The 144,179-nt window shown below is 31.6% G+C and overlaps 9 protein-coding genes and 1 non-coding gene across 12 annotated transcripts; 4 read left to right on the forward strand and 6 right to left on the reverse strand.

The window, feature by feature from the left end:
* Positions 1–18,254: 18,254 nt before the first annotated feature.
* On the reverse strand, positions 18,255–22,224 carry LOC101250914 (pectate lyase). Its single transcript, XM_004228340.5, has 4 exons — positions 21,983–22,224; positions 20,217–20,865; positions 19,899–20,141; positions 18,255–18,863 (listed from the first exon to the last, which is right to left on the reverse strand). Exons 1-4 carry the CDS (start codon positions 22,180–22,182, stop codon positions 18,636–18,638), a joined length of 1,320 nt encoding a protein of 439 aa, XP_004228388.1. The 5' UTR covers positions 22,183–22,224; the 3' UTR covers positions 18,255–18,635.
* A 1,288-nt stretch (positions 22,225–23,512) lies between these two features.
* On the reverse strand, positions 23,513–28,587 carry LOC101055530 (Hop-interacting protein THI113). Its single transcript, NM_001279058.2, has 4 exons — positions 27,934–28,587; positions 27,734–27,856; positions 24,681–24,915; positions 23,513–23,793 (listed from the first exon to the last, which is right to left on the reverse strand). Coding segments are annotated over exons 1-4 (975 nt in total). The 5' UTR covers positions 28,549–28,587; the 3' UTR covers positions 23,513–23,791.
* Positions 28,588–47,771: 19,184 nt separating this feature from the next.
* On the forward strand, positions 47,772–50,156 carry LOC112942198 (serine/threonine-protein phosphatase 7 long form homolog). Of its 3 annotated transcripts, XM_069296859.1 has the most exons (5): positions 47,772–47,855; positions 47,985–48,778; positions 48,876–49,055; positions 49,246–49,671; positions 49,751–50,156. In XM_069296859.1, the coding sequence occupies exons 2-5, from the start codon at positions 47,987–47,989 to the stop codon at positions 50,090–50,092; spliced, it is 1,740 nt and encodes a 579-aa protein (XP_069152960.1). In that variant the 5' UTR covers positions 47,772–47,855; positions 47,985–47,986; the 3' UTR covers positions 50,093–50,156. The 3 variants fall into 3 exon arrangements, with proteins under 3 accessions (XP_069152960.1, XP_069152956.1, XP_069152962.1); XM_069296855.1 differs by lacking the exon at positions 47,772–47,855 and having other exon boundaries at positions 47,895–48,778; XM_069296861.1 differs by lacking the exon at positions 47,772–47,855 and having other exon boundaries at positions 47,997–48,080.
* Positions 50,157–52,515: 2,359 nt separating this feature from the next.
* LOC112939959 (U6 spliceosomal RNA) lies at positions 52,516–52,618 on the reverse strand. The gene has a single exon (XR_003245050.1). It is a non-coding gene; the product is annotated as a U6 spliceosomal RNA (small nuclear RNA).
* An 8,901-nt stretch (positions 52,619–61,519) lies between these two features.
* On the forward strand, positions 61,520–65,746 carry LOC101250327 (mitochondrial outer membrane protein porin of 36 kDa). The gene is made up of 6 exons (XM_004228338.5): positions 61,520–61,874; positions 62,653–62,720; positions 63,403–63,513; positions 64,458–64,544; positions 64,623–64,831; positions 65,197–65,746. The coding sequence occupies exons 1-6, from the start codon at positions 61,826–61,828 to the stop codon at positions 65,501–65,503; spliced, it is 831 nt and encodes a 276-aa protein (XP_004228386.1). The 5' UTR covers positions 61,520–61,825; the 3' UTR covers positions 65,504–65,746.
* A 20-nt stretch (positions 65,747–65,766) lies between these two features.
* LOC101250039 (hypersensitive-induced response protein 1) lies at positions 65,767–68,921 on the reverse strand. The gene is made up of 5 exons (XM_004228337.5): positions 68,660–68,921; positions 67,870–67,990; positions 66,919–67,010; positions 66,732–66,828; positions 65,767–66,216 (listed from the first exon to the last, which is right to left on the reverse strand). The coding sequence occupies exons 1-5, from the start codon at positions 68,846–68,848 to the stop codon at positions 65,897–65,899; spliced, it is 819 nt and encodes a 272-aa protein (XP_004228385.1). The 5' UTR covers positions 68,849–68,921; the 3' UTR covers positions 65,767–65,896.
* A 2,998-nt stretch (positions 68,922–71,919) lies between these two features.
* LOC101249749 (serine/threonine-protein kinase PBL34) lies at positions 71,920–78,157 on the reverse strand. Its single transcript, XM_004228336.5, has 6 exons — positions 77,300–78,157; positions 74,854–75,188; positions 74,615–74,750; positions 73,107–73,243; positions 72,911–73,034; positions 71,920–72,655 (listed from the first exon to the last, which is right to left on the reverse strand). Exons 1-6 carry the CDS (start codon positions 77,481–77,483, stop codon positions 72,126–72,128), a joined length of 1,446 nt encoding a protein of 481 aa, XP_004228384.1. The 5' UTR covers positions 77,484–78,157; the 3' UTR covers positions 71,920–72,125.
* Positions 78,158–83,607: 5,450 nt separating this feature from the next.
* On the reverse strand, positions 83,608–91,072 carry LOC101258891 (F-box protein DOR-like). The gene has a single exon (XM_026028987.2). The coding sequence runs from the start codon at positions 88,003–88,005 to the stop codon at positions 86,941–86,943; it is 1,065 nt and encodes a 354-aa protein (XP_025884772.1). The 5' UTR covers positions 88,006–91,072; the 3' UTR covers positions 83,608–86,940.
* On the forward strand, positions 88,367–89,011 carry LOC138340884 (F-box protein At1g31080-like). Its single transcript, XM_069293055.1, has 2 exons — positions 88,367–88,565; positions 88,719–89,011. Exons 1-2 carry the CDS (start codon positions 88,367–88,369, stop codon positions 89,009–89,011), a joined length of 492 nt encoding a protein of 163 aa, XP_069149156.1.
* Positions 91,073–115,734: 24,662 nt separating the features above from the next.
* Positions 115,735–120,326, forward strand: LOC101258587 (uncharacterized). Its single transcript, XM_069296880.1, has 3 exons — positions 115,735–116,319; positions 119,306–119,370; positions 120,051–120,326. Exons 1-3 carry the CDS (start codon positions 115,934–115,936, stop codon positions 120,086–120,088), a joined length of 489 nt encoding a protein of 162 aa, XP_069152981.1. The 5' UTR covers positions 115,735–115,933; the 3' UTR covers positions 120,089–120,326.
* The last annotated feature ends 23,853 nt before the right edge of the window (positions 120,327–144,179 follow it).

Consider the following 144,179-nt stretch of genomic DNA (forward strand, 5'->3'; position numbering starts at 1 on the left):
TATCCAATGAAGCGTTGGTCATAAAAGCGAGATGCTCTGACCAAGGATAGAGCTAATAAGCTTCATCGAAAAACTATATTATCGTTAAAATTATTCAGTATATATATATAATCGATATTAAATTTGTGTTTACTATGAAGAAATTTTTTTTTATTTGATTAACTTAAAAGTTTTAAAAAATGTTTCTAAATTAATTTATTTTACTAAAAATTTAAGGAAATTTCCTTCAAAAATTAAGGACCAACCCCAAATTACGATTTTTTTTCCTTACACCACCTCTTCCCATTCAAAAAATAAATAAATTAATAATTTAAAATTTTGTTTTTGAAAAAGTAATTCAAATTCTAAAATTTTCGATCCTTTTACGCCGCCCAACCCTTGACTTCCACTAACCCAAAAAAATAATAATTAAAAGTTTGTTCTTGAAAATATTTGAAAAATTCATTTTCTTTAACTCATAGCTACCCCACCCCCTCCCTAAACAAAAAATTCAAAGTTTGATTTTGAAAAAAAGATCAATTTTAATTTTTTATTTTTTTGCCCCACCCCACCCATACCCTGAACGCCCAACCTTCGAAAAAAAATTTAAAAATTAAATTATAAAATTTTATTTTTTTACCTATATACCCTGAACCCGCACCCCTCCCAATATGTTTTTATTTAACTGAAACATATTTTCATCAATATAATATCTTAATGTTTAAACGTGTAATTCAATTCAAACATTTTAATCTTAATAAAAATAAGTTTCACAAGCGAAAAAGAGATTCATCATATCGATATAATAGAATTACACAGCTACATCGCTGCAATGGCGCTGCTCTTTCGTGCAGGGGTAAAGCTACAGTAGCCGAAGGAGATTTGGCCGAACCCACCAGCTTTTCCGTAGACTCTATATCTGTATTAAATTATAAAGTAGAACGTATGTACATATTTCCTGTCAATCCATAATAACACTGAAATATTTGATCCAATGATCACCGCGCACCCAGCGAGTTATGTGTTCAAATCACGGTAGGCACAATTCTTTTCGACATGAAATCAGTGTAACATAAAATCTTGGCTCCGCCTCTATTTTCGTGGATCCTCTCATTCGTAAAGTTCAAATGCATACTATTTTTACTTCTATCATACCTAGAATCACATAACTGTTGATTTTAACTAAAAGATCTCCTACAAAATTTATAATAATAACTATTCCAATTGGATTTTGGATAAATCAAGTAATAAACGTCGAAAGACGATAATTTTGAATAATTATGAAGTTAGGATTAAAGAAAAAAAGAGTCTATGCGATCAATTAATTAAATTGATGGTACAATGACGTGCATTTTTCCTCTTTTAGTGGTTTTTCATAGTTAGATTTAAATAAATGTATCTTTGAACTATATGATGGCCAATTTGCAGTCCTACGTGTGTTTGTCAGGTAGAATGTGTGACTCTACTTGTTCAACTTTATACAAATTTAAGTGCCAACTTTGATTAAGGATTTAGTTGTCTTTTTAATGTTTATTTTGTTGGGGCCCTCGAACTTTACATCTAACATACCTAATTTTGGTGTATTTTACGCATTTTGCTAAGTAGAATTCAAGTATTCTCTTTGTTTGTTCTATGTTTTGGATAGTTAAGGTGTCTACTCATGTACTCACAAAGTTAAAAAGTCGAAGTTATAATTGAAGCTAGGTTAAAAGAGTTCAATTTATGTATTATACCGAAATAAAACGAGTTAATACTTTAGATATTCGCAACTTTGAAAAATTCACTTAGAAAGTCACCCAATTTTGAATTGTTCACTTATAATAGTTGTGTGACTTTCTAAGAGAAATATATAGTTAAATGACTTTTGAGTTATAAAATAAAGTTAATTGACTTTTGAGTTATAAAACAAAGTTGATTAACTTTCTAGTGATATAATTGATAATTCGAGATCTTAACTCAAATGTTATTTTTTGACATTTCTCTTGAGCTAAACTTTAAGTCTCCCTTTATATAATTGGATACTAACATAATATATATATATATATATATATATATATATGCTAAGGTTAACCATTATATCTTTTTTCTTTTGATCTTGTAACACACACCATGTACAAGAATTAAAATTCAGATGTTTTGAAAAAAGAAACAACTATAAATATAAATTCTTGTTCATTCAATTGATAATATTGTAACCAAAAGAGATGTAATTAGGGCCCTTTTGGATGGACTTAATAAAAGTAGCTCTAAAAAAGTACTTTTGAAACTTATTTTTAAAATAAGCAGTTATGCGTTTGGATAAAAGTGCTGAAGTTAAAAAAAAATTGTTGATGTGTTTGGCAAATAAGTGCTGATAAATAACTTTTTAAATCAAAATGTCTGAAATACCCTTAAAAGCTGTTAACATGATAAAAGTTAATTAATTTATATTTTACAACCATAAATAATTATATTTTGCTATCATTCACATATTTCTTTCTCATCACAAACTATTTATAAGAGGAATATAAACTTATTATAGATTTTAAAGATATATAATTTGAATAGATTAAAGAACGATTTAAGATTTTATTTTAGTTTCATCCATAGGTAATAATAATTGTCTATCATTCACATATTTTCTTATTATCACGAATTATTTATAAGAGGAATATAAATTTTTATTTAAGTTATATGTGCAACTTATTTTACATTTTAATAATATATAGTTTGAATAGATCACTTGAAAGATTTAAGATTTATTTTATTTTCATTCATTAGTAATAGTAATTGTCTATCATCCACATGTTAAAAGGGAAAAATAGAAGAAAGAGATGTTGGGGTTATATGGGTAATTTGGAGATTGTATAAAAATATTAAGAATAAAAAGTTAAAAATGTGGTCAACTTAAAACAGCTTATAAGTTGAAAAAAAAAGCATCCCTACCCCTGCTTTTAACTTTTGGTTTAAAATAAGTTTTTTTAAACTTAAAATAAATTGTTTTGAGTATTGCCAAACAGCTAAATAAGTCAAAAACCAGCTTTTAAGTCAGTTTGACCAGCTTTTAAGCTGAGCCAAACAAACTCTTAGTCAAATGAACCCATTATTAGAGTAGAATTCAACAGGTGTTGCTAATTAATTTAAAAAGATGTTGATTTTGTGAAGTACTTAGTATAGGCGTGTATTATATAAGGACTTGGATAACTAAGAGACTATTGAGGTTGCCCACTTTTGGATTAATTGGTGTTATTGAATTAAGTGACAAAATTAATGAGATGTGGATGTTCAATTAATTGGTGTTATTGAATTAAGTGACAAAATTAATGAGATGTGGATGTTCAATTTAACTTGGGTTCACTAAGCGTTCAACGATTAGTATCAATGCACCAAAAAATTTAAAAGTCTATAGTATTCTTTTTAATTTAAAAGAAATTAATTTTTTTCTTGTAATATTTTAATTAAAAGAAAGTAAAGTTAAAGGTAAATATAATGTACCCTTTAATTTTTGAATTACATTTATGCACACAAGTAGACACTTAAACTTGTATAAAGTTGAACAAATAGATACACATATCATACATGTCATCCTACATGTCATTTTTTATCCTACGTGGTGTCCTACGTATATTGTGACATATAGGACTCATGTTTTATTTATTTAACAGTTGGATAGTTAAAATGTCTTGTTTTTGCATTATGAAAGTTGGAGGTTAAAAAGGTTAAAATTTGAAGTCAAGTTTATAATCTAATATATATATTATGCCAAAGTTAAATTTTCAAAAAAGTAAAGTAAAATAAAATAATATAAAATATGTTATTGTAATTTTCTGACTAAATACTGATCAAATTTTCTAGAAAAAAAGATTTTTCCCTTATAGATACTCAAACTGAAGTCAAATCGAATCGATAAATTAAATAAAAGAAGATGTGGATGGGGTAAATTTCAGTACGAATAAAACTGAACCTCGAATAGCAAAATATGTGGGAATGCAGTAAAATTAATTGCACATTTGGTAAAATATCAATGATAGCTAAGCATGCAGGGATTAATGTTTTTTTTGGTTTATTTTTTTTCGATGGTGAGGGAGAGTGACTTCCTTATATACGAAAAATTGCCAATTTGGAATATCAATAGTCTATATACGTGGAAGATCAATTACTCATCAATGCATCCATATCTATGATCATTGAAGTTGTACACTAAAAAAAATCTCGATTATCAAAAAAAAAAAATTGTTGGTAAATTGATTAAATAGGTTAGTAAATTGAGTAATTAATTAAATATCAATTTTTATTAATTTGTTGTTTAAAAATTCGTTGGCAAATATTACCAATCGATTTTAATTTATTGGTAAATTTACCAACCATAAATCAGTTGTTAAAACACCCAAAGATGTTGTCAAAAATTTTTAAATATGACCCTGAAATTTTCGTTGATAAATTTACCAATTAATTTTTGGTTAGTATATCGTTAGTATCTTTACTAACGAATTGAAAAGGAGTTGGTAAATTTTTTTATTCTTTTTCCGGTGCATACATAAGTAATTGTTTGGTAATTTTAGTAACAAAAAATTTGTATAGGTAATTTACAAAATTTTAAATACTTTTTTTAAAAAAAATTTCATCCGGAGTTCGGTACCCACATTGGAGCCTCACTAAATCTTGATTCACGCCAGAAAGTCTCACATTGGGTGGTGTACTTACCACTACACAACCCTTGTTGGTAATAAATTTTAAATACGTTAGTATGATTATTGATTTTTCTAATATGATTGTTAGTTTATTGGTAATATATCATTCAAGTTCAATGTTAGGTTAGTTATTGATTGTCAATATGTTCAAAATATTATTAACTGAATGATTATTCAATAGTAAAATATTTATTAATTTTTTGCATTTAAAAATCTAAGAACACGAATATAAAATCAAAAATATTAATCAATTTCATAAATCATATTTGAATGAAACAATGCAAATCTATGATAACAAGTTCAACTAATATCAACATGACACATATCATTATATCATAAAATATAATTTGAGCACATTTACCAAAAATATTGACCGAATCTAAATTATGGCAAAAAGTTAAAAGTTAAAACGCCTAACAACACAAACTGAAAATGAAAGCCTCAAAACCTGAAACAACCATCTTAGTAGATATAAAAATGATCTTTCGAAGCTAATTGCGCTGACAAAATTTTTATTAGAGCATTATAAAAAAAAATACTAAGCAAAATCAATTTGTTGCAAAAAATTAAAAGTTAAATTGCCTAGCAGTACAAATTGAATGAAAACCTCTAAATCCGAACCAGTCATCTTATAAAGCGAAAAATGACCTTCCAAAGCTAACCGCGCTGACGAAATTCAAATTTGAGCATGTTTCCCAAAAAATTGACCTAATTCGAATTTTAGCCAAAAGTTACAAAGTTAAAACTCTTAACGACACAAATTGAAAATAAAGTCTCAAAACTTGAACCAATGAGATCAAAATTAAGCTTATATGGCTAATTCCGGTGACAAAATTTTCAATTTGAGCACGATTACCAAAAATATTGACTGAAGTGAAATTTTGGCCAAAACTTAAAAGCTAAAATGCCTAACGACATAAACTAAAAACGGAAGCCTCAATACCCAATCCCTCTATCTTATTACATCAAAAATGATTTTTCCCATTTAACTGCACTGACGAAATTCTTATTTGGGCACGTTATCAAATATATTGACAAAAAATAATTTTTTGTCAAAATTCATATGTTAACACATCTGAGGACAAAGTAAAAATGAAAGTCTCAAAACCCAAACCAACCATCCTACTAGATAAAAATGACCTTTGGAGTTAATTACGCTGACAAAATTCTCATTTGAGCACGTTCACAAAAATATTGACCAAAGTCAATAATTAGCCTAAATATAAAATTTAAAACACATAATGACACAAACGAAAAATGAAAGTCTCAAAACATTAACCAACCTTTCCATTAAATCAAAAACGACCTATCAAAGCTAATGACACTGGTGGAGTTCTAATCTGAGCACGTTTACCAAAAATATTGAACAAAGTCGAGTTTTGGTTAAAAGTTAAAAGTTAAAAGTTAAAACACTTAATCACACAAACTAAACATGAAAGCCTCAACAATAGACACTGTTTTACCAAAAAATTAACTTCAATTGGCAAATTTACTAACTATTAAAATATAAGTTAGTAATTAATAATTTACCAATAAATTTTATTAGAGTTGGTAATAGTTACTATTCAACTAAACATTCATAAGTAATATTACCAACTACTAATTAATATGTTAGTAAATTTTACCAATATCGGTTGTTATATTACCAACTATTTTAATGATGTAAGTAATTTACTAACTACAATCTTTAATAGTCGGCAAAATTTTCAACTAATTTGATATTGGTTGGCAAGTTTACCAATAAATTACATTTCTTTACTAATTTACCAACACCTTTATATTTGGGTGGTTAATTTAGCAACACAATCTTGTCGTTGGTAAAAGTATGGTTAGTAATTCATTGGTAATATGTTAATAAATAATATAAACAATTTTTTGTCATATTTATCAACCAATACATACTTCGTTGGTAATATTACCAACAAAACGTGTGTTAGTAATATTTTTGTTGGTAATTCATTAATAAAATGTTGATAAATTTGGCGCCATTTTTTCCCGATGTATTTACCAACTAAAATACTTAGTTAGTAAGATTTATGTTGATAATTTGTTAGAATTTCGTCGTTAAATTTTAAATATTATTTAGTTAGAAATATGTTGGTAATTTGTTAGTAGAATACTAACCAACTTAAGTTGTTAGTAAAATCTGTTGGCAATTTGAGATTTTTTATAGTGTTCGTATCTAGTTGTGTTGAGATTCGACACATCCATTTATATTTTTGAAGAATCCGAACAACATAGAAGAAGTGTTTGTAACTCCATTAAGCCATAGAGTAAGGGAAAAAGATGTTGCATTTTGTAAACAAATAATAAAAGAGAGCTCTAGCATGTTGAGAATTCATAACAATATAACAAGAGTGTTGTTTAATTTGAAGAATATATTTGGAGGTTATCCAGGAAGACAAGTTATGAGCTGACAAATTTGTAGAACAAGAAAGAAGAAAAGATACACAACAATATTGGAATCATTTTCAGATTAAAAAAAAGAGCGAATTTGAGTATGTCAAGTGTCAACAAGTTGAAGTACAATAATTGTACATTAACATTAAACTACTATAATTAATTGATTGGGAAGTAGGTCATGAGGATTACAATATTACACCAATTTTTAAAGGCATAATATATAAATGTGCTTTTTAACTTAGTCTCATTTTATGTTTATGTCCTACAACTTTGGATATGAACAAATATAGACACTTGAAATAATACATAACATCAGAGGTGGATCTACAATTTGGAGGTTTGGGGTGCCACAACGTTCAAGTAAGATGAAAGGATCGGTTGCTTTAATTTTGGGTTACAACTCATGTTATTAATTTTATTTATTTATTTTAAATAAATTGATCAAATATACATGTAGTAATATTTTCTTTTAGATATTATGTGATTAGATATGACTAAACAATTCAATTTTATTTTCTTTTTGGAATTTGATGTCTTATTCGCTGAAACTTTTAAGAAAAAAAAAATTTCACATAAAATTTGAGCTTGTATAAACCATCTTACATAGAAAAACATCGATGAAGATTGAATGAACCTTTAAATTTAAAAAATCATTTTTGAAACTTATGTTTTTTTAAAAAACTAATATTTTAAATATATTCTTCATAATACTTATTTGATGCTCATAATTCAGTACTCACTAATTGATACAAAAATAAATACATTATACTCATATCAAGAGATCAATAATTAGTGCAAGAAAGTAAAAAAAAAAGTTCAAAATTAATTATGAAAATGAGTCAATTTGAATTAATAAAAAATAAGAACAAATAAATAAGAACAAATATAGAAAAAGAAAAGAAAAGGAAAAAACAAGGGGTCAATTTGAATCAATAAAGAATAGTCATAAATAAATAATAATGAATAGAGAAAAAGAAAAGATGATGGCTAGGTTCGAACCTGCATATTCTAGGTGACAAATTCGCTCCTTTGTCAGATGAGCTATTCCACAGCACAATTATTGGGTGGCAAAACTATATATATATATATATATATATATATACACACACACACACACAACGTTTTTTCGAGATCACTGGATGTCGTGACATTCCCATGTGTTCACGTAGATCCCCCGCTACATGACATACGTAATTTAATTATTTAATAGCCAATGAAGCCTTGGTACTTAGGGAGGCGTAAGGGGCCTTCATCATAAAGGTGAGGTGTTCATACCAAGGACGGAGCTAAGAGGCTTCATCGGAAAATTACACTACAGTCAAAATTTTTTATTTTATATATATAGTGATGTTCACTTAGGATTAGTCCGTTCTAATTCTCGATGGGGCAGGGAAGGGATATAACTCAGCGGTAGAGTGTCATCTTGACGTGGTATGAGTTGTCAGTTCGAGCCTGATTATCCCTAAGCCTCTGATTTTTATACTATTATCTCAACCGAAAGATCAAATGTCCAATCCACTATTTTTTCTCGTATTCAAGCAGGTTGGAATATGTATTATCTTTCTTTGATCTTTTTTGAATGTTCATTTCCTTATATTTTGAAGAATGATATTTGGGATTGGATATAATAATCTCTTTATTTCTGATTTTGATCTATTCAGACCCATTTTGTTCTAATAACGGGTAAATAATAAGTAAAATAGCATTTGTGCAAGGGATTGGAGAGAAAAACTTGTTTCTTATTCAATAGGTAAACATGTATAAATACAATAATATGAGAAGCTAACTAAGGAAAGAAATAAAGAGGACATCCTAAAGATATGCTATCTATCTATATCTTTGTATAATATCAAGAAAGAGATCTATATACATTCTGTAACACTCCCCCTCAAGTTGGAGCATGTATATAGATCATGCCCAACTTGTTACAAAGGTAATTTACTCGAGCTCCATGCAATGCCTTCGTGAACAAATCAGCTACTTGTTCTCCTGTTTTCATGTAGCCCGTAGATATCAAGTTTTCCAGAATCTCACAAATAAAATGACAATCAACCTCAATATATTTCGTTCTTTCATGATATACCGGCTTTAAAGCAATACGCCACTTGATTATCACACCAAAATATTGATGAACTAGAATGCTCCAATCCAATTTCTATTAAAAGATGATGTATCCACATGATTTCACATGTAGAATGTGTCAATATCTATACTCGGATTCTGCTCTGGACCTAGATACAATGTTGTTTCTTACTTTTCCAAGACACCAAGTTTTCACCAACAAAAACACTATAACCTTTAGTATATCTTTGATCAATCTTGGATCCAGCCCAATCACATTTGTGAAACACTCAATGTGAGAGTGTCCATGATTGCTATACAATATACCAAGTCTAGAGGCTCCTTTTTAAAATAAGATAAGATTTGTTCTAAAGCTGCCCAGTGTCTAACTGTGAGTGTGGACATAAACTGACTAATCACACTTACTGCAAAGGTGATATCCGGATGAGTCATAATGAGATAATTTAATTTCCCAACCAACTTTCTGTACCATTTTGGATCTTCAAATGGAGAGTCATCGTCTTTCGTAAGATGAACATTTGGAACTATTGGATTACTGTAAGGTTTGGCAGCCAACTATCCAATTTCTGCTAGTAGGTCAAGTATATACTTTCTTTGACATAGAAAAATACCCTTCTTACTTCTAGATACTTCTATTCCCAAGAAGTATTTTAGATGTCCCAAGTCTTTTGTATGAAATCTAGTATGTAAGAAAGACTTAAGAGAAGCGATACCTGCAAAATCACTTCCAGTAATGATAATGTCATTGACATATACAACAAGGAGAATAGTTCCAGTACAGATTTCCTGTAAAGACTGAATGATCACATTTGCTTTTTTTAATCCGAATTCCTCAACTACCTCGCTAAATTTCCCAAACCAAGCTCGAGGACTGTGTTTAAAGCCATACAAGGACTTCTTCAAGTGATAAACCTTTCCATACTCCCCCTGAGCAACAAAATTATGTGATTGCTCCATATAAACCTCTTCATGGAGATCACCATGAAGGAACTCATTCTTCATATCCAACTAATGTAACGACCAATTCTCAGAAGCAGCTAGAGAAATAAAAAAACTGACAGAAGTGAGTTCTGAAATCGGAGAGAAGGCGTCCGAATAATCCACACCATAAATCTGAGCCTATCCTTCGACCACAAGTATGGCCTTAAGTCTCGCCACAGAGCCATCTGAATTAACTTTGACTGTGAATACCCACTTGCTTCCCACTGCTTTAAATAAGTCTACTAGATCCCATATGTGATTTTCCTCTAAGGCATGTATTTTCTCAAGCACTTTTTTAGACCATCCAGGGTGATTCAAAGCCTCTTTAACAGTTTTGGGTACAAATATAGAGTACAGAGATATAATCAAAGATCTAGATTCGGGAGATAACTGATCGTAGGAAACAAAATTATCAATGGAATATATGGATTTGTTAGGGTTTTGCTATGATTTTCTTATCATAATTTAAGATTTATTTTTCCTTAAAGAAAAGACAACATTACCATAAATGTTTTCACTTTTCTTGAAAGAAAAATATAATATTCTTTCATATTTAGTTTATTCTTTTCTTTTAGAAAAAGGTTTTGGAGTAGAATAAGGTTTTAGAGTAGCTAGTTCTTTTCTAGTAGGAAAGGTTTTAGGATCCTATAAATATAAGCTTGTTTCTTCTAACACAACATAACAATAGAATCCACAATGTAGTTGTGTAGAGACTTTTGTTCATTTGGAGATTTATTCTCTCTACAGTTTCAATGGTTTTCTTTATATTCGTTTTGATATAATAGTATTTTGATTTTTAATATTAGTTTTTATCGTCTAATTTATCAATAATATGATTTGCAATTTGTAAGTTTCTGTATGACATCATAATTACTCCTTCATAGCCCCAACAAGTGGTATTAGAGCACATGGTTCAAAAATCCGATGGTTCAATGATCTAATGTTTGAAGGAGATTGAAGACATAATCAAGTGGTTTCAAATTAATTTGTAATCAATTTGATGATAAAGAAGATTTTTGATCAAGCTAGACGTGGAAAGGAAGTTTCAACCATATTTTCAACATTCATGTTGCTGCAATTTTAAAGAATAAAAACAAAATATTTTAAACTTATTTTTAACCCATATATTTTAAATTTTATTTTAAACTATGGCAAGCAGCAGTGATGAAGACTATGTGAAAACAAAGATTATCATGCAGTTAAAAAAGAAGAATCAAGTTTGTCAAAAAAATATAGTCAAAAGGAGAGATCTATTAGGATTTTGCCCTGATTTTCTTACCATAATTTAAAATTTATTTTTCCTTAAAGAAAAGACAAACATTACCATAAATGTTTTTACTTTTTTTTTTAAAGGAAAATATAATATTTGTTCATATTTGGTTTATTCTTTTTTTTTTAGAAAAAGATTTTGGATTAGGAAAAGGTTTTAGAGTATCTAGTTCATTTCTAGCTGGAAAGGTTTTAGGACTCTATAAATATCGACTTGTTTCTTCTAACACAATATAACAATAGAATCTACAAAGTAATCGTTTATAGACTTTTGTTTATGTAGAAATTTATTCTCTCTACAATTTCAATGTTTTTCTTTATATTAATTTTGATATAATAGTATTTTGATTTTTAGTATTAGTTTTTATTGTCTAATTTATCAATAATATGATTTGCAATTTGTAAGTTTCTGCTTGACGTCATAATCACTCCTTCGTATCCCCAACAGGATTTGCAAGTGTGTGTATCTTTGAGAAGAGCAATAGGAAGGTCAATATTTTTGGTAAGATCACTTAGAGGAGGATCTGATGACAAAGGAGTTGGTGCAACATAGGTATCATTAGTCTCCCGCCTCCTAGAGTAAACTTGAACAACGGGTGGTCTTGCTGGAGTTGATGGGACTAGCGATGAAGATACAGTAGTAGATTGGTTCTCAATTGAAGAATCAGGCGATGTATGAGAAATATCATTTGATCGTTCTGGTTTGGCCTTGGTAACTTGGTACACTAACCACTCATCTTCATCCCCCTAGCTCGTAGAAATGGGAGATGCATAGAAGAATGGTGTAGCCTCCGAAAAGGCTACGTTAGTTGATACCAAATATTTTTCAAGTTTAGTAGAGTAACGACGATATCCTTTCTGAAGGTGAGAATATCCCAAGAAAACACATTTCAAGGCCTTAGGATCCGACTTAGTAATTGATGGTCGAACATCTCTAACATAACTAGTGCTTCCACATACCTTAGGTTTCACCGGAAATAGGGCCTTATTTGGAAAAAGAATGGTATAGGGTACATTATTTACAAGCATAATAGATGGCATGCGATTAATCAAGAAACAAGTTGTAGAGATTGCATCGGCCCAAAACTGATTAGAAACCTTTGTTTGAAATAAAAGTGCCCGAGTTGTCTCATGTAGGTGCCTGTTTTTTCTTTCAACAACTCCATTCAGGGAAGGCGTATCAACACAAGATGACTGGTGGAGAATCCCATGTTGCGTCATATACGACTGAAATGATTCTGACATGTATTATTTAGCATTATCACTACTTAGTATACGCACTGTGTTATGCCGTAATTTATCTATCTTTATAAAAATCACTTTTCTGAAATGTTCCAAGTATAAAACAAGTTGAGAAAATACTTAGAAAATAGTCGCCACTTAATTTTTTAAAGAAATTAAGAAAACTTAATTTAAAAAGACTCTAATAGATTAAATCTTTATAAATTTAGAGAAAATGGGTAAGAGACTCTTATTTACGCTTCAAGAAGGTTTTTTAGGCATTTGAAGCGTCCACTAATATGCGGTTATCCTACGACTTAGGTTAATTATTTTTGGCTATTTTCTTTTACTTTTAAAAGAAAATAATCAAATTTATAATATTAAATTGAAACAATAGTTTAAAAAAGAATTTTTTTTTTTAATTTTCAAGAAATGCGATCTTAACTTGAAATATTTGAATTTTAACAAAGCTAGAATATGGGATTCTTAATTGAGACATTTAAATTTCTATTTTTATTAAATTGTTTTAATAATAATTAACTATTATTTTGATTAAAAGATAAATAAATAAAAAAAACTTTGACTAACACTTTTTTTTTTGAGAAAATGAACAAGGGAAAAAATCGTCTTTTAAAGCTTGTTGGAGAAATCTTTAACTAAAAGTGTGTTACGTGAAAATCATTAAATAACACGTCTTTTTTAAGAACAAAGAGATTTGATTAAGAAAAAGTATTAAAAGTAAATCAACATAACAAAAATAACTCATTTTTTAGGAATTCAATTAAGTTAATTAACAATTCTAAAATTAGAGTTGATAATAAAGATAACAAGCGGTAACTAAAGACAATTAAATAATAAATAGAGGAAGAGAAGAGTGTGGGCCTTTTGGGCCTATTACTACCCAGAAACATTGGGCCTAAGCTGCTGATTTTTGGACTTTACATTAAAGGGAAAATTTCATATATGGCAAACTTATTAGATTAAATAACATTATATGGGTATAGTTTACCTAATTACTTTATATGGGTACAGTTTAGTTATTTTAGGTATCTTTAATTTTGTATATAATGTTTTTTTTATTTATACAATTATATTTTAAAAAGTGGTTTGTAACTGAAGCGTTAAATATGTCAACAATAAATTTAGATAATGCCACAATTTTAGGGAAACGTCCCTTTTTTTAAGCTAAATTCAAATTCAAAAAAAAAATCTGTATATATATATGAACTTATCTTTTTTGTATATTTATATATGTACATGAATATATTAGTTAAACGTGACATTATATACAAGTTTCTAAATGACTTTTTATATACTCCAATAATATATAAAGTTAATATATACTAACTTCAATAATTTGTATATAACTACTATAATATACAAATTATAATCGCATATGATATTTTCCCATCTGTATAACTAAATCCAATTACTTTGTGTACATATGTATATAAAAAAAATAATGAGTCTTTCATATACAATTCCCTACTACCAGCTATTAAAACAGACACGTACATATCAATTTTTGTATATGTATATAAACTTAATATATACTAACTTCAATAATTTGTATATAACTAATAGAATATACAAATTCTAATCATATAAAAAAAAATTCATCTGTATAACTAAGTCCAATTACTTTTTTGTATATATATACAAAAAACAAAAATAACATAAATAGGCAATATACTATATACAATTACTAAACATGCAATTATACTATATACAATACTTAAGTAATATTTTTTGTATATTGACATCTAATTAACCAAAAAATTGTATCTAACTTTGTGTTTTAATACAGTACCTCATGAATATTATGTTCTTCAGATCCGTCAACTTCAGAAGCATTTTCCTCTGATCCAATGTTTACAGCTTTCCTCTTTCTTCTTCCTTGTACTATTTTAACGCCTCTAGCTTTGGCATTGTTAATAGCTTGTTGAACTGCCGTAGGGTCGTTTTTTTTCCTTTGATATAAGCTCTTCCATTGTTTGTTCTTGTATAACTTGATTTGATTTTCCCAATGACCCTACATCAAACCCAAAATCTTGAGTTAACCCTATTGAAAACGATGGTAAAATGTCAACACCATTGATATGCAAAGGAATACCTCTGGTAATCCTCAGAGATGAAGATGATTCGTTCATTGTGTGACCAATTTTAGATCTATCAAGAATAAAAAATCGATTATTTCATCAAAATATATGGAAAAAAAATTAAACAGAACACATATACAAATTTTGAATAAGTTAAAAAAAGAAGAAGAGGTAAACAACTAAAATTAAGGAGTACTTACGAAATTGACTTCAACTTCGGGAGGGAACTTCAACTTCGGGAGGGAGTAATCTAATTTTGAACAACAATTTGAATTTCAAACTGGATAGCTGGAGTATTAAATGTAGGAGAAAAATTTGGAATGTGACAAGGAGAGAGAAAATTGTTTTGTGTATAATTATATACAAAATTAGAAAATAATGTTTTTATACCATTGGTTATATAATAGGTTGTGGACCCCATTAAATATAGCAAACAAAAATAAATTATAATTATATAAGGTAAATAAATTAAACTATACCCTTATAATATAATTAGCTATGAATGTTTGCCATCCCATGTAATTTTCCCTTACATCAATTCCCGTTTTTGTATACATAAGTTGTATATCGGTGTATAAAAGTCATATATGAACCTAGTTTTCTGTATCTTTGTCTGTATACCGAATTTATACAGTCCACTTAATCTTCCAAACACCTGTATTTTGATTTTAGACCTGTATATCAATATTATTAATGTATACCAGTGTATACTGCTGCATATGGCAGGTATACAACACATTTCGGACTTTTTAGGAGCCTGTTTCAGCTTCTCTTTCACCACAAATATGAGGATGACTCGAAACGACACTAAGTATATGGAAGAGTGGAGTCCAAAGTGAACTCGGATTGGTGTTACAATGCGAACATAATAAAGAAATAAATTAGTAGGAGCGAGATAAATATGACATTCAGATTATTAACAACAATTTATTGTTCCAGTAAATGAAAGATACAAGCCACAATTTACGTTCTACAGTAGCGACACATAATGAAATTAATTGGATTATTTAAAATAGCTAAGGCAAGACATAAAAAATAAATACTCAATAAGCAAGCTAAGAGTAAGACAAATATTTATCTTCCACATCAAAAAGTAAACTTGCCTAAACATGAACATTAGTCACAGTTAATTTGATAAACATTAGATGTATTTGCTTATGGGCACAAGAATTTATCACCGGAAGGAATTGGGCTGGACAAAAGTAATACATTTTTTTAAAATTTTACAAAACTAATTCATTATATAAAATAATTTATCAAAGTAATAGATTTTTTCTAAAATCTTATAAAAGTAGTATAAACGTATTTCACAGTAACGTTTTAGGGTATATTTTGTTTTTTTAAAAACTAACAGTATTAGGTTGATATACTACAGTAACGTTTTACTCCTAAAACGTTATTTTCAGTAACATTTTAGGAGTAAAACGTTAATGTGAGTAACATATATCAATCTGACGCCATCAGCTTTTAAAAAATAAAATATACCCTAAAACGTTAATGTGCAATAAGTTTATACTAGTTTTGTTAAATTTTAGAAAAACATATTATTTTGATGAATTGTTTTACATAATGTCTTAGTTTGATTAAAATCTCGACATAAAAAAAATAGGAAAAAACTCAAGCTCTTAATCACAAATACTTTAACTAAATCTACATTTAGGCTACTTCTTCACTAGACGAAGGGAGTAATTAATTACACTAAGAAAACTAGCTACAGTAAGAATGTGATTTCCTAATGAACAAAGAAAATGAAGAGAGAATAAAACACTTAATTTGAACATAGAATATAACACTAACAAGGAAACTCCAATAGGCTAAATGATAATAGAAAATACAGATACACAAATTTATTAAAGAACAACCTTCAAACCACATGGTTATGACAATCATGCTCTCACCGAATCTAAGCTAAACGCATAGAGACACCACACACGTAATAGCCAATTGAACGAAAATAACTAACCAAACTAATAAGACGACAAGATATATCCATGTAAGTGACTTACTCGAAAGAAATCGAACTATTGTGTCAATGAGACTCAAAACGAACTCAAAGACAAGGTGCACCAGCGACATTAGAGAAATCGTGTGGGGTCCATCCCCATGTACCAAACTTTGAATAACTTTGTGTCAATTTCACAGTTTGGTACAGTTGGTAAGCTATGAAAAAGAAAAAATTGTTTTCTGCCAATTTCAAAGTTTGGCAGAGTAGGTAAGCTAAGAAGAAGAAAAAAATTGTTTTTCTTCTGTAGCACATTTGGAGGGTAGTGTATTTGTTCTCTATAAAAGGGAGGACAATTCTTCATTCTAAGTACACCAAAAAGAATTACAAAGGAGAGAAAGAAGAGTGAGGCATCACAGAGGAAAATAATCTGTGAGAAAAAATAGAGAGTGTGAGAAATATTGTAGTGAGGTGGAAAAATCAAAAGAATGGTATTTCTTTTGAATGTGTAGTGGTCTTGGGGTTTTACTCAGACATACAAGTGTAAAATCCTTACTATAGTGATATTCGTTGCTCCTCTCGAGTCGTGGTTTTTCCCTTATTCAGGAGGGTTTTCACGTAAAATCTTGATGTCATTATTTCTCTTTTATTCTCGTTGATTAACAGTATTGTTGTGTTCCGCATTTATTATCTTTATTACCGTAAATATTATTTCTGTTACGGATTTATTCCCAACAAATCGAACAATAAGATCACTAAAATGTCATGAAAGAGATAACGACATTAGAGAAGAATCAAGCTAAGGATTTTAACTAAAATGAGACTACCATAGAAGGAACCTAAGGAATACTAAATATAAAATGCAACATCATAATTCGTTTGGCACCCTCCGAACATATAACAGAACAACAAAACATTATTTCAACAAAGAAAATAGGGCACTAACATGGTGATTAATGAATAAATGGACTAAAACTTGAGGCAAACATCATAACTAAGGATGTGTTTGGTATGGAGGAAAATGATTTCATCGAAAACAAGTAGATTTTAGACTTATTTTCTCATGTTTGGTTGGTGAGTAGAAAATATTTTTCGAAAATGATTTTTAGTATTTGATTTGTGAATGAAAAATGTTTTTGAGAAACATCTTTTATTTTTCTAGAGTAAAAAATAATTTATGAAATTGAAAATATTTTTTAAAATTAATTTTTTTTTGGGTGGTGGTGGCCTGATGGGAGCGGGGTAGGAGTACAAAAATAAAAATTTGAAGTTGATAGAATTTTTAAAAAACAAAATTAAATTTTTGGGGGTTAGGGGTAGGTGGGGGCTGGCCGGGGAGGGAAGGTTAGAATTTCAAAGTTAAAAAATATATTTAAAAAAGCAAAACTAATCAGTAAGACAGACCACCAATGGTGAAGTCACATAAATCGTAAATATGGCAGCGGCTAATTTCGACAACCACCAGTGGTGAAGCTAGCTCAGCCACCACTTCAAGTCTCACAATTCCAGTTATGCTCTGACACCATGTGCAAGGAATTGGAGAGAATAATATTCAACAGATAAACATGTATAAATACAATAATGTGAGAAGCTAAATAAGGAAAAATATAAAGAGGAATTCCTAAAGATATGTTATCTGCCTATATCTTTATACAATATAAAGAAAGAGTTGTATATACATTCTGTAACAACAATAAAAAAATATCACTCTTGTGAACATACAGACTACACTGAATACCAACAGAGAACTCAAATTCCTAGAAATCAATGTAATTACATCTTCTTTTTCTTTTCACGAGAATTGATTCATACTTCCACAATACCTACACTTACTCTGTCACAAGGAAAGAAAACTGAAACAAAACATAACTTATGGGAACCATTTCTTTCTTATCCTATTTTCCATTATTCTACAGTCAAAGTATCATCAATCTACTTATCTCCTTCTTACTGATGCATCAAATTATATGCACATAAGAGGATCGTTAGCTAACAAGGTATGCCAGGTTTGCACTTGAGCACACCAGCAAAGCGAGTGAGTCGTCCTGCATGTGAACCAGGTTTGAACTTGATCTTATGATTTTTTGTCAATGCAGTTTTTTTCTTGTCTTGTGGCCCTGACTCTACAAAATAAGCTCCATTTAAGAACGAATCGCCCTCTGATACCCATTGCCACTTCTTCCACTCGGATTCTGTTGCGTAATCCCTCTTAGTCACCTGCATTTAGCTCCATCATGTTATATTATCAATCCACATAGTACAAACCAATAGTGCATATAGTAAGTATTTATAACACTAAAAAGTGCAAAATATGTTATTTTGTTGGCTAAGACCGGTTATCTAATAGAGAGGACGGTGTCTTGAGTAGATCATGTTAGGACCGTAAATAAGCAGGTATAACGCGGAAGCTAGCAATGCAAACCTCGAAAGACAACGAGTAAGATGATAACGAGAAATATATCAAAAGACACAAAGATTTAACGTGGTTCGGTCAATCGACTGACATCCACAAAGGAGATGACCAATCCACTATAAATATGAGAGTACAAATACAGAGGGAAACAACCTCAACCAAATTCACTCAAAATACATGGGAGGTTCACACAAGTGATAACGTATCAAGCTTGTGACCCACAATTTCTCTCCCTAACCAAAAACTCTCAAAGCCTTTAAGACTACATTGTGAATGCTGATTAAGTTAGAAGGAACATGTCTCTATTTATAGAGTCCTAAACCTTTTCCTACAAGAAAAGGATTAGTCAATCCAAAACATTTTTCTACAAGGAAAACCTATTTATGGTAAAAAATTTAGAGCAAATAAAACCCAACAGATCAGTGTCAGAGCCAGGAATATATGAAAGGAGATTCAAAAAGTACTGGACTTGTCACAGTAAAGCAACTTTTGAACCCTTTTTGCTACTACAAGGGTGTTTGACTAAGCATATAAGCTGATCAAACTGATTTATAAACACCTTTTAGCAAGGGGATTCAACAGCTAATATATAAATGATAAACTCGATTTTGTCCTTTCGATGAAAGGAGTGAGGAATCCAATTGAACCCTCTTGGCTCTACATAGCTCCGCCCCTGGCTGTTAGATTTAATTCCATCCAAAAGACTTAAACGAGAAGAGTGTGGTAGGATAAACACTATTTCATTACCAAAACTGATTATCTAATGTCACTAGGGTACTTGTGAACCTACCTGATATAATCATTTATGAATTTTCCAAAAAAAAAATGGTGAATCTTACCTGCTTCGTATTAGGATTATCGGAAGCCTTGAAACGATTACCCTGACTGATAATGGTTGGATGAGCACTGCCACCAATCGCGTACATTTGCCAATGAGTGTAGTCGTTGTTGACAACATGGAAGAATCCCCATCTGCACCTTGGCATCCTCTGAATCAATCCCTCCCCGAACCGATTGAATGCAACTGTGACTTGCATTATTGCATCTTGAGGAAAGGCATCAGTTGCCCCCAAAAGCATCACCTGAATCATCATTTGTTATATAGGTTAGTATATGTTTTTTTTAAAAGGGTAATAACTAGTAAAGTGTAACTTTACGTCGTTATGATAGTTGAATTTGCAATTAGAAATGGTGATAGCAGTGGAAGCCATGATGGCATCAATGAGGCCATCTGTACATTCAGACAAAGTGCAATGATCAATCCAGATATGATTGGAACCAAAAATGGAAATGCCATCGCCATCGCTCACTGTCCTTAGACCAATATGGTTAATAGAATCTCTTATCATGCCACCATTAGTAGATATGATATTCTGAATCCTGATGTTGTGGATTATGACATTATGCACGAATTGGATCATTAATCCAGCACCATAAGCTATGTGAACAGCGACTCCCCTGCCATCGATTGTCTTGTCACTCGTGATCATAAGTTCTTGTCGCAACTTGATCACCATTGATTTCTCAAAGATGATCCACAATGGCTCCTCTTGAATCACAGCATGACGAAGGGTCCCTGGTTTTGGTTCCTGCACGTTATCATCTGATTCATCGGTGACAACATAGTACTTGCCATTTTTACCACCGGTCGTCTTGTGGCCAAATCCCCTAGCACACTCTTCCAAATCCATCCTGTTTTCAGCCCAATTTTTGTCACACCTCCAGCATCTATCAATTGGATTGGTTGCCATGCATTTATCTTTTTCTTTAAGATGCCTCCTTAAGCTTTTATACTTCAGCAATGCACTGCATAATACATTAAGTAAAATTCATGTCATTTTTCCTAAACCTATGCAAGTAAAATCAAAGAAACAGCTACAACTACGCCTCAAACCCAAACGAGTGAACAAATAAGTTAGCCTCAATCCCAAACGAGTGAACAAATAAGTTAGGTCGGCTATAAATATAATGAAATGTCATTGCCCATGTCGCTCTATTTAAGCTTGCTGCTATCCAATATTACGAAACAAAAAAATATTTCTTCTGGCATATATATCTCGAACGAGTCTAAAAAATTCTTGTAGCAAATATTGGACCTAAATAAACATGCTAACGTAACAAAAACTTAATCTCAACTAATGATATTCCCTATGTTTCACTCTGACACATTTTTCTTTTAAGTCTGTTTCGAAAATCACAACTCTTATAAATTTGAAAAAAATTGAACTTAAGACTTTCCAATTGACCCTTAATGAGAAGTTTTTATAACCATAGGTAAATGTTATGACATGCTTAATGTCATAAGTTTTATCACCAAACATATATAACATGAAATCTTCATTTTTTTTCCCTTAAATTTCATGCAGATTCAAACATTTAACATATTTTAGAACGGATGGAGTTCGGCTATATATATCTTTCATCCATTAAACCCTATTTTTCGCTAGGGCATTATACATAAATATGCCCTTTAATTTGGCTTCATTTTACGTTTATGTTCTCCAACTTTGAATATGTACAAGTAGACACTTAAACTTGTATGAAGTTGAACAAATAGACAGATGAGTCCTACGTGGCATAATACACATAGGACACCACGTAGGACAAAAAATGACATGTAGGATGTCATATAGGATATGTGTGTCTATTTTGTTCAATTTTATACAAGTTTAATTATCTAATTGTGCAGACCCAAAGTTGAAGGGCATAATGTGATTTGAAGCCAAGTTAAATGATATATTTATGTATTATGCCTCTTTGCTAGGTCTGCATTCTTTGTCGCGGACCGTCCATAAAATATTATCAAATCCTTAAAAATGCAATAAATTTTGGAGGATATATAGATCCAACACACATATCCCAATGGTATGTTTGAAGAGTCTGAGCAACATAAAAAGTAAAAAATAATCAAGAAACCACTTACTTTCCAACTTCTTTGTTGAATGCATTAGTTATTTCCTCAGGATTATTAGTATATGCTTCAAGTGAAGAGTTGAGGGCTTCCAAAGCTTGTTTTTCCAAATATGGATCAAACTCAGCAATTCTGGCATGTAAATGTGGGACTAATGAAGCTAACCATATGAACAATACTAACAAAATTGAATTCCCACTGATAAAGGCCATAGCTTTTTATTTCCTTTAATTTTCTTTTGAAGTAATTTTTTTTTTTGTTGTTGTTGTTTAATTTTTTGGTATTTCTTGCGAATCACCGGAGAAGTTTGTGATTCATGGCGGAGCTAGAATATAGCTTATGGATTCTCTTCAATCCAGTAGCTTCGGTTCAAACATTGTGTTTGTCCTTTTTTAAAAGTTAATTGAATATGTACAAATCATTAGTTTAGAACCCAGATTATGCACCCTTAAACTTTCAAATTCTGGCTTCGCTTCGTCTAAGTGACTTGCATTTTGCTTGTAGTTTCTAGAGGGAAGCCATGTATAAAGAGAAAATTGTTTTATCTATCTATAAATCCTATAAGTGAGATTCTAAAAAATAGAAAATATTAAAAGTACATAGAGATATTATACAACACACAATAGAACTTGAGAAGAAACAAATACGGGTGTCCAAAGACTTATTTTGAGGTAGCTACTTATGTTTTACTAACTAACTTTTCGATGTTTGTGTGAATTAAGTCAAGAATAACTCTTAAACAAATATCAACTACTTGTGTACGCCTTCTTTATCGTAAGTTTTATGTTCTATATCTATGTTTCTTAATAAATTTAATTATACACGATAAAGAATAGTGGTATTAAAAAGAGCACTGTTAATATATATAGCTTAAATCCTTTTGCAAATTGGATATTTAGGTTGGTGAGTACAACCAATCCCGTACTACTTTTTCGTGTTATTAAGCGTATATCACACCCTACTTCAATTTATATGATACTTTTTTATTTATTGATAAGACAATTTGACTTATCTTTCGAGTTAAATTGTATTAAAATTTGAATACTCAAAATTTGTTGGTCAAATTTGAGGGAAGAGCTAAATTGTATTAAAATTTGGATACTCAAAATTTGTTGGTCAAATTTGAGGGATTGACTAATCTTTCGAGCTAAATTGATTTTGATTGACCATTTGAAATTAAAACTCAAAAACGATGAACAATGATTTCACATTTTATGTGAAGTATTTTGACTCGGCACGGAGCCAAGAAAGGAAGACTATTAAAATTTGTGATCCAAAATGAATAATAGAAATTTGTGTGACTGTACATCATTTCATTAGGGATAAAATAGATATTTTATAGTTAAATTGTTACTTAATATAGAAATATGTCATTCTTTTTAAGACTGACTAAAAAAAAAAAAAATCGCATAAATTTAGACAGAGGGAGTACTATGTATTTATGTTTTGAATGTATACTAGTATTTCAATTGCATCACTGAACATATAGTGACATACAAAATACATTCAAACAACATAATTTGTATGCAAATTATATGTAAGTTGTATGTTTTAACTAGAGTATGAAAGTAATATATTTTGACATTCAAAATACATTCAACAACACAACTCATCAAACAAGCTTTTATAAATATAAGTTGAACAGACATGCTGTAGCCAACATCTCCACAATATACATAGCATTTCCCCTCTTATTTTAATGTTACTTCTTACTGTTTTGGAGGGACATACAATACAGTACAACATAGGTAACAAGCCACATGATGAAAGAAAAATACCACGCATCAACCCAATTCCAGCCATGATTCACAAGCCAACATATCCTGCAAAGAAATTAGTTTAGATGAAAAACTAATTATTACAGATGCTTGGAAATACATCAACAACCCTTGAAGTTGTCAGCAAATTACATTTAGATACTCAAACTAAAACTTGTTCCAATTGAAAACCTGTAATAAAGTGTTCCTATTAGCACTTTAGGATCAATTTTGTAGGAAAATAAAATTGTGCTTGTTTTGAAGCGTTTGTCAACTCTAGAGATACAGTAATATGGAGGAGAAGACAAATTGTTTCAAGCATTGATAGAAGATAGATTTAAGGATACACAACAGCCTCAATTGCCGTAGGGGTGAAGTTTGAGGGCTTATTGAGACAAATGCATATTATCAAAGAAGGTGACATTTTAAGTGTTTAACTTATCTACTTGATACATAAGGAATGTTTGGGAAAGTTTTTGCCATAATTTGAACTGAAAGTGTCTAATAGAAACGCTTTATCACGTGTTTGAGTACTCAATCGGAACAAGCCTTAATTTGAGTGTCTAAATGAAATTTGTTGGCAAGTTAAGAGGTGGCCATGTATTAAGCCTAAAATATACTTTGGTAACACATAGATCATCAACCAAAAATTGGATCGGCACTTAACCACTAGGTAACTGAGTAACAAATTCTATGAGGGACATCTATCTTGATGGAAAAAGTGTCAAAAACAATAGGAGTGCAGAAATTTTATGCTAAATGTCTAAACGCTTAACGGGGCGTGTTCTCAGCTATTTTAAGCAACCTAACACTACTAAATACAGGTAATTTTCGTGAAAAAATGATTTCATATCCAACAACATGGAGGGGTGGGGGGGGGGGGGGGGGGAGTGTAGGTTTTAGGGGTACCAAGCAAAACAATTATTTTTGCACTGCAAAGTCGCAAAACTTACAGAAGCGAACGATCTTCCAGTGTTGGTTCCTGTTGTCTCCTTTCCACCATTCCCAAAGACAAACAGTGGTCCCATCGCGGACACCTCCATGCTCTTTATCAGCATTCCATGCATCTAGATTGAGGTTAATGTTATTGACCATCCTAACTGCTCGATAACCATCACCCACATCCCTGCTCTCTGTCCATAAGATTGATGCATCAAGAACGTCGGGATTGTATGGGGTGAGCTGCACCTGTAAAAGAAGTTCAATGGAAATGTAACTTTCTATGCTTCCTTCCCCATGAGAAGCCATGTAATATTAGTAAGACAGGACCCCTGAACAACAGAGTTCATTACCCTTGGGGCATAGTAAAATCTATTTTCATGCATTTGCAGCAAACAAAGGTGCATGGAGGCAAGGAAGGCAAATATTTAGTTCAAGACTTGAAGTTGCATATAGCATGTGCATGTGTATGCCATTTGTAGGCAATAGCAATTCCTATCACAAAGAACAAGGTTTAAGATGCCAATACTCCTTGCAAAAAACTCGAGCCACCAATGCCCATGTTTCACCAATTTCCATCAACTATGAAGGTTTTCTGCAATTGCAAAAAACTCAAGCTTAACATGGTTACAATTTTCCCTTTTCTCGTTCCTACAGAACTTAACCCATTAGCCCAGGCAAGTTGCATTTTGTGCTTATTTTAGGAGTCTCACATCTTCTTTTTTTATATAGAAAAAAAAAGACATAAATACTCCTGTAAAACCAATTTGCATAAGAAAGTGTATGCAAGTTGGGTTAAGAAAGTATATGGACACTATCTTGTTTTATTTATACCATTTCAAATCTTGATTTTAAAAGACAGGTTATTCATACATACACTCTTCGTGTTTCAAGGTACAAGTTCAGGGACAAATTTTCTTCAGGGGATGATACATTCTGAGATGGCCACTTAACACATGGAAGCGTATGAACCTTAGAAGATCTTGGCAAGAGGATATGAAGGCTCACAATAGGCTAAAGTGGAGAGTCAAGTAGAGGACTTGAAAGAGATCCTACATTGCATCGTAGACATAGTCTCATTGTGCAGTGGTTAGTTCTGTAATACTATAAACAATAGAGATTACAGCATCTTCCGGGTCGGTTCGTATCTACAAATGGATAAAATCTCAGTCTAGTATAAAGGAGGCTTTAAAAAAAAAAGAGAAATAATCATTTTCCTGTTCTATCAAGAAGGTGCTATTGCTCCTTCTTTTGGGGTTTGAATGTTTGATTCCTTTGCATCTTCCAGGTCAATTCGTATCAGGCACAAGAAATTATATTATGCATTAATCTTCCTAATCCTAACATAAAGGATGATACTCATCGCTTCTGCAAGAAAAAAAAAGAATGAACAAAATAATGGTGCCTCCTTAAAGCCAAATTCAAGTGACCAGGGTGTACAAACAAGTGCTAAAAATCTTCTTAACCAATAAGCTACCATTGGTTGTGCAGAGAATCACGGCTTTGTTTGGCAATTTGCAAGTTGTCTTGATCATCAGTCTAGAACTAGATGGCACAAAGATACATTTAAGTTCAGTATGATATCCAGGACCAACTAAGGCCCTGTTTTATTCGACTTAATGGAGGTCTAAATCATTTAAATATCAACTAATTAAAAATGCATTTGTTTTTTTCTTCTACACCGCTCTTAAAACCATGTTCCAGCTACTACCAATTATACAACAACCACATCTGATAAATATCTCAACTTTAACCCCAAGTTGCTAAAATTAAGCCCAGAATCAGCTGCACATCTACCATCACCCATCTTTTTTTATAAGGCTGGCCTTCCCTATCTAAAGGGGGGCAGTAATCTGGGTCCAATGAGTTATTCACACCCCAACAAAATGAAGCATAAGTTAGATCTCTTGCTAAAAGAGGGAATTGGATTCTTACAAGAACAGTCTCCTTTGTGTTGGAGCACATATTATAAAGATATCAAAAACTATATAGGCAATAAAGCCATTTCCTTTTCTCCACCTCTTCCTTCAGATAAAAGTAATGCACACATAATCAACAGTATCTTCTTATCTTTCCTCTTTAAAGAGTAAATATTAATTAATAACATAGGCATACCGATAGTTGTTTAATTTATAGCTTATGATCTTTATCTGTCAACTACAAGTGCAAGTTCTAGATCTCAGCATAATTAAGTAAATGACAGTGTGCTCTCTCTAATAGCTCAAACAAATGATTACACAATTCAACAGGGTATCAGTCTATCGGAGAAAGCAAGATCCTGAATTCGAGTCTCACCACCAAACACGAACCCTTCCGTTTATATATTCAATTACACTTCCCCTCAAAATGTCTAAGGTTTCTCTCCCTCCATAATGTCCAAACAATCCATACTTGAATGTTTTTTCTTCTAAAAAGCTCACACTGAGCTCTCAAATGATTAAAAAGACCCTTCATACTCAACATTAAATTGCAAAAGATTTATTTTCCTTTTTTTTTAGCCAAATGTGAAAAATTCCCAGCATGCATCATTTGCAAGTCAGAGTATTTGCATTAGGTAGAAATCTCCGGCAGTAAAAGCTGTCGAACAATCACAAAAGAAAAATAGAGAATATTGAAGCATACACAGATACAGTGGAAATCTCATACAAAAGTGGATACCACTAAACACTCGAGGGATAGACCTAGGAGCTAAAAATGGAAGTATTAGGCACAGTTTGATATGTTACACAATACAGGACACAAATAATTGACTGGACACTGACTATTTTTCCGTCTCACAAACTTACGGTACCACATTTCCACTACAACTCCACCATTAAGCCCTCCATCTCTACCATGGTACTACTTGAAACACCCCAAAACATTATAAGTCATAGCATTTGCATTAGGCAGAAATCTCTAATATCCTGTTTATGACAAAGCAATGGGTTGGCTATCAAAGTTCATTGCTTTGTGAAGTTTAACATTATATAGGCATCATTGAGGGATATCATCAAACTATGCAGCACAAATAATCAAACCAAATAATATTTTTCAGAGCTTATGGTTAACCAAGAATTGAACATACAGGGTGAGAGGCGCCAATAGAGTGCTTCACTGCCAGTCCTGAAGCTTTATTAACCAAAGCAAAGCTTGGAAATCCCTCTTCATCCTTCACTTTAGTACTGAACTTCTCATCTTTATACCAGTGCTGTAGAAAATTCCATCCATTACAACAAATTCACAGTTAACAACAAAATTTAAAAAAAAAAAGAAAAAAAAACCTACTTGAAATGGATCTGATGGATCATTAGAAGCAAGAACAACTTTTCCGTCACGGATGGTGAGAGAGTAATTAGTATCAGCCTTAGTATAAACCCTAAAAGAAGGTTTATCCATAAGCTCTGGATCTGAAGTTTGATGATGGAAGGCTGTAGGCACATGAGGTTGAAAACGATGACGATCATGATGCCGATCACCACTCTCACTCTCATGAGACACGTGTTCAACGGAGGGATACCCGGAAGTAGGTGGTGGTGGTGGGGCGTCATAGTAATCGGATCTCGGCGGTGGACGATTGTAAGATCCACCATAGTTCTCCTCCATTGGCGGTGGCGGATAGTTAGTCCGACCATAAATATCATCCATCGGTGGCGTATACTCAGTCCGACCATAATTATCATCCATCGGCGGCGGAGGATAGTGAGGCCGGTCATAATTAGGTTCCATTGGTGGTGGTCCACCTACATGAGAAGTATGAAAGACCTGGCCAACTTGAGGAGGAGGTGGTTCATCGTAGGGTGGTCGGTGGCCGGGAGGTGGAAATTCTTCTCGACGGTCGTCGTCGTCGTCGCGACGGTGGTGGTGGTGGTGGTGACCGTGGTGGCCAAAAGGATACTCCATTGATAGATAAAGTATTATTAAATTTTAGCACAATCTTTTTTCTCTGATTCTACCTTATATATTGCTGGTGTGTGTGACATCTGTCTATGGTATTTTAGTTGTTAAGCTACTTAATTGGACTTTAATAAGTATCACGTTCACCGTTGATTTGATATAAAAATTAAGAAGCAACAAATAATATAAATAATTTAATCAAATTATCTTTACTAAATATAAGTAAATTAGATATTTAAAAAAAATATTTAATGATTAAAATAAAATAGACATGATATAATGTGGGTTTATTCACATAAAATGCTTATTATATAGTGTTCACTCAAAAGACAAAGATAACAGAAATTATAGCAATTGCGGGTAATCATGTGGTTGTAAAAAAATAGACATAATAGGTAAGTTATTTAGTAATTTTATAAAATGTTCATTATATAGTGTTCACTCAAAAGACAGAAATGACAGAGATTATAGCAATTGCAAATAATCATATAGTTTTACAAAAACAGACTTAATAGATAAATTAATTAGTAATTTTATAAAGTGAACAAATATTATTTAACATTTTAAATTGACAAGTAAAGATAAACCGAGAATATATAAGTTTTTTATACTACATTTTTTTTTTATCATAGAAATGTCATATTTTTAGTTGGTGTGATTGTGATTGAGTTGTTAAGCAATCTTGATTGACCTTTTAATTAGATAAAATGAAAGAAATCAGAGTGAACCCACAACACAACTAGAATTAGATTTGTACAAAATAAAAATGTGGATTTCGACAGCTTTTTAAAATTGGCATTAAAATTTTATTTAAAAATTTCAAGTAAGTTTTGTCTTATTTTATTTTATTTTTAAAAACTAAAGGTTGGTTGGCCATTTTATTCAACTAGATAAAGGAAAAATTAATAATTAAATACATATTTTGTTTTGCTATAATCTCTAAAAATTTCTATTATTTTTAAGAAAATCCTCTCGAATACATGACCTTCTCTCGCTGATACATCTACATTCTCCTCTTAGATACATTTCTCGCCTCTTTGATACACTTCTCCCCTCTCGAATATATTTCTCCCATCTTTGATATATCTCTCATCTATGTATTTGGATGTCATATTCCCTTCTAATACATCATTTCACTCTCGGATACATGTCTTCTCTGTGTATCTAAATGTATGTTCAAGTGATGTATTCGAAATTCATAAATTGTAAAAAAAATTATTATTCAAAAAAAGAATTATGTAATTGACGCTTAATACTATGAATGTGGATAAATTTAAGGAAAAATTGTATATAATAACAAACTATTAATTCAAATTAAATGTTATAAATATAATATGATTTAATTGTACCCCATAGAAAATTGTTGTTATTTACGCCTCTCTCCGTGGTGGAATCTCACTCGACACTTGGGCAGTCTTGCCCACCTCTCACTTTTATACAAACACAAATGTATAAAAATGTGTTTGTGTTTGTATAAAGCGAGAGAAATTATATATTATATATATTTTCGTTCCCCTCTCGCCCTCCTCCCAGATCTCGCTCACCACTCTCAGTTGTCTCTCTCACTTTATACAAACACAAATATATACTTGTTTTTGCGTTTGTATAAAGCGAGATAAAATTGTATATACAAATACAAATACATTTATTTTTATCGTGTACACTTATGATTATACAAGTACGATCTTTCTCTATTCGGTTTTCTTTTGTCTTTCTCTCTTTCTCACTTTATACAAACATTAATTATAAAATTGTTTCTTTTGTATATGTATACCAAAACAAGTTATAAAATTTGCGATAAAATACAATTAAACAAACTATAACTATAACATATAAATATGACTTTTGTGTTTGCTATAAAAAAAAAAAAAAATGAGGCCCAAAGTTGGGCCAAGATAAAAGCATGCTAAATTGAAGTCTAAAAGAAACAACAAGAAGAAATAAAAAAATGAACAAAACAAAAGGAAGGTAAAAAAACAAAACAAAAGGGGAAAGTGCAAAGAAGTTTCAGTGGCCTCAAGCTCTCACACAGGCGCTATGTGATCTGAATTCTAGCTCTAAATATTCTTCATCAACTAATTAACTATAACGTTCATAGTAAGTAGAAATGGATTCACACAATTTTTTATTTAAGTAACTAATTATTAAAATCAATTTACTAAAATAACAAAAAAAATGTATAAGTATTCCTAGATTATGATTAATCTCTGATACATATTTTAATTAAATAAAGTCCTGTTGCCCCTTAATTTATTCTTTTTTTTATAATTTTGTGTATTTTTTAGCTTACGTGATATTTAAAGATCTCTCACGCAAAGATAAAAGATGTATAAAATTATATTAAAAGAATAAGTTCGTATTTAGCTATAGTCATTGCTGCTTGGCTGCTCGACTCGGTTGCAGATTCTAAGTGATTACTTGTCACTGTTGCCACATGTGATAGACCACTAGTTCCTGTAAACCATAGTTTGACTTGTAAGAGTTAGTGTTTCAATTAATTTTGAAATAATTCATCCGTTGAAAAAGTTTTGAAATAACAAAATATATGAATGTCAGTTGTAATATTCATTTGTTTTAATTATACGTAATAAACTTTTTGCAAGATTTTTTTTAAAAATTCTACATTGTGAATTTTTTGAAAAATAAGTTTTTCTTTTAATTCATGAACCTATAATAAATACAATTTAATCAAAGTCTTTTTCTTACAAAACTTTTATCCTATAAACTGTGTTTCTTTTGGTTAAAAAAGACATGCATTCAAACAAAACTACTTACCCTTGAAAAAACACGTGTGAGACATTAATCAAAAGGGTGAAATCACCAATTCAAGAATAGAATAGCAACATTCTTGAACGCTACTTGTTTTGTGTCTTAGCTGAATCCCGAAGATAGAGTTGTTATTTATTCTTCCGATTGCTCGTGGGAGAGACTCCAACTATCTTCAAAAACGTATTAACGTGCCTCTAAGCCAAGCAAGTTTTATTTTTGAATTTCTTGTATTTTTTTCATTCTTGTTCATTTGTTCTAACAATTTGAATATAGTTGTCTCTATGGCATACACATCAATTACAAACAATGTTCCAAATTTGCCTAATTCTAATTTTGAAATATTTAATTGCAAAGACTTTTCTAGATGGAGTAGAAAGATAGAATTCTTTTTAAGACGATTAAAGTTGGCATATGTTCTTGAAAAGCCTTGTCCTGAGGCTTTTAGTTCTGATGTAGCAACGGACGAGGCTATTTTAATTAAACAACAAATTGTCAAATGGCAAGATGATGATTAGCTATGCAAGAATTATAATCTTGGAGGAATATCCAATAAATATTATGATTAATATTATATCAAGTGCAAATTTGCTAAGGAGATTTGGGATACTCTTAAAGCTATCCATTTAGCAGAAGAAGTGAGTTAAATGAAATTTCTTATTTCAAATTATACGGAGTTCAAAATGGTTGATGACAAGTCAATCACTGAACAAGTACATGAATTTCAACTTATAGTTAATAAAATTGTTATATCTGGATTTGTTCTTGATGAAAACTTTCATGCTGGTGCTATTGTCTCAAAACTTCCTCCATCTTTGAAGGAGTACAGAAGCAAACTCTTGCACAAGAAGGAAGATTTGACTCTCGAACAATTATTGTACCATTTGCAAATTGAACAAGAGACACGATACCGTGACAATAACCTCTTGAAGGAGCCCATCATGAAAGTTCATGTTGTTGAAGAAAAAATAAAGAAGAAACCTGCCAATAATAAATTTTAAAGTCAAAGAAGAGTAAAAATTTTAAGCGTACTAATTCTAATTCTAAGTCAAAAGAATGTTATCATTGTTATAAAATTGGTCACTATGCACGTGATTGTAAAATTCTTAAAGCTGAAAAGAAGAAATAAGAGGCAAATAACAATACAAAACATGAACTAGTGGCAATGGTCACAGAAGCATTTGTAGCGGGAGATCAAGTAGAATGGTGGATAGACACTGGTGCAACTCGTCATATATCAGGTAATCGAAATTTTTTCACGACCTATGAATTAATGGAGGGGGAGGGGGGGGGGGCGATAAAGCTTTGCATGTGGAAAAACTCATCCTCGACTAAGGTTGTGGAAAAAGGAACTATTGAACTGAAATTCAATTCCGAAAAAATGATCACATAGATAGAAATATTGCATGTTCCTGATATTCGAAAGAACTTGGTCTCAGGTACGCTTCTTTCAAAGCATGACTTCAAAATTATTTTTGAGGCAGATAAATTTATTTATCTAAACAAGGCATATTTGTTGGAAAAGGTTATGCTACAAATCGCATGTTTAAACTCAATATTGAAAATGAAAATATTTCTGCTTATGTTGTGGAGTCTTTAGATTTATGACATGAACGTCTTGGTCATGTGAATTTTAAATTCATTCAACTTATGATGAAAAATAGATTAATTAAAGACTGTGGAAAAGATCATGTTGCTAAGTGTATTACTTGTAGTAAATGTAAAATAACAAAGAAATCTTTTAAGTTTGTTGAATGGATATCCACACTTTTGAAGTTAATCCACACTGATGTTTGTGAGATAGATTGTTTCTCACGTCATAGAAAGATATATTTTATCACTTTCATTGACGATTACTCAAGGTATACATATGTCTTTCCATTAAAAACAAAAGATGAGGCATTTGAGACTTTTAAAACATATAAAGCAAAAGTTGAAAATAAATTGAGTTTGAAGAATAAATCAAGATCTGATAGAGGCGGAGAATATTTAAAATCAGATTTTATTGATTTTTGTAAGAAAAAAGACATTGAGAAACAATTGACTATGTCTTATATACCACAATAAAATGGTGTAGCAGAAAGAAAAAATAGAACTCTCATTGAAATGATTAAATCTATGCTTTATAAATCTGGTATCACTAGAAATTTGTGGACAGAAGCCTTATTTTCTGCATGTCATATTTTTAAATTAAATTCCTTTCAAGAAACATGATTCATCTCCATATGATATTTGGAAAAATCAACATCCAAATATAAATTATTTTAAAGTATGGGGTTGTATGGCTCATGTTAGATTACCACATCAACAATTGACTAAGATCGGATATAGAGGAGTAAATTGTGTATTTATTGGTTATTTATAAACCAATAAGGGTTATAGATTTTTGAATCTTGAGACTCCAAGCCCTCGCACAATTATTGAATCATTGCATGCTAACTTTTTTGAGCATATAGTTCTTCTATATCTTCTCTTAAAAGAAAATAGTTGAACCTTTGGAAGAAAATCAATCAAGACGTAGTGCAAGATCAGCCAAACCAAGAGATTTTAGACCAAAATTTCAAGTTTATTTAGTTGAAAGGGATCCTGAAAGTTTTGTTGAAGCAACGGCTTCACATGATGATCCTTTCTGGCGTGAAGGTATTAATGATGAAATGCACTCTATTATGTCAAACAATACATGAATTTTATCAGACCTCCCTTCTGGATGTAAATCTATTGATTGTAGATGGACTTTTAGAAAGAATTTAAAATCTGATGGTACCTTAGATAAGTACAAAGCTCGCTTGGTAGCAAAAGGTTATACTCAATTGAAAGATATTGATTATTTTGATACCTTTGCACCTATAGCTCGAATGACTTATATTCAACTCTTGATTGCTTTAGCCGCAATTCATAGTATGGTAACACATCAAATGGATGTGAAGACTGCATTTCTAAATGGTGATCTAGATGAAGAAGTGTACATGAAACAATCAGAAGTATTTGTCATACCTGGTCAAGAACACAAAGTCTGTAAGCTTTTTAAATCTCTTTTTGGATTAAAGCAAGCTCCAAAATAATGAAATGAAAAATTTAGATGAGTAATGATTTCTAATGACTACTCAATCAATGGTGATGATATTTGCATATTTAGTAAATTTCAAAACACATCTGGTGTTATAATATGTCTTTATGTATTATAACATTATAAATTTATTTTGGGCATCAAAATTATAAGATCAACGAATGGCCTAACTCTTATTCAATCAAGTTATATTGAGAAAGTTTTAAAGAGGTTTGGTCACTTTGACGACAAACTTGCTCCTACACCATTTGATCCTAGCATCGAACTAATGCGAAACTCTAGTGATGTTCTCGATCAACTGACATATTCTCAGATTGTTGGGAGTTTTATGTATGTCATGCATTGTACCAGGCCGGATATTGGTTAAGCACTAGGAACTTTGAGCAAGTTTACTAGTAATCCCAGAGTTGAACATTGGAATGTCATAATTCGTGATTTAAGATGCCTGAAGGGTATGATACATGTTGGCCTACATTATTCTACATTTCAAATGTTTTCGTAGGTTATAGCGATGCTACTTGGAATTCTGATCCGAATGAGTCTAAATACTGCTTGAATTTTCACTTTGGCTGGAGCATCGATCTCTTGTAAATCAAAGAAGCAGACATGTATTACTCATTCAACCATGGAATCAGAATTTATAGCTATGTCTTCTTTCGGAGGAAGATGATTGGTTGCAATCTATGTTGATAGATAGTCCTTTGTGGAGTAAGTCAGTACCACCTTTAACTATCTATTGTGATAACCAAGCTGCTACATTTTGGGCTTCAAGTGATTGCTACAATGGCAAATCACGACAAGTTCATCCCAAACATAATATTGTGAGGAGATTATTAGAGAAACGTGTGATATCACTTCAATATGTGAAGTCCAGATTTAATTTAGCGGATCTTTGTCTAAATGGCAAAGAGTTAGTGGTGGAAACTTGCAACGGGATGGGAATAAATCCTATTGTAAATTAATTGTACTTTATGATAATCCTACCTAATGATGTAATCTTGGGTTGAAAGGGAAAAAACAAGTAAAGTTACAATTGTGAAGCAAATCAATAAAATTCCCATATATAAAATAAAATAAGTAGATGTGCATGATTAAGATTCTATTCTTTTAATATATTTATAAGACCGATCTTGATTGGATTTAGTAAGAAAATTCTAGATAAATTTTTTTGATATTCCTGCTGAAGAGAAGGGTGAGATTATATTCTCTTAATAAGTTTATAAATCGATTTCGATTGGAGTATGTTGAAGTACTCTTGATAGATTTACCAATACTTTGTTTAATTTCTCTTAATGAAGTTCATAGACTATTTGGTCGGAGTATGCAAAGTTACTTTTGATGAATTCACCACACTAAGTGCAAAGTGGAGGCCGCTTCAATAAGATTTTAACAGGAAAATCTGAAAGCATTTGGCTAAAAGGATTCAGTACACATGGTCATAAGGTGTCAAAGGATTCCGATTTTCGCTGGAACATAATGAAATACGTGGAGTATTTTTCTAACTTCATTAAATGAACCACTTAGTTCAAGATTTGTTCACTAAGTAGTCAATGATTTACAAAACCTTCACTAGCTAATGGTTCAAGTCCAAAAGACACCATTATTGATGCATGTTGCTAGATTAACGTCTTAAAATATTTTTTGGATTTCTGAAAGATAAATTTCTTGAAACAAGTGGGAAATTGTAAGAGTTAGTGTTTCAATTGATTTTGAAACAATTCATCAGTTGAAAAAGTTTTGAAATAACAAATTACATGAATGTGAGTTGTAACATTCATTTGTTTTAATTCTACGTTATAAGCTTTTTGCAAGAAACTTTTTAAAAAAAATTCTACGTTATGGATTTTTTGATAAATAAGTTTTTCTTTTAATTCATGAACCTATAATAAATACAATTTAATTTAAGTTTTTTCTTACAAAACTTTTATCCTATAAATTGAGTTTCGTTTGGTTGAAAAAGACAGGCATTCAAATAAAACTACTTTCCCTTGAAAAAACGCTTGTGAGACATTAATCAAAAGGTGAAATCACCAATTCAAGAAAAAAAAGAGCAACATTCTTGAATACTACTTGTTTTGTGGCTTAGTTGAATTTCGAAGATAAAGTTGTTATTTATTCTTCCGATTTCTCGTGGGAGAGACTCCGACTATCTTTTAGAAATGTATTAACGTGCCTCTAAGCCAAACAAATTTTATTTTTGGATTCCTTGTATTTTATCATTCTTGTTCATTTGTTCTAACAAACTGTTTGGGGAGGTTTGATATATATTACAACAACAATATATAGAGTTTGTTCATAACTAGGGTCTGAGAAGGTCGTGATGGATACACATCTCAACTTGTGAGGTAAAGATTTTTAGCCTCAACCGATAAATAAGCACTCCAACTCACCCTAATGTGTTTCATCGACAACCAAAGCTATAGTGACACATAAATTTTAAAAATGTTTAGATGATCATTTTGTAAGTTGGAATGTTCAACGAACATAGTGGTGATGAGTGATCAACAATGTCCTACTACTGATTAGTCTATAGTTTTTTACTCCTTGATTATGTGGGGAAAAACGGTTATACAAAAAAGAAGTTTTTGAATATCACATTGATTTTTATTTGTTAATTTTGTGTATTGGTGATGAATGTTCTATACATAGACTCATCCTTCGTGTATTATTGATCATATTATTGAACAAAAAAATGGTAATTTTCATTTTTCTTAGGTCCAGAATTTCTATTTTTTTCAAAGTACCTTGATTGTCCAGAGAAACTAAAAAAGCAATTTAATACGAATACTTGATTTGAATGTTCATTTTTGCAAGAAGAAGCACCAACTCAACATAAAAGCTGAAAATTAAAAATATTAAAATATTTAAATTGATCAAATCGGATATTAATTTTAAAAAATGAAATAAATAATTGTAATTTCTTTAATTCAAATTGAAATTTTTGTGAATTCTAAATTATGACTTAATCACACCATTATTAAAACAACAAGTGACATAATACAAACACATAGGTCAGTCAATACAATGAGTAAAGTATGGTGCCACGTGGTGAAATAAAGTATCTAGAAGCCGGTATTGCCGCATTCTTTATGTCTCAAACACGGACAATAATTATTGGTTCAATTTGTTTTAATTCATGTGATACTTTATAGAAAAAATGATTCTAGAAATATCGTAGAAGTGAAGAGTATTCTCCTTTCATTTTTTCCCCTAACTATTCTCGTTTATGATGACAATAAAAACCTTAAATAACCAACAAATTATTTTTTATTTCCTACAAATAATATTCCTTTCCATATCTCTCTTCTTGAGAGAAGAAAGAGTTGCACATACACAAATTAGAGAAAAGGAAATTTTTTTTTGGTTAAATTGTTGATGGAGTTGTGGGAGAAGATGATGGATCCTATGCGCAAAGCATGGAGTAGAGCTTCTACACGTATTCACATTCGTAAAACTGGTTAGTTACGTTCTCATTAATTCATTTACTAATCACCCGATATCGACTTTAGTGAGGCTCTCTTCCAACATCATCTACTCAATATGATATTTTGCAATCATATTTTTCTTGCAAAACCCTCCGGCCCTCCTCCCTTTGAACGACTTCTCTAGTGAGTTGAGGGTCTATCGAAACAGACTCTCTACCCCTCAAAAGTAGAAGTAAAATTTTCATACATGTAATATTTCCTAAATCCACTCATAAAATTATTATAGATAAGTGCTTATAGTTTTCTTTTACGTGACTTGATTAATATAATATACATTTATTTAAGTAATATTGATACGTAGAAATTGAACTCGTGATGTAAACGTCTTGAATAATTGCTCTTGGAAATTTTATTTTACAGGACATGTAAAGCTATACCGTGATGTGAGGAAATGTGAATATAAAGATGCTCAAATTTTGTGGGATATGTTGCAAAAGAACAAAAAAAGATCATATGCTTCTAAATCTCCTTGTAGATGCAAAAAAGTTCGATTTTGGGATATTATTGATTGGGCTAAACGTGCTCCCTTCATTTGTCGTAGTGTGTGATCGATCAATATATTTTTAGTGTATTTTTCTAGTTTTGAGTATCTAAAAAATCTGCGTATTTTCTGAAAGATGAATAATCATAAACTAATTTTTCCTCCTCTTTAGTTTCACTTATTTGGAACGAGACTATTGACTATATGTAGATTCATGAGAGTTGGTTCTAGTGGAGTACGTATAATTTCTTGGAGATGGATGTGTTGCCTCTGCTTTTCATGTCAAGCGTACAAGTCTAGTTTAGTGGGATTTACTTCTAAAGACATGAATTCTTTTTCATCTCCCCTGGTTGAGTAGTGGGTTGATTTGATCAGAAAAGTAGTATACCTCCGACTGAATCAATATCGCGTTCTCCTTTGCTGCTATGAAGGAAAGTGTATGGATAGGAAAGCACAAGTTCCGAGTAAGCGGCTTATAAAGTCTTCTCTTGTACCTGGACCGTCGGCTTATGGGCTGCAGTTTTCTCTTTCTGTCGGAAAACGAGCTTCGCTTCTGGCAAAACATCGGGAGGGAGTGCTACTGCTTCCTTAATTCATCAATTCCCATCTATGAAAGGGATCCAATTCGGAATCTTGCGTACGAATTCATGTTGTCAACGAGGATCTTAGCCCCTTTCCTTGTTGTTTTCCCGTAAAATGAACAAAAAAAAGAATGCCTTTGAGTGAGAGAAAAATGTAGGAACGAAGCTAGTAGTGATACCTATATTTGTATATAATATATTTATAGATAAATTATTCTATTTTTGAGGAATTTTTTCTTACAAAAAAAATTAATGTTTTCGGAAGTGAATAACTTTGTTTTTATCTAAAAAAAATGTATGCAGTGATACATATATCTATGAATAAAGCAAATTAAAAACTAAAATGAGAAGAAAAGAAAGAAGGCAAGAGGAAATATATACCTGGGGTAGCTAAAGTTTCACTGGAAATACTTAGCTAGTGCCACGTAGGTCGAAAAGGGGAAGAAAATTACTTATAAATTAAGTTAAGGGGGATAATAGGACCTTAGTATATTATAAGTGTCTATGAAATTTCAGGCATAGGTTGAGGGGGTACTTATACATTTTCCCTTGGAGAATTGATTTCTAACTTCACAACAATAAAAGCAATTGAGAAAGCAACTTTATTACTATATACAATAACAATTATCGTGATGTGATATTCTAAATATTAAAAGTATTTATTAAAAAATAATTTTTGACTCAGCAACAATAAAAACAATTAAGAAAAAAACTTTTGTTATATTCTAAATTAGAGAAAATGGTCAAATAACCCCCTAATCTATTACCAAGTTCTCAACTACACACTTATACTTTACATGGATCCTATTAACCCCCTGAACATTTTAAAAATAGAATATATACGAGTCCGGAGACTAAAGGGTGAAAATTTTTAACAAAATTTTTAAAACGGTATATAAAATTATATTTTTACCATCGCTGAGGAAGCAGCGATTTTGTCCGCCGGAGTTTTGAAAAATAGCAGTGATTTGTACATTTGCATTTTTTTTTAAAAAAATAAAACAAATCGCTGCAATAATATTTTTTAAATTTCTTTTAAAAGGAAATCGATGTAAAGGCAGCGATTTACCTAAATTTGTTTTTATTTTTTATTTTAAGTAAATTGTTACAGGAGTAGCGATTTATGTAATTTATTTTTTTTAATTTTAAGTGCAAAACTTTTTTAAAAAAAATTGATTCAAAATCGCTGCATTGGCAGCGTTAAGGCAGCGATTTGATTAAAAATAAAAAATAAAAAAAATTTGATTTAAAATCGCTGCCTTGGCAGCGATTTGGTTTTAATTTTTAAAAAAAAAAACAAAAAGAATTGATTTAAAATCGCTGCCTTTGCAGCGATTTCCTTTAAATTTTAAAAAAATATATATATTATGTAAATCGTTGCAAGTGCAGCGATTTTTTAAAAAAAAATTAAAATGGATATGTGCAAATCGTTGCTATATATAGCAGCGATTTTCCGAAACTCCAGGGACAAAACCGTTGCTTCCTCAGCGATTTTACCATTTTGGTAAAAAAACATTTTCATATACCGTTTTAGAAATTTTGTTAACATTTTTCATCCTTTAAGCTACGAACTCGAATATATACCCCCTTAAAAGCTTACACCCACTTTTGTATCATGGAGTGGTTGGTACGCACCTGCCACATAATTACCCTTTTTATATGTCAAATTAAATTAATTATTTTTTTATTCCATCGTCATAGAAGAAGCCATCTGTCAGAGCTTTTTCGTCAGAGTTGCACCACTTTGCCTCAAATTCTTTCAATATAGGGTTTTTTCCCTGCTCAGTTATCTTCTATATTCCTCTTAATTCCTTCTTCAAAATCTCCAATCTTCTTTCAATAATCATCGAATTGTCCGTCAAATTCTCCATTTTTATCCGATCTGTTTTTCCTTATTGGGTTTTACCCTGATTTCTTACCATAAATAGGTTTTCCTTTTAGGAAAAGGTTTTGGATTAACTAATCATTTTTCTAGTAGGAAAGGTTTAGGGCTATATAAATAGACACATGTTCCTTCTAACTTAATCAACATTCACAATGTAGTCTTAAAGGCTTTGAGAGTTTTGGTTTAGAGGGAGAATTTGTGGGTCACGAGCTTGATACGTTATCACTTGTGTGAACCTCCCATGTATTCTGAGTGAATTTGGTTGAGGTTGTTTCCTTTGTATTTGTACTCTCATGTTTATAGTGGATTGCTCATCTCCTTTGTGGACGTAGGTCGATTGACCGAACCACATTAAATCTTTGTGTTTTTTGTATATTTCTCGTTGTCTTCTTACTCGTGGTCTTTCGAGGTTTGATTTGCTAGCTTCCGCGTTTACACCTGCTTATTTCCGGACCTAACATTCCTCTCATATTTATAAAATTTTCTTTCAAAATCAATCAATAATAATTGAATGCTCTCATATTGATGAAATTTTCGCTCAAAATCAATAATAATTGAATGCCCAAAAGTTCTTTTTTTAATTTAGTTTGTTTGGTTAGGAATCTTTATATATAAAGATTTTATTTATTTTTCTTTATACAATTGAAAGTTCATGTAGATCTTTTAATTGTAGATTTAGTAGTCAGAGTCTTTTCGAATTTGAAAAAAGATGAACATCTGAATTTTTAAATTTTCTGCTTGAGGTTAGATCTGCATCTCCAACTTTGAATATCTTGAAGCTATGGAGAAAAACAGAGAAAGTGGCGATGGTGGTTCTCAGCGGAACTGTCGATTGATGGATGTGTTTTTACATGGTAGATTAACAAAGGTTATTTCTTGTGGATTTTTGGTTGAACTCCTGTGAGGAGTGTGAATTTGAAGGTGAGAGGCTTAGTGATAGAAGGTCATTGAGGCGGGCTCCTGGAGTTGGAGGAGCAAAGCTCGTATGATTGATCGAAATGTCGTCATCACCGGTGTTGTTGCCTGCTGCGGGCAATGTTGTTTCTCTGCCAAAGAAAGAAGAGAAAGAGCGTAAAAAGTTCAAAATAAAATAAAGGGATAATGCAAAAGTACCCCCTCAACCTATGCTCGAAATCTCAGAGACACACTTATACTATACTAAGGTCCTATTACCCCCCTAAACTTATTTTTTTAAATAATTTTCTGCCCCTTTTTGGCTTACGTGACACTATCTTGTGAGTCCAATGATGGTTGACTTTTTTTTTCAAACTAGTGCCACGTAGGCTGAAAAGGGGTAGAAAACTACTTATAAAATAAGTTCAGGGGGTTAATAGGACCTTATTATAGTATAAGTGTGTCTCTGTGATTTTGGGCATATGTTGAGGGGGTACCTGAACATTATCCCTAAAATAAAAGGAAACATAATTTAATTATTATTTTTTTTTTAAAAAAAAAAAGCTACCCTAAAATAAAAAAAATTATTACTAATTTTTTTTGTAATTCACATTCACTAAGAGAGTGAACTACACACTCTTTGGTATCTCACCATTTAGGAGCAAATAATTTCATTTTAAAATAGTATAATGGGGTAATAGGACTTCTTTAAAATATGAGTGTGTAGTTGAAATTTCGATAATAGATTAGAGGTTTATTTGATCATGTTCTCTCTAAATTACAGTAATTAATTTTTTTGATACTACACTTAATATCATGCTGTGAAGAAAACTCTATAGCTTACCCCCAAAAATAACCAATTTTTTTTTCAGGTTATTTTTTAGTTTTTTTCTTCCTCTATATTTCTAAAGAAAGTTTTTTTTTAATCTTTTATTGTTCTTCTTTATTTTTAACAACTGATTTTTTGTAGTTTGAATTTTAATATTCATTAGGATTTGAATGTTAAACGTTCTACTGTGTTTGTATTTGACTTTGTCGATAAATTTTCTGATTCATTTTATTATTGTCTTCGATAAATAGAAATACTTAAAAAAATTGATTTCTAACTTCACAACAATAAAAACAATCGAGAAAGCAACTTTATTACTATATAAAATAACAATTATCGTAATGTGATATTCTAAATATTGGAAGTATTTGCTAAGAAAATATTTTTTGACTCCACATCAATAAAGGCAATCATGAAAGAAACTTTATTTCTATAAACAATAACAATTATCGTAATGTTATATTCTAAATTACATTAAATTAATTTTTATTCTGATACTACACTTGAGATCATGCCATTAAGAAAACTCTGAAGCTTACCCCCAAAAATAACCAATATACTTTTTTTCTGGTTGTTTTTTCCTAATTCATTTATTTTTTTAGTTTATTTCTTCCTCTATATTTCTAAACAAAGTTTTTTTCTATTTTATTTTGTTATTCTTCTGTTATTTATTTTTTTAACTACTGATTTTCTTTAGTTTGAATTTTAATATTTATTAGAATTTGAATGTTAAATGTTCTCATTGTAAAATTTTCTCTATTAAATAGTTTATCATATTTGATATTAAGAAAATATAAAAGTGAAACTTTATATTTTTTAATCTTTCGATGAATACATTATTAAATTATTGATTTCTTGATAGTCAAACATTTTTCATTATTTTAGTCACGAATTTGAATTTTCTTCAAATTAATTAAAAAATATTGATACATCATTTTAAAGACTATTTTAATAATTAAAATACGAATTTAGTGGTCATATTACGTAACATAATATTAAAAATATGTTTACGTAATATTTCTTTAAAGTATTTATAGGAACAAAATATTAACTATTTAATCACATTTTACTTTAATTAATTCAAATTTTCTTTCTAAAATATGTCAAAACAAGCTTAGCATTTATTATTATTTGTAAGAAGTTAAGTAATAGAAATTCTTCATTAAACAAAGTTACAATAATATCCTTATGGGTCCATAACAAAAGTTAAGACATGTATAGATTCTTCTAGATTTTCATTTTAATCATTAATTATACAATTATTATTTTATCTATAATTAAAAAAAATATATAGTACTTATTATTACTTGTTCTTTTAAGTTTTGACTGTAGGAGAAGTTTTCTTGAAATTCTCCATTGTTAAAACAAAGAGATGAAGCAACGGAGTCTTCTAGAAAGGTCAAGAAAAACTAATTTCAAAATTTATCTTTGAACAAAAATATCGAATTTGACCTTGGATTAGAAAAAGTACAAAATAGCCTTGATCGTCCTAATTCATCACTCTTCTATACAGTAATAATAGTAATTAACATAAAATAATTATTATATGCAAAAATATTAATAATAGGATAAAATTATCCACAGTAATAAAAATAAATTTTAAAAAGCCCCCCAAAGTGAGAAAAAAATCAGTGTATCACGAAAATTTCCACAATGTTATTGGAAGTTCAATAAATAAATATTCTTTAAGGTATTTTTTAATAAAACGATAAAAGAAATGTAAAAGACTAGCATGATGAAATATTTTTAAGTGCAATCAATATTTAAATTAGAGAAAATGTACAAGTACTCCCTCAATTTATGTCCAAAATCTCAAAGACACACTTATACTATGCTAAGGTCCTTTTACCCCCCTGAACTTATTTTATAACTAATTTTCTACTCCTTTTCGGCCTACGTGGCACTAGCTTTAAAAAAAATTAACCATCGTTGGGCCTACAAAATAGTGTCATGTAGGCTGAAAAGGGTAGAAAATTATTAACAAAATAAGTTTAGAGGGTAATAGGACCTTAGTATTGTATAAGTGTGTCTCTGAGATTTCGGACATAAGTTGAGGAGGTACTCGTATATTATCCCTTTAAATTATTCTAATTTTTTAAGAATGAATACTATATGATATATACTTAAATAATATTTAAAATTAGACAAAAGTATTTTTGTACTAATAAAATTTTAAAGACTTAAATTAAAATATATTTTTATTAATACCTCAAAATAACTAAATATATACTCAAAGGCCACTTGATTAAAAGACAAACTATACATAGAGATCTAATTTAAAAATTGGTGTAGTAATGCAACAATATTTTTGACATAACTTTCATAATTTACAAGAAAAATTACCCAAATGTTATATGAATGAACAGTGATTTTCACATATGTTGATTAAGTTTTAAGTGAAGAAAATAAAATGTATAATTTTTAATACTGTACTTCAAAAAAAAATTTTAGAAAAATACAGGATAATGTCCACTCATATAAGATTCTATATTTCTATTATATGGAAGAGTGAAGTGGAAGGACGATCAAGGGCAAAAATATAATTTCATGATAACAAAAATCTATTAAGAAAGATAATTAATAATTCTAGAAACATCTTTCTATATATATAAAATGAATAATGATTAGAGGCAAAAATGTAACTTCACGCTAACAAAAATCTATCAAAAATGATAACAAAAAAAATTAAATAGTTCTAGAAACATCTTAAGTTATTATTATTACCATTAATTTATTTTGTTATTACTTCACTTTTTTTTTGTGAGTTATTGTGACATGTATTTTATTATTACTCTATTTTACTATCACTTTAAATTATTCTTGATATTTTTTTCTATTCATTATGCTTGTAAAAAATGCCCACTTTTATATAAAAATTTATCATGAATTAATTATTTCGATCATTATTTTTACTCTAATATTATACTTGAAAATAAACAAGTGTGATAAAATTAATAATATATATTAGATTGAAATTAATGAAAAAGATGTTAAAAAAGTAACTTGACAAATAAAAATGAATATGATGATATTTTTAATTAAAGATGACTAAGAATAGAATGTAATTTCATTCTAACAAAAATTTATCAAGAATAAATAATTCTAGAAACATTTTTCTATATATGATGTGAATAATGATCGAAGGTAAAAATGTAATTTTATGCAAACAAAAATCTACCACGAATGATACCAAGAAAATTAAATAGTTGTAGAAACCTCTTTAGTGATTATTAATAGTATTACCTCATTTTCTTTATTTCTTCATTTTCTCAAGAGTTATGTGATATCCATTTATTATATGAAATTAAATAAATAATGATTACGCTTAGCTCTTAATAATTATATATCAAGTATAATATATGGTGGAATCAATCAAAATTAAAATGAAAATTTATATGTATATATAACTTTTGTATATTGAAATATTTTTTAATTTTGTGATCTTAAATATGCTTTATAGAAAAAATTAAAACTCAGATGTTATTTTCTTTTTGAAACAAAATAAAAAAAAAGTTTATATAAATCTAAAAGGAGGGATTCAAATATTAAAAATGAAATATATATTCCTTACTATTAAAATGAGCTCTCATAAATATTTTTTTTTTAAAAAATCGTTTGGCTTCCTTCTATTAATTTGTGTATATATGTGTAGTTTTAAAGATTTGAACATTCTAATATAGAAATATAATGATTTGAAAACTTTAATTCATTATTTTAGTTTCTAATTTGTTACATATTTAAAAAATTGCATTTAAAAAAGCTTTAAAACGCAATGTAACAATTTAAAATATTTTTAGAAAAATATAGTTAAAAACATAATGAAATTTGGTTGATTCCCTTAGTTTTATGTGGAAAAAAATTGCATATATTGTTTGAAAATAATGTAAGAACTAAAAAGTACTATGAATCATAGTAAAATGACAACTAAAAATATGTGAGAATCATATAAGAAATTTCGTTGACTTTCCTAAAATCACTTGTATCATATAAAATAAAACAAATATAGTAACATATATTATTTGAAAATGACACAAAAGGTACATAAATTAATAATTTAAAATATTTTTGAAAAAAACACACATAAAAAATTTAGTTCAGTTTGTCAAATTTCATTTGTGTCACATAAATTGGAAGAAAACAAACTAACATACGTTGAGCCTGCGTTAGCAAGAACACCTGATATCTAGTCTATAGATAAAAAGAAGAGCGAGATGATTTACTTCAATCACAAATATTTATAATTTATTTTAATAAAAAAATTAAAAATTATTTAATCAAAATTACTTTAGAATTATTAAAAGTAATAATATTTATCAAATGTTCATTTTACAGAACGTTTACTTCCCTATAAATACGAGTCCGAAATTCAAAGGGTATAAATTTTTTATAAAAATTTCAAAACGGTATATAAAATTTTATATTAACCAAAACGGTAAAATCGTTCCAGGTGCAGCGACTTACAAAGTAAAATCAGTGCTGAGGCAGCGATTTTGCAAATTTATTTGGGCAGCAATTTCAAAAATTTTCTTCTTACAAATCGCTGCCCTGATAGCGATTTCACATTATTTTTTATTTTTATTTTATTTTTTTAAAATAAGCTATATCGCTGCCAGTGCAGCGATTTATAAAGGAATTTTTTTTTAAAAAAAAATCGTTGCCAGTGCAGCGATATATAAACAAAAAACAAAAAAAATTGATATAAATCGCTGCACTAGCAGCGATTTATTTTTAAATTTTTTTTTATTAAATCGCTGCAATAGGCAATTTTTTAAATAAAAAAAGTTTTAAAAATGTTAAAACAGCGATTTTATATATAAAATAAAATTATAATATTTTTTAAAATTTATGTATATAACTTATAAGAAAATATACATTATTTTTAAAAAAATTAAAAATAAGTAAAGTAATAAATATATTTTCTTTCTAAAAAAAGATATTATATTGAATTTAAATTTAAATAATATTTGAATTCAAATAATTAATTTTTTTAAATAAAAAATTAAAGGAGAAAAATTATTGAATTTTTTTTTAAAAACAAAATGATATATATATATATATATATATATATATATATATATATATATATATATATATATATATATATATATAAAGTTAAAGAGAATCACATGACAATAGTAGACCCTTTGTTTTTATTGTAAATTTTGAAGAAAATACTCACATGTAAATAGTACATAATACTTTCAATTCTATAAATTGGTACTTTCAATCTTTCAATCTTCCAATCTACTTTCAATTTTTCACAATTTTAAAATTCTTGTTATTCTTCAAATTTTCTAAAGTTTTTAAAAGCATTTTCTTTATAAGGTGAGTTTAAATTTATTTTATTTTTAATTTATTTTAATTAATTTTATACTTTTATATGATATTGTTGATATATTCAATCGTTTGATACTTATATTAATGTTAATTTTTCTTTTTATTTTTTGTGTATAGATATGCATCCGTCAAATTTATACGTTCATCCTGGTCCAGTAGAGCATGATGTATTAAAAATTCAAGTTCATCATCGTTCCGAAGGAATTTGGAATGGTAGCATAAAAGAAGAGAGATGTTGCTGTTATACGCTTCGTGGTGATATTGAATTTTGGCAACATTTAAAATATCATCCATTACATTCTCGCATCCTTCAATATTTTAAAAATTGTAAATTTAAAGGAATTCTTGATGTTGAATGTGTGTCGTATGACTCCGGATTAATTTCTGCTTTAATTGAAAGGTGGCGTCCGGAAACTCATACTTTTCACATGCGAACTGGCGAGGCTACCATAACTTTACAAGATATTGAAATTTTATTCGGAATGGTAGTAGATGGTAGTCCTATAGTTTTAAATGGAGCTGATTCTTTAGGGATTATAGGTAGACAAGAAATGATTTTTCAATTAACAGGATGGTTACCCGATACTAGTTGTTTTTCTGGTGTTAGTAGATTGTTAACATATAAATTGATTGAGTATATCGAAGGTTTGGAAGTTATTAATGATAACTCAACTGAGCATGAAGTTCAACAAAGATTTAGATTATATTTATTATGGTTATGTGGTGGATCAATATTTCCGGATAAATCTAATAATAAGATTAATTTGGACATTTTGATTGACATGAGAAATTTAGATTTAATGTCAACTCAAGCATGGGGATCGGCCGCATTATCATATTTGTATAATTGTTTATGCCGTGCGTCAATGAAAAAATCAAATGAAGTTTGTGAATTTCTCTCTTTAGTGCAGGTATACATATTTTTTAATTAAATATTTTTTATATACTAGTAATATGCACTTTTAAATTTAAGTGCATTATAAGTAATGGTGAATTTATTTATTGTAGATTTGGGCATGGGAAAGAATTATTCCCCTGCAACCATTGCCAAAGCCTCTAAGAACCAATCAATTTGAGGCTTCAACTGCGCTTGCACGTAAATGGACGGGACGTAGAAATCATCAAAATGAGGCACGAACTGTAATCGGTGTGATTAGGGATGTACTTGATAATCTAACTGATGAACAGGTATTTAATATTATTAGTATCTTAAACTTTTCATATTTTATTTTATTTTAAATAAGTATATATTTGGTAGATCTTTAAATGACACAATGGTACAAAAAAATTATTTTGTAAGATTGTTCATTTTCACGTAAATATTTTTTTTCTGCCAATGTTGTTTTTATAATTATCTTACTTAATTATTTTTTTATAGTTTATTTGGCAGCCTTATTCGGAAGATGTTATTAATGGATTGCCTGAGTGGTGTCGGTCAGGACAACGTGTCTGGATGGCACAGGTGCCACTGATTTATGGAATTTATCGTGAGTGGCACATGGTTGATCGTGTTGTGAGACAGTTCGGTTATTTACAACATATTCTTGGACCGTGTATCCAATTTTCCGAATATCATTTTAAGCGTGATAAACGATCCAAAATAAAACAAGAAGATATAGATGCATTTAACTATACACAATATTTATGGGAACAACGTCAAAATCGTATATTTCGACCTCCATTTGTAAGTGATCAAACAGATTACTTTCGTTGGTACATGAGGCATACCCGCATGGTCATTGGAAATCCACAACATGTTGTACAAAAAGAGTATCAACACATGGCAGGAAGACATGAGGCATTAGTATGTATATTACATAAATTTTAAATTATTATGTTAATCTTTAATATTTTTTTTATTAATATTTGTTTATTCATTATAGGCTAGGGGTCATGAAATGCAGTATCGTCGAGCTCGGATGATTGAAAATGATGAAAATCAATCTAATGAAATGAGACAATATGCAGCGGAAGTCGCTCGTATTTCAATGGAGTCAATGAATGCGGCCTCTCAGGGAACGCGATTGAGCTTTGATCCTGATTACAATCCTCCCACTCAATACGATGAACCACCACCAGTACGAGTATCTCGCCGATCACGACAAACAACACCGAGAGAGGGTGCTCGTCGAGGTAGAAGGACCACTGGTGAAACAGCTGATTTTTCTACAGGGCCCTCTAACACTAGACTCTCCCATTATATTCAAATGACTTTATTTAACTAAGATTGTTGGTAGATTGGAAGATTGAAAGTAATATGAATATGAAGGATAAGTCCAATTTATTGAATTGAAAGTCTTATGTACTATTTACATGTGAACATTTTCTTCAACTATTTACGATAAAAAAACAAATTTTACAATTGTCATGTGATCCTCTTTAACTTTATATATATATATATATATATATATATATATATATATATATATATATATATATATATATATATATATAATTTTGTTTTTAAAAAAAATTCAATAATTTTTCTCCTTTAATTTTTTATTTAAAAAAAATTAATTATTTGAATTCAAATATTATTTAAATTTAAATTCAATATAATATCTTTTTTTAGAAAGAAAATATATTTATTACTTTACTTATTTTTAATTTTTTTAAAATAATGTATATTTTTTTATAAGTTATATACATAAATTTTAAAAAATATTATAATTTTTTTTATATATAAAATCGTTGTTTTAACATTTTTAATTTTTTTTTTCATTTAAAAAATTGCTTAGTGCAGCGATTTAATAAAAAAAAAAATTTTAAATAAATCGCTGCCCTAGTAGCGATTTATAAAAAAAAAATTCCTTTATAAATCGTTGCACTGACAGCGATATAGCTTATTTTAAAAATATATATATATAAATAAAAAATAATGTTAAATCGCTGCCAGGGCAGCGATTTGTAAGAAGAAAATTTTTGAAATCACTGCTTGGGCAGCGATTTCATTTTTTTATTAAAAAAAAAATTGCAAAATCGCTGCCTCCCTCAGCAGCGATTTTACTTTGTAAGTCGCTGCACCTGCAGCGATTTTACCGTTTTGATTAATATAAAATTTTATATACCATTTTGTAATTTTTGTAAAATTTTTATATCCTTTGAGTTTTGGACTCATATATACAACTTATTTAAAGTTAATTAATGTGGAATAAAATTAATTTATAAATAAACATTGGACCCGTGCAGGGCACAAGCTCTTCCTCACTAGTATATATATATACACGCGCGATGTGTTGTTAGTTTTAAGGTATGGAAAACATTTTTCTCTTAAAACTCACGTCACTCTAAAAAATATCCTTACCAATTTTTAGGGTAAATAATTCAAATATATATATATATATATATATATATTCACAAAATTCATAACTTTTTTTATGCCTTTTTTTTTTTATAAAATCCATAATTTTTTGCTTTCTTATGGACAAATATGACACTCACAAATCGAGAATTAGTCCAAAAAAAATATCTCACAAAATTCATAACTTTTTTTGGTTTCTGATGGGTATGTATATGAAAATTAAAATTAGAATTTGAAGTTTATATTTTCGAGATAGTTTTTTGAATTAATCAGGTTTCAATCAATAATTTATATATACCCATCAGATATAAACTTCAAATTCTAATTCTAATGTTCATATACATACCCATCAGAAACCAAAAAAAAGTTATGAATTTTATGAGATATTTTTTTTGGACCAATTCTAGATTTGTGCGTGTCATATTTGTCCATAAGAAGCAAAAAATTATGGATTTTGTGAAAGAAAGCAGGAAAAAGTTACGGATTTCATTTTTTTATTAAAAAAAAAATTGCAAAATCGCTGCCTCCCTCAGCAGCGATTTTACTTTGTAAGTCGCTGCACCTGCAGCGATTTTACCGTTTTGATTAATATAAAATTTTATATACCATTTTGTAATTTTTGTAAAATTTTTATATCCTTTGAGTTTTGGACTCATATATACAACTTATTTAAAGTTAATTAATGTGGAATAAAATTAATTTATAAATAAACATTGGACCCGTGCAGGGCACAAGCTCTTCCTCACTAGTATATATATATACACGCGCGATGTGTTGTTAGTTTTAAGGTATGGAAAACATTTTTCTCTTAAAACTCACGTCACTCTAAAAAATATCCTTACCAATTTTTAGGGTAAATAATTCAAATATATATATATATATATATATATATATATATATATATTCACAAAATTCATAACTTTTTTTATGCCTTTTTTTTTTTATAAAATCCATAATTTTTTGCTTTCTTATGGACAAATATGACACTCACAAATCGAGAATTAGTCCAAAAAAAATATCTCACAAAATTCATAACTTTTTTTGGTTTCTGATGGGTATGTATATGAAAATTAAAATTAGAATTTGAAGTTTATATTTTCGAGATAGTTTTTTGAATTAATCAGGTTTCAATCAATAATTTATATATACCCATCAGATATAAACTTCAAATTCTAATTCTAATGTTCATATACATACCCATCAGAAACCAAAAAAAAGTTATGAATTTTATGAGATATTTTTTTTGGACCAATTCTAGATTTGTGCGTGTCATATTTGTCCATAAGAAGCAAAAAATTATGGATTTTGTGAAAGAAAGCAGGTAAAAGTTACGGATTTTGTGGGAAAAAAAAATTGGACCATTTCTCGATTTGTGCGTGTCATCCTTGCGCAGGGGCCATGCTAATCTTCTCTGTATCGTTCCAATTTTATCGGATGTCCCCGAAGGGACATGCATAACACATCACTTTCCAGTATATAAACACAGCAAAACTTCTCTCTGCAGACGATGAGGGAAAAGTAGCACATTGAGTTTTTCCCATGGCATGGGCCTGGACTTAGGTACATGTTTTTGCTTTTGCTTTTATGTTTATAGAGCCCAACTAAGCCTAGAATCTAGAATTTGCCCCCCAAAAGGGCCACTAGTCAGGCCCATATTTAACTTGTACCATTTGGTATTGAAATTAGTGTCGGTGTTGATCAGTTTGATTTGGAAGTTTATCAATTTGATTTAACGGTTATAAATTTATCAATATGCTAAATTTTTTATAGAATCATCGAGATATTGATTTATCGGTTATTGATTGTTATCGGTTTAATCGTTGAAATTTTACACACTTTTTTTTTTTTTTAAAATCACTTAGAAACGAGCGAGGCGACAAACAAAATGGATCATGCATATGAGTTGACAGATTGCATTTTGCTCAAAAGCAAACGCTGACATATTGTAGAATAACCGAGAGTTTGAGACTATCAAAATCTATATATATATATAAATGAGGATCATAGAGGAGGTGATGTGGCACCTCTCTATGACCTCCATTCATTTTTTTTATTTGACATTTTTTCTTATTTTTTTAATTATTTTTTTAATAAGCTTATACCTTTTTAATTATATAAATTCTATTCTTAAATTAGTATTAATAATATTCATAATCCTCAAACCTTTCATATTCATAACCTCTTAAACCTTTTATATTCATAACTTCTAATTATTTAATGTGAAAGGTTACATTAACACTATAAAATCACACTAAAATTGTTTGTTATTTTATAGTCATCTTTGGTAGAGAATTAGTGGAAGAAATGTTACAATATTTGTAAGCTTTGAGGTGCATTATTTTTTCAAATATTATTTCATATATTACTTTTAATTAGCAAGTAAAGCTAATATGTCATCATATTTTTATTTCTTCTAGATAAATTATTTTGTTTTGTTATCTTTGAGATTTATTTTATGACTAATAATGTATTTGTTATCATTTTTCTTGACTCTTGTATATAGGATGAAATGATAACATCAAGCGATGAAGATTAGTGGATTTTGAGTTAAATATATTGATTATTTGTCCAAAATGATTATGTAGGAGAATTTATGATTAAATGTAATTTTTTCTTATTCTTTATGAGATATAATATTTTATTTTGTTAACTTTGAGATTCATTTTAGGACTAATAATTTATTTGTTATTATTTTTCTTGACTCTTGTATATAGGATAAAATGAGAACATTCAGAGATGGAGATTAATGGATTTTGAGCTATATAGTGATTATTCTTTATTTTTTTAGGTCCTTAAGAAGTGATGTTTCTATTATATTATTTCCTTTTGAATTATTTATATTTTGTCAAAAATGATTATATGTGTTTAAATGTAATTTTCTCCTTATTCTTTATCTTTTTCTTCTTTTGGTAGATAATTTTTTAACTTATTTCATCAGATTTGCCGATTATAGAAGATATATCTATAGTGAAAATGGTTAGACATTCTTGCATAATTTGAGTTTACAAGGAAAAATAATTTGATATGTCTAATATAATTACAACTCTTTCTTTGTTGAATCATACATTTAATATTATTTGTTTATGTTCATGAAGATAGAAATCTTGAATTTTTTTGATAAAAAAAGATCTAATTTATTCTCCTTAGACCTCTTTATGATTCTTAGATAATTTAACTATATATAATGATAACATTCTTCAAAAATAATTATTTGTTTAGATAAATTAATCTCTCACTTTTTTATTGATAATATTAGTTTATTGTGTTTGTGACTTATAATATTTTAAAACATAGAAGTAGAAATCGATATGATACTTAAAGAAATATGTGCATATACTTTCATAATCCGATGAAACAATTTTTATTAACAAAAATGATAGAACGTAAGAATGTAAAGTTAATTTATTATTTTTAAAATACATATGGTTTTATCAAAAATAAATTATTTATTAATATGTAAAATTACAATTCTTAAATTTTTCATTTTTGTTGTTTTTCTTAAAATATTTCAAGTTGTTTATTAATAAGTCTTTATGTTTTCATATTTGTTATTTTTCAGGAGTTCTAAAGTTATTTCAAAATTACGATTAATTTATAATTTTAAAAATTTAGTTGGTTTCCTACCTTTCTATTTACTTATAATAAAATATTTGTCTCAATAACTCTAATTTGTTTGTTTTCATTTTCTATAGTTAATGTTTTTATTAGTGTAATAATGTACAAATATTACACTTATTATGTTACAAAAGTTCAAAGTCACATTATTAATCCTCTTAGTTACTGTGACTTTTTATTCTTAGGGATTTATTATGTTAAATGTAATATTTATTTAAAATGTGAAATATATTTTTTAATATTTTGTGTTTAAGCCAAACAAATTTTTTTAAAAAAATAGGAATTGTGTATGTGTCATTTTCTTGAATCTTTTTTTCATAGTTAATTCTCTCTTTTGTTCTCTTTTATGTTATTTTTAAATTTTACATTTTTTCCCAATATAAGTTGTCCCAAAAATAATTGGATATCTAAACCTAAGTATAATGATGATGATAATAATAATAATAAGTATGAAATTTAACTAATTAAGATTTTTAAACTTTTCTTTATTTAAAATTTAATTATTAAAAAGTTATTAATATAAATATTAAATTAATCTAATATGATACAATAAAAATAATTAAAACATGTGATGATTGGGTCATGACGAGGACAAGTAATAGTAATTGTGGATAATGATTTATAATAGTGTTGGCTAACTATATAATCATGAATACTAACTATTAATAGCAATCCGAGTTATACATGTGCCGAAAAACTATACTAAGTATATAATTTATAAAATTACAAATAAGCATAAAAGAATGATTATATTTAAAGTTTACATAAATATATATAAATTATACTAAGAAAATCTCAAATAAAAAAAAAAAATGATCACAAGTTTACATTTAAGTAGTTCTAATATTACCCAATTCTTATTAGTTATTACCTTCCCTTTTTCTCTATAAAATTTATTTTTAATATTTAACTTTTCAAAGTTCACATACATTGATTTCTTAATAAATTTCATATTCAATCTAAATATTTTTCATAGTTTCTCTTCTATAAAAATTATGTGATTAACAAAATTTTTTTTTTATTAAAGTAATTATTTATATTTATGTGTAATTTTATTTTTATCTTTTTTATAACCGCGCGAAGCGCGGCTAAGTACACTAGTTAAAAGTATAAAATTAAAGCCTAAATCAAGGACTTTATATACTGAATGTTATAAATATAATTTATTATTTTACTATTGGTTATTGGTCAAACCATTAAGAAAAAAATCACAAAATGATAAGAAGTGATTATTAAAAAAAACCAAAATTATTTCGAAATAGCTAAATCAATACATTTTTTCAATTCAGATTATCGGTTTCAGTTTGAAATTTTTTCCTTTTTTATTTTTTTACGGGAAGATGGAGTAAAAAAAGGATCTAATTTGAGCCTGATTTGAGAAATAAAAGGAAAGAAATTAGCTATATCAGGATACAATATGTTTTCTAAGATATTGACATATTGATATTTCAATAAGTATATTTAAATGTAGATGTTTTTAATAATAATATTAGAAATTGTGATTAATTTATCTATTTTCCCTTTCAATAAAAGTAAAAGTTTCATTCACTTTTTTTTTTATTACATATATTGAAAATGGTTTATCTCTATAAAATGATCTTAATATAATAGTATGTTAATGGTTATTGTTTTTCGTAATTTGACTCTCAAAAATATTTTTTTTTAGATATTAGCCAAACACAATTTACTTATGAAAAAACACTTTTTAAAAGAATTAGCAATTTACAAATTATTTTTTCATAAGCACTTTTTAAAATCGTTTAAAAAAGTACTTCGAAAAATAAGTCATTTTTAGGACTCTCAAATGCATTGAATTGGGCTTGAATTGATTTAAATTCTAGGTTCTGCTATAGCTGATATTTCTTACATATGAGCCATTAATCAACTTTAATTTATTTGCTTCTTTATTAGATTTATTTATATCTAACTTTTTTAGAAGTAATGAAATTATACGCGCTATACGTGATATTTGTAAATTTATTTAATTGATAAATATTGCAATTATAAATATAAATTTAAGATATATATATGTAAAATATAAAAATCAATTAATAAACTTATAAGAACATATGCATATAAAAAAACAGGATTCTAATGAAAGTGTCACATAGTTTTCGAGGAAAAATTCTTTCACAGGAAAAAAAATGTGAGCCTGTCCTTTTTGTTATGTATATTTTGTTCATAAATAATTTAATTATTAAAAATTAATAACCGTTATTTGGTTAACATATTTAGAAGTAATTTTTATTTTTACATAATAAGAGACACATTTGGTCTCAAAAGAATTTAAAGAATTTTAGTGATTTTCAGTCCAAGAGAAGAAAATTTTAGAATCGAAAGTAGCAATTAGGGGAAGATTACAAATGGAAGAAAAGAATAACATGTCATGTTTAAATAAAATCATAAAAAACTAATATAATAAAAATATGTACTATAAAAAAAGAAAATAAAAGTCTGGAAATTGATATAACAACTTAATCAAAGTTGTGTTAACGAAAAAGATGTAGATTTAGTGATCATAAATTCATAATAATAACTTGGGTTTGTAGTCATTTTATATAAAGATATTTGATATTCAAAAGATATATATTCAAATGCTTTTTAAAGAAGGAGATTGGATCAATATATCATGCTTCCATCATAGTCCTTGAAGAAGTGTTTGATTTACGGACAAAGTTATTTTAAAATTACAATTCTACCTAAATTTATTTCTCAAATAAATTAACTATAAATCTAATTTCAACTTTGATCCTAAATATTCTACCTTATTCTTGTAACAAACGACTGGTTTATAACAATTATCAAATAAGAAAGGGTACTTTGCAATGATAAAAGAGTCTAATCAAGCATAAAACTTTACACATTTAAACTTACACATATAACGAAACATATTAAAATTGAAAAGGAAATAACAAATCATAGCTAATAATTTATTTTGGGCAATTTTCACATATAGCAAATAAAAAATTTATATTTGTATATTATAGCAAAGTTTGCATAATTACGCTTCATAGCAAACATAGAAATTGTATAATTCGCTATACATATACAGTTGTAGTGAATTGTATAAAACGAGAAAGAGAAAGACACTTGGGCAGAGAATTGTATAAACGAAGTGTATAAAACCAATTGTATGATTATAAGTGTATAGAACGATTATATACAATTTGAATTTGTATAAAATGAGAAAGAGAAAGATAAAAAGACTTGGACAGGAATATACAATTGAATCGAATTGTATAAAACGAGAAAGAGAGAAATTAGATACAATTTGAATTTGTATAAAACGAGAAAGAGAGAAAGACAAAAGAAACTGAGCAGGGGAGTATTTTTATTGTATGGTTATAAGTGTGTAGGACGAAAATATATGTACTTGCATGTGTATATATAATTTTCTCACGCTTTATACAAACAGATACGCAATTTACACATTTCGCTTCTGTTTGTATAAGTGAGAAAGACGAGGGTTGCGAGCGAGATCTGGAAGAGGGGAGAAAGGAAAACAAAAATATACGTATTTTATACAATTTTCTCTACTTTATACAAATAGAAACAGTTTTTATACACTTGTGTTTATATAAAAAGTGAGAAAGTGAGCGAGAGATTAGAGCGAGAATGGGAGAGTGGCGAGCGAGATTTTTGAGAGAGAGGTGACTGACAAATTTTGGCAAACGTTTGCTATGGAGTACAATTAAATCAAACCCTAGCTACTCCATTTATTTAAGTTATTAGTTTGCTATTATATATAATTATCCCATTTATTAATTGGTAAATTTTTTTTTAAAAAAATAGAAATGTGTATAGATTTCTTCGCCAAGCTAACTTTAGAAATTTATCTATCTAAACAAAAAACTTAACTAATATGCTACTAAGTATAAGAACTACATTTGTACAGATTTTTTTTTTTTTAAAAAAAGCACAAGAATTACATTTGTACCACGTTTTTTTTTATATAAAAATGGCATGAGAACTACGTACTATAAATTTATTGAAAAGGAGAAAAGAGCTATCATGAGAATAAAGACTAAACATTTACGCATGTAAATATCAATATTAAATTTCTGACTATACACTACTTTAAAAATTACCTTGAAATTATTTGTACTTGAATTGAAACAAAAGATAATCAGAATTATCTCACCCATATGAAATTCAATTTTTCATCTCTTGAGAAAAAATTCAAAGAATATGAAAATAATCCACAAGTCTTATTACACTAAAATAAGCGTGTGGAAGATTTGGTTGATTTTCTTTTTTATCTTTGAAGATCTTCTTGGCCCCTTCTCCTCTTTTAAACATAATTCTCGATCGATTATTTTATTAAATACTGATCAAAATCATTCTTCATCGAGCAAAAGCATTCTTTTTTGATCGGAGATTGGCTTGCACAACAAAAATATAAATTTTTAACAATATGAAAAATATTGTTATAAATTTGAGGTTTGAATACTGACTTTGTAAATTTCGGATTTCAATATATATATATATATATATATATATATATATATATATATATAATACTACTCACTCTAAATAGTAAAAAAAGATAATTAAATATTATGATGTAATACAATAAGTGACAATTCTAATCGCCGCTAAAAATTAATTTTGTTATCAAAACTTGTTATTTATGGCAACTTTTAGTTGCCGCTAGAGGATATATATATATATATTTGTTTCACATAACATTCTTCCGTAAAATATTTGACTTAGCCAACAGAGACATTTATACATTATATATTGAGGAGTCTTTTGATATACCAGATAAGCATAACAATATAATTTCAATACACAATTTTTTTTGTTTACTTTTATTTCATCTTTAATTTAATATATTAGCTAATTTTGACATGATCTTTATGTTAAGATGAACGAATTAACTATTCTATAAAAAATCAAACACCAAGAATAAGGATAAAGAACCAACCATGGTACCACGCTCCGCTCCTTATCGCATTAAAAATAAATACTCCATTGAAAAAAAAAGGAAAAAAGCTTAAATATGTCATTAAACTTTCAGAAAAAACTTATTTATGTTATCAGTTAAAAGTTTGGTTTATTTATACTATTATCGTTAAAATAAAGGCTCATTCATGCCATTACTTTTTAAATATGTTAAAAATAATGACATGAATGAGTCTTTACTTTAACGGTAATGACATCAATGAGCCAAACTTTTAACGGATGTCATAAATGAGTCTTTTCTAAAAGTTTGATGGCATATTCGAGCCTCTTCCCAAAAAAAAAGAAGAAGCAAAACGAAACACAATGAGAAGTGAGAAGCTTTTTTAGCGAACAAAATGAGTTGTTGTGCGTACAGTGATCAAATTACTCCATTCTTAATTAAAGATCACAAATTCAAACTTAAATATGGGGAAAAAAATCATGTTAAATTATCACGTCGAATAATTTTACAATGATTAATTAAAATTTAATCGAACACTTTAACCCGGACGTGCATTTCGAACCTCGAGCGAGGTAAAAAAAGCATCTTGGAGGAATTAGCGACAGCATATTCTTCTCCGTAAGCCAATAAGAGAATAAAAGCATATTCTCATGTTGATTTTAGAAAGAAAGAAATGTAAAGGAAATAAGAGTTATAGTTTATAATAATTTTAATTTACAATTACAGTTTGTATTATTTAAATATGAGGTATAATTTCCAAAAAAAAACAAAAACATTTGAACCTTTTTTTTCTAAAAAAAAGAAGCATAGAAGGAAAATACTGAAAACGTGCGTGCTTGTTTGTGTATGATTATTTGCCAACAAAGCAAACTAATAGAAAAAATTATATACATTTCTATGGTTTTTTTCAAAAATTATTTTTATACTGATATTTATATTAATGTTGGAGTAAATTTTCTATTTATGTATTGAGGATTCTTTTGGGAAGTGCTCGTGATATTATCTTTTTTTTTTCAAAAAAAAATTATTTCGTTACTTCATTTTTAGTTGTTATAGTTTTTTTAGTCAGATTATAAAAAATTTAATTAATATTTAGAATGTATTTTTTTATTATATTGATAATGTAAAAAATTGTAATTTATAATAGTTTTCATATTTTGAAAATCTAAATTTTTTACTTAAAATATTGAATTAATGTAATTTAACTTAAAAATTAGTCAAATTGATTTTTTTGAAAACCATAACATAACGAATAAAATCAAACGAAAATAGTAAATGATTCGAAAGCTCAAATTCAAGACTCTTTTAGTTCTAAAATATCGATATTCTAATTAGCCCACCATAATTTTATGTCCATCAATTTTCATAACTTGAATTCATGCCTTTTGTTAACAATTGAAAATGGACATAAATATCATAATCCGGATCATTAGAACTTGTTGAACATGTAATATGAAATTACATTAATATAAAGTAATGATTACAATAATTCATGTGTCAAGTCAATAACGAATAACTATTAATGAATGTAATTTGTGAAATTAGGTCTTAAACCTATCTCACACCCTCAAAAGTTAATTCAAAGGTAGGAGGATTCCCCAAGCCTTATAAGGAGTCCACCCATCTCATTAATCACCGATGTTGGACTTTTGTCATTCTTTAACATAATTCATATTATTTATAATGGATGAACGAGTTAAATGAGTCATAAATTAATCGATCTAAGTTTGAAGAAAATAAATTAAATTAAACTTTTTTTTTTAATTTCAAAATTGACAACGTATCTCTAGGCAGAGCCGAAGGGCTGTGAATGATCCAGGTTGGTCTAACAAAAAAATAAAATTAAATTCAGTAAAACAGAATATAATAAAAGTACTAAGTTACCCTCACGTTGGATATAATCAACGGTCCAGAATCTCTTCCTTCACATCCATCATTAGATTAAACGGTCTAAAATGAACTAAACGAAATAGTCTAGGGTTATTCCTATTACATTATAATATTTTTTTTGTAACAAACCAAGTCTTTCGATAACACACCGATTCTTTGTCTCTGTAAGTAGACTTTCTCTCTCTAGAAGCTTCTCTTTCTCTCTTTTGCAGTTCGAGTTTTTTTTTTCTCTCTTCTGTTGCAGCGATGGTGAAGGGACCTGGACTTTACTCCGATATCGGCAAAAAAGCTAGAGGTATTTTTCATTTTTTTCGTTTTATTCCGTTTTCATTTCATTGTTTTGGTACTTGTATTGTTCGGATTTTTTAAAAATGTTGTTGTATGAATTTTTTTAAAATTGTAGTACTATTTTTGAAATATTTGATACGCTCTAGTTGATATTTTTGAAGATTTATGTGTAACGTAATTTGGTGCCATGGAAACAGCTCTGATTCTCTTAAAATGTTGTTGCATCCTTGTTGAATTATAAAAAAAATTATACTATTTTGTTGGATACACGATATGCAACTGTTTGATATTTTTGAAGAGTCCGAGCAATATAGATTAGTGCCATGTAAATACGTTGCTACTTTTTTTTTGGAATTATTCAATAAGCACCTGTTAATATTTTTGAAGAGTTTGAGCAAGTGTATTTATTATATCTGGAGGAAATTATTTTTTTCATTGCTGTTTGGTAGTTACTCTATCTTAATCTATGTAGCACCTTTTTGGTTTTTGAGAGTTTGAACTTTTTAAAAACGATTTTAACTGTTAATTCGGACATGGAACTTTTTTTAAGTTTTTAGAAATACATTTACATTTTTGGTAACGATGGAGAAGTACTGAAATTGATAATTTGAAGTGCATAAGAAAATTTCACAGTAAGGTGCTACATTAATGAAATGGAGGAAGTTTATAAAACTTTATTTGTACAAAATTAAACATGGAGATTGGTTTTGATGAAAAAAATTATCAAATGAACTTCATGTGTGGTGGTAATTGATGGATATTGTATCTTTTTTTTTTGTTTTTAGATCTTCTGTACAGGGACTATGTCAGTGACCATAAGTTCACCATCACTACGTTCAGCACAACGGGAGTGGTTAGTTTCTTCCTGGATATGTATATGATTATCATTTAAACTTTTTGCTTATTGTTCATTCGCGATTGTGTTTTGGGGTGTGGGATGGGGGAGCTGTAGTTTCTGTGGTCAAGTGTGAAATTGTGACAAATTTTTCGAGTATACTGGAAATTAGAAGAAGTTAAGGTGTATATGTGGAGCGGGGGTGAATAAACTTGTGCTTATGCTGCTCCTGGGAAGATGGGGGGAGAAACTAATTACTTTAGGAATAAAGAATGAGATGTCATCTGATTTACATTTTGCTGGTACATGCGACTGATAATTATTTTCATCTTTTGGAATAGGAAATTTAGGATTTAAGATCTATGGATTCAGTATCTAATTTTAGCAATGAATCTGTTGTATTTTTAAAATTATGGTTCATATAAACTATTTGTTGGGATTTTAATGAAACTTTATACACAAATTTATGCTATGAAAATTACCGTTTTAGATGAATCCGGTACACATGGCTACATTAGCCTCTGGTCATTTTGTTACTTTACTAACTTCCAGCAGAGTGTTTGTATTTCACGGGAGGGACTTCACAATGCATGTAATGGATTCTTCACATTGTTTGAGAATGAAATCTTGTTATTGTAATTGTTTTGTGGTCAAGTAAGACTTCCAAGTATATGTTGCTAAAGTTTGTCTTACATTTCAGGCTATTACCTCATCTGGTCTGAAGAAAGGTGAACTATTCTTGGCGGATGTTAGCACCCAGCTGAAAAACAAAAACATTACAACTGATGTAAAAGTGGACACGAATTCCAATGTGAGTTCATTTTTCATTACTGGTATCTCATATTTATTAGTATGTACTATATTTAGCAACTTCTATTGGGAGATACAGTATTGCATTTATACATCTTTGGAGATACTAGGTGCTCAACAGTCAACAGGTTAAGTTTTGACTTGTGAGTTAGATTGACCTGGCCACACTTTGTTCAAACTTTCTCAATCCTTCAAGTATCCGTTTCCCTGAATTTATAACCCACAAAGATCAAGAAAATCGACAGTAAAAATGAAGGATTCCCACTGCAGTTACTTTGTTATCATTTTCTTCCTTATGAGCTGATTTAATGCTCTGCGAGCCCATGGAGTCGATAGCTTTCTCCTTGATGTTATTGAAAGATTGTTTGTTAGTTTAGCTTGGTGTCTATGATTTGTTTTCACACTTGCAGTTAACCATATTAATATGTAGTCCAACAACTATAAGGCTGTAATTAAAATGTTTGGATAGTCACTTCACCAATATCTACTATAGTTTTAACTTTTATGTTTCCCATTTGTGCCCTCTTCCCCATGTCGCTGTTGGATCTCTCGTGCAGACTTGCTTTAATCCACATAATGGCATCTTAGGTGTTAGCTTAACAATTGCCTTGGAGATGGTGTGCATGCTTCCTTAAATATAATTTCCCCCTATTGCATCCCCCCAACCCCGATGTATACCTCCAAACGTTAACTTATAGTAATCGAAGACTGAATTCGTCAAGCATGATAGTGAAGACGAGTTTTGTGGTATTTAAAAAAAGAGTTGCACAATCAAAGTCAGAGGATAGTCAATCTGTGAGGAGAATATCTCCTCTGCACTCTCAGAAGAAGTTGTCCGTCTTCCGTTTTGAATTTTCAACTTTTCAGAAGTTCAAGTTTGTTTCATCAAACTGAGCTGTGGGGCGATACAAGAATATGCTAAGTAACTTTGATTGAATGATGCAGCTTTACACCACCATCACTGTTGATGAACCTGCACCAGGACTCAAGACAATTTTCAGCTTTGTTGTACCAGACCAGAAGTCTGGAAAGGTATTAACTTTATTTCTCTGTAGCTGGCTGGTAGTTTAGTGAACTGCGTTATACTAAGCAAAAAGTATTATGTTACAGGTAGAGCTCCAGTACTTGCATGAGTATGCTGGGATCAACACTAGCATTGGACTTACAGCAAGTCCTCTTGTCAACTTCTCTGGCGTTGCTGGAAACAACATTGTTGCTTTGGGCACTGATGTATCATTTGACACTGCCACAGGCAATTTCACAAAATGCAATGCTGGTCTGAGTTTTTCTTCGTCTGATCTGATTGCTTCCTTAGCATTGTAAGTATTTACATGATGTCTTTTTTGGACATAATGTTTTTGTTAGTTTCTTCATGGAACAAAATCCGTCTTTTAGCCATTTGTTCTCTTTCTAACCGTCAAAGGATACCTTGCAACGTCTTGGTTTTCTATCTTTCTGCAAGAAACACTTTTGGCATTTGAATTTTTTCATGTTTTACTAAAGAATGATTTGTCTCCTCTACTGATGAGATGCTATATTGAAATGATATGATGGCTGTAAAATTGCATCAAAGTTCTAGTACTAATTTGCTGAGATTGCGACAATTGGACCAACATGTTCCATCATCATCTTTGTTGTTTTCTTATCTTTGAACTTTTGTGGACTGAGTACTAATTTTATGCAGGAATGACAAGGGTGATACTGTCAGTGCTTCCTACTACCACACCGTGAAGCCAGTGACAAACACAGCTGTTGGTGCAGAGTTGACTCACAGCTTCTCAAGCAATGAGAACACACTCACCATTGGGACACAGCATTTGTTGGACCCATTGACCACAGTGAAGGCTCGCGTTAACAGCTATGGTAAGGCAAGTGCTCTCATTCAACACGAGTGGCGACCAAAATCCCTCTTCACAATATCAGGTGAAGTTGACACTAGGGCAATTGAAAAGAGCGCTAAGATCGGGTTGGCTGTAGCCCTCAAGCCATGAGTGTGTTACTACCTTACAGTAAAGTGAGTGAAGCTGTGTCATTTTGTATGATCCAGAGTAATAAATTAGATAGATTTGTTTCAGCACATTATCCTTCTGCGCCGGTGAGAATAACCTTAAGCTGGTAATGCGAACTCATGAATTTTTGCTAAGATCCATCCTAAATGTTGATTTTGAGGGGACTGGTTTTTAACCTTTCGCCTGGGCTTCATCATTCGCCTAAGTAATTAATCTTTCTTCCAATTGATACTTTGTAGTCATAATTAAGATGAATCGGAAAGTCTCTCTGCATAGTAGGATACTTTATGATCTTTGAAGTTTTTAAGTACAAAACGAACCATAATGATGTTCAGCATCATAGCCTAAATATGTTCACTTGATGTGAACTGTTTGTTACCTCTGTACAGAAGACGCATCCTCTGGCTCATGAGGAATGAAAACAGCAGATGTATTAGATGAGACACTTATCTCTTTCATTGCATCAAAGTATTGGGTGATCAAAATCATGTCCATGACATCCTTTGTTGATGCCCCTGGAACACTAGTAGAGAAGCCAATAACACTTTCTTTGAGCCCTTCTACGATAGCTTGTCGTTGACGAGCAATTCCTAGCCCTGCTAAGTACTTTGATTCTGCTTCTCCCTCTGCTTGCTTTATCTGCAGAATCTTCTCTCCTTCTGCTTTCTCAAATGCAGCTTCTCTCAATCTTGAAGCTAGTTAATACATGCACCAAAACTAGTTATCACATGTTGAAAACCAAAAAGTGGTTCTAGACCAAAGCACCAAAACTAGTAATCAAGTAATCACATGTTGAAGCCAAAAAAGTGGTTCTAAACCAAAAAACAAAAAGTTGACCAACAAGTCTCTTGGTAAATAGTACTCGCTCTGTCCCGTTTTATGTGAGATAGTTTGATTCGGCACAGAGTTTAACGAAAGAAAGGAAGATTTTTAAAACTTGTGGTTCAAAATGAATGATAGAAATTTGTGTGGTTGTAATCATTTCACTAAATGTAAAATTGATATTTTATAATTAAATTGTTACTTTATATAGAAATGTGTTATTCTTTTTGAAACTGACTAAAAATGAAAGCAAGTCACATAAAATGGAATCGAATATAGGGAGTATCATTTTCCAACATTTCCCAGGAAAACTCTGTAGCAATACGAACAACTCTTTACTTCCATTTAGTGGGGAGAAACAAAAAAACAATTGAAGTATCAGCCAAACCTGCATTAATCTCATTCATTGAACTTTTCACTTGATCATCTGGTTCAACATCTACAATAAGAGCCTGAAGTATCTCATATCCATAAAGAGACATAACCTATGTAATTCCACAAGGAAAATCAGATATGAATTGATTTAGTTTCTTCTGTTTGTTTTGCTTAAAAGTCGAAGTAGTACTTACTAATACCTTTTCGAGTCGCTCCCCTACTGTTTTCGCTATCTCAGTTTTCTGTTCAAAAACTTTATCCAGCTCCAATGTTGGAATAGTTGCCCTAATAACTAACAAACATCAATAGAACCTACTCAGCACAGAAGCTTTTGGATTGAAAAAAAAAGAGAAGAATTTAAAATAGTGACATTCAAAGCAATGAGAAATAGCAAGGAATATGACAGAAGGCAAAGCAAAGCAAAGCAAAATCTCTTTAACTAGTGAGTAGTGACATTCTCTATACTCATATCGAGTGTTTATACTAAATCAATACTAATTTGTCATATGATTAAATCATAAATAAAGGTGAGAATGTGTATTAGTTAATTTTAACCGCGGTTAGTGATTGATGTGCATGATAATACATTTTATTAGGCTAGTGTAAACACCAGGAGCAGGTTTAGTAAGGCTTGCTTGGGCTGCATTACAATATAATGGCACGAATAGGCCCTTTATAACGATAGTAGCATGATTGAGCTCAACTATTAACAGATGACATAAATAAACTTTTTTCTCTAAGTTCGATGACATATTTGAGTTTTTTCTCTTACTTTTTTCTTTTCACTCGTATGTGGAGAAGAAGTGGACTCAAGACATCCTACTAATTGAGTTAAGGATGTAAACATTACAACAAAAATAACTTTTAGCGGCAACAAAATATAGATATTAATAAAGAGTGCTAAAGTTTTTACCGGCATTAGTTAAGTGTCATTAGAATCTGTGTCGCTAATGGCTTTAGCGACATATACAAAGAATGTTAATTGCTGCTAAAAATACATATTTAGCCCGCTAATGATCCTTTTTGATGTAGTGAAAAAACGTATCAATAGCAATTGCTTTTTAGATCGTTTGCAATACATTTCGATTAAAAAAATCTTATAGAAGGAGGTCATAACAAGTATATAACAAGCATAAGAATTGCATCCTAACCATCAAAGACATATGCTTGAATCTGCTCCTTTGTGTTGCTTAGTTTATAGAAAGCATCAGCTGCCTTGTCTGCCAAAGCTCTATATTGGATTGAAGCAACCAAAGTCACAAAAACATTATCCTGAGAATTATATCTTTCATCAGAAACAACTAAAAACGTTTGCTTTATAAAATAGTTAAAAGTTTTATACTACCAAAGAGTATTGATTGCACATTATTTGGTTTTAAAACTTCCTAACTATTTTGGAAACCCTTTCTCCTCTCCAGGCTTCACTTGTGGAATCTCACTGGTATGTCGTTACCCAAGTCATTTCGACTTCTTTAAATAATCAAGAAAACGGTGTGGTGCCAACTCCTAGGATCAACCACAACATTCAAAACTCAAGATAATAGGCCCGCTCCTCTACCCTTATTTACTCAAATACTAGGCTTGGTTCGCTTTGCCCAAAGCGAACAACATCTAGTCTAAGTCAGAAGTCCATCAACCTTTGTCACTTGAACTAAGTCCCGGGGGAACTAGCAATTGTAACCACAATATCTCAGAATTATAATCCAGGATTAAAATCACGACTATAACCTGAATAACTTATGTCAATACTTCCTATATGAGACAAGTTATTCATATTATAGTCCTGATTTTATTACCGATTTTACCTAATACTTTCAATTAAACATAACATAAATTTAGTTCCAAAATTTTAAATCGAAATAACTCATCTAATCCTTCGAACCAAAAGGCAAACTAAGCTAGCCTTTTGAGTAAGATGATATAGAAGATAAATATGCAAACCTTAGTCTTGGATTCACATGTAATATCAAGTTGTTGGACTCTAAGTGAAAGATAACCAGCTAATTGACTTCCAAGACACCAAGGCATGAAGTGAAATCCAGGACCAAGAACATCATCATACTTGCCAAAATTTTCCTTAATAGCAATTGTGGATTGATCCACTTGAATACAACCAAAAGCTTGTCCCATAACTAAAATAATCAATTAACATATAGTAATACAGTGGATAATGTTATTATTAGAATCTTGGTTTATTTATTTAGACATGACTAGATCTTAACCGTACAAGTGAAGGATAAGATTCACAAAAGGGGTCAATATGTCTGCTTGTTTTTTTAAATTAAGCACGATCGTTTGATAAGACTAGTTTCCGAGCACGCGCTTTGCGCGTGTAACCCGTGAGTATATTATTTCTTAAAAGATAATATTACTAAATAATAAAATATATCTAATTGAGATTTCTTACTTTGTTTTACTACTAATTGTGACACTCCAATTTTCTGACCTCCAAATGAATGCATCAAGATAATAGTATGAGAAATTAATAAAATAAACTTTGTTTGTAATTTAAAAAATAAGTTTGCAAAGCTAAAAGGAAAAATAACAACTATCTAAATTAAATTTCTTGATAGTTCCGTTTTATTGGTAGAATAATGCTAGATAGTGTAAGATTAACTTTGAGTGAAGGAAAACAAAACCTTTCAACTTTATTAATGAATGTGTTTTAAGTATTGTATTAAATTTTTATCCACAAACACTTTAAACTAATTAGTTAACTATAAATATTTAAAACTAAGATGTAAAAAGTTTTATCATTTATATTTTAAAAATCAAGATATTTATGAATAACTACTATTTTTATATAAAATTAAATTCTGTTATATATAACTTATCCACCATTAATCTAATATTATATGTTTCACCTTTTTTTTTTCATAAAAAGAAAAGAAAAGAGTAAACATCCTATTTTATCACATTCATTCTTAAAGATGGAAATTAATGTATATGTAAAAAATTATAAGTACGGAGAAAAGAAAAAAAAAGGTACACATGAGCAAGATAATTAGGCATTTCATTTTGTTTGTCTCTATAGTAAAACTGAACATTTGAGCATACAAAATACAAATATGAATTTAGAGCAACTTGCTAATAAAACAAGAATTCAACTATATGAAGAGAGACAAAAGAATCTTATTATAATTCTTACTACAAATAAGTATAACACTAACACATCAAGCTACCTTTTTTTTCCATAAAAAGAAAAGAAAAGAGTAAACATCCTATTTTATCACATTCATTCTTAAAGATGAAAATTAATGTATATGTAAAAAATTATAAGTACGGAGAAGAGAAAAAAAATTTCATTTTGTTTGTCTCTATAGTGAAACTGAACATTTGAGCATACAAAATACAAATTTGAATTTAGAGCAACTTGCTAATAAAACAAGAATTCAACTATATGAAAAGACAAAAAAGTCTTATTATAATTCTTACTACAAATAAGTATAAAACTAACACATCAAGCTCCGATGATTCAGTAATTGAATTCTTATCTATTCTCATAACTTCATAAGGGAATCTCACAACTTTCACCTCAAATTGTGACATTATTTCACATGTTTAGAGTTCCTACATACAAGAATTGTAGGAGTGGTAAATAAAAGTTCTTCTTGAAAAAGTTAAATTTATAGAACAAAATTATGGAAACATGAAAAGTCACATGAATTATTGTTAAAATAAATATAAAAAAAGATAGAAATGAAATTTAATTTTAAAGTTACATGAATCTACTTTAATTTCTTGTTAATTACTCATTTTTGTTTTATTTTACATTTATATTAGAAATTTGAAAGGTCAAGATTATGAAATGAGAATAAGAAGATTATATATATATATATATATATATATATATATATAAATTATATTAGTTTTAATTTATTAGAGGGGCAAAATGGTAATTCAACTTTTAAGTTTTGAGCTTCATGCTTATAATAATATATGATGTATAAGAATAGTACAAATATTAAATTTTAGTATAATATTTGATTGCAAATGTAAGTGTGATATTAGTTATAAATCGTATTTTGTACTACTCTTACATGGTAACTCTTGGTATTAGTAATACCGAATACTAGTTCTATTTTAATAGACCTTATTCATTTAATACAATAAATTAAATCGTCATATTTAATACTATTCTTATATATCCGAGAAGTTGATATATATTGTAAGCCACTAACAACTTTTGGATAAGAGTGAACAGAGTCACTTTCAACAAGAATTGGTCAACTTATTATCATATCCAACCCTTTATTTTGTGATTTTGTTTTCCAAATTATATTTTAAGCATAATTATAGATTAGTGAAATGATTTATGATCTCGGTGTTTTTTAATAAAGGAAAATATTTTTGACTTTTTTCATACTTGATAATGAGAATTTTTTAATCTTTTTTTTTTTTAGTAAAACAAGTCCCTTAAAAAATAACTTTAAACAAGTTAAACAGATGACATACGATATTAATTGTATCGCCATTATTCAATATATCTTACTTTTACCCTCACTAGGTAGCCTCTATTTACACCACCCCACTTATATAGTATTTATCTATATTATATCTAAATGTTTTTAAGATAATAGTAATTTAAAAGAAAAGAAGAATTGTGAGTTGTCTGATTATGAATTACTTTTATTAAAAATAAAATAAAAATATTTCTAATTTAACTTTATATCGAAAGGTACGGGTAAGACCAATAATAAAAAATTTGCATCCCTTTATGTACTCTACTAAATAATTCTTTTTTTTTTCTTTTGATTATTGGATTTTAGAGTGGTGCAATTAAGAACGAATCTTGGAGCAACAATAAAATTGATTCTTAATATAGACTTAAGGAAGGGGACTTCCAAGCAACACTACGATTTACTCTTGGTTAAGACTTTCAAAATGGATATTGGAGCAATAGTAAAATTGTTCTTGTACAACCTATAAGTCGATAGTTGAAGTCGTAAACTCAACTAAAATCGTAAAGTCAACTATTGATCATTATATCAAGATAGATTGTCTACATTATCTTCTTGTGGTGCAAGCTTTCCCTAGATTATTGTAGACACGAGATGCTTTGTACACTAAACTAGATGCTTATAGAGTAGGTCAAAGGTGACCAACTTTTGGAGAAAGTATGAGGAAATAACAAAAAAAAAAGTCTCTTTTATTTGCTAGTTCACCTTGTGATGTGGGCTGAAGAGAAATAGGCAGAGTGATTTATCTTGACACAAATATATTTACTCCATGGTGCTTACATTACACTCTTTACAAGGAGTTGAGCACTCTCATAGATCACAGCATGTAAAATGTGTACTCCTATTCCCTTGACAATCACCCAAGCATAAATTGTAGGCACAACAAAATATATTCATAGAGGGTTGAAGAAAAGAAAGGTAAAAACAAACCACTGCAGAATCCAATTCTATGGTTTGCCATTTGGATTTGGCGAATTCTGAGAAAGTTGATGACGGTATGGAGAAGCATGAGAACCATTTGGAATCGAAAGGCTTCTTGGTGGTGGTTGTTGTCCATTCCTTGAGAACGATCCTTGCGTTCTAAGGACATTTCTTGTATTAGGGCTTGGGCTTGATCCAACTCGGTCTGCTTGTGTCGTCTGGAAATAGTAGGAGGAGCTGGCCATGTCCTTGAGGTTTGGCAAAGGCTTCAAGGCTTCGACCACATCACTCATCATAGGTCTGACTTTGGGATCCCGGCTAAGGCATCGTGCAGCCAGCTGTGCAGCTTTCTGTGCACCTTTTATAGAAAAATGGCCTTCAAGTCTAGGATCTATCAATTTATAAAACCTTCTTCTTTCACCCAAATGTGGCCGTGCCCACTCAACAAGGTTGTGTTCACCGTTTGGCCGGTTCTTGTCCATGGATCTCCTACCTGTCATCATTTCAAGCAGAACTACACCGAAACTGTAGACATCACTCTTTGATGTCAAATGTCCTGAGACAAAAGAGTAGCACAACATGTTTAATTGAAGTTCCACCCAGTAGACGTGAAAAACATTCTAAAGCTTTTCGACAGTGGTTCAGATCATGGAGTCATACAGAGACATTGATATAAAGAAAAACGAGATTAAAATGATTTGTAAGCAAACTAACAGCCAACTAGGTTAGACTTGAAGAGACGCAGAGCCGTCCAAGTAGAAAGTGGGCAAGCATTGTAGGAAGAAAGAAGCAACTGAGATCTCAATCTTACCTGTCATCACATACTCTGGAGCTGCATAACCATATGTTCCCATGACACGAGTAGAAACATGGGTCTTGTCGCCCTCTGGAGCATCTTTGGCAAGTCCAAAATCAGAAAGTTTGGCATTGTAATCCTGAGAGAATGCTTTATTAGAAGAATAATAAAAATGGGCGAGAGATCAATTTGCCAATGTGTTTGAACACACCGCATCTAGAAGAATGTTGGATGTTTTGAAATCACGGTATATCACTGGTCTTTCTGCTTCCTCGTGAAGAAAAGCAAGACCTTTTGCTGCACCCAATGCTATCTTCATGCGGATGGACCACGGAAGAGGCAGGGACCCTGATAATAAATAAATTATTACAAAGTTTCATAAAGGATATGCAAGGACATGACATCCACAGCAGTAATCACAGATCAGAACATAAAATATTTGTTCTAGAACTTTGTAAGTACTAACATCAATTCACCAGATACAGACTGCAATACTGAAAATCATATTTTGGTTATTCAAGAAATATGCTAAATGCAGAAAACTGGAACATAAAATGCATACAAGACCAATAAAAGGTTAGCCTTTGGTGTAACCATTTGTCTTTTGCAAGAATCACCAAAACCCTCCCAACTATGATTGTAGTGGCCGAACCATAGATCGTACTGAAAAGGAAAGACAAGTAAGACCAACTCCAATCACTTCAAAATAGCTATAAGATCCAGAGTGATGCAGTCCAAGAACTTGGTCACATTCCAAATTGAAGACTGCTATCTTAAGTCAATCAACATTCAAGACATACCCATAGCAAGAGAAGGTAACAATAAAAAGATACTCTCGCCCTGCACGAAGGCAGAACATAGCCAACAGTCAAATCACGTTTGGACCGGCGGTATTTGTATAGTACCTTTTTCAAGATTCTTTGTACCCTCAAGGACATAAGTAATTTTTGTTCTGTTAGCACAAAAAGTACATTTCCCATTGATATTAAAGATATAAACACTAGAAGAAGGAAATATATTCACATAAGAAGCTTCTGAACCCTAGCAAATTGACACAGGTCAATAATACAAAGTATGTAATGTAGAACTAAAAGAGCTGACAAGATTGCCGATAAAATATGAAGACTGCCTATAAGTTTTTTTCCTCAAACTCATCTGATGCAGATTTTGCAGAAGGCCTTCAACTTTTCCCTGTTTTTAATCTGTGATGATAACAGAAGAAAGAAAGCAGACTCCCAAAAAGATGATTGCTTGCTAAATGGACAAACCCGCTATGGTTTGATCTGGGATCAGGAAACAATGCGAAAAAATCGTTCCCCCTGTTGGTAGCTTAGCAAATATGGAGAACTCCATAGTACAATTTTTTAACTGGTAGTGGAACATAAATTAATCTGTCTTATCTTCATAGATTGTTAAACAGCAACAAGTCACAGGTGTGATATGCCATGTGACTAAAGCAATTAGTGGTTGCAGAGGAGGTCAGCATGATGCATGTTAATTTAAAACGATGAATAGCTAACCTAAAAATTAACTTATGTGCAACCAAAAATCTCCGGTAATTAATACATCCAAAACATCATTTCTTCTCATTTTTTTGGGAGGTGGGGGTGGGGGTGGATAAATTTAAGAATACACATATTACAAACTGATCTTCAAATATAATCAAAATTCAAAGAATGCAACATTGTAAAGCATATCAGAAAAGGGTCAATTACATACTCCTGAACAGATGGTTTTCCAAGCTTCCTCGAGGCATAAATTCATAAACCAGCAACCTCTGATCATCTTCAATACAGTAACCAATTAGTTTAACCAAATTGGGATGAATGAGATCGCCAAGGAAATTTACTTCCGCCTGCCAAATGAGATAGTAAATTAATACAAGCCAACATGAAAAAAAATAGCAAAAATAAAGGATACAACATAAGCTTTTAATTAAGATCAAGAGAGCAGCAAACCAGCCATTCTTTGTGACCCTGTAGTCCATCATGATTTAGAGTTTTCACAGCAACAGTAAGCCCCGTTCCTGGTTTAACAGGTGCCGTCCCATTCTCTTCAATCCAACCCTTAAAGACACAACCAAAACCCCCTTCACCAAGAAGGGATTCTGGTCTAAAGTTTCTTGTAGCCAACTTCAAATCATTAAATGTGAACTTCCGAAGCTGCGAAAAAACCTTAAGTTCCTCTTCGAGTTTGGAAGTGGAAGAGTTACTTTCAGCATTACTTGTGGTTGTGGATGAGATAATTGGAGCAACAGGCTGGTATATTTTTGTATCATTTGTCGATTTACTTTCTGCCAATAATGATACAAGATATTAGGACCACGAGCACTAACTACCATTAAAAACCCACGTGGCATATTTAAAACCACAAGATTAAAAGTTTTTTTGGTACATTTGACATAACTTTAATTTAGGACCACAAGATTGAAAAATCTTCATTATCTTCTTAAACACCGTGCCAAGTCAAACTAGGTCATTCTTTTTAAACAAAAGGAGTATCTAATTTAATCCTTAAAACCCCTTAAATTTTCCTATCAGTTAGGAATAGTATAAAGGTTTTGAAAGAGCTACTGAAGCGAGTAAAGGTGTAACTGTGTAAGTACTATCTGTGTGTGTGACAGCATTACTTAAGTCTCCAACGTGTGTATTTTTTATTGATTTGTTCTCATTGCCAAGTGAACAATGATCCAATGACATCATATTTTTCTTCAAATATATGTGTAGTCTGTGCTTGCAATAGTAGATAAAGGTTTAATCTATTGTTCAAATCTATATCTAGATGACTTTAATAGTCTAATTTACTATTTCTTCCTTCAGTAAACAAAGAAAATGGCGAAGATATTTTTTTGAGATTCATCAGCACAAAAGTTGTGCTAGCAGCCATAGTATCAATTCAGAAATGAATAATTGAAAAACATCCTTATCAATCTACAAGGATTCTAAAAGTTGTACCGACATTTCAGCTTCATCTGCGTGGTTTTCTTTTCACCAAAATTTAGAAGACAAGATACAATTCATCTTGACTTTTTGTACTAAACTATTTCTAACTTCAAAAAACCTTGCATTTCTTTTTTTCACACAGTCCACCAAATGTATTTTGGGATGAAATTCCCCCATTTCATTTGTCTCACAATACCTCCTACATTTTTCCAGCAGACCACAAGATCACATGTATTCTAGGCATGACTCATCTAAGACCAGACGTACTTAAAAGAGCTGCCACATTTGGTCAGTGATTCCACAAAGAAAATGAATAAGATATTAATTCTATCAAATCAAGTGTGTGAATGCAAATTTGAAATCACAAAATGGTGAGAAGCCAGTATTCACAAGGCTCAGATGAAAAATGAAAACTCAACGACAAGAATGAAGGAGGTGCTAACAAATCCCACAATCTGTCGGAAGTTTTTTTGTTCACCCGAGAGTTATAACCTTGCCATTTTAATCAAATTCTATACTTGGTGATCATATCAGCAGAGTGAGGGTGAATTACAGAAAACAAAGCATTGATTCATCTCTTGTCATTGATTGTTGACTCAAATTAAGTTCGTCTTGCAGCTTTAAATATCATAGTTGAATTTGTAATTTGAGAAAATTGCGACACAGGCAAACATAAGAGAAAAGGGAAAAAAATACCAATAACAACAAGAATGATGTGAGAAATCTGCATAATGCTAATGTCAACATCATTATCAAGAAACACAAACATTATTACCTAAGTTGTGTATAATCTTCACTTTCGATGCCACACCCGTGTCGGATTCTGCAAAATAACACGACTTTTGGAGAATCCGACACGCAACTGTTGCATTTTTGAAGAGTCAAAGCAACAAAGATTGTTAACCTGACATGACTGCCTTGCAAAAAGGAGCCTTCACAAGTTCCCTAGGTTTGTTCTAGTAATACCTCTTCCAGATGTATCAAAAACAAATTACTTTGATCTATCAAATGAAATAATGCCTCTTACAGAATACAGCTACCCATCTTGAATTTCTTTAAATTGGCTTCTTACAGAAACATATGGAAGCTTCTTCCCACATTGAATTTTTAAATATTTACCCGCACACCATTTAACTAAATTCAATTCATTTCACTACTTAAGAAATGGAGAATAACACTTCAAAATCACAGCAGCAATCAGTCTCAAGCTAATAACAATAAGGCATGCCCTAAGGGCTCAAATAACCATTTCCAACAACAACAACAAGAACAACGACAACGACAACGACAACGACAACGACAACCCTCTCCGTCTAACCTCTTCTCCCAGCGACTATGAATGTAAGTGACAATTCTTTTATAAGATAGGATCAATCTTCAAGGAAAACCAATTGAAAAATGCAATTAAAATTTGCAAACATAATAAAACAATGGAGCTTCTTCAATGTAAGTTTGAAATTACCACAGCGAGTGCTGATGCCACTGATGGAGTTATCAACTTTAGATCTTGAGGAAATACAGCTACTAATAAACCTCAACTTCATCCAGCAGCCAGTCTCCTCCTCATCCCCTTCTTTTTTCTTCCTTCCCTTTGATTTCTCTACATCCCAAGACCCCCCCTTTACACCATCACCACCTAATCCCATAGTTTAACAATACCAACAATCAAACTCAAAAATCATCAAATCCCACCTTACCCACCCCTCCAAGACACCAACTTCAAATCAACCCCCTCACACAAACCCCAAAAATCTGATCTTTTTCCAAACCCTTAAATCATCAGCTAAACAACTGAACCAAAGTTTCCTAATTAGCACAAACATGACCCAATGGAGACCCAAAAAGGGAATTCCAAATATATACACTTCCTTTAGAGCAAAACCCTCCAACACCAAGTATTAAAAAAGGACAAAAATACAATAAATATACAGATGAAATAGCTCAGACCCAGTTCAAGAATTGAAGAAAATATGACATTGAATCCAAAAAAAAAAGCTAACTTTGATTCAGATCAACAACCCCATCTTGACCTTCAAAGAAAAAAACACTGTATCAGATAATCCCACTTCAAAAAGTGCCCCCAAAAATGTCTGCTGCCCAAAAGATACTGAAATCTTAACAAAAGGACTCAAATATGCTGACCATTTCTGCCTCCTCAATCAGAAAAAGATACACATAGTAATAAAAAATAATTATTTTATAAGTAATTAATAAAATTAGTAGGGGGTGGTTTTGAGTGGGGGTGGGGTATTATATGTCTAGGTACAGGAATGTATGTCTGTGACATCTTGTTCGGTTAGAAACAAATTATCTCGAGACTAGCTATTTCAAGATTATTATTTTATTTTTAGTGTTCAAAATAACCAATTTCAGATAAATTATCATATGATTTTATCTGAATTAAATTTATGATAAATTTATTTTAAAATTTATCTCGAGATAAACTATCCCTTTGTAAATTAAATGAATTCTAAATACATGTATTAAATTATAGTCACAAAATTATAATTTCTAAACAATTATTTTTAGAGATGAAATAAAATAATTTCAAACCGAATAAGATAAAAATGAAATATTTATAATTTAAAATTTATATTGTTAATCAAATAATTTAATATCCTATTTTACCTGCGCACCAAACGAACTTGGATGTATATACAAGCCACAAGGTCTGCTAATCATAAGCTAATACTGCAAATTAACTACCTTTTAAAAAAGTAAAGCTTAGTACTTACTATTTTTTTATTCAAATTAAAAACTTATAAAACATGTGCATATTTTAAGAAACTGTATAATTTTTAAATTTTTAATATTTTTTTTAATGTTAGTGTAAGACAAACAGATCTATTAGAATCGACATAAAGGTCTTTGTATAATTGATTGAGTTTGATAAGAATTAGGCGGTTTAAAACTGAATCAAATTTGATAATTTAAATAGAAAAAAAAGTAGGGAAAATTGTATATAATAGTAAACTAATAACCTAAAACAAATGAAATAGATAGAATTTGATTTAATTATGTTCCATGGCAAACGTTTGTCAAACATTGTCAGGCGCCTCTCTCTCAAATATCTCGCTCGCCACTCTCCTCCAATCTCTCGCTCGCTTCCTCACTTTTTATACAAACACAAGTGTATAAAAATTATTTCTAATTGTATAAAGCAGAGAAAATTGTATAAATACATATATTTTTGTTCCGCTCTCTCCCCTCTTTCAGATCTCGCTCGCCACCCTCCCAAATCTCGCTCGTCATCCTCGCCTTTCTCGCTTATACAAACAGAAACGAAACGTATAAATTGTGTTTCTGTTTGTATAAAGCGTGAGAAAATTGTATATACACATGCAAGTACATATATTTTCGTCCTATACACTTATAATTATACAATAAAAATACTTCCCTGCCAGTTTCTTTTGCCTTTCTCTCTTTCTCGTTTTATACAATTTTCAAATTGTATCTAATTTCTCCTTTCTCGTTTTATATAATTCGATTCAATTGTATATTTCTTGTCAAGTCTCTTTTGTCTTTCTCTCTTTCTCATTTTATACAAATTCAAATTATATATAATCGTTTTATACGCTTATAATAATATAATTCGTTTTATACACTTTGTTTTTATACAGTTCTCTGCCCAAGTGTCTTTCTCTTTCTTGTTTTATACACTTCGTTTTATACAATTTGCTTCAACTGTATATGTATAGCGAATTATATAGTTTCTATGTTTGCTATGGAACGCAATTATGCAAACTTTGCTATAACATACAAATATAAATCTTTTATTTGCTATATGTGAAAGTTGCCCAAAAAAGTATTATTAGTTTATGAATAATGAATTAGGAGTATAAGTTAACAATTTGATAAGGAATTTGCTTTTATTATTATGGGGTTATCAATTTCATAATAATTTATTTTTTTAAAAAATGAATTATCCCATAATTCCATAACAGTTGAGGATAAATCTTGAAGGTTCATTATGTTTTACTAATTTGATTGTGCAAATAATACAAAATCAGTTGATTCCTTTTATATCAAATGTTATGCTTGTTATTTTCTACTTGCAATTAATCTTTCTAATATTGTTAGCACTTTGTTATTAATAATATTAATTTTAGGCGTAAATTAGTTGATAATTCTTGAAATATCATATTAGATTTTGTTTATTATAACAAAGAAAATTTTTAATATATGCTATTAATAGCTAATCTGATAATCGAACTAATAAAAATTTTAATATATGCTATTAATAGTTAATATGATAATCGAACTAATAATTATTAACTGATTAACTAATATTTAATTAATTAATTAATATTTTAATGAATCGTTAACGATTTAACGTATCTATTAATCGATGAAATAATCAATAATCTTCTCAATCATATTGACGATTACACAACTTAATATAAAAGTAGTTGATGGTTAGAAAGAAAACAAATTGGACCAAATATGTATTCATACTAGTGTTTATGGGAATTGAAAACTCAAATGGTCACAGGAGATTTGTTTTATAAAGTAAAGTCCTTAAATATTATTTTACATCAATAATGTTATACAAAATAGATTTTTTTCCTAATAAAATTACTTAATCAAATTTGTCATAAAAAAACCTCAGGACAAATAAATTATTTTTTCTATAATATAAATATGGACCCAACAATTTTTTCCTACTTATCAAGTAATTAATGTATTTGTGTTAAAGCCGTCAATATGGGCTAGGTCGGGATTTAATAGGGTTGCCTACGGTTTTTGGAGCCCATTTGAGAAAAAAACTTTTTTAGCCCGACCTGAATAAGCCTGCTAATTTGTGGGGCTTGAGAAATATCGATAGGACCGGCCTGTGGACCAATAAAAATTAATTAAAAATGTAATATAATATTAAAATTTAAAATTAAAGAGAGTCCAAACTCAAAACACTTAGACTAATACTTCTATTTAGATATTTATACTTTTACTTGAAAAAAATTAATAAATATTATAAAGATAATATTATTAGTAGATTTGATTAAAAAGTAGTAACATTAATATCATGTAAAATTATTTTGTTGATATTTATGATAATATTTTTAAATTATAATTTATAATTTAATTTAATAATTCTAAAAAAATATAATTTTTAAAAAGTGGATTGGCCCGACAAGCCTGTAGCTTATGTACTCATGGGTTGGGTCGGCCGTTTTTCGACTCACAGAAAAAATGGGCTATCCCGACCTGACCCGTAAAATCTCGAAGTTTATATGGATTAGCCCGAATAGTATGAGCTAGCCCATATTGATAACTCTAATTTGTGTACATATTTCACACAGTTATAGAAAATGTAAGATAATAACTAAATTATTAAACATTTGATTTGTAATTAATAGACTTCCAACAAAGTTATAAATTACTATTTTAAATCAAGGAAATTATATAATTATGATAATTAGAAATTCATATAAAATATAAAATAAAGAAAAGTTACCGAGAAAACATACAAAATGAATAATTAATGCAACATCATCCTTACAACTTTAATCATTAAAAAAAAAATATAAAATAAATATACAATCTTTTGAGCTCTTTTTGACATTCATTTTCACAAGTTAGATCACCATTAGCCTTCATCTTATTCTTCAAATCATACACATGGCATAATATGAAAAAAGAATATAACAATTTAAAAGGTTAATGTAATTATTTCTGCAACATGTTGCAATATATTTATCATATAGGATTAAAATATTAAATACCAAATAATGTCATTAATAAGACTACGGACTATATTAGGGATTATGATAATAAAAGTTGTGAATCAAAATAAAATATATTAAGTTTTACATTGAAGAAATGATATTTTAGTTTTTTTTATAAAAAATATTGCATATTTAATCTAATTATGATAGTTTAATAAGTGATTTTTTAAAATCGCTAATATAACACATAATTAGGAAAAAATAGGTGGAGAAAAACAAAAAAAAAAAAATTACTTCTTTGACCAAAAAAAGGGCCACATTATTGGTTCCAGGCATTATTGTCATGACTTTGAGTCAAGATAATAATATACTTAAATCATGATAACTAACAAATTGTAACTTACGATGAATTTTATAACAAAAAAAGAAAGAAAGTTAAATAATTTTATAAGAGATATTTACCTTACCTTTCATCTCAACAATATAAGTAAAGAAAAATATTATTATCGAAATTCACGACTTATAATCTATACAAACATTTAAAAGATTTAATTTTTGAACAAATGTGAAACTCTTACAAAGCGTAATTTTTTTTTGAAATGAATTCAAACTATTAAGAAATGAAGAATAAAATTCAATAGATAAAATACACTTTCGGAGATATAAAAAAGGAAGAAAACCAAGATGAATAAAAAAGTGTACATAAAACGTTAACAACTATTTTGCACACAAATTGGAGCTTCAACAATTTATTCATGGTAAGAAACTGAAATTTCTAGAGTTTAGGCCTCGCGGATAAATCCCTTATATATGCCCCTCGTTGTTTGCCTAGTCGTGGGTTGTATGGTGTTATTAAATATCCCTGTGGAGCTATACATATTATTTTGGAGTCCCAAGTTTAATAGAAATATTGATAAAAATTTTAAAGCGGTAATATGAATTTTTTTTAAAGTCAAAACGGTAAAATAACTAGAGATGTAGCGATTTAGGTAGGTGACGTTAACGAAAATTGCTGCAGTAACAACAATTTGTAAATGATTTTTTTTAAAAAATTGTAAATCGCTGCCTGTGCATCGATTTTTTTTTTAGTAAATCGCTTCCTTAGCAGCGATTTTACTTAATTTTTTATTTTTTTAAAAGCAAATCGCTGCCTTGGGCAGCGATTTCACTTTTTTAATTTTTTGTCGTAAATAAATTATAATTAGCCAAAAAAATTCACATTGTCAAACTTTCAAATTCACATTTCATCCAGACATAAATATTAATATGCATGTGATTTTTTTTTTTATAAATTTGACGTGTTAATTTACTTTAAAAATTTTTTAAAAAATAAAATTAAGTGAAATCGCTATCATGACAGCGATTTACTTCAAAAATTTTAAAAAAAATAAAAAAAATAAAGTAAATCGCTGTCAAGGCAGCGATTTACTTCAAAAAATAATAAAACAAATTTTTAAAGTAAAATCGCTGCATAGGCAGCGATTTATAATTTAAAAAAAATCATTTACCAAATCGCTACCTTGGCAGCGACGATTTGTTAAAAAAATTAATTTTTTTTTTTACAAATCGCTGCTACTGCAGCAATTTACCTTAACGGCACCACCTAAATCGCTACATCACCAACAATTTTACCGTTTTGGTTTAAAAGTTTTTCATTTACCCTTTTAAAATTTTTATCAATATTTTTTACCCTTTAGACTCGGAACTCTATTATTTTGCGCTCTAACCCGATTAGATGGGTGATAGGTTAAGTTGATTGGTGGCTTCGATACGATGAAAGTTATTCTAGCAAGGATTCATAGAACATAAGCAACAATTGTGAAATTGAATCAATTATTTAAAGTTTTGCGTCCATTCATATATATATATATATATATATATATATATATATATATATATATATATATATATATATATATATATATATATATATATATATATATATATATATATATAGAAGTATGAAAAAAGAATTAAACACAAAACTGAACATTTTAGCAGAAAAAAACAACACTTTTCTTACAAACAAGTGTGTCATCTAGAATGATATACTGCATATCCAATACTCATTAATCACATCATTTTAATTTATGATTACATACATCCAATTGAAAAAAAATTATAAGAAAAACACATGTACACAGTTTAGAGATTAATTCATATATATTTCCTCATTTTTATTAGGAAAACTTTTACAAATAGCTATTGTTATAAACTTAATTATGCTCCATAGCTATAGTTTGTATATTTATGGCTTGTAGCTACAATTTAAGCTGTCTCGTTTGTACAATTTGCGGATTTATATAATTTGTGGGTGAGTTTGCATAATTTGTGGGTACGTTTGTATAATTCAACTATTTTTGTATAAACTCGAAATAACGAATTTATACAAACATAAACATCTGAACTTTAAACAGTCATATAAATTCTATTATACAAAATTACATTATACAACAATTATACATATTCTGAATTATGCAAACATGCGAATTATACAAAACTAAAAACTGAGCCGCATAATTATAGCAAAAAGTAGGTCATAAATTGTAACTAAGACAAACTGTAACTATATTAACTAATTAATCAATATATTTTCTTATCCGCACAATTTTTCCTTTTTATAATTGTTATGTCCGTGGTAGAGATAGTGATATTATATAGGGGAAGTAGCGATTTAATCCATATATTATTGCATAATTCCAGTTTTGTCATTAATGACGGTCACCGAAGATGAGCAATCCTCTAAGAAATATGATGATGAGGAGCCTACAATGTCTTCCACATCATCATCTATGGCGACGAGAATTTCAAAGAGGAAGAGACTGATTCTACGACAATTGATGGATTAATAAGATTAATAGTGACAATTTTTTAGATATAGTTGATTAATTGAGATTGATACTGATAATTAAAGGATCTAATTGTAAAAAAATATTTTTTTCCGCTTGGTCCAATCGTATTTAAAGTAAACCCATATCGATTTTTCTCAAATCAGATCCAAAGTATCTTGGGGTGATATAAATATATGTAAATTTATCTCAACTGATTTAGGTTGATTGGTTTTACAAGAGTTTTATATGAGTTTGACAATTTGTTTGGAATTAACAATAGTGAATCCGGTGAAGATGGTGATGACAACAAGGATTAGAGGTAGTGAAAGGTTGAGAGATTTGTTTATATTGATGGAGAAGAAAGAAAACAAACAAGAAAAATAAATAATTAAAAATGCATATATTTATTGGAAAGAGATATTAAAAATAAAATTTTTATAATAAATTTTGGTGCTCACTCTCTCTCAAAGAGAGTGAAATTCACTCACTATGCGAGCTAAGCACTCAGGGAGATAATTATTTCAGTTTTAAATAGTATTGGAGGGGTAGGCGGATGAGTGATAGGACTCGCGTGAAGTTTAAGTGTATAGTTGCAAATCTGAATTTATGTTGAAGGGGCATACGACCATTTTCTCAAAAAATTATTTATAAAGATATCCTTCACTATTATAATGATAAAGATATAAAAAAGGCATTGAGTCTTTAATTGAGATAATGCATGTTTTAAAACCATTGTATTGCTATTACCTAGAAATTCATGGTATTAGCAATACACAAACATTAGTTATACATAAGTTGGAAAAGAGTACCATACAAGGTACTAGTAACACATAAGACCAATGCATGCATTAATTTTTAATACATTCTTCCAAACTTAGTAATACACACCTCAACATACAATAGACCGTGTAGCACTATGACTAACAATAAGCAGATACGAAGCAAGATACTAATAATACACCACGTCAACACATGCATTATTTTTTCTAATACACTCTACCAAACAATCTCTTGTGCACAAAACACTTAGATCTCAGATATGCATTCAATATTCCGAGCCAAATTTTGCCGAGGTAAGCCAAGGAATGCTTTGTAATGCCAAGCATTCGAGTTGTGCATTCAATAGGACGGTGGAAAATTCCTCTCTTGCACGCCTCTTCTTCTTCCGTCAACGCGTTGTACTATCTTTCAAGTGGGTGCGCAAAGTGCCACCGGCTTTTCTTTTTATCTGTAACAACGGATACACAAATCATCAAAATTATTTTAGAAGTAATTAAAGATAGAACTAAGACTTCATCTGATCGAATATGCCAATTAGACTATCACGACTTCATCGAAAATTGGGGCAAAAGAGAAATCTAGTTTAATAACCAAGTAAACAGTATGTTAGCTTTTAGAGAATGAAAAACAGAGTCCATTGATAAGCAGAGGGTTTCAAAATTCAAATGAATACAAGTAAACATGCTTTAGTTAGCTCCATAAACAAATTAGAGCTTAAGTTCTGTACACCAATAGTGTACGAAAAGTTATTTACGTAATCAGGTGATTCATTGGCAAAATCTTCGCGAGTTGATGCATTGAATTATCAATCTTGAACACTGTATATCTGTGGTTCCTTTTCGTTTTCAACTCCGAAAAGTTCAGTTTCCGCTCATCACTCACTGCTATCCCAGACACTGAATTCTCCTATATAAATGCCACAAAATTAGACAAGAAAATATAATTTCTCATATTCTGGTATATATAGCCCTATAATGTATGGACTTATTTGCCTCCCTATTTCAGGTTTAATATGCACCGCAACTGTACCTCATGTTCAACAATGTGCCCTAGTTATCAGTGAAGAGAAACAAGTTGAAATTCCAATAGAGAAAAATAACACTAGATGAATTCTTTCGATCTACATTGAAAAGTACTAGCGACTTCAAATCTTCCTATCTTCATTGAAATCTCTTTAGTAGGGTGGAACTAACAAACCTCTTTAGTTGCTGTTTGATCTTAAATAACAAACGAACTGATGATGCCAGTAAATCTGCTTTGAAAGGTACTAGCGATTTTGAAAAATATCAAGGTGATGGGAGGGAAATATTAAATGAAAAAAAAGGGTTGTAGGTGTCGATCAAAGTAATGCTACTGGTTTAGAAGACAATTGGCTGCTGTCACTTCCGAGCAAAATCGTGCAGCTAAATAGATGTTTATACAGGTTATATTGGTCATCAAAAAGCTGCTGGAAACAGAGATGTTTTAGAGGTTTCCAATGATCGAGAGTTAGCAGCAACAAATTCTGAATGCTTCAGATGTTTGCGATAATCGGTAAGTCGCTACTAATGAGGTGCAATCAAGAGAATTTGACTGAAAATTGCAAGATGACATAGGTCCTAAGATATTACGTCGTTCCACATTGAAGGAAAATGAATGATATGTTTCTGCTTTAAAATCCCCGAGTCTAATAAAACATAGCAATAATCATCCTCGGCAAATAAAATTGTATTGGCATATACTTTTATTTAGGTACTATGTCGAAACGAAATGATGCTTAGTATCCCGACGCAATAAAAAATAACATAAGAAGTGCAAAAAATTCTAAAACAGAAGAGACTTAATTTCTACATAACTAGTCTTTCTCTGTAACTATAAATGCCTGTGATGCGGTGGTTCGTGGAAAGCCCCTTCATTTCTAATTTTCTCCAACTCCGTCTTGTGATATTATAAGACGACCATAAAGCACCTGACTCTAAGTTGAGGATGAATAAAATCTGCCCATCACAAAACATGCATGACAATATGACATGGGGTATGATTTTTGGTGGTATGTGCTTCCACATTGAAGGATAGTGAATGATATGACTCTCCCATTCTTCTTCTTCTTCTTTCTGAATTTGTCGTAAAACCCGCAAGTTGAAAAATTCACATGACCATGTTGGACAATTAATGATTGCTAGCTTACTCCGCACCTCTATCAACTCGTAATACCACCAGTTAGATGAATTCTTCAATACAATAAGTTTGAAACTTTCAGTTTTAAGATCAAATGCATCTATAGCAAGTGTTCCTCCATGGAAAACAAACCTATAGATAACTCCATTGATGCAAACCCCGGGCTTGTACGAAACACATCTGGAAATACTCTGAGTCTTTCTCCATGATTTGTCTACGCCTAATGTGAAAACACACTGTTTTATGTACAATCCGCTACCATCTCGTGTCAAAAGAACTTTGTACTTGTTTTCTTCTGGCTCAAAACCTAACCAATAGTAAAGGAGACACCGATCATCATTTAGTTTGGGAAGATATCTTACTTCTCCTGTACTAGGGTTTAAAATTGCAGGAGGTTTCTGTATGCAAAATAAACCGTTAACGCAACTGATATTAGAACCTACAGGGATATAGAAGGGGAATTCAACAGAACTACGAATTTGAACGAGTCTGGAAGCAGAGCTTTTTCCATATTCCTTTTGCTGATCAGCGATGCAATAAAATTCCGTTCCGTTCAAGAAGTATTTTGTTCCACCTTGATGGATCATAGAATGAGATGTATGGATTTCCGTAAAATATGATTCAGAAACAAGAGAATTAAAGAATTTAGCAACGCACTTGAAACGCATTAGTGATTTGACAGGAAGCCATGTGAATATTTGAATGACTATTTCTTCGGGAATTGGTGTATTCATCTCCTTCAGAGAGAAGAAACAAACAAGAGTTGCACCTCGCAGTCCCAAAAAAAATCTAATGAAATCGTGTTTAGAGTTTTTGTTTTTTTAAAAAAGAACAATTCAATTTTTTTGCAATAATGTTGTTTTTAGGATTTTAAAATAAAAAAAAAGTTCAGTTTTTTGGGAGTCCTAGTTGTAATGTACTAGAGAGAAAACAAAAAGAAATAGAGTTATACAGAGAGCCAAACAGGACAACAATAAGAGGCCAAAAAAAAAAAACTTTAGCCGTCAGTCAGCCTTCAACATTATGAATTCTTCCACCAAAATACCTCATGATATAATATTTGAAATATTCTCATGGCTTCCTGTCAAGTCGTTAATGCGTTTAAAGTGTGTTTCCACATTCTGTAAATCAATTGTATCAGAATCAGATTTTTTGGATATCCATAGATGTCGTTCTACTGGGACAAAATTCCTTCTGAAAGGAAGAGACGTTTATTTCACCGCGGAGGAAAAGAAAGATGGAAAAGAATCTGCCTCCCTTCTTCAAGTTGATAAATTTAACAAAATCTACAATTGTATCCCTACACATTCTCATTTCAGTTCATGTGTTAATGGTTTATTTTGTTATTGGAAATCATCATCTATACTAATTTTCAATCCCAGCACAAAAGAAGTAAGATTTCTGCCCCATTCAAATAAACATATTCTTTGGTGTAACTATTCGTTAGGTTTTGAGCCAAACGAAAACAAGTACAAAGTTGTCTCAGCAGAATATCATGCTCAAGAAGGATACATAAAATATTGGATTTTCACTTTAGGCATAGACAAATCATGGAGAGAGAGTCAAAGAATTTTCTCTTGTGTTCCGTCTACTAGTCCCAGTGTTTGCATTAGTGGAGTTATCTATCAGTTCATCTACGAGTCTGTTATAAATGGTTACAAATCTGCTATTGTTGCATTTGATGTTAAATCTGAAAATTATGAAATTGGGAAGTATTCAGGATGCACTGTCACGAGCTGATAGAGGTGAATGGTAAATTAGCAGCCATAGATTATGATTATGAAAGCAGGCAAAGTGGATATTTGGACATGTGGATTTTAGAGCAAACTCCAAGAAACCAATGGGAGAGACATATCATTCGTTTTCCCTTGATATGGATTGATAAAAAACCTATAGTTATATCATCCTGCACTCCTAATAATGGGGAGATTGTATTTTTCATGTATTTAAGTCCAAGAGTTGTCAGTTGTTTCAGTTATGATGTCATAAGAAAGAGTTGGAGGGAATTAAAAATCAAGGGTTTTCCGAAGGAAAACAACATCAACGGCATTTATAGTTATGTTGAAAGTCTTGTTTCCTTTGGATAATTTTGTTCAAATTGGGAGGCATCACAAGTGCTTGTTTGTCCTTTTTCTTTTGAATTTGGGTAACATAAACCTATAGGATCATAGCATTGGTATTAAAAGTCTCAGAATAGAAATATATTACATTCATAGTTATGTTGAAAGACTCGTTTCCTTTGGATTATTTTGAGTTTTGGTGTAGGTACTTATTTGACCCCTTCTTTTCCTTGTTGTTCTCTACATTGTAGATGTTGTCTATATGTACACGGCCTGACTAGTTAAAAACAATAACTAACTTAACTAACTACAACAGTCATTACGCTGCACTTTACTTAGGCTCAGCTGGTTGGAATGTAGTCAATTTTCTCTAACAAAGTGACAGTCCTCTCATGATATACAAGTTGTAGTTGATCATCTAAATCTTTGATTAGTCCAATTTGAGACTCTAATTTAATCACAAAGCCTGTAATTGACTTCCTGTATGCCTGGAAGGAAAAACACCTTTGTTCAAGTATCATAACCTATTCACAAAAACACACATGATTAGCAGGATCATTCAATATTGATTAATCCAGTTCCATTATCACTCCTTATTATTACATCAGACTTCAATTTTAACACAAACATCCATTTTCTACAATGTTGAGCAAAACAAAGATGGAAAAGACTCTGCCTCCTTTCTTCAAATTGAGATATTTAATGAACTCTATGATGCATATCCTTATTTGGGTTTGGACTGCATTAACTGTTCCAATTCTACATCCATCCTCGAAAACCATGCTGGATATCGAGTTGACAGCAATATGTATATTGCTGAATCTCCTTCTTCTTGATCTAGTGTTGCTTGTGGTACCTCATCAACGCCGCCACAATCTATTGAGAGTGCAAATCCACGTAGTCCATCATTCCTTTGGTATGAACTGTTCTGAAACGTATCAAATTGTTTTCTTTTGGGGAGACATCCAACGAGATGATTGTGAGAGAGATGTAAGTTGTTGGGGAATTTCTCCGCTGATTTTATTGAATGAGAGATAATTAGTGCAATGATGTTGCTTGCATAATACCTTCCAAGCGATTGATTGATTATTATGTTTGTTGGATGAGAGATCCAATGATTCAAGATCCCGTCCTTTTGTTGTAATTGCAACCAAGTCGACAACAGACACATCCTCTACAGAATTTATTACTGAAGTTATATTCCAAATGAATCGAAAAACGAAGTAAGCTACCCCAATTACATCATCATCGGTGATTCAAATGAAGGAATTACGACACGACATCAAGAAAAAATGATTCAAATATGTCTCTCATCTCTCAATTTGAACCAAAAAGGATCGATGAAATTCTTTGTATTTATCAGTTGAAGATGAACTGGTAAAACTAGAATGTTTAGCGAAGAAAAATGGGGGGTCATATTAAAACAAAGGGAGTATAAAATAAATCAACTATTTTCGATTCATTTTAAATAATTGGGGCCAAAATATTTCTGATGAAATTGTGCCCTGCTCAATATTGTGTTTAGAGTTTATAAAAAAACAATTTCAATTTTCTTGCCATAATATTGTTTTTAGGATTTTAAAACCAAAAAACAAGTTCAATTTTTGGGAGTCCTAATTGTAATGTACTAGAAAGAAAACAAAGGAAATAAGAGTCTTATTAAGAAACAGAAAAGCCAAACAGGACATCATTAAGACTATAAGAGTCTTACAAGACGCAAAAAGAAAAAAATGAACATTATGAATTCTGCCGGCAAAATTTTGTGAATTCCTCAAGAAATAATGTTTGATTTATTTTCCTTCTATTTCGTTAATGCTTTTCAAAATTCTGTAATTCCATGGTATCCGAATCAGCTTTTTTGGATATCCATAAATGTCATTCTGTCGGGACAAAATTCCTTTTGCTCGAAGAAGGAGTTTATTACACCGCAAATGGAAAAGAAAGGTGGAAAAACCTCTGCCTCCGTTCTTCAACTTGACACATTCAATAATCCTTGTTTGAATAGCGTTAATGGTTTGTTTTGTGGTTGGGAATCATCATATATGCAACCTGCTGCAATTTTCAATCCCAGCACAAAACAAGTAAGATTTCTGCCCAACCCAACTGAAGGTAAAAGCTGGAATAAATGTTCAATACCGGAAGAAAATAAGTACAAAGTTCTCCTGACAACATATAATACTCGAGATAGGCACACAAAATACTGGATTTTCACTTTAGGCATAGACAAATTATGGAGAGACACTCACTACACTTTCCCTTGTATTCCATTTACTTTGCCCAATGTTTGCATTAGTGGAGTCATCTATCAACTTTTTATGGTTGATTACATATCTATAGTTGCATTTGATGTTAAATCTCAAAAAAAAATCGAAATTATTACATTGTGGAATACAATTGAGTCCGTGTACTACTACCAGTTAATAGAGGTGAAGGATAAATCAGGGATCACCGGTTGCAGAAAATGGGTAAGTGGGTACTTTGATTTATGGATTTTAGAGAAGACTCCAACAGGCGTTCCCTCGATATGGAACAATACAGAGCCGAAATCTGTATCATTCTTCATGGCCCGTGATGATGAGATTGTATTCGTTGTCAACTTAAAGTCAGGTAATTTATGTTGGATGGAGTTAAAAATCAAGGGGCTTCCAAAGGAAAACAATATCAAAGGCATTTATAGTTATGTTGGAAGTCTCGTTCCCTTTGGGTATTTGGTTCAAACTGGAAGGTATTGGTGAGTGCTTGTATGTCAAATATCTTTCAGGAGCTGTTTATTTATTTTACGATAAGATTTTGTTCATCCATTTAGTAATGCTATGACAAGACAAAGTTGCGGCGTAACAGATTACATTCTAAATATATTTTAAGTCTTTGAAGTGAAGAATTAGTCAAACCCTTTGGATAATTTTGCAATATTCTGGACGTCACTGTTTGTTCTATTTAATTATAAGATATCGTTACCTGGTAGGCATTTTGAATATCACTACTCGCTAGTGTCAGGGCTTAAGTGAGATGTTTTTAACAACATACACAAATATTTTTATGAAGTGTAAATAATTGAAAAAACAATGCTACTTCTGGGTCAGATATCTTGTAATGTGTTGCAGTACATCCCCTGCTTGGAATAGTACTAGGATGATGTTTTCACTGTTGGTAAATATACCCGTTTATTCTTGTTTGAATTTGTGTTCTCCCAAGAAAACTCTTCTAGTCCGGACATCACAATTATCTCAGTGACCTTCAATTCTTTGTTGGTGAGAGTAATGTCGATTTTTAACATTAATACTAGTGGACTGTGATGACAATTTGTTCAATTATGTTCGCACACCTTGGTTCCTGTGATGACAATTTTCTCAGAAACAAAAATAAGCAGCACCATACTATATATCTCATCTTTAACCGGAAATACATATATGATCGAATTCATGTGCAGAATGGGACATAACATGTAGAATTAGTCCATTTTAACAGAAATGCAGGTGTATAACCTCTCTACATACATTTGTGCACTCAACATCAGATTATTGTATACACTCTGCACCAATGGCCCCTTTAATAAATGCTGTTTTTCTTCGAAGTTGAAAGTGCTAGTAAGCTCAGTATAGTCCATGCTAACTGTATCTATTGTTTTCAAACACCACATCATACTTCTCCACAGGGAAAACTATCAAGTCCATACAATTTCTAATGCTCGGACTCTTAAAAAATGTACGTGTCAGATCCTTCAAAAATAGTGCATTGTGGAGAATCCAACACGGATGCGGCAAGAAATACTTGACTGTTCCAGAAGTGGTCTCTAAGGTGTTATTACCCAAACTCACATATCCGACCTTAGTAGGTACCCTTGTCTCCACATCAATGAAGTTGTGAATCTATCCTCCATCTAAAAGGTTCTGGATTAGTAGCTTATCATTCTACCCACAAAATGAAACTTTGTTGTTATGAAAGGCGAAGGGGATACATGGATATGTGGATTTTAGAGAATCCAGAAATTATTAAGAACTGAATCAACATTCCCCACATCACCTTCAGGGATTAGAACCTGTCTCTTGGAAAATCTGTCAGGCTCTTTCTGTTGAACGGATATATGCATAAATTGAGGCTTGATTGAAATGGCTCTGCTCGCCTCAACACAGAAACTGAAGAATCAAGAAGATTTAACAAGTTTAGAGAGTCCAAATGTTAGTAATATGAAGTAGAAGAGGCTGAAGAGAAAGCTGAATCTTATTTCATGAGAGAATATCCCATTTACATTGTAGATGTTGTGACTTGTTAATTACAATGATCATAAGTTGATTAGTTGTAACTAACTACACAGTCATAATTTAACTAATATGCTTAGTCCTCTAGTTTAATCAGAAAGCCTGTAATTAATCTCCTTAATTGTTGCATAAACTGACTTAGAGTGTGCATCAGTTCTACAAAGTCAACGAAATAGTAATTCTTGGTATATTGTTATTTCCCATTCAAAATGACTAGTCTTGTTAAAGGCAGCAAACACGCTAAGTAATGTTTTCATCCATAATGGTTCAAACACCACATCACACTTCTCCACCAGGGGAAACTATCAAGTCCAGACAATCTCTAATGCTCGGACTCTTAAAAAATATACGTGTCGGATCCTTCAATCCAACACGGATGCGGCAACAAATCCTTGACTGTTCCAGAAGTGGTTTCTTAGGTGTTATTACCCAACTAATCAAAAAGGATCTGGATTAGTTGCTCCTCATAAGCCAGTAAGACAAAATGACTGATCATAGAATGAGATGTATGGATATCCGTAATATATGAATCAGAAACAAGAGAATTAAAGAATTTAGTTACGCACTTGAAACATATTAGTAATTTGACAAGAAGCCGTGTGAATATTTGAATGATTATTTCTTCGGGAATTGATAGATTCATCTCTTGTACACAAGTTTCATGTTTAAAAACAAGAGAATGATATTGTGTTGCACCTAGCAGTCCAAAAAAAATCTAATGAAATCGTTTTTTGGGAGTCCTAGTTGTAATGTACTTGAGAGAAAACAAAAAGAAATAGAGTTATACAGAGAGCCAAACAGGACATCAATAAGAGGCCAAAAGAAAATAAACTTTAGGCCTTCAACATTATGAATTCTTCCACCAAAATACCTCATGATATAATATTTGAAATATTCTCATGGCTTCCTGTCAAGTCGTTAATGCGTTTAAAGTGTGTTTCCACATTCTGTAAATCAATGGTATCAGAATCAGATTTTTTGGATATCCATAGATGTCGTTCTACTGGGACAAAATTCCTTCTGAAAGGAAGAGACGTTTATTTCACCGCGGAGGAAAAGAAAGATGGAAAAGAATCTGCCTCCCTTCTTCAAGTTGATAAATTTAACAAAATCTACAATTGTATCCCTACACATTCTCATTTCAGTTCATGTGTTAATGGTTTATTTTGTTATTGGAAATCATCATCTATACTAATTTTCAATCCCAGCACAAAAGAAGTAAGATTTCTGCCCCATTCAAATAAACATATTCTTTGGTGTAACTATTCGTTAGGTTTTGAGCCAAACGAAAACAAGTACAAAGTTGTCTCAGCAGAATATCATGCTCAAGAAGGATACATAAAATATTGGATTTTCACTTTAGGCATAGACAAATCATGGAATAAAAAAAGTTAAATCATTATTTGTTGACTAACATTAAATTTATTTTTTAAGGAATAAAAAAAAGTCAAATCAATTTTTTATATAAGCTTTTGGAGCAAACATAGTATGCCACGTCATTTGGAAAACGACAACTTTGTTGCAAGCAACATATAATTAGGCTATATTTTAATAGATGAGGCGATGACTCACATATTTGGTGTTGAATCTATTTGGTAGTAACTAATAACAATTATTATAAAATAATACATAATAATCATCCAAATAAAGTGTAAAGCGGAGTATTTTAACGAAGAGCAAAAGGCTTAAATGACATTTCTAAAGGTATTTTTTTTTATAAAAAAATATTATTAAAAAAGACCTCAACAAAGATAAGTACAAGCAAGGTGGACCAGACTTTACCTTACCGATTCTAATAAGGTAAGAAACCTCTACTAATTAATCTGCGTGAAGAAAATGAGAGCTAGAGAGAACTAAGTATTCTATGATCAACATAGAGTTTATAATACACTATATAATGATATTACAAATGAGGATACTTAAATTATTCAAAAGTATAAAAGCCATGACAAAATTTGAGTAATCAAGCTCAAACTTTGTTTTACAAAAGTATGAACTAGAAAAGCCATATTGCCATTTTAAAGTAAACCTGTAGTATTTTCCTCTTATCTTCCTCTTTAAAATTGTCTAACAATACTTGATAGTTCATCAATTCTTCTTCCATGCTTCTTTTTGTTATTGTGATGTTGCCTAGGTGATATGATGCAAAAAATATACATATTTAATCTTTTCATTATCGTTTTGGAACATTAAATTTTATGAATTATTCTTATATATATTATTTTATTTGTAGAATTAAATTGGTGTGAAAAATTGTTTGTAGAGATGGGCACTATCGATTTCTCCCAACTTAAAATTTATTATATCAACGTATGGACCCGCTTCGGTCTTACAATCTTGATCACACTTGTTGCTTGTTTCAGCAACACTCTATACTTGAGCACAGACTTGTCTCCTCTCTTGCTTTCTTACTTATTTGGTTGGTTACTTTCTTGGTTTAATTTGTTACTTAGTTATATATCATCAAATGTACCACACGTATTTATAGGAGGTGATGGAAGAATCTAGAGAGATACATACTAGCTTCTTCTAGAATATTTGTAGTTATCATTTTTTTTAGATCTACTTTTTCTAGAATATTTCTAGACTATTCTCTCTAAAATATCATTCTAGAGATCTTCCTTCAATTCAAATAATCTATATTTTTCTTGACTTATTTAAGTAATAAATAAATTGATTATGAATTCTTAAAACCTACATGAACTAAAACAAATAAATCCTAACTAGACATTAATTAAATAAATATAAAAATAACAAATCCTAAATAATTTATTTGGGCCAAAAATGCCATTTGGCATTAACTTTTTGGGACATAAATGACCAGCGTTGTTGCTAAGTCCACACTCATAAGGTGGATAGTGGTAATATTTTACAAAATTCAGTTTTTTGGCAATCCTAGTTTTTTAAAGAACATTTCCTTTGTGACATTCCATATTTTAAGCCCATTGTTGGCATTAGTGGAGTTAATTACCAATTTACTAATGGTGATGTTATAGCTGCAATTGATGTTAAATCTGAAACTATTGCATTATGGTCACATTTTGTTCACCCATTTACCAATTTATTTTATGATAACATTTTGTTCACCCAAATTCATCCAAAATCCAAATATGTTGTAAATCTTCAAAGTGAATAATCTCACTCAAGGTTATCGATTGGAAAAGTTACTTCGGAATATGCTTTTAAATCCTCTTTCTATTTAAAACCCAAAAAAGAAAACGTTCCATTTTTTTTTGCAGTAATATTGGTCTTATTTCTTTTTAAAAAAGAAAATCTTTTTTTTTTCTTTTAAAAAATAAAAATATTGTGTCCAGGGTTTTAAAACAATTTAAGGTTCAACTCTGTTTAGAAGTCTAATGTACTGCAAAGAAACCAAAAGGAAATAAGAGTCTTTCAAAGAATGAAGCAATAAACTTTAACCGCTATATATTCAACAATCTTCAACAATGGACGAGAAGATGAATTATGCCCCCCAAAAATAAGCTATTCCTCGAGATATAATATTTGAAATATTCTCATGGCTTCCTGTAAGTGTTTAATGCGTTTAAAGTGTGTTTCCACATTGTGTTAATTCAATTGTATCGGAATCAGATTTTTTGGATATCCATAGGTGTCGTTCGAGGGGGACAAAAATTCCTTCTGTTAGTGAAAAAACTTACAAGATAATAAAATTGCAAGATTACAATTGAAAATAAAATGAAGAAAGTAATCTCTTCAGGCTGAGGCGCGGATATCTCGCTCTCTTTAAGGAGATTCAAGCCCACTGCAACATATATTTTCACCGGTCCAGCAGTAGCCCTCTTTGACTTGTCCCCTCCAGGATACAACAGCCTTCACAAAGTATAACTCAACAACTCTGGACAAGAGTTGAGTCCAAAGCTCAACAAAAAAAAAACACCTCCCTTCAACTAATAAGAACTCTCTTTTAGACTAACTCTTTCGCTCTTTGTTTTCTCTTATGAATTGTGTGTATCTCAAACCAAATGAAGACCACCACTATTTATACTACAAGAAGTCTTCCTAGCAATAAATAGGAAGATAATGGAGGTAGTAAATAGTGAAGATAGTGACCTTAGGAGTTTCATAGGTTACAATAGGAGTTACATATGTTACATAGGTTACAAAGAATAATGGAGGTATTAAGAATGAAATACATTAATGGATAACCAATGCTAATGGATGATGTAGTAGTCATCCATTCCAATGTTCATTCTTATAACTCCAAAATAAAGCAATTTAATATGTAAAAAAAATTAATATTAAAATGCTAATAACCTAACAATCCCCCACTCATTTTAATATTTAGATAAGAGAGTATATCAGTTGAAGGAAGACTACTATGCATAATGAAGGTGTGCTCTGCATTGAACCTCCACTTAGTGAAACATTAACTTTTACTCCAGAGTCGTAGTGATCTCAAACTTGAACTATGACGCTTAAGGGAAATAAAATATCACTGCTCACACATAATAATCAAGGTGTTGACATGAGATTTAACAGCCAGCACATTATGACCATGTGCTATCCCGGTTTCATGAGTGCATTTGAGAATAAGCCCCATTCTCATAGAAAGCGACCTACTTCCACACATCACATAGGTGAAGTTTGTCGAGAGCGCTCCTGTAAGATTAACACTCCACCTATACGGGCTATAGATATTCATTAAGAGTCTTATCAACTCAACCTTCACAAACTGAAGGAAACAATGCACTCACATCATAGGGTGGGGAAAAAAATAGTGCATTTTTTCACAACAAGTCATCATATGATTAGTTTTTCCCTTTGAGCCTGGTTATAGGATCTCCAGTCCCCAGGTTGGGTTTCCTCATATATGACTCAAGGGTTTGTAGGCTTCAATCCCATCCCCCTCGATGTGCTCCAGACCTTTTCTCTTGTTAAGGCCTTCGTAAGAGGATCTGCAAGATTATCACAAGATTTGACATAATCAACATTAATGGTACCATTTGTTAAATACGATCTTACATTACTGTGTTTCATCCTTATATGTCTGGATTTACCGTTGTAATAACGGTTTTGAACTCTACCAATTGCAGCGGTGCTATCACAATGAATTAAAATAGGAGGAATTGATTTTTCAAAATAAGGAATTTGAAACAATAAGTCTCTTAACCAATTCGCTTCCTCACTAGCTGAAGCTAAAGCAATTAGTTCAGTCTCCATGGTAGAGTTAACAATTATAGTTTGCTTTTTTGATCTCCAACAAACAGCACCACCACCTAAAGTAAAGACATAACCAGTGGTAGAACAGGAATCACCTGACAAAGTGTTCCAATCCGCATCACAAAAGCCTTCAAGTACAGCAGGATATTTTTTTATAGAATAAACCACAATTTTTCGTTCCAATTAAATATATCATAACTCTTGTTATAACATGCCAATGTTCATTATCTGGCTTGCTTGTAAACCTGCCAAGTACTCCTACTGCATATGCTATATCAAACCTAGTGCAATCAGTCACATATCTCAAACTTCCAATTATACTAGCATATTCCTTTTGATTTATTACATCATTTTCACTTTCAATAGGAAATAAGTGAACACTTCAATCAAAAGGAGTAGCAACATGCTTGCAATCATAAAAGTTATATTTTTTTAAAATTTTCTCAACATAATGTGACTGGTAAAGGAAAATCCCCTCACATGTTCTTGTTATTTTTATTCCAAGAATAAAATTTGCCTCACCAAGATCTTATATATCAAAATGGCTTCTAAGAACATTTTTTGCTTCATCAATAACATTCATATTAGAGCCAAATATCAACAAATCATCAACATATAGCAAATAATGACATGTGAATTATTCCAAGACTTATGATATATGCACTTATCACACTCATTTGTTTTAAAACCATTTTCAATCATGCAGGAATCAAACTTTTCATGCCATTGCTTTGGTGCCTGTTTCAAGCCATATAGGGATTTAGTAAGTTTACATACTTTGCTTTCTTGGCCTGCTTCAACAAAACACTCGGGTTGGTCCATATAAATTTCTCATTTAGGTCTCCATTTAGAAAAGCAGTTTTTACATCCATTTGATGTATTTGCAAATCAAAAATTGCAGCCATAGCAACTATAAGTCTAATGGATGTAATTCTTGTTACTGGAGAAAAATTATCAAAAAGGCCTTCTAGTTGTTTAAAACCTTTTGCAACTAGCCTAGCCTTGTATTTATCAATAGAACCATCCGGTTTCAACTTTTTCCTTAAGACCCATTTTCAACCAATTGTTTTACAACCCGGTGGTAAATCAACTAAGTTCCAAGTTTTATTAGAAATTAGAGATTCCATTTCATCATTTACAACCTCTTTCCAAAAAATAGAATCATGTGAAGATAATGCTTCTTTCAAAGTTAGAGGGTCATTTTCAACATTAAACACATAAAAATCAGGACCAAAATCTTTTTCTACTCTAGCTCTTTTACTTCTTCTTAACTTAAAATCAACAACTTCTTTATTTTTCAAAGTTGAAGTAGAAGAACTAGGTAGTGACAAAATATTTTGTTCAATCCTTTGACCCCCACTATTTTTAGTATCAAAAGGAAATTTATTTTCATGAAAAATAACATCACCAGATTCTATTACAATATTATCTTCAAGATTAAAAAATCTATAGGCTGTACTATTTGAAGCATAACCAAGAAAAGCACAAGTAGTAACTTTCTTACCCAACTTTGTAATCTTGGGATCCATTAGCCTCACAAAGGCTAGACAACCCCAAAATCTTAGATAACCCAAACTTGGCTTGTAAACTTTCCACAATTCAAAAGGTGTCAATTTAGACTTTTTATGAGGCACACGATTCAACACAACAAGCAGTTAAGATAGCTTCACCCCAAAAATTTAAAGGTGCATGTGACTCAATTAGCATGACATTAGTCAATTCAACAAAAGTTCTGTTTTTCCTTTCTGCTACTCCATTAGACGAAGGAGAGTAAGGAGGAGTAGTTTCATGAATTATTCCCAATGATCTAACAAAAGAATTAAACTCATTTGATTCATATTCACGGCCTCTATCACTTCTAATTCTTTTTATTTTTCTTCCAAACTGATTTTCAACCTCATTGAGATAAGTTTTGAAATTTTCAAAAGCATCACTTTTATTTTTCATCAAGTAAACATATGTAAACTTAGAAAAATCATCAACGAAAGTGATAAAATATGTATTACCTCCACGAGTTAGAATTCCACCAAGTTCACAAATATCAGTATGAACTAATTCTAACAAATCAGTTTTTCTTTCAACTTGAAAATGAGGCCTTTTAGTGATCTTGGTTTTACTACAAGACTCACACTTTTCAAAATTCTTTTTAACCATTGAGATTAATCCTAAACTACTCATGATTTCAACATAACGATCATTAATATGACACAAACGAGCATGCCAAAAATTAGTAGAAGAAAGCATATAAACAGAAGTAGAAGTTTTATTCATTTCAACATTCAACTTAAACATCCCATCACATGCATACCCCTTCCCCACAAAAATACCTTTCTTCACTATTACATATTGATCAGATTCAATAATCTGTTTAAAACCTGCTTTATTAAGAAGAAAACTAGACATCAAATTTTTTCTCATAGAAGGAGTATAAAGTACATCTTTCAATGTTAATATCCTTTCAGAAGTAAAACACAATTCAACATCTCCCTTTCCAAGAACTTGAGTAGTGTGAGCATTACCAAGCATGATGGTTTTGGGCTCCTCAAAATGAGTGTATTTTTTAAACCAGTCTTTGTCATAACAGACATGACGGTTTGCACCAGAATCATCCAACCATCCATCAACATTCTCAACCATGTTTATGTCGGTAATCACCGCCACAAAAGGTTCTTCGGTAACATTTTCCTGAGGGTTAGGACCACATTTCCGGAATCTGCAAAATCGAGCAATATGCCCACTCTTGCCAAAAACAAAGCATGTCCCCTTTTGTTGAACTTGTTGATTTTGTTCTTAGTGATTTTCACCATTATTTTTCTTGGGAGGTCTACCATTATTTTTCTTGAATTTCTTCTTCTTAGGCTTTAAAGAATTATTTTTGTGAGTTTCAGGAGTAGCATTATTCGAAGTAATTAAATTTACCTTCCATGTGATGTTGTTATCTTCTGTTTGTAAAAGTGCATGTTCGCCCCTTGCTTCTTCTTCTATGCGGATTTTCATTATCAAGGTTTCAAGAGAGGTTTTCTTTTGTTTGTGGCGTATAGTTTTTTGAAATTCCTTCCAAGAAGGTGGAAGTTTATCCACTATGCCACAAACAATAAGGTTATCTCCAATTTTAACTTCTTCAGACCTAAGCTCTCCAACAATCATGATGAAGTCTTGAGCTTGATCTACCACTGATTTGTTTTCCACTATTTGGAAACGAAAAAATCTACTAGATGCATATTTTTTCTCTCCAGCCTCTTTGGTATCATACTTACTCTGCAATGCCTTCCAAATTTTCTTTGCACTAGAGTAAGTTCTATCATAATAATCATAAAAATTATCAGATAGACAATTAAGAAGATAATACCGACACTTATAGTAATCACCATCGTACTTTTCCACTTTCTCTAGATGAGAAATAGTTTCATCATCATTCATAGTGGTGATGTTTTCTTTATTTGGATTCTTCTCCGTTAATACATAAGAAACATTGAGAAGACTTAAGTAGAAAAGTACTTTACTTTTGAAATGATTACCATTGAACCGAAATGGCTTGTTAAGATCTCCCATCTTGACATCCGCGGTTTTTTCAATTGTAGCCATCATTGAATCTCCTTAAAATTGTTAGTGAAAAAACTTACAAGATAATAAAATTTCAAGATTACAATTGAAAATAAAATGAAGAAAGTAATCTCTTCAGGCTGAGGCGCGGATATCTCGCTCTCTATAAGGAGATTCAAGCCCACTGCAGCATATGTTTTCACCGGTCCAGTAGTAGCCCTCTTTGACTTGTCCCCTCCAGGATACAACAGCCTTCACAAAGTATAACTCAACAACTCTGGACAAGAGTTGAGTCCAAAGCTCAACAAAAAAAAAACACCTCCCTTCAACTAATAAGAACTCTCTTTTAGACTAACTCTTTCACTCTTTGTTTTCTCTTATGAATTGTGTGTATCTCAAACCAAATGAAGACCACCACTATTTATACTACAAGAAGTCTTCCTAGCAATAAATAGGAAGATAATGGAGGTAGTAAATAGTGAAGATAGTGGCCTTAGGAGTTTCATAGGTTACAATAGGAGTTACATAGGTTACATAGGTTACAATAGGAGTTACATAGGTTACAATAGGAGTTACATATGTTACATAGGTTACAAAGAGTAATGGAGGTATTAAGAATGAAATACATTGATGGATAACCAATGCTAATGGATGTTGTAGTAGTTATCCATTCCAATGTTCATTCTTATAACTCCAAAATAAAGCAATTTAATATGTAAAAAATTAATATTAAAATGCTAATAACCTAACACCTTCTGAAAGGAGGAGAATTTTATTTCACCGCGGAGGAAAAGAAAGATGGTAAAAACTCTGCCTCAAGTTGACAGATTTAATAAATCCAACAATCAGATTTATCATTTCAATTCATCTGTTAATGGTTTATTTTATGGTGGACATCATCATCTCTATTAATTTTCAATCCTTACACAAAACAAGTAAGATTTCTGCCCCATCCAGATAAAGATATTCCTTGGTGTAACTATTCACTAGGTTTTGAGCCAAAAGAAAACAAGTATAAAGTTGTCTCGACATAATATCATGCTCAAGAAGAATACATAAAATACTGGATTTTTACTTTAGGCGTTGACAAATCATGGAGAGAGTCTCAACACGTTTTTCTCTTGTGCTCCATCTAGTAGCCCGGGTGTTTGCATTAGTGGAATTATTTATTAATTCATCTATGAACCTTTTATAAACAGTTACAAATCTTCTGTTGTTGCATTTGATGTTAAATCTGAAAATTATGAAATTATTGCATTGTGAAAAGCATTTTTGTCACACTCACAGTCGTACTATCACGAGCTGATAGAGGTGAAGGATAAATTAGCAGTCATAGATTATATTTATGTAAGACAAAGTGGAAACATGGACATGTGGATTTTAGAGTAGACTCCAAGAAAACAATGGGAGAGACATATCATTCGCTTTCCCTCGATATGGAATGATAAAAAACCTATATTTATATCATCCGCCACTCCTAGTGATGGGGAGATCGTATTTATCTTGTACTTAAGCTCAAAGTGTTCTCAGTTGTTTCTGTAATGACGTCACAAGAAAGAGTTGGAGGGAATCACAAATCATGGGGCTTGCAAAACAAAAATTAAATGAAGAAACATTGCTGTATTAACAATAAAACAGAAGAGATCAGAGTTCAGAATATGAAGAATTTTTAAAAATTAACTAATTTCCTCTAACCGTTGAGCTGGTTTATGAAACACAGGTTTAAAATTAGTGGACTTGAAATAGAGTTCCGTATATGCATCTGAATTCAAAACGATACTCTTGTTTTAATTTAAAATGAAAAGCCCAGTGAACCAATGGCCAGAAAGTTGAAACATAGCATCACACTTTTGAGATCTCATAAATATCTGCTTTGAAAGGTTTCCTTTATTTTACAGATATGGATTGTTTTCGTTCTCCTCGGTTTAGAATTACAAGTTTTTTGGAATCATCCTTGAGAACCAACCTCAACTCTTAATTCGAAAAAAGCTTGGTCGGTAAACCAAACCAACCTTGGAGTTATATATACAAATTAGGAAAATTTGAAAAGGCAATAGCAAAGAAGTTTCAGTAGATGTTGCTGCAGGGTCGGGCGTGTTGGATACTAGATTTTCTGAGTTACGGATCGGATTATAAGTGCAATTTTACACCATTATCTCAAACTACTGGATGAACTATCCTCAATTACATCCTTTCAAGCAATTATTCAAACTACGACTATCATATATTTTCTACAACATAAAGGAAAACTCAAAATAGAAATTAAAAGACACTAGAAACATAGTCTTTCGTGAGTCATAAACTCATAGGTGATTAGCCTCTCATCTCCTTTCTTGCAATATCTGATGGTGGAGATTGAGAATGAAGTTTAATTTAGCTTGCCACAAGCTTGTAAATGGAAATCCGTAAAAACACTAAATGCTAAATGTTGTGCGGAATTTGAGATAATACGAGAAAATATAAACGCGAAAAACAAGACAACAGATTTACGTGGTTCACCAATAAATTGGCTACGTCCACGGGAAGAGAGGGAGCAGTTTTATTATGGAGAGGCAAAAACAGAATTACAGAATAGGGTTTCCCATAGCGTCTATATATAGTGCTAAGCTACGCCCTAACAGGCTTGGGCCCAACATACAGAATCAACAGAAAATTAAGGGCCCAATACAACAACATTGTATACCGTCGGAACATAAGATGAGAAACGAATCATACTCACACATAACTACCTGAATTGTCTTACACCAGACATGTAAAAATAAATTTAGAATCAAATAAACTAAATCATCATAAAAAAATTTCAACTTTATATTACGAGAAATTGAATTGATATTTTAACGGTATTAAATTTACAATGAAAAAAAAGAGAGGATATTTCTCTTTCCTATCTACTTTTTTCCCTAACTATTTAATTTGCTTCTAATGCCAAAAAAAAACTAAACTTTAGAAGTCATATTTCGATAAAATCAGTCATTCTTAGAGTTGAATCCTGACTCAAATTTTTTCTCTTGAGCGCCTCTCCATAGCCAAAACAAATTTAAAATGTGAAGATTCTTCTGACGATTCTCCATTTAATTATCATATGGGTGACATCATTTCATCATTATTATCTATGAACTCGTCTTTGAAAAAAGCTGTATTTTTTTAATTGAACAATGAAGTTTTGTTCATTGGTATGAAATTTGTGTCCTGCTTCATGATACCTTTTCGTATCATAGATTACTTGTTGTTATAACGATGAATTTGAATCTCATATTCATCTTGTGCTTCTTTCTTATTAGCTGGATTTTTAAATTCCAGTTCATTCTTTTGAAGAAAAAGGACTTCCCTTTTCTGAAATTCTTCAACCATAAAAAGAGAAGAAAAATAGGAAAAAGGGACAGGAATGTTGGGTTTTATTTGCCCTAAATTTCTTACCATAAATAGGTTTTCCTTTTAGAAAAAGGTTTTGACACCCGTCAAGATGAACAACGGGTGTAATCCTATTTGTAGTTGGTTTTGACTTTGTAAGGAAAAACACAACTCTATAAATAGAGGATGCTCTTGAGAGAATAATTAATTGATCATTGATATTGTCTTTGAAAGAAATTAGAACATAAGAGTGGTTTTTTGAGAGAGCTTTCAACAAGAGAAAAGAGAGAAGGAAAAGAGTTCTTTTGCTGCAGTCTTTTTCTCCAAACAGCAACATTCAAATCATGTTTCCCGATTAACTAACCATTGGATCGGGCTAAAATTTGGATTGAGTGTTCCTGACATCTTGGTCGTTGATTTGAATGGTGGAGATCTTATTTGGAGGTAAGAAATATCCTGTTTTAGGTCCCGAACAGAAGCTGGATTTGGATGGTATTTCATTCTATTTATCTTTTGTTGGTGTAGCTATTGTTCATAGCCTCTTGAAGAAAAGTACGGACGTCATTGTACCGTTATGGAAGACTCTACTAGACTATTTTAGTACAATGAGATCACTTAACCTAGGGCTCTGACACCAACTTTGTCACAACCCAGACCGTCGTGATTGACACCCACACTAACTATCCTGTGGGAGGACCCACTACTATAGCACAAACTAAGCAACTAAACTAAAACTAAGACAATTAAGTTATGCAAACAAATTAATTAACTAAAAAAATTTAGAATTAAGTACCTAGAACCTGAAAGTCATTGAATCAAAACTCTAACAACAACTAGTCTAAGAACAAGGGGTACAACCCCAAAATTAAACAACATCTTAAAGAAATAGTTTGAGTTCGAAAATAGTGAACTTAAACAAAAAGAGAATCAAAGGAACCCAGAAGAACTAGATCACCCTTGAATTCGAACGATTACTGATCTTCTAAACATGGTCTATCAATAGCCACCAGAAGATGTCATGTACTTAACAAAAATAAGACCAAGTACAATATCATTACACAATCACCGTGTGCTGGTAGGATCACACGACTATCTCACTAGTGAAACAGATATAAATAAATACAATAATATAACCATATAACATACCGAATATCAATAACATTGATTAACACAATCTTCATAGCATAAGAGAACCAAATCACAACCACTCTTAAAGTCCACTTGTGCAATGCATGAATGAAGTATCATTCCCCACTCACACTAAGTAGAGCTCTTTGGGAGGCCATAAGTCATAGTCCATGTTCATAACAATAAGACAATTCCTCTCAGGGAACTCAATTCAATGGTACTCCCATGGAACACAAACCTAAACAGTTAGCATATCGGAATGTGACAATCTGATCCATATTTATGTTAGAACGTGGAAATTTGATCCAAGTTGGTTATGTTAGAATGTGACAATCCCATCCAATATTTATGCAAGAATGTGGCAATCTAATCCAATGTTATATCGAAACATAACAATCCGATCTCAAGTTAATTATATAGGAACGTGGCAATCTGATCTCATTCACACACCACAATCACAAACAAAATTACATTATCAATATCATAGAACAAGAGGTGTTTCATGATACAATTATTCCATTATTCTCATTTGCGATTAGGGTGATCAATAATGCAACATTCATATACATACATGCATTATAATGAAGCAATTACAAACATATATCACACCAACATGAAATCAGAATCATCACCTACCTCGAATTCAAGCTTGAATCCCCTAAGACACTTGAATCTTCCTTTACTGGATTCTTTCCGCTTGTTCTATATCTACAACAATTAATATATGCAAGGATCAACAATCAAAGATCTAATTATTTGGATTATAACAAACTTAATAACCCAAGATAAAACCCAAGATTCTAATACCCAAATTAGACCTTTTTCTACCATGATTCTCAGACAAACCCTTACCCATTATAATAACCCAAGAAAATAGGTTTTACGAATTAAAAAACAAATTTGGAGAGTTAAAATCTTACCTTATCCTCAATAATGGTTAAAAACTGTCAAGAACTCGTCTGGGATCGTCTCTTTAGCTCTAAAAATTGAAAAGTGCCAAATAAGATTGTTTAGGGGTTTATTAGCTACTTTAAGCCACGTCTGGCCCTCCATGGCAGACCCGTCCCGCTACAGCGGCCTGGTCTGATGGCCCTAATCCCGCTCCAGTGGGATGCTCGAAGACAGAATGTTACCGTTCATGCTATAATCATTTTTGATAGTTCTATTCACCCAAATTGAATTCCATAGAGTCGTACGGGTTCTTTCTCATCTTGGCTATCCAACCATGTAATTAAATTCATAATTATACTTCTCATTCGTTATCAGATTTTTCCTACACCTTAATGACTTCAATTTCGTCCAAATCTTAACTAGGTTGGAAAATTCCAAGTTACTACGATAGAATTTTCTAACCCCAATTCTTTCTTCATTATGTTTTTCCTATCGACCGAATCAGGTCGTTACACTTTCACAACTAAACAAATAAACTTTAGGTGTTAAAATTTGTGATTTGAACTTGAGGATGTTAATTAGAATGACTTAAATTTAATTTTAAGAGAAAAAAAATAGGATCAATCTATATAGTTTGAAGATATCAAATGATGTGATTTGAATTGAATTTTGATGGACTAAAATTAAAAATCAATCTATATTATGAATTTGGGAATAACATATATCTAAATACTAGGCTATATTGGAAATTGTTAGTCACTAACTTTCAAGAGTTATTGCTTGTATATATTTTAAGGACGACAAACAATTTCGTATCAAGATACAACAAAGTCTGAACAAACAAAACTTTTTGTTTCTCCCTTTCTTAACAAGAAAAAAGTTTTCTATGTGTTGCTCCCTTTATTAACAAATAATTTTTTTTTGTTTTTCTGTTTTTGAACATACAAGCTTTTTTGTTGTTCTTTTTTGCTAATATGATAGCATCCCCCCACCACCACCACCACACACACAAAAAAGTTGTGGTAAACCTGAGCTTATAAGTAGGACATTCAACGTTTCCTTTAAAGTTCGATTTTTTTCTTGTCAACAATTTCATTAGATTGAGGTACGTATGTGAGGTAATTTAATGGATGATTTCATTTTTCAAATATATTTCTGCAAAAGAATATTCATATTCTCCACATCTACCACTTCTAATCATTACAATTTTTTATCCAATTGATATTCAACTTTAGTTTTATATTGCCGATATGTTTCTACTTCTTCATCATTATCATTTATCAAATAGATATAACAGTATATAGTGTCATTGTCAGTAAAATCTATGAAGCATTTTTTTCCACCACGAGATAGTGTTACTGTTAACTTCATATCACAAATTTCAGTGTAAATCGATTCTAAGGGATTAGAATTCCTTTCAACAACTCACACTTGACATTTTGATTTATTACACTAGAAGTTAGGCAAAAACTTCTAAGTTGATCAGTTTTTGCAAGGTTTTGTAATTGACATGTCTCAAGAGTTAAGAACTGACATAAATAATGAGTTTGAAAAGACCTTCCGTGAGGTAACTTTTTCTTACAAATATCTTATTCTTTACTTTTTATAACTTTGTCAAATATAGACGTTATTTCAAAATCAACATCTTGCTAGGTGTCCTTTTCACAAGCACATTTCCATAACATTCAATTTGTTTCAGAAATTACTCATGACCATAGTCTTATCGGTCTAATACGGGCAATATGACCTAAATGTATGTTTTACAACACAAACATAAAAGATCACTTTTCACCAATGTTAATGTATATAAAATCAAATCTATTATAATAGACATATCTTTTAATAAAAAATCATACTATTTTAAGTGACACTTTTTCATCAAATAATACAATTCTTTCGAACGAGTAATAGAATTTTGTGATTGTATATTATTCATATCACATATACTAGGATAGAGAGACTCAACGACCAGAATATCAAATATATTCTAAGAATTTTGTGGGTTTAACATAATAAAAGAATATCATTATATTTCATATCTTGTTCTTTTAAATTTTAATTAGATATTAAGTCTAGTTTTGTCTTTATCACAAGTAAAGAACCCCCCACATTTTAAATATTTTCCAACTATTTGAAATTATTTCCACATTTTTTTCTCATGCTTTTAAATTGTATACCATCAAATACACATTGGCAACAGAAAACCTTCTTTTAGAGATTTAATTCATAAAATCACCCAATACATCCATAAAAGTCACTAATTTTATGTCACTAGTGTTTTTTCCCTTTCTATCACAATAGACAGAGCACATAGTTTTTAGAATACTAACAATAAAGATTCAATCTTTATACAACTTGTTTTTGGTTTAATGATGAAGTTTGTATATTCTTCTAATCGTTAACCGAATAAGACTCGAATTCTGATGAAGTTTTTCTATTCTTCTAATCATTTTCACATTCAGACAGAGTATTAAAGCAAAAAGATTTTAATCTCCAAAAACCTCAAATACAACACCGTTTCTAGCTAATGAAGAAGATTTTATCTTTTCCAAATTTTTTAGCCTCTTATTATTCATGACAAAGATTTTGTAAACTTCAAGTAAGAAAATTCATTCAAACAGAGTATTTAACAAATCAGTGAAGTTTCTATTTCATTGAAATAATGCACAATTTGATTTGTTCATGAAGTTCTTATGTTCTTCGTACTAACGAAGAAAAAAAATGGAAGATTTTAGTCTCCATAAGTAAGGCACAAACAAATTTCAGATGGAGTAGAAAATTACAGAACATTTTTCTCTCATCTAAACAGAATACATACTAATAATAATAAATATATACTCTAAGATTATCACATAATGACAATCTATCCTAACATTTATGAAATAAATCTCATAAATTATAATGGATAGAAAAAATAGTAATCAAGGGAAACAAAAATAGAACCTGATTTTTCCTCTCATTGAGTCATATTCTATCTGTCGACAATGAATCCATGCAAAGTCACTTTTCTTGCAAATTATATCTTTCTTTTCCAGTTTTTATCATATTCTAATTTTCCTTATAAGACATTGGATTCCAACAAGAAACTAAACCCATGTTCAAATATTGTTAGGAGACAATATATATTCATTAAAGTGGTCATCATAGTCTTTATACACAAAATAACATTCTATTGAAAAGAAAACTGAAAGGGTGCAATGCTTGAATGCACTTGGAAAGAAAATAAGATATTACCCATCCAAGAAAAACTTACTACAGAAAATATACTTGAACATATTAAAGTAGTACTAGTTCATCTCAAATCTCTTTTATTATATGATAAAATAATTTTCTTTTTCTTCTACTTTTCAACAAAAAAAAAATACAGAAAATAGAAGCAATTTCCTTACCACAGAAAATACCATCAAAATTAAATTTTTTAAGCTTGTTATCTCATGTATTAAGATTAGAAAAATAAAAAATAAAAGATGAAAAGAAAAACACAAAGAACTATCCGAGTCCATAGAACCCACTTTGTGTCCTTAAGAAATTTAATCCCCTCAAGTACCTGAGGTTGCAGTTTAATTCATCCCAAGATAACACAGATTAACCATTAAAGAAGTAGCGGTACCTCAAACTTCGATAATTTCAACACACTTAAAATGACAACAACAAATTATACACACAAATATGATCGATCTATTTTATTTTGTAAGTAATGTATGTTAAGAGAAGGGAAGAATTCAATGCGAGTGAAAACCTCTCTATTTATATTCAACAAAGGGTAAAGGTCGCAACTTTATGGAAATAAGACAACCTTTCATAAAGGTCACACCCCTTTGCAAAAGACACAACCTTTCAAACGTTCACAATCCTTTAAAAAAGACACAACTTTTCATAAAGATCATAACCTTTCGGCAAAGTCATAATCCTTCAGTAGAAATTGGAGTATTGAACTAATTTAACTAAGATCAAAGATATATAACCAAAAGTCATAAATTCTTTTCAAAACATAAATTATAATAGAGAACTAAACAGGGAAAAAATGATTGTACCCTCTATGATCAGTATTTGAACGGATTACCAAAATGCATCAGTAATGCATGAGAATTCAAACGCAATAGCTTTTTAATACCAAACAAGTGATACAAATTATGTCCCACCTAGCTCCTTCAGCTTTGCGGTGCCTCCTTATTCCATTTTAAATTTTTTCTTTGGTAAAACCCTTGGAGATCTATTTGGAATATGGATACATAAATTATTTGTATCTGTTATGCTCGATTTTGAATTATTACATGTTACCCATCAAATTATTAAGTATTGAGTTCCTAATTTTTATAGAGATAATATTCCTAATCATGAGACTATTATATGTTATTCATGAAGTCCTTGAGTTGAGTTGTTCATGCACATAATTTCGCATGAAACCTATAAGTTAAACATTCTTGAGATGAGTAGTATCACGAATTCCCTAAGTTGAGTTGTTCATGCCCATGCATTCTTGAAATTAGTAGCATCATTGAAGTACTTTAGTTGTTGAGTTTCGAGTATTGAGTTTTATGTATGGTTGTTGAAAAATCTTGAATTGAGTAGTTCACGTCCATAATTTGGCATGAACCCCTATTTTGAGAAGTCTTTTACAAATTTTTCTAAACTTGTTTTAAGGCTTGAGCAATTGAGTTTGAGGAAGAGTAGAATTGAGTTCTTTTCTTTAAAAAGATGTGGGAACTAGGTGTTTCCATGAGTAAAATGTTTTCACATTTAAATGAGAAGGAAACTGAGATTTCCAAAGAGTTTTGAGCAATTGAGTAGGATCTCTTTTTAGAGAAAGATTTTTGAGTATTAATCTCAAACCACAAAAAGAGTTTATATATGTATTTAAACATATGAGCTATTTATGTTTTGGAAGTAGTATTGGCACCCACATGGCGAGAGTTTAGACAACTCACAATCCCCATAAACCAAGTAGCCAACATGAATAGAAAGAGTCATATTTTTTAGATGATTTTTTATTTGTTTTAAGCATAGACTAGCTAGTGGATCCACTTAGTTGATGTACCTCGGCAAGGTATAGGATAACTCTGGCAGTGTGAGCGAGACGTTGTATCATCACATATCTCATAGTGATGCTTTTTTGTTATTGAACCTCTCATAGTGATGTTTGTTGGTTATAGAACCTCTCAAATAGAGTTTATATATAACTAAGATATTATTATATTTTTTAATACATTGAGTCGTTATCTAGTGTTTTAAAAGTTTAATATAAACTGCCTGTTTATTTTTGCTTTATTTCTGCATTGAGTCGAGTATCCATAAGTTGAATAGAACAAAGGTGAGAATGTTTTCTTTTTATCAGTTCAATCTTGAGGTTATGTTTAATATTAACCTTACATGCTCGTACATTCAATGTACTTATTCATTTGGCCTGCATCGTTTCATGATGTAGATACGTATAATCAAAGTCATCAACAAGAGCTTCGTTGATATCACATGCAGTTCGATTTAGCTAATTGTAGATTTTGTCCTGACTTGCATCTTTGTCATTTAGAGGCTTCATAGATATACAATAGAGTTTGAGAAGTTTGATTCATTTATCACTACCAAAACAACTGTGAATACTGACCTAAAAATTATCGATCTCAAATGAAAGTCGATAAATTCCTACCTTTGTAGGTCAGTATTGTTAAAAAGAATAAAAAATAAATTAGAAAACCGACTACAAGGAGTCAATTTTTATACCAAATAAAACGAAAAATTTAATACCAACCACTGGGTCGAAATTTTTCCCAAAAAAGATGAATTACAATTAATACTAACCTCTTAATGTCGGTATTAAATAAATTAATAATAAAAATATTTGTTTTCTCAATTAAATATAAAAATCAAAATCGAGAATTATTTTGAATTAATTGTATTTAAATCATCCGGTGGAGGATGATTTTGTGTAAAATAAAAAAAATTATCATACCGACTTTCAAAAGTCATATACATACATATATATATATATATATATATATATATATATATATATATATATTCAACTAACTTTAAGTAAATCGTCCTCTGGATGACGGTTTTATATAAGTTAAGAAATAAATTAATATAAAATATCAACTTTCTGATGTCAGTATTATTTAATTAACATGATTACTTTTTATTTATCTTAAAATTTAGAGGGATACCGACCTCATGAAGTCACTATTTTTTATTTAATCTAATTACTTTTGATAAAAGCGACATTCGAAGGTAGAATTCTATAAAAATATTCCTATTAATCATAATTTGCTATAGTGCATAATACTAAATTTTCATTTTGCATCTACAATTAATTTTTTCAAAAAAATGTACAATTTTGTATACTTTTATAAATAAAAATTAGAATTCATGGAATAAAAAAAACATCAATAATCCATATTTAGAGTATGCAACTATGTTGATATGAATTAGGAGATAATTATACTTATATTTCTAGAGTAATGTACAAATTTTGTTAGTCCGTTCTCAAATCATGAACTTATATCTCATGTAATGATGTAGAGGTGAAGAGCTAACATGTAATTAATCCGAGTATGAAATGCGAGACAATACTCATAGAAATGTCATGATAACAATTACTCCCTCCATTTCAAATAGGATAGCCCATTTGACTTGGAATGGAGTTTAACAAAAGAAAGAAGACTTCTTAATCTTGTGGTTCTAAATTAAAGTTATGTCAAATATACCAAAATGTCCTTTAATCTTGTGTTCTTAAACATATCACGTGAAAAGTTAAAGTTAAAGTGTTGCCGAAAAAGGAAAGGGGTCATTCTTTTTTAAACAGACTAAAGAGGAAATAGGGTCATTCTTTTTTAAACGGAGGGAGTAATTAAATTTTATATTTATAATTATTTGTACATATAACCTTTAATGTCTTGTCTCATTTTATGAAATAGACAATAAAACATCATAATTAATGTAGAAAGCAAGTTCTATCAAGATTATTACGTTTGATCTTGAATGGATGTCAAGTGTAGTGATCATATCGTAGGAAATGGCACGTAATGAATTATACATCAGAATATGAAATACGTTGATTATATACTCCTGAAGTAGTTTAACAAATCAAGTCTTGTATATTAGTGGTTTATATATGAAATACATTATCAATTAAAGAAATATCGATGAACAATTCAAGGAGATTTATATTTGATATTAATAAACTTTTGTTTATGGATAAAATTAAATTTATATAATTAGGAGGTATATAATTTAAATTTATTAAATTAAATTGATAGATTAAATTAATATAAAATTATTTCATTCATTGATAGTTAGTTACCTTGAAATAATTACTTTACTTATTAATTTAAATATTTTTAGAATTTTGAAGTGTTTAATTATATGACTTTTTTTTAATATGAGTAATATTTTATTAATTGAATAATATCTCCTTAATATTCTCTTAAATCATAGCCTAATCTATCCAATTGTATTTCAATTCTTCTCATTTCTTATTCAATCTGTTTTAATTCTAGCCACTTCAATTCAAATTCTTATTTCGATTATCATCACATGTTAATTTCAAATTTAGCCTATTCTTGTCTCAATTTTTTTTCCAAGACTCCAATTTTCATTTAGGATGTGTTTGGTATGAAGCAAAACATTTTTGAAAATTTTTCTAGTTTTCTCATGTTTGGTTGGGACAAAAGTTTTGGAATATGTTTTTTAAATAAATTCATTTTCCTCAAAATTAAGGAAAATAACTTACTTTCAAAAGTTAAGGAAAACATTTTCCAAAACACTAATTCAACTTTAAATTACATTTAAAAAAAAAATATTAATTTCTAAAAGATATTTTCTATTTCAAAATTTGTGTTTTCACTCCGCCCTCCCCCGACCCAATCATCTCTCCACCCCTCAAAAAAAAAAAAATTAAAAATATTATTAATTTCATTTTTTTTACTTTTACCCTCAAACCCCCTACCACCCCCTCCGAATTTTTCACCCTTACCCTCGACCTCCCCACACAAACCACCGTCACCCTATCCACCTCCCAAAATAAATTTTGAATTTGATTTTAAAATATATTTTCAACTTCAAATTTTTATTTTCTCAAACAATTTTCTTCGTACAATGCACATCCTTAATCTCAACCATCCATAAAAATTCGAGATCAAATCGTAGTTGTCCATCTTGTTCTAATAAACGATCAGATTGAATCTGCTCCCACTTTCCTTTTTCGATCTAAAAGACTCAAACCCTTAAATTTTTTCAATTCTTTTCCTCCTCTCATGGAAGAGCAGACGCATCCCTTTCTTCTCACACGGCAGCTCAGGCAAGCCATCTCTCGTCTCCGAGCAGCAACAGCAGCAGCAGCCGCCACCTCTCCCCTTTCGCTGCTTCCTTCTCCGATCAACGAAGTCGGCACAACCACTTTTTCCTCTTTCTCTCCCCTCGCCTTCTCCTCTCCTCTTCTCCGGCGAGAAACATCAGCAAGCAGCAGCCGGAGAGAATCGGGAAGCGCCGCCCTCTTCCCTCATCTCCTTCTTTCGCATCCGCGAAACAGTAGACAACAACGACACCAAACGCTACTCCGACTAGCGAAGAGACACACTCTGGTCAATTACAACAACAACCATGGATACCAAAAGATGTATCGGAAATCGAAAAGCTCGAGGTAAAATGAGAAAATTAAATGAAAGGTGTCAAATAAGTCTGGGTTTGGTTTTTTGTGACAGATTGACCAAAAGTTGGTCAAATCATCTTTAAAATGTAATTAAGTTAATTTGTGTACCGACCCTTTTGGTCGTTTTGAGAGTTAAAGCCTTGTGTTTCATAAAATATTTTTCGTTAGATTCGAAATGGGTATTTTAAACTATTTTATAGTTATAATTATGAAATTAGTGGGGTAATTTTAGTAATTTATTTATTTAGTGGTTAGAGAAAATAATATTAAAATTAATAGTGGAGCACTTTTACTATTTTTTATAGTTAGTCTTATATAATAATATTAGGGAGTAAATATTTTATTGAAAGAATAAGGGTTTGGGCGAAGAAAAGGGCGTCAAAACTCACTGTGCCTCATCACCGCATAAACACAAGGAGCATATCATAGCTTCAGGTAAGTCAATCAGGAATCTTAGATATTATAATACATTGTGGGTTGTTTAATACTGGTTAGTATATTAATAATAATGAAAAGTAGGTAGAAAAAGTGAATTGAAAAGGTTAGAAAAGGAGGCACTGGTAAATTGGACTTGGGGTATTATATGATTGTTATCAGATAATATGTTAGTTGGGTATAATTTGGTTGATAGTTGTGAGGGAATTACATTATGATTAGAAGGAAGAATTCATTACAGGTGGAATTGATGTTGGCATTATGGTTATGATTTATTCACGCTACGGTCATAGTTAGAGTTATTGGACCATTTCTTTTGTTTGGTTTTCGGTTATGGAGACTTGTGTTTGATTATTATTTTATGAATCAAGTTTTTATATATTGAGATAGATAATTAAATATTAAGTCTAGTATATTATTTGGATATCATTAAAGTTATATTATTCAAAGAAATAAAGACTTAATTTTAGGCTTAAATATATATAAATAATAATAATAATAAGAGACTCGGCATGTTAATAAAACTCAATATTAGAAAATTGAGTATAGATTTGTGTTTGATGATTTGTGGATCTAGGCTAGACATAGAATAATATTAGTGTTTATAGGCTTGTTAACTTACAAATTATGCATATATACTTGATAGATTAGAAAAGTTCGGAAGTATTGAGGAATGAAAAAGCATTGGAGAAATAGTTGCTTGACTTCAGTTCTTCGGTGGAGGTAGGTTATGATTTATGCTATTTGATAGTAAACTCTTAATAGTGATGATATGCCTTGAATGATATTGTGAAGTTCTCTATGTACTTGACTGTGTGATTGTGTGATTTGGTTGTGTGGTTTGTGATTGGTCTGAAATTCTGAGACCGTAGAATTTATATTCTCTAACCCTCCCTATCAAAGTGATGCCTTGAATAAAGAAGGATTGATGAAAATAATATAACAATGAATTGAAAGTGGTGATAATAAAGGATAAATTAATAGTATAATTGGATCAGAGTATCACGTTTTGACACGATATTCTTGGATCGGAGTGTCACGTTCTGACACGGTATTCTTGGATCGGAGTGTCACGTTCCGACACGGTATTCTTGGATCAGAGTGTCACATTTCGACACGATATTTTTAGATCGGAGTGTCACGTTCCGACACGATATTCTTGGATCGGAATGTCACGTTTGACTGTAACAACCTGTTTAGTCGGTTCGAGCAGTAGAATTATTTTTGATAAAAAAAACTGACTGGATTGACGGATCACGCGACGAACCGTCATTGTCACGACGGACCGTGATGGACTCCGTCGTCCCATACTGTGTAATTTCTTCTGCTGCTCTCCTCATTACCCTCGACGACAGGTAGGACGAACCATCATAAGCACGACGGTCCGTCGAGGGTCTTCGTTCCAAAACACTTCAACTCTGAAATCTGGGTACTGGATCGACTCTCTGAACATCACGACGGAACTGCAGCAAGGACCGTCGTAGATATGACGGACCGTCACAAGCTGCGTAACTCCACCCTGGGTCGGATTTCCGCTAAAATTTAAATGGGTGTTATGGACTATTCATGATTATAATTATGAAATTTGTGGGGTAAGTTTAATAATTTATTTACTTGGGGGTTAAAGAAGATAATAGGGATATAAATAGTGTGTTACTTTTATCATAATGTATGATAATTAGGGTAAAAGAAAAAGAATCGCAGAAGAAAAATAAAAAGAACAGAAGGGAGAACGAGCGAGAGAGAGAGAAGGAAGAAGAAAGCAAGTGACTTAGACTTCAGATTGAAAAGGTTCATAGGCATTGAGGAAAGCAAAGGCATTGGAGAGGTAGCTTGCTTGATCACGATTATTCGGTGGAGGTAGGTTATGGTTTATTTCTATGTGATAGATAAACTCTAAATAGCAATTGATATGTATTGAATGATATTGTAAAGTCTCCTATGTACTTGATTGTGTGGTTGTGTGTTTCTGATTGTGTGGTTTGTGGTTGGCCTAAAGTTAGGAGAATGTTGAAATTCTAATCTTGAATCCTCTCTATTAAAGATGACGCCTTGAATAAAGAAGGCTTGATGAAATAAAAATGATGAGATAATTGGATCGGAGTGTCACGTTCCGACACGGTATTATTGGATCAGAGTGTCACGTTTCGACACGGTATTATGGGATCGGAGTGTCACGTTCCGACATGATATATGGGATCGGAGTGTCATGTTCCGACACAATAACATTAAAGGAAGGGAATCTGGAATTAACTTAGAATACTCAAACTCAAGAAACCGATTTCCCAAATGAGTATGGTGTGGAGGCATGAGTCCTCATAGGTGTACTTGATGTTGTGATTGATGGTGTACCTAATATGGTGTTGTTGTCAATGGTTCATGTATTTGTTGCTTGTCACCTGTTAGGTATTGTAGTTGGTTTTATACTATTGTTTAATATATACTGATTTCTATTTTGAGTTGACCGATGATACCTACTCAGTACGTGTTCCTTGTACTGACCCCTACTTGTATTTTCTTCTTGCTGTTTTGTGGAGTGCAGCAAGTGCACCATCGACTTCGACTCGCCCTCAACTCTAGCCAGTCTCCAGCACATCAGATTTCAGGGTGAGCTACTATTCCTAGCTCGGACTAGATTCTCTCCCTCACATCTTGATGTCTTTGAAGTTCGGACATGGACCATCTTTTTACTTATTTTAGCTTTTTAAATACTCTTAGATTTAAAAATTTAAGGATAGATGTTCTTGATGTGATGACTTCCAGATTTTGGGAATAATAAGTATTAAACTTTAGAAGTTTATTTAATTGATTTTGTTAATAATTTTTGGATCTTCCGTATTATTTTTACTATTCATAATTGATATACCGGTAAATGTTGGGGTTTAGATTTGTTGATTCACTCACCTAGGAGGATAAGTGTGGGTGCCACTCGCGGCTTGTTTTGGGTCGTGACACCGACATGATAATATTAAAGGAAAAACATGTTAAATTAATGGAAGGTACTCAATATCAAAGAACTCAACTCCAAAAATTATTCGGTTTGGAGGCATGAGTCCTCATGTGTGATCTTGATATCATTGACTTATTACGAGCTTACTTTAATGTTGTTGATACTTGTTCATGTTGTTTGTTGTTTATCACCTGTTAAGTGCTATAGTTGAGTTCATACTATTATTTATTGTATATTAGTTACTATTTTGGGTTGACCGATGATACTTACTCAATACATGTTGCCTCGTACTGAGCCCTACTTGTTTTCTTCTTTGTTTTCCTTTTATGAAATGCAGCGAGTGTACCTATGACTTCTGATTTCCCTCAGCTCTAGCCAGCCTCCCACATATCAAGTTGCAGGGTGAGCTATCCATTCAAGCTCGTGTTGGATTCTCTCAGTCATGACATGATGTCCTATACTTTCAAACACATACCATTTTATTCTTTATTTTAGTGTATTCGATATTGTTAGACTTAGTATTGGAGATTAGATGTCCTTGATGTGATGACTATCAGATTTTGGGATGATAAGTATTAAACTTTAGAAACTTATTTAAATTGGTTGCTTAGTATCTTTTGGAGCTTCCGCATTATTGATAATATTTATAGTTGAACTATTGGTATATGTTGGGGTTTAGATGTGTTGGTTAGCCTATCTAAGGAGGTAAGTGTGGGTGTCACTCACGACTCGTTTTGGGTCGTGACAATTTGGGACCAAATTAACTTTTTCAAAACTTTCTAATTTTTAAAAAGATACAAAAAGCACTTCATTTTTTCAACTTTTATAATTCTATCCAAACTAATCCTTTTTTTTAAAAAAGTAAATAAAAATAGATATTTCTCTTCTTCTTCTCTCAATGTTCTCTCTTCTCTTGTTCTTCCTCTTTAGAAAATCTGAAAATCTAACTATCAAAACAAATATTCTCCCCCATTATCTTACCTCATCTCCGGTCGTGACTCTCTCCTCTTTTTGAACGGAAGATTGTGTTTGACTTAAAATGGGTAAGTCATTTTTTTAGAGATTTTACAATTTTGGAACAATACTAAGCTTTTTTCTTGGGTTAATGAAAAATAAATTATTCAATAGATGTGAAAAATGAATAATAGTGTAATTGTACCTATTATTTATTGTTTTAGAAAAAATTTAACAAACCCAAAAAGTCATAATTTGAGAAAATGTATATGTAATGTTAACATGCAGTGAAAATTCATATTTGTTGTTTTTGTTGTTCTTTTTGTGACTATTTTGTTCATATGATTTAAGAAATATAGTTTTGTTCAGTTTTTCCCCAAATATTTGAAGTGTTCGAGATTGAAAAAATCTATTTCTCAATCACCATCTATAATAAGTGAAAGAAAAAAATAATGACTATTGCTCTGTGTCACACTCAAACTCAAAAGGCAAGGAGAATAAGAAGGAGAACGAGAAGGACCTAGAGATGGAGAAGGAGAAATTGAAAAAGAAAGCGAAAGAGAAAGAGAAAAAAGTTGAAGTCATCAATTGTGATGTGAAGCAACAATATCCACCATTGATTAGATTGATGGTTATGTATACCATTGTGAATTACTTTTTTTGTTGATAAGTTGTATAAAACAATTGGTGAAGTGTTTATTTTTGCTGATAATATTAATGATTTTTTTGTTGGAACAAATATCAATTATGATGGAAAAGATTAATGTGGTGTATGTGGCAACATTTATAACTTATGTTGTAAAAAACACCACAAAATTATCTACATGTGCCCCAACAGAAAGGATATATGTGGCAACATATGTCACAGAAAGAAGATATGTGGCAACATATGTCACAGAAAGAAGATATGTGGTAACATATGTCACATAAAGAAGATATGTGGCAACATATGTCACATAAAGAAGATATGTGACAACATATGTCACAAAAAGGAGATATGTGTCTACATTTCATTGTTACCAATGTGGTGTCTGTGACAACATATATAACCTTTGTTGTAAAAAAAACTATAAAATTATCTGCATATACCCCAACAGAAAGGATATATGTGGCAACAGATGTCACACTATGAATTATCAAAATAAAATAAAATAAAATAAAAATGTCTAAAACAATCGTCCTTTCATTTTTCCTCTCTACTCTCCTCTATAAAAGAGTGTTTCATTTCATATTTCAAATTTAATTTATTTTTATTAATTTTCGTATCTTTTTATCTCTTTCCTTTCTCTCGTTCCATTATTTCTTTACAATTCAAATTGTTGATATGTTTTCTACAACATCAGTGGTAATATGTTGCGATTTTCTTCTACAACAAAGTGTCGTTGCCCTCATCATTTCTAGTTTATCGTTGATATCTTCTAAGATAAAACATAATTGTTATTAGTATTAAATCAGGACTTTTTTAGTGGTTTTTATCACTTATTTGTTTGTAGAATTGTTGGGTTGTTATTTCTTTTGGAATATTATTTGGGAAAAAATGCATTTTAAGATGTACACGTTGCCACATATGACATGTATGTTGCAATTTTTCAACAAAACGTGCATATGTTGTCACATATATCACTTCAAGGTTGACTTAATCGATAATTAAGCAATTTAGGAATGGAAAATGTGAAATTGGATCAAATTTTAATACTTTCGACCATAATTAAACAATAAAAATCTGTTATAACACTTGAAACAACAATTTACAGGGGTGTTATATAACCATCATATGAAGTTACTTGGTCATTGTATGATGAACTAGTGATATAATAGTCTTTGTAATAATAATTGATAAATTGATGAAAGTTATTGTATTAGACCATATTTTTATGCTTAGACATGTTGTATGACTATATATTAGTGTTACATGTTAAATTAGGTGTTAATTTAATTGAATTAACCCCAAAAAGACCATTTTATGATATACATATGTTGCCACATATGACATGTCTGTTGCAATTTTTCCAACAGGACGTGCATATAATATCACATATGTTACTTCAAGAGTGGGTTAATCGATAAATTGAACGATTTAGGAATGGAAAAATATCAAATTGGATAAAATTTTAGTACTTTGGACCATAATTAAGCAATAAAAATATGCTATAACACTTGGAACAACGGTTTACAACGATTTTATATAATTATCATATGAAGTTACTTGATCATTGTATGATGAACTAGTGATATGATAATATTTGTAAAAATTATTGATGGAATTGAGGAAGGTTGTTATATTAGACTATAATTTTGTACTTAAACATGTTGTAAGACTATATACTAGTGGTTGATAGAATTGAGGAAGATTGTTATATTAGACTATAACTTTGTAATTAAACATGTTGTAAGACTATATATTAGTGTTACATCTTGAATTAGGTGACAATTTAATTGAATTAACCCATCAAACACCATTTTATGATATACATATGTTGTCACATATGACATTTCTGTTGAATTTTTCCAACAATACGTGCATACATTGTTACACATGTCATTCAATGATAACTTAATCAATAAATTGAGCAATTTAGAATGGAAAAATGTCGAATTAGACAAAATTTTAGTAATTTGAACCATAATTATGCAATAAAAATATAACACTTGAAACAACGATTTATAAAGGTGTTATATAACTATCATATGTAGTTACTTGGTCATTGTATGATTAACTAGGGGTAAATGATAGTCTTTGTAAAAATAATTGATAGATTTGATGAATGTTGTTGTATTATACCATAATTTTGTACTTAGACATGTTGTAGGACTATATATTAGTGTTACATGTTGAATTAGGTGACAATTTAATTAAATTAACCCCTAAAAGATCATTTTATGATATACATATGTTGCCACATATGACATTTCTATTGCAATTTTCTAAACAGAACGTGCATATGTTGCCACATATGTCACTTCAAGGATGACTTAATCGATAAATTGAGCGATTTAGGAATAAAAAAAATGTCAAGTTAGACAAAATTTTAGTACTTTAAACCATAATTAAGCAATGAAAATATGATATAACACTTGAAACAATGATTTACAAGGGTATTATATAACTATCATGTCGATTGCGAGTTCTAAGTCATATGTTGCTACATGTCTAGCTTTTATCTTGCAACTTGTGTAAGTTATATGTTGCAATATCTGTCAATTCTGTTGCTATTGAAATAACCTTTCTCTTGCTACATATGGCTATAATTTGTTCCAATAGTCAATTGTTGCAACATATAACAATCTGTTGGAAACGCAAATGCAAATTATTGAAAAAATTGCAGGTGCCCAAATGATGATGAATCATCTCAAAGACTATTAATTTTATATATCAAAACAATGGTGTGTGACCCTAATCATTTATGAAGCAATTTAATTGAGAGCAAATAAAATTTAATCCATTGATTAAATTAGTTAAATCTGTATCAAGAAGAAGACAAGAAGAAAGCTCAAGGACTAGCAGTTAAAACCAATAATGTACCAAAAGGAGAAGAAAAAGATAAAGAGAACGGGAAGAAAGACAAGCAAGCGAGCAAGAATGACAAAGAAAAAGAAGAGGAAGAAAAAAATATGACGATAGGTTGGGGAAAATATTTTATTTTCACTTTTGGTACAGCTTGTTGATGGCTTCCCCCAATTTTAATTCCCAACAAAATTGGTTAAATTTGGTTTTAGTCAATTTACCTTTTTACCCTTCATTTAATTCAATGGACCAAACTATCAACTTATAAACTTGAGGGCAACTCCACAATCCTTATTCATTAATCACATAATTGTCACCTACACCCAATACTTAAGACTTATGTCACCGCTCATTTATTTTGAAACCTTATGATCACTTTTTTTAAAAGTCCTAGGTAAAATTGCTTTTATTCAATGCAATCCAAGTATGGTCTTGAATTTGCATTTAATTTATTTCACCAATTTAAAAAATTGCATTCGCAACTCTTTTCTCCTAGAAGTGTTACTGAACATTTCAATGGAATATAAATGAACATGGAAATTTTGGAACATGTTTCTATGGCATCTTTTTGTAAAACTATTTTTACAAAATAAATAAAAAATGGTATGTTTTGTAAAAGTGTTTTTATTCTAGTAGGAAGAATCATGAAATATAGATTCATGTTAATTATAAATTAACGAGATTTGTATCCATCTAGTGTTGATACTAAACTTTAATTTAGGAATAATTTGTTTGTTAATCATAAGTACCAACACTAATTGATCCTATTGATGACAAAATTGATTTTTTTGCAAGATCGATTTGTGCCATCTAGTGTTGATACTTTGTAACGACTTGTTTAGTCGTTTCGAGTAGTAGAATCATTTGTGATAAAAACTGACTGGGTCGACGGATCACGCGACGGACCGTCATGGTCATGATGGACCGTCATGGACTCCGTCGTCCCACACTTGTGTAATTTTTCTGTTGCTCTTCTTATTGCCCTCGACAACAAGTAAGACGAACCGTCATAGGCACAACGGTCCGTCGAGCGTATTCATGCTAAAACACTTTAACTCTAAAATCTGGGTGCTGGGATCGACTCTCTGAACTTCGCGACGAAATTGCAGCACGGACCGTCGTAGACACGACGGATCGTCACAAACATCCTTACTGAATTTGACTCTCTGAACTTTATGACCGACCTGCAGGACGGACCGTCATAGGTAAGACGGGCCATCACGAGCTGTGTAACCTCGACTGGGTCGGATTTCTGCTAAAAGTTTTAAGGGGTGTTTCAGACTATTCATGACAAACTGTATGAAATTAGTGGCGTAAGTTTAATAATTTAATTACTTGGGGGTTAAAGGAGGTAACTAAAAATAAATAATGGGTTACTTTTATCATAAGGAATTATATGATAATTAGGGTAAAAGAAAAAGAATCTGCAAAGAAAAATAAAAAGAAGAAAGAGATAGAAAGAGAGAAAGAACGAGCGAGAAAAGGGAGAAACGAAGAGGAAAGCAAAGACATTGAGAAGTAGCATGCTTGATCACGATTCTTCGGTGGAGGTAGGTTATGGTTTATGCTAGTTCATAGTAAACTCTAAATAGCAACTGATATGTATTGGGTTATATTGTAAAGTCTTCTATAGGCTTAATTGTGTGGTTGTATGATGTGATTATGAAATTGTGATGGATTAGCATGATGAGGCTGTTGAATCTTAAACCTTAAATCCTCTCTATTAAGATGATGCATTGACATAAAAGAGGCTTGATGAACTAAAGCAATGAGATTAGGGGATCGGGTGTCACGTTCCGACACGTAGTATCAGGGGATCGTGTGTCACGTTCCGACATGTAGTATTAGGGGATCGGGTATCACGTTCCAACACGTAGTATTAGGAGATCGGGTGTCACGTTCCGACATGTAGTATTAGGAGATCGGGTGTCACGTTCCGACACGTAGTATTAGGGGATCGGGTGTCACATTCCGACACGTAGTATTAGGGGATCGGAGTGTCACGTTCCGACACGTAGCATTAGGGGATCGGGTGTCACATTCCGACACGTAGTATTAGGGGATCGGAGTGTCACGTTCCGACATGACAATAATAAAGAGAAAGAATATGGAATTATGTTAATATACTCAAACTCAAAGAACCTTTTCCCCAAATAAGTATGGTGTGGAGGCTTGAGTCCTCATAGGTGTACTTGGTATTGTTGCTTATGGTTCTTGTACTTGTTGTTGTCACCTATTGAGTAATGTAGTTGATTTTATATTATATTCGATATATATTGCTTTCTATTTTGAGTTGGCCGATGATACCTACTCAGTATGTGTTCCTTGCACTGACCCCTACTCGTATTTTTCTCTTTGTTATTTCTGGAGTAAAGCAAACGTGCGAACAACTTCGACTCGTCCGCAACTCTAGCCAGTCTTTAGTATATCAGAATTCAGGGTGAGCTACTGTTTCTAGCTCGGACTAGACTCTCTCCTTCACCTCTTGATGTCTTGAAGTTCGGACATGGACCATCTCTTTTACTTATTTTAGCTTCTTAAATACTCTTAGAATTAGAAATTTGAGGATAGATGTTCTTGGTGTGATGACTTCCAGATTTTGGGGATAATAGTTGATAAACTTTTAGAAGCTTGTTTATTGGTTATATTAATAAGATTTGAGTCTTCCACATTATATTTTGTTCATTATGGTTGAAATGGTGGTAAATGTTGGGGTTTTAAATTGTTGGTTCGCTCACATAGTAAGATAGGTGTGGGTGCCACTCGTGGCTCGTCTTGGGCCGTGACAAACTTGGTATCAGAGCATTAGGTTCGTTGGTCTCATCACACAAGAACGAGTCTAGTAGAGTCTTGAGGAACGGTAAGGGGACGCTTTTAATTTTCTTTGAGAGGCTATAGGACTTTAGGAAAATTCCATTCTTTCTTTCTTTTGTGCTATTACTTGGATCCAATTGGTATCTAGGTGATACAAATTGGTATCTGACATCCTCACTCTATTTCGCAGATGGTTAGAACTAGAGCAACAACTATGCCAACATCAACACCGGTAAGACAGGGTGCGTCTGAGCCAGCCACTGGGGCTGTAGCTCGAAGATGAGCAGTGGCAAGAGGCCGTGGTAGAGGTCGCGGGAGGACGTCCTCTAGAGGTAGAGGACAAACATCTGGTCCAGCTAGTACTAGGGCGGTGAATCCTCCACCGACTGATGAGGTAGTAAGAGAGGGTGAGGAAGGAGAAAATGAGCAAGTGCAAGATGAGGAATTACCACCACAACCTACCTCAGAGATGATTAACCAGGTTCTTTCTTATCTTAGCGGGTTAACTGATCAAGGCCAGACACCTCCAGTGTTTTCTGCACCAACACCTCAGGTTCCTGGAGTACAACATACAGCTGTTGTGGCTCCCCGCATGGATGCCTCATTGGAAGTAGGCACGTTTCCTCGATTGACTACAGGGCATATAATGACGAGTGGTCAGCACGAACATTTCACTAAATTCTTGAAGTTGAAACCTCCAGTCTTCAACGGCGCTGAATCTGAGGATGCCTAAGATTTTCTGGTTGATTGTCATGAGCTGCTACATAAGATGGACATAGTGGAACGATTCAGTGTTGAGTTTGTGACCTATCAGTTTCTGGGGAATGCCTAAATGTGGTGGCGGTCGTATGTTGAGTGTCAACCAGAACAGACACCACTGATGACTTGGGCATCATTCTCTAGCTTGTTTATGGAGAAGTATATACCCCGAACATTGAGGGATAGAAGGAGGGATGAGTTCCTGAGCCTAGAGCAAGCCAGGATGTCGGTTACTGCTTATGAGGCTAAGTTTCGTGCATTATCCAGGTATGCTACTCAGCTTTGCTTCAGTCCACAAGAGCGGATTTGCCGTTTTGTTAACGGATTGAGGTCAGATTTGCAGATTCCAGCCTTACAGGTAGTTGCTGCAACAAAATCCTTTCAGGAAGTGGTTGACTTTGTGATAGAGGTGGAGGGGGTGAAGCCAGACGACTTCACCACGGTGTCGACATCTAAGAAGTTCCGTAAGGGAGGTGAGTTTAGCGGTTCTTACTCCAGAGGGCAGAGTTCAGGAGGTTACCCAGCCCGACCTATTCAGTCTTCACTGCAGGCTGCAGTTGGGGGTCCACCGCAGATCGGTCAACATTTCTCTGAGTTTGGAGGTTATCCCCAGACATCGTCATTCTCGCAGAGACCTATGCTTGACTCTAGAGATTGTTATGGATGTGGGGAGACTGGACATATTAGGAGATATTGTCCAAAATAGAGTTACTGACCCCCAATAGTTAGAGGTAGAGGTGGTCATGAGAGAGACCGTCATCTTGAGGACGTGGTGGACAAGGTAATGGTGGTCACCAAATCAGCCGGGTGGCGGGATAGCTGGAGCTACCGCAGCACAACATGGTAGGGGCAATGGGCAGACAAGTGATAGGGCCCATTGTTATGCTTTCCTCGGGAGGTCTGAAGCAGAGACATCTGATGATGGTATCACAGGTAATCTTTTGGTTTTTGATTGCATGGCTTCTGTATTATTTGATCCTGGATCCACATTTTCATATGTATCTTCCTCATTTGCTACTGGTCTTGATTTACATTGTGACTTGCTTGACATGCCTATTCATGTATCTACTCCTGTGGGTGAGTCTGTGATAGTTGAGAAGGTGTATAGGTCTTCTCTTGTGACTTTTGTGGGGAGCAATACTCATGTAGACTTGATTATTCTAAAGATGTTTGATTTCGATGTAATTCTGGGTATGACTTGGCTTTCTCCAAATTTTGCAATCTTAGATTGTAATGCTAAAACTGTGACATTGGCCAAACCTGGGACAGATCTGCTAGTGTGGGAGGGTGACTACACTTCCACTCTAGTTCGTATCATCTCCTTTCTTCGTGCTAAGAGAATGGTTAGTAAGGGTTGTTTAGCTTTCTTGTCACATCTCAGGGATGATACTTCCCAAGTACCTTTGATTGAGTCTGTCTCAGTAGTTCGCGAGTTTCTGGATGTGTTTCCTGCAGACCTTCTTGGTATGTCACCGGATAGGGATATTGATTTTTGTATTGATCTGGAGCCGGGTACTCGCCCCATTTCCATACCCCTTTATAGAATGGCTCCTGCTGAGTTAAGGGAGCTAAAGGCCCAACTTCAAGAGTTGTTAGGAAAAGGCTTTATTAGACCAAGTGCATCCCCTTGGGGTGCTCCTGTTTTATTTGTGAAGAAGAAGGATGGAAGTTTTAGGATGTGCATAGACTACAGGCAACTGAATAAGGTAACTATTAAGAACAAGTATCTTCTTCCTCGCATTGATGATTTGTTCGATCGTTACAAGGTGCTTGTACCTTCTCAAAAAGCGATTTGAGATCTGGTTATCATTAATTGAAAATACGAGCAGCAGATGTGCCAAAGACTGCTTTTCGAACCAGGGATGGGCATTATGAATTTTTAGAAATGTCTTTTGGGCTTACGAATGCCCTTGCTTCTTTCATGAGTCTGATAAACGGGATTTTTAAGCCATATCTAGATCTCTTTGTCATTGTGTTCATTGATGATATACTGATATACTCAAAGAGCAGGAAAGAACATGAGGAGCATTTGAGAATTGTATTGGAAGTGTTGAGGGAGAAAAATTTTTATGCCAAATTCTCCATGTATGAGTTTTGGCTAGATTCAGTGTCCTTCTTGGGGCACGTAGTTTCTAAGGATGGAGTGATGGAGGATCCTTCCAAGATTGAAGCAGTGAAGAGCTGGGTAAGACCTACTAATGTTACAGAGGTAAGGAGCTTTATTGGTTTAGCTAGCTACTACCGTCGATTTGTCGAGGGATTTTCTTCGGTTGCTTTCCAACTGACAAACTTAACTAAGCAGAGTGTTCCATTTGTATGGTCGGACAAATGTGAAGAAAGCTTTCAGAAACTCAAGACCTTGTTGACTACTGCATCAATTCTTACCCTGCCAGTGGAAGGTAAGAATTTCATTTTTTATTGTGATGCATCCTATTCTGGGTTGGGTGCAGTGCTAATGCAAGAGAAGAATGTAATTGCTTATGCTTTGAGGCAATTAAAGGTGCATGAACATAATTATCCGACCCATGATTTGGAGTTGGCTGCAGTAGTGTTTGCATTAAAGCAATGGAGACATTATCTATATAGGGTTAAGTGTGAAGTCTATATAGATCATCATAGTTTACAGTATGTCTTTACTCAGAAGGATTTGAATTTGAGGCAGAGGAGGTGGATGGAACTACTGAAGGACTATGATATCACTATCTTTTATCACCCAGGAAAAGCTAATGTTGTGGCAGATGCTTTAAGTAGAAAGGTAGGGAGCATGGGAAGTCTAGCTCACTTGCAGGTTTCTAGACGCCCATTGGCTAGAGAGGCTTAGACTCTGGCTAATGACTTTATGAGGCTGGAAGTACTAGAGAAGGGAGGATTTTTGGCCTGTGTGGAGGCAAGATCTTCCTTTATTGACAAGATTAAGGGAAAGCATTTTATTGACGAGAAACTGATCCGGGTTTGAGATATGGTATTGCAAGGAGAGGCTAAAGAAGCAAAACTTGATGAGGAAGGCGTTTTGATAATTAAGGGAAGGGTATGTGTGCCCCGCGTCGATGATCTGATTCACACTATTCTTACAGAGGCTCATAGTTCAAGGTTTTCTATACATCCTGGTGCAACCAAGATGTATTGTGACCTAAAGCAACATTTCTGGTGGAGTAGGATGAAGCGTGACATTGTTGATTTTGTTGCTCAATGCCCGAATTGTCAGCAGGTAAAGTATGAGCACCAGAGGCCTGGAGGGATACTTCAGAGAATGCCCATTCCTGAATGGAAGTGGGAGATAATTGCAATGGACTTCGTGGTTGGTCTTCCAAAGACATTGGGTAAGTATGACTCTATTTGGGTAATTGTTGACAGATTAACTAAGTCAGCTCACTTCATTCTGGTCAAGGTTACTTACAATGCAGAGAAGTTAGCCAAACTTTATATTTCAAAAATTATTCGATTGCATTGAGTTTCACTTTCAATCATATCAGATAGAGGTACGTAGTTTACTTCTAAGTTTTGGAAAACATTGCATACTGAATTAGGTACTAGGTTGGATCTTAGTACTGCATTTCACCCTCAGACCGATGGTCAGTCTGAGCGAACGATTCAGGTTTTGGAGGATATGCTTCGTGCATGTGTGATAGAATTTGGTGGTCATTGGGATAACTTCTTACCCTTAGCAGAGTTCTTATACAATAATAGCTATCACTCAAGTATTGATATGGCCCCATTTGAGGCACTGTACGGGAGAAGATGTAGGTCTCCCATTGGTTGGTTTGATGCATTTGAGGTAAGACCATGGGTGCCGATCTTTTGAGGGAGTCGTTAGATAAAGTAAAATTCATTCAGGAAAAGCTTCTAGCCACTCAGAACAGGCAAAAAGAATATGCAGATCGAAAGGTTAGGGATTTGGATTTTATGGAGGGTGAGCAAGTCTTGCTGAAGGTTTCACCCATGAAAGGGGTGATGCGGTTTGGTAAGCGAAGTAAGCTTAGTCCAAGGTATATTGCCATTGCCTCCAGGTATCTAAGGAGTGCACCCGGTATTTCACGTGTCTATGCTGAAAAGATACCATGGGGATGGAAACTACATTATTCGTTGGGATTCAGTCCTTCTTGATGAGAATTTGTCTTATGAGGAGGAGCCTGTTTATATTTTAGATAGAGAAATCCGCAAGTTGAGATCAAGGGAGATTGCATCCATCAAGGTTCAATGGAAGAATCGGCCAGTTGAAGAGTCCACTTGGGAGAAGGAGGCTGATATGCAAGAAAGATACCCACACCTTTTTACAGATTCAGGTACTCTTTCTCACCCTTGTTTTCTTTTTGTGATCGTTCGAGGAAGAACGATGGGTAAATTGGTATCTATTGTAACGACCTGTTTAGTCATTTCGAGCAGTAGAATCATTTGTGATAAAAACTGTCTAGGTCGACGGATCACGTGACGGACCGTCATGGTTATGACGAACCGTCATGGACTCTGTCGTCCCACACTTGTGTAATTTTTCTGTTGCTCTTCTCATTGCCCTCGACGACAAGTAAGACGAACCGTCATAGGCACAACGGTCCGTCAAGCGTCTTCGTGCCAAAACACTTCAACTCTAAAATCTGGGTGTTGGGATCGACTCTCTGAACTTCGCGACGGAATTGCAGCACGAACCGTTGTAGACACGACGGATCGTCACAAACATCCTTACTGAATTTGACTCTCTGAACTTTGTGACCGACCTGCAGGACGGACCGTCGCAGGTACGACGGGCCGTCACGAGCTGCGTAACCTCGGCTGGGTCGGATTTCTGCTAAAATTTTTAAGGGGTGTTTTGGACTATTAATGACAAACTGTATGAAATTAGTGGGGTAAGTTTAATAATTTAATTACTTGGGGGCTAAAGGAGGTAACTAAAAATAAATAATGGGTTACTTTTATCATAAGGAATTATATGATAATTAGAGTAAAAGAAAAAAAATCTGCAAAGAAAAATAAAAAGAAGAAAGAGACAGAAAGAGAGGGAGCACGAGCGAGAAAAAGGGAGAAGCGAAGAGGAAAGCAAAGACATTGAGAAGTAGCTTGCTTGATCACGATTCTTCGGTGGATGTAGGTTATGGTTTATGCTAGTTCATAGTAAACTCTAAATAGCAACTGATATGTATTGGGTGATATGTAAAGTCTTCTATATGCTTAATTGTGTGGTTGCATGATGTGATTATGAAATTGTGATGGATTAGAATGATGAGGCTGTTGAATCTTAAACCTTAAATCCTCTCTATTAAGATGATGCATTGACATAAAAGAGGCTTGATGAACTAAAGCAATGAGATTAGGGGATCGGGTGTCACGTTCCGACATGTAGTATCAGTGGATCGGGTGTCACGTTCCGACACGTAGTACTAGGGGATCGGTTGTCACGTTCCAACACATATTATTAGGGGATTGGATGTCACGTTCCGACCGTAGTATTAGGGGATCGTGTGTCACGTTCCAACACGTAGTATTAGGAGATCGGGTGTCACATTCCGACACGTAGTATTAGGGGATCGGAGTGTCACGTTCCGACACGTAGCATTAGGGGATCGGGTGTCACGTTCCGACCCGTAGTATTAGGAGATCAAAGTGTCACGTTCCGACACGATAATAATAAAGAGAACGAATATGGAATTATGTTAATATACTCAAATTCAAAGAACCTTTTTCCCAAATGAGTATGGTGTGGATGCTTGAGTCCTCATAGGTGTGCTTGGTGTTGTTGCCAATGGTTCTTGTACTTGTTGTTGTCACCTATTGAGTAATGTATTTGATTTTATATTATTATTCGATATATATTGCTTTCTATTTTGAGTTGACCGATGATACCTACTCAGTACGTGTTCCTTGTATTGACCCCTACTCGTATTTTTATCTTTGTTATTTGTGGAGTGCAGCAAATGTGCCAACAACTTCGACTCGTCCGCAACTCTAGCCAGTCTTCAGTATATCAGAATTCAGGGAGAGCTAGTGTTTCTAGCTCGGACTGGACTCTCTCATTCACGGCTTGATGTCTTGAAGTTCGGACATGGACCATCTCTTTTACTTATTTTAGCTTCTTTAATACTCTTAGAATTAGAAATTTGAGGATAGATGTTCTTGGTATGATGACTTCCAGATTTTGGGGATAATAGTTGATAAACTTTTAGAAGCTTGTTTATTGGTTATATTAATATGATTTGAGTCTTCCACATTATATTTTGTTCATTATGGTTGAAATGGTGGTAAATGTTGGGGTTTTGAATTGTTGGTTCGCTCACATAGTAAGATAAGTGTGGGTGCCACTCTCGGCTCGTCTTGGGTCGTGACATACTTATATATTATTTAGGAATAATGTGTTTATTAATTGTAAGGACCAACGCTAGTTGATCTTGTTGATGACAAAATTGATTTTTTTGCAAGATCGATTTGTGTTCATCTAGTGTTGATACTTAGATTTAGTTTAATAATAATGGTGTTAGTTAAGCATTAGTACCAACACTAGTTGATCCTATTGATGAAAAAGTTCATTTTCTTGGAAGATCAATTTGTGTCCATCTAGTTTTGATACTAGCTTTAATTTATAAATAATGTGTTTTCTAAGTACAAATATCATCATTAGTTGATCCTATTGATGACAAAATTGATTTTCTTGCAAAATCGATCTGTGCATCTAGTGTTGATACTAAGCTTTAAATTAGGAATTATGTGTTTATTAAGCACAAGTATCAGCACTAGTTAATCTTATAGGTGGAATAATTGATTTTCTTGCAAGATCGATTTGTGTCTATCTAGTGTTGATATTTTGCTTTTATTTAGAAATAATGTGTTTGTTAAGCACAGGTACCAACACTAGTTGATCCTATTGATGACAAAATTGATTTTCTTGCAAGATCAATTTGTATCCATCTAGCGTTGATACTAAACTTTATTTTAGAAACAATGTGTTTGTTAAGCATAAGTATCAACACTAGTTGATCTAATTGATGGCAAACTTAATTTTCTTACAAAATCAAGTTGTGTCCATCTAGGATTGACACTTAACTTTAAATTTAGGTATAATCTATTTGTTAAAAATAAGTTCAAATAAAGTTTAAGTAACCACTAGCTAGTTTGACTTATTAATTTTATGTGGTTTAGTTGATGAATTTAATTGTCGGAATTAAGTCAAAATTAGTTAGAGTAAAAAAGTTATTTAGTTGTTGAAATAAGTAAAAATAAATAATATGGTTTAGTTGGTGCATTTAGTTGATGGAATTAAGTCAAAACTAGTTAGATTTAATGTTGTTTAGTTGTTTAAATAAGTTCAAATAAATAATGTGGTTTAGTAGGTGGATTTAATTGTTGGAATTAAGTCAAAATTAGTTATAGTTATAGTTGTTAATGTAAAATCAAATGAATAATGTGGTTTAGTTAGTAGATTTAGTTGTTGGGATTAAGTCAAAACTAGTTGGAGTGAAAGTTGTTTAGTTGGTTAAATAAGTTCAAATAAATAATGTGGTTTAGTTGGTGTATTTCGTTGAAATAAGTTTTATAAAATGTTTTGAGGTCTTGAATTGCCTATTTCTGGCAAGTTAAATACTCTATTTCATGTTAAAGATTTTGTAATTGAGTTCAATGAATTTCATTTAGCTTCTAGCTTTGTATGCTTAAGTTACTCTTCCATTTGTAGTCAGCTAGAATCAAAATTCGCTTGGGACCAACAATAATTTTCGAGTGTCGATCTCATCCAGGATGTAGACTCGGAGTGTGAAAGTTTATTTAGTGTAATTATTTAAATATTAAAACACTACAACTACAATATAAGATGATATTAACCTTCGGGGTGGCCCAATGGTTTGAACTTGAGACTTCCATGCTGGAGGTCTCATGTTCGAAACCCCTTGCCAGCGAAAGCTAACGGTTTGCCTTATGGGTCGAGCTCGTCACACCAGACTTGTCAATATGCGGGTTACCTCTCATATGTGGTTTGCGAGCTATTGCATAGGAGCGAGGTTTTTACCTTATGTCCACTTAAAGGGTAGCGGCTGCGAGTTTCCCTTCTTATCAAAAAATATATATATATAAGATGATATTGATGAAATCATGTAAATTTTTACAAAAATAACTATATAACTAGTTAACTAGATAATGACAAATACGTATGTAATTTTGTTAAAATTAAAAATATAGTAATAACAATAATAATAATCTATTCTATATATAATAGGAGATGAAAAACACTATATTTTTAATATAGTAATATTTTTATTACTATATTAAAAATAAAGTAATAATAATAATCTTTCACAACTAAACAAATAAAATTTGCAGTATCTGATAGCGTGACTCGAATTTGAGGATGTTTATTAGCAAGACTTGAATTAAATTTTGAAAGATTAAAGACTTGAATTAAATTTTGAAAGATTAAAATAGGCTCAATCTATATAGTTTGAAGGTATCAATAATGTAATTTGAATTGAATTTTGACGGATTAAAATTAGAAATCGATCTATATAATGAATATGAGGAGATAGCACGATATCTAAGTGCTTGACTAAAATATAAGATATATGATAGCTAGTGAATTTGATGGCGCTTCGTGCGGTTTATGAATAAATTAATAAATCGAAAATAATATTTTAATAAATTCATATATCGAAAATAAATTTTAATTTTTGTTATATTGATGAAAACATAAAAATAATAATTTAATTGGTGTTAGATGAATCGCATTTAAAAATAAATAAATTTACATTTTAAATAAAAAAAAATGAAATAAAACCATATAAAACTAAAATCATAAAAACACAAACGGAAACATATTTTTTAACTAAGTGATGTACATATGGTATTGGCTCATTTCATTCTACGATGTCGTTTTCCTATCTCTTAGTTGAAGCAGGGATGAGACCCTATAGACATTATTATGCATATTTGATATAGGCTTTGAGACAATACATTCAAAAGAGCACAATTTTTTTTCTTTAAAAATATGATGAATGTACTATAATGTAGTTGTCTAAACAATGATACTTACTCATGTCATCTCTATGGAAAACTTGCATAATTGTGCTTTCTAAACTCATTTAGCATATTTTTACGATGGCAATCGAGAGAATGATTGATCATTTAATTTACGAATAACTTTACCAAGTAAGAATAGTCATATAATTGTTATACAAACATCTAATGTAATTAAATATTGTGAAAATTTATGATTACTATTGAGATAAATTCTCAATTCCTACGTGTACGTGAATTCCTAATTTTCAACTTTGTTCTCTTTCTCATGAATGACTTTGTATTCCACATTAGTTAATCAGCTTGCCAAACACATTTTATCAAAAAAAATCTTGCTTTTGCTAATTTGTTTTGGCATAGTGGCTGCTATAGGTTTTTATACACACCTTCGTAGTTTGTATAGATAATGAAGTAGTTGCTACCAAACAAGAGAAAGATATGCTTGTGAAGGAGAATTAGTTCTTCTTGTTTCTATTCTATTTCACTGTTCAGAAGATCTGAATTGTGAATCCCTTTTCAATTATTTTATTTTAATCTCGAAATCATTGGTTACATATCATTTTCTACCTTTACTCGAATCAAAGCAACTTCACTGTCATCAATAACCTCTAAGATTAAATTGATTAGCCAACTGCTTGTTTATTAGTAAGTTTTTCATGTATTGTGCTTCTGTTTGTTGCTGATGAACTGTTGGATTTGGCTCCAAATCCTTTTCTTCCTCTAGTTTTTCACACACAGGAAAGTGTTGTTTGTACTATAAATTGACTATAATGCTTCGATCCCTATTGTTTGTCTTCAATTTTACGAGATCAATATAGTAATCAGATTGTTTCAATAAGTTCACTGTAACTAGAATGCTTCAAAAAGTTGATTTGAATTGGAATGTTTTAATTGTTCTATAAGTTGACTAAAATTAGAATGTTTCAGTAACTGTTTTGTAAGTTTATTATAATCAATTGCTTTAGTAGTTTGTAAGCTTTTATTTACGTCTGCCTAGTTGTTGTTCTTGTTTTGTCAATATGCACATTTTGTCCAAATTTGATGAATATGGATGAGAGTACCTTCTAGAAATTAATAGTTATAACTATAATGTCAGATACTTATATTACTTCTGATTTGTGATAAGCCCTCCTAATAACCTATTCAAATTTATACAGGTTAGAACCTTCAAAAACGTGCTATAGTTCCATATTCAAGTCTTTCAAAAGTGTTGTTGATTCCGATGGAATCAATTGAAAAGGTGTCTCAAATTATATAAGAAATGGTTATTTTGGAGAATTCAAGGTATAGCTTTTAATCATAAGTGAGTTTAGCAAGTGTATTCACATTTATAAATAGGACATTAATGCATTGCTTTCAAAATTAATTTCAGAAAAAATTTAATTGAGATGCTTCCATTAGTGAAAATGAAGTGAAAAGACATTGGATGAAGGAAGCGGTAAAATAAGAATTTCATTTCTAAAATAAAAGGGGGAGGTGTTAGGCCGAGTTTTCTACCAGATAATGTGTGGAAAAGATGGATGCAATTTTGGAAAAGTGACAAGTGTATTAAGAAGTTGGAAATTAATGTGAAGAATCGTCATGACGGTCATGAAATTTCTATTGAAACTCACACGGGCGGCTCTATCTCAATTGGACAATACCGCAAGAAACTTGTGAGTATATATATTAACGAACTCTATGACTAACATCTTCTATTATCTTCTATTATATGGTATGTATGCTTGTATCTGAACATATACTATGCAACAATATGATTGTGTATAATAATTACGTGATTTTTTTGTATAAGTTATTAAAAAAAGTTGAGATCCAACACCGAGTTACATTTGCATGTTAATATACTTGGGCATGATGAAAAATCATTTGTTGATGATTGTTCTCGAATTGACCACTTAAGTCAAACTTTAAAACCTATCTAAAAATGTATATGTAATGTCTCATAGGTTCAAAGTCTTGATTGGTGAAATTATAGTTTGCTTAGAGTACGATTTTTGAAAGCAACTATGTTATTAAGTTGCTTCCGAATATTGTACTCTAAGCTGACTTTGAGATATTACATATACAATTTTTCAGAGGTTTAAAAGTTTAAGACTTGCATGGACAATTCGAGAATGCTCATCAACAAATGATTTTCCATCATGACCATGTGTATGAAAGTGCAAACGTAACTCACTTGGTGTTGGATCTCAATCTTTTTCAATAGCCTATACAAAAGAAATCACGTAATTATTAAATAAAATCATACTTGTTGCATAGTATGTGTTCAGATACAAACATATATACAATACAATAGAAGAATGTTAGTTATAGAGTTCGTAAAATATATATAAACTCATATGTTTCTTGCAAAAAAAAATTCAATGTTGGGAACGGGCCATCCGCTCCTAGTTTTACATAGAAATATTAATATTATAAAAATTAGATTGGAGGTCACAAAGTTACTAAGAATGTTATAGCGAAGGCGTCAAAGTTTATAAACTCACAAGAGAGATTTGTATTTTTGATGTCTTAAATTATTATTTGAGTTATTTTTTTTTTCATTCCTTAGTAATAACAGATAGTTTTAAATAAATAGTATTAAATAATATTAGTATTAACTGTGTACTAATCCTAGTCCTATTAGGATTAGTACTCCTTAATCCTAGTCCTATTAGGAATAGTACTCTTTCCTATATCTCCTATATATATCTCCCATGTATTCCCTTATTAGGTTAACGCTTCAATACAATCAATATTCCTTCATTGTATCAAGAGCCAGAAAACCTAGATCTTCTTTTCTCTAGGTTTTTTTCTCTCTTTAGGGCACCGATCGTTCCCTCTCTTCTCTTGGGCGACGGCAGCCATGACAACCGAGGTGGATCCTCTCGATTCACTTCCTTCTGGCGTTAAAATCCTTCTCAGGCATCTTCATGCCCTAATTTCCGAAAATTATCAGACATAAATTACCCTACATGGAAAATCACCGTTCTTACAGCCCTTGAGGCCAATTACCTTCTCAAATACGTTGATGGAAGCACAAAACCGCCGCCGGCAGTCATCACCGCCACGAACAAATCAGAAAAAACCAATCCGGCCCATGTCGCCTGGAAAGCCGTGGATGGCCAGATCCGATCATGTTTGATTGCGGTCATCTCTCCCACGGTTCAGAAACATGTTCGATCCTACACAACTGCTTCAGCCCTATGGACGGCCCTCGCAACACGCTATGCATCAATTTCCCACTCTCATATTTTTCAATTGCGTGAACGTCTCCACACAATTACCAAAGGCACAAAAACTATGGCAGAGTATTTAGATGAGGTCTCCACCATCATCATAGCCCTCGACACCTTGAACGAAATCATTCCCGAAAAAGATCTCGTCATGTGTGTCATTCGGGGGCTCCCATCAGCTTACTCCTCCATTAAACAGGCGGTTCGCATCAGTCCAACGCCCGTTGACCTGGCTACTCTCTCCTCGTGGCTAAAAAGTGAAGAAATCAACGTGGATCTGGAGAGCAAACTTCTTCTCTGAGAAGCCGCTGTTATGGAGCCGGCCACCGCCTTCACCGTAAGCCAGAACTATCGCAGGGGGCGTGGTGGTGGTCGGCAGGGGAGCCGCGGTGGCTACGTCAGAAACAGCGGAGGCCGCAGGCGCGGCGGTCGGCAGGGCAGTCGTCTGCCGTACGACGGTCAGCAGCACCGCAACAACAACAACCTGCACTCCTTCGGCAGCGGCGGGCAGTCCTCTTCCAGCGGCGGGCAGGGCACTTACGAGCAGGATCGTCCAACTTGTCAAATCTGTCAGAAAATAGGACACACCGCTGTTCGTTGTTGGTTTCGGTATGAGGAGAGCCAAAATAGTGATAACCGTGCCAATTATGCATCTCAAGCCGACCCTTCCTCTGAATGACTGTTGGATACTGGGCCAACATGCACGTTACTTCTGATCTATCCAAGCTTAATGCTCCAAATCCATATCATGGCTCCAATTGTATTACTGTTGGCAACGGTGAGTCCCTTAATATTTCTCACACTGGCACGGGTACCATTAAAAACCCCACCACTATCTTTCACCTAGGTAACCTTATCCACGTCCCTTCTATTAAAACCAATCTCCTTTCAGTTCACCAATTCACAAAAGACAATAATTGCTCACTCTTGTTAACCTCTAATGATTTTCAGATCCTAGACAATACTACCAAGAGGGTGATTTTTCAGGGCCCCTATGACACAGTCGTCTGGGTCACCCATCTACTCAAATAATAAATTCTTTAATGTCTCAATTAGGTTTTTCTTCCATTCATGTAAACAATTGTGACTCCTGTTCAATTGCTAAATCTCATAAATTACCTTTTACTTTATCTAAGAAGCGTACAACTGCACCTTTTCAACTTATTCATTCTGACCTATGAGGTCCTACTGCTGTTCCTTCATTTGCTGGTTTTCGCTATTATATTTGTTTTGTGAATGATTTTACAAAATACACTTTGTTGTACCCACTAAAACACAAATCACAGGCATACACCACCTTTGTCACTTTTGAAAAAATGGTCAAAACACAATTCAATTCTCACGTTAAACTTTTTCGATGTGACAATGGAAAGGAATATGTCAATAACATCTTTTGCCAGTTTCTGCAATCCCTGGGAATTATACATCAAACCTCCTGTCCATACACTCCCGAACAGAATGGGGTGGCTGAGCGTAATCATCGCCATCTCATTGAAACGGTGGTTACTCTTCTACATCAATCTCATCTCCCTATCTCCTTTTGGGTAGAAGCTCTAGCCACCGCAAACTACCTCATTAACAGAATGCCCAGTCACACTCTCTCCAACAAATCACCCTATCAATTCCTTTACCAAGAACTTCCCAATTATACCAACCTTCGCATCTTTGGGTGTCTTGCCTACCCTTGGCTACGCCCTCATATTACTCACAAATTACAACCCCGATCCCGTCCTTGTATTTTTTTGGTCTATCATCCTATATCCAAGGGTTATCGCTGTCTTGACCCACAAACTCATAAAGTCTACATATCTCGTCATGTCAAATTTGTCAAAAATGAGTTTCCCTACGAGTCTATTTCCTCCTCCACAAATACATCATTCATTGGCGTCCTTCCCCTTTTCCAACATACTCATAGGGTCCCTCACCACCTTCCCCCACACCTCCACCCACTACCCAACTACCCCTCATCACCCCTTCAACCGTCACCCACAATACACCCGCAACCACCACCCACACTCACAACCAACCCGAACGACCCCATACCCACAACGTCTCCAGCCCGATCCATTTAGGGTCCTTCCCGGCCACCCCCGAATCACCACCGCCCGTGCCACCCCCAATACTCATACCATGTTAACCCGTGGCAAAGCCGATACCTTTAAATCCAAAACCTTTCAGGCTACCATACTACCAAATACACCCCTTCCCGATAGTGAACCAACAACCTACTCTGTTGCCTCAAAAAATGCTTATTGGCGTCATGTTATGGATTACGAGTTTAAGGCTTTGACTGATCAGAAAATTTGGGTTCTTGTACCTAAGCCCCATGGGCGGCACCCAGTAGGATGTAAATGGGTGTACAAAATTAAACACAATGCAGATGGCAGTATTTCCAGGTACAAGGCTCGTTAGGTTGCTAAAGGCTACAATCAGGAGTATGGGCTTGATTACTCCGAGATATTCAGTCCTGTTATTCGGCAGGAAACCATTCGCCCGGTACTGTCACTTGCCATGCGCAACAATTGGCTCATCAAACAGTTGGATGTTTCCAATGCTTTTCTTCATGGCATGCTTGATGAAACTATCTACATGACGCAACCATCGGGCTATGTTGATCCCCGCTTCCCTCAACATGTTTGCAAGCCCCAGAAGTCTCTGTATGGGCTCAAGAAAGCCCCCCGTGCTTGGTACATACGTCTGAAAACGTTCCTCCAGAGACTCGGCTTCACGTGTTGCGTACACGACACGAGTCTGTTTACTCGACATTCAGCACACGATACAGTCATTCTTCTTGTCTATGTAGATGATATCATTATTACAGGCTCGACTGCAGCTCTCATTCAGGATGTCACTCGAGCTATGCATACTACCTTCAAAATTAAGGACCTTGGTCCGTTACATTATTTTCTGGGAATGGAGGTTTCTCGGACAGGCAGCGGCTTGTTTCTTCATCAGTCAAAATATGCTCGAGATCTATTGCAAAAAGCAGGACTGGAAAAATGCACCAGTCAACCAACACCGATGGCAGTCTCTTTGTCTACGAATGGAGCCGACACCCCCTGTGCCGATATCACCCACTTCCGCAGCCTCATTGGGGCTCTACAGTATCTAGCCACTACCCGTCCTGACATCCAGTTTGATGTCAACCGAGTTGCTTATCGCATGCATCAACCAAGTGAACATGATTACCATTGTCTAAAACGCATTCTCAGGTACATTTTTGGCACTCTTGGTTGTGGTTTACTCATTCGACCCGGGGACTTGGAGCTTCGGGGTTTCTCAAATTCAGATTGGGCGAATGATAAAAATGATAGAAAATCTACATCGGGGTTTCTCATTTTTTGGGGCCGAACCTGATCTCCTTGTGTACAAAAAAACAACCCAAGGTCTCTCGGTCGTCGACTGAAGCTGAATACCGCGCCCTTGCTCTTCTTGCTGCTGAGACCATGTGGGTCACATATATTCTTCACGAACTCCGCGCCACTCACACTGTTCCTGCTCTCTATTGTGACAACAAATCAACCATCTGTGTGGCCAAGAATTCCGTCCTACACACCAGAATGAAGAATGTTGAAACCGATTGTCTCTTTGTTCGCGGTGAAGTTCAGGCCGACACCATGACTGTGCAGTATGTACCCACTGAAGAACAACCGGCTGATATTCTCACCAAGCCTCTCCCGAGCCGACAGCACGATTACCTCAGTTCCAAGCTTCCGTTCGCTTCCGCTCAGCTCAGCTTGAGGGGGGATGATAACAGATAGTATTAAATAAATAGTATTAAATAATATTAGTATTTACTGTGTACTAATCCTAGTCCTATTAGGATTAGTACTCCTTAATCCTAGTCCTATTAGGAGTAGTACTCCTTCCTATATCTCCTATATATATCTCCCATGTATTCCCTTATTAGGTTAACACTTCAATACAATAAATATTCCTTCACTTAGTTTAAAGAAAAAAAACTAATTGTTTTGTGGTTATATTATAACTTAAAATTTTATTGTTATTTAGATTTTATATTCGAGAAAACAAATTTGATTCTATGATTGATTTTTCAAAAAAAAAACTTAGTGAAACGTTAATTTATTTGATCATGAAAATATTAAATTAGTCCAAGAAAAAAAATTATGTGTGAGTGGGACTAAATGTACCCCTATGGAATTATATATATATATATATTTTTTATTAAAAGTCATATCAAAATTAATTATTTTCACTTTCGTTAGAGGAA

Source organism: Solanum lycopersicum, chromosome 1 (assembly GCF_036512215.1).
Source record: "Solanum lycopersicum chromosome 1, SLM_r2.1".
Classification (NCBI taxonomy): Eukaryota; Viridiplantae; Streptophyta; class Magnoliopsida; order Solanales; family Solanaceae; genus Solanum; species Solanum lycopersicum.

What these genes read in the sequence shown, in the direction of transcription:
- LOC101250914 (XM_004228340.5), bottom strand. Translation starts at nt 22,182, where the DNA reads ATGGCCTTTATCAGTGGGAATTCAATTTTGTTAGTATTGTTCATATGG. An exon ending in TTCAACAAAGAAGTTGGAAA is followed by an intron (nt 20,866 to 21,982) that starts GTAAGTGGTTTC and finishes TGTATTATGCAG; the next exon opens with TGCATTGCTGAAGTATAAAA. An exon ending in AATTCAACTATCATAACGAC is followed by an intron (nt 20,142 to 20,216) that starts GTAAAGTTACAC and finishes ATGATGATTCAG; the next exon opens with GTGATGCTTTTGGGGGCAAC.
- LOC101055530 (NM_001279058.2), bottom strand. Translation starts at nt 28,548, where the DNA reads ATGGAGTATCCTTTTGGCCACCACGGTCACCACCACCACCACCACCGT. An exon ending in ATCCATCAGATCCATTTCAA is followed by an intron (nt 27,857 to 27,933) that starts GTAGGTTTTTTT and finishes AATTTTCTACAG; the next exon opens with CACTGGTATAAAGATGAGAA. An exon ending in CTATTGGCGCCTCTCACCCT is followed by an intron (nt 24,916 to 27,733) that starts GTATGTTCAATT and finishes CTTCTTTTACAG; the next exon opens with GTGCAGCTCACCCCATACAA.
- LOC112942198 (XM_069296859.1), top strand. Translation starts at nt 47,987, where the DNA reads ATGCATCCGTCAAATTTATACGTTCATCCTGGTCCAGTAGAGCATGAT. An exon ending in AATTTCTCTCTTTAGTGCAG is followed by an intron (nt 48,779 to 48,875) that starts GTATACATATTT and finishes TATTTATTGTAG; the next exon opens with ATTTGGGCATGGGAAAGAAT. An exon ending in CAGGAAGACATGAGGCATTA is followed by an intron (nt 49,672 to 49,750) that starts GTATGTATATTA and finishes TATTCATTATAG; the next exon opens with GCTAGGGGTCATGAAATGCA.
- LOC101250327 (XM_004228338.5), top strand. Translation starts at nt 61,826, where the DNA reads ATGGTGAAGGGACCTGGACTTTACTCCGATATCGGCAAAAAAGCTAGA. An exon ending in TATCGGCAAAAAAGCTAGAG is followed by an intron (nt 61,875 to 62,652) that starts GTATTTTTCATT and finishes TTTTGTTTTTAG; the next exon opens with ATCTTCTGTACAGGGACTAT. An exon ending in CTGATTGCTTCCTTAGCATT is followed by an intron (nt 64,832 to 65,196) that starts GTAAGTATTTAC and finishes AATTTTATGCAG; the next exon opens with GAATGACAAGGGTGATACTG.
- LOC101250039 (XM_004228337.5), bottom strand. Translation starts at nt 68,848, where the DNA reads ATGGGACAAGCTTTTGGTTGTATTCAAGTGGATCAATCCACAATTGCT. An exon ending in CATGTGAATCCAAGACTAAG is followed by an intron (nt 67,991 to 68,659) that starts GTTTGCATATTT and finishes TATAATTCTCAG; the next exon opens with GATAATGTTTTTGTGACTTT. An exon ending in AATGAATGAGATTAATGCAG is followed by an intron (nt 66,217 to 66,731) that starts GTTTGGCTGATA and finishes TGTATTAACTAG; the next exon opens with CTTCAAGATTGAGAGAAGCT.
- LOC101249749 (XM_004228336.5), bottom strand. Translation starts at nt 77,483, where the DNA reads ATGGGATTAGGTGGTGATGGTGTAAAGGGGGGGTCTTGGGATGTAGAG. An exon ending in TGGCATCAGCACTCGCTGTG is followed by an intron (nt 75,189 to 77,299) that starts GTAATTTCAAAC and finishes CATTATTGGCAG; the next exon opens with AAAGTAAATCGACAAATGAT. An exon ending in TCCAGAGTATGTGATGACAG is followed by an intron (nt 72,656 to 72,910) that starts GTAAGATTGAGA and finishes CTTTTGTCTCAG; the next exon opens with GACATTTGACATCAAAGAGT.
- LOC101258891 (XM_026028987.2), bottom strand. Translation starts at nt 88,005, where the DNA reads ATGAATACACCAATTCCCGAAGAAATAGTCATTCAAATATTCACATGG.
- LOC138340884 (XM_069293055.1), top strand. Translation starts at nt 88,367, where the DNA reads ATGCGTTTAAAGTGTGTTTCCACATTCTGTAAATCAATTGTATCAGAA. An exon ending in ATTTAACAAAATCTACAATT is followed by an intron (nt 88,566 to 88,718) that starts GTATCCCTACAC and finishes ACTATTCGTTAG; the next exon opens with GTTTTGAGCCAAACGAAAAC.
- LOC101258587 (XM_069296880.1), top strand. Translation starts at nt 115,934, where the DNA reads ATGGAAGAGCAGACGCATCCCTTTCTTCTCACACGGCAGCTCAGGCAA. An exon ending in CGGAAATCGAAAAGCTCGAG is followed by an intron (nt 116,320 to 119,305) that starts GTAAAATGAGAA and finishes TGTGGAGTGCAG; the next exon opens with CAAGTGCACCATCGACTTCG. An exon ending in CCAGCACATCAGATTTCAGG is followed by an intron (nt 119,371 to 120,050) that starts GTGAGCTACTAT and finishes TATGAAATGCAG; the next exon opens with CGAGTGTACCTATGACTTCT.